Source organism: Martes martes (assembly GCF_963455335.1).
Source record: "Martes martes genome assembly, chromosome: 15".
In the NCBI taxonomy this organism is placed as follows: Eukaryota; Metazoa; Chordata; class Mammalia; order Carnivora; family Mustelidae; genus Martes; species Martes martes.
The window spans coordinates 54,145,330-54,289,508 of record NC_137903.1 but is presented as its reverse complement, the minus strand read 5'-3'; the positions used below and the strand labels follow the sequence as shown (position 1 = coordinate 54,289,508).

Here is a 144,179-nt window from a genome sequence, read left to right as displayed (position 1 = left end):
GGTTCTAGTTGCATCTACCGTCTAAGACTGCTCCCTTTCCCTTCCCTCATTCACTTAGCGAAAGCCTTACCAGAATCTTAATTACGGTGGGAGCTGTGTCAGGAATTACAGATGCAAAGATAGATAAAATACTGTGCTCACCTTAGATACTCCTTGTGCTGTGAGAATTTGCTTGGCACGATTTATGGCTAACTTCGTGAGAAATAAAAATTAGGAGTCTGTAATCAGAATCCCATGTGGATGGAGCTTCTTCAAAATTCAGATGACCGGAATGTATCCCTTCAATTGCTAATCCATCTATAGCACGGCTCCCGCATTCTCTGTTATTTAAAAAAAAACAAAACAAAAATGAAACTTGTGGGTCAAGGGGTCAGCCAACATCTTTTTGTAAAGAGTCCCATAGTAGATATGTTCAGTTTTGTTGCAACTATCCACCCCTGCGGTTGTAGCGTGAAAGTAGGCACAGACAGCAGGAGAATCAGAGGGCGTGGCTGTGTTCCCACAGAACTTCTCTGCTGCAAAAACATGCTGTGTTTAGCATGTGTGCTGTAGTTTTCCACAACCTGTTCGAGATGATTCTTACAAGCAACTAAGCTTCAGACCTACTTGCCTAGAAAATATGCGACTTCAAAGGGTGTGGGACCGACCCCACCACAGATAGGAAAAGAAGGAATACTGCTTTTCCCACCCACATCAGAGTGCAGAAAACTTCCATCAATGCAATCTCTCATTGTGTTGCAAACCATACAATGCTTACGTTAAATCTGATCAAATATTTTGCAGAGATCCATATCCAAGCGCCCCTCTTGTTGGAAGTAGGGAGTTTTACTAGATACACAGTCTACACCAAGAAATCTAAGTTTTGGGGCACCTGGGTGGCTCAGTGGGTTAAAGCCTCTGCCTTTGGCTCAGGTCATGGTTGGGGGCCCTGGGATCAAGCCCCAGATGGGGCTCTCTGCTCAGCGGGGAGCCTGCTTCCTCCTCTCTCTCTGCCTGCCTCTCTGTCTACTTGTGATCCCTGTCTGTCAAATAATTAAATAAAAAATCTTAAAAAAAAAGAAATCTAAGTTTTTCTGAGATCGGGGGAAAAAAAGGGAGATTTCTATGATTATTAGATGTATCACTCCTTCTTAGGATCTGGTGTAGAAAAGAAACATAGAGCTCCCGAAAGACAGTTTTTAAATTCTAAGGTAAGGCTAAGCTCCTAATTTATAATTATTATATCTGGTAGACTTAAGGAAAACAAATCAACTTTTAACTATAAACTATTTGATATTCTTTTAGTTCTAAGATTTTGAAATACACTTCGTGCTTACTGACGGGCAAATTCACTTGAACAAACACTTAAGAAATAACACCTTTGGAGCTAGTATTCCAACTCTTGCATAATACCCAGTTTTGTGGGAGAAACAGTAACAAAAAGTACTCATAGCCTAAGTGATAAATGCTATAGTCAGGGAAACGCAGTAACTAATTCTCTTTGGGGGTAGGGGGTGGGGGGTTGGGGTGGGGGGATGGGGGGGATAGGGTGAAGGAGGCAGGGGCAGAGGACAGCTTCAGGGGAGTCCGGGAAGAGCCACAGGGAGGAGGCAGCATTTGAGCAGGGAATTGAAGGGTAAGCAGGAGCTCTCCAGGCAAAGTGCCAAGAGGGAGTATTATTTGAGCAAGCACACTGAGTCAGGAAAAGCACTCAGGTTTAAGGAGTGTGGTCTAGGCTACTCTGACCTGAGGGCAAGATGTTGGGGGACGGGAAGTTTAAGAAAAGCTAACAGCCTGAGGGGAGGTCTGGGGTCAGATAGGGGAGCGGTAATGCTAAAGCGTTGAGCTTTCTTTTAATAAGCTAAGAGAAGTCGTTTGCATTTTAAAGCAAGGAACTGACCTAATCTTGTCTGAATTTTAGAAAAATTATCCTGAGCCGAGAGCAGAGCTGCCCTTGAGCCTGTTAAAATGTTCAAAATCTGACCACAAAATGAGGAGTAGTAAAATCTCCCCCCCATTGTTCTGCCCCCCCCCACCCCACCCCAAAGCTAAACAAATTCCCCAAATGCCAGGATCCTGGGAAAGTGTCTTCAGGGAGGAGGCCCTCATTGCCCCATTCCCTCTAGAAGGGGGCAGGGTACCCCCTGGGGCTTTGTCACCTCCCCCCCTGACAGGCACAGGTGGAGAAAAAAATGCTACAGAGCAAGCAAAACAAACAAACCAACAAACAAAAATCCTTTCAACAGGCTGAGAAAGAGACTTGACACACAGGCCCTTTCCTATTGGAAAGACAGAGCTGGGGCTCTCCTGCTCTCCATTCAAATCAGCTCGAGATCACCTGCACCAAGGTGCTTGGTCTGTGGGTAAAATGCATTGGCTGCCAAGGCTTCCATCGGGCTCCATCAGGCTTCCCCGTTTTTTGAGCTTCCGTTTGTAACATCCTCAGTAATGGAATATGCCCCTTAGGTGTATCTATGATGAAGACACTCGCTGTGCAGTCCTGTCTTAAGCACATGCTTTTGTTCTCCAGACTCTCCATCCCTACCTCGCTCGCCTTTCCCCACCGTACCTAGTGCTCCTTCCAGGGGCAGTGACTCTGGCCTTCCCAGCAGCCTCGCCGCCTTCTTTGCATGACCTCCACTCCCCATCTCAGAGCAGTTAGGGGACTTCAAGGAGACCAAAGGAGGAAAAGCAGTGCCCGCTCGGTTGGAAAGGTGGCCAGGTGAGCAAAACTCTCCGGAGCGGAAGCTGGTGCACCTGCGGCAGGCCGGCAGGCACTTAATTAGGGCTTCTAAAGAGATTCTTTCAATAAGCATTTATTAACCATTTGCTGTGCCTGCTATAAAAACCCAATAGGGCCCAGCAGTGATAAGAATTTGCTGCGCGGTGTCTAACGCTTCATCATAGAAGCTTCAAGATGTTTCTAAAATCCTGCAAGGGGAAGAATAAAATCCTTCCAGGTCACCTTTAGCACCAGAAAGGGGACCCTTCTCTCTGCCTCTGGTCAGCGGTGTCAGACAGGGTCTCTGCAGAGCAAAAGCAGCTGGCCTTGGGCCAGAGAGCAAGCCGCTGGTCTAAGGAGACGGAGAAAACCTGCAGAAACACGTGCTCACTTGACTTGATTTATGGTCATCAAGCAACCGATTACCCGATGAGGATAAAACAGCAGTTGTTGCTTTTTTGGGGTTCCCCCCCAATTCTGCTTTCACAGTCATCTTTCTTCTCTGTTTCTAAAATTGATTTCATTCCCATTTAGCTAGAAGCCAAAAAGAGCCCTTAGCCCGCGGTGTCCCAGTTCACTCTCCATCATGTCATTTTATTTTAAATTTAGAATCCAAATCCTTGTTTACATGTAAATAACTCAGTGTTATTTATGCTTATTTAAAAACAAATAAAAAGAGACCACTAATTATCAATATTGTTTGGTGTATACCATTTCCAGCAAAAGATCCTATTACGAGGGCTCGTTTTTCATTATTTAAAGAGAGTTTTTAGCTCTTTTTCTCTTGAGGGCTGGGTTTGGATAATTGAGCTTTAAAGAAAGATTGAAAACTCTTTGGATATAAAGAGAGGGGAAAAAACTGCAATGTTCAGTACAAAGTTGTCGTCCACTATTGCCCTTCTCTTCAATAATGGAAATCCAGTTTAGTGCACCATGCAAAAGAGCGTCCTTATATTTTGAAATTGCAAGTGTCCAATTATGCACAAGGGTCAAGGCAGAATTGATGTGAAGGAGCTCAATTTTAAAATCCCTTTAAAAATCAGGACAAAGGATGCCATATTATTAAACTAAATGTTTAAAAACGAAAAGTATTATGTGTGCCACATGGGGGGAGATCAGATTTTTATTAATGCAAGTTTTAAATGCTGATTAATCCTCCCGAGAGTCAGTTTCCCAAAGCATTGGACTGTATTCAAGTCTTTTTCAAAACAGCACATCGCTTCCATTATTCTGAATATTAATTGAACAACATTATAACTAAGGATACAAAGCAAGATTTAAAAATGATTACGGCTGTCAGTGCTTACATCTAAATAAGTCTTTGGAAATTCAGGCTTAGAAGGGAACATAATGTTGGAAATCGGTAGTAGAACAGCAAAGATCTCTCTAAACCTTTTTTTAAAAAAATGAATATGATGCTTAGGAACTCAAGAAAGCTTCAGTGATGACTTGGTCTTAATGTATTTATCTGGGCAATTCTCAATCAGAAATCAGGGTTACTTCTGACTTGTGATTTGGGAAGATGTCAAGGGCATTTTCTTGAGGGGAGAAGTAGGACAGCCAAAGAATATTAGTAGTTGGTAGAATTTTTCCATTTCCTTGCTTTGTATTTCTAGTTCAGCCTCCTGTCCAAACTCAAAAAATCAAAGAATTAGCCAAATTTAATCAAATCAAATATTACTACGGTTTCAAAACAACTCATTAAGCTCCAAGTTAAGCACTACAAGTGAGTAATGACTTATTTTCACAATAATCAATTGTCAAAATTCAACTTCTTCTATCTCCCGAATCCAGTTTGGGGATACATAAGATCCCGATTTCCCCACCAGAAGTGATGGAAAATACCGGCTTCTCTTATGACCTGGGGGAATTTTAGTTTTGTTTTGTTTCCTTAAATGGTTGCTATGTATTTGAGCCATAGCTCTTTGTTCAAAAGGATGCAAAAGCCGCTCTTACATCTAATTCTAGTAAGATAAATGGCATGATGAAGGGAATATTAAAAATTTACAGCTCTCTTTACTAAGTTTATTCGTCAGCCAAACATGCTGAATATTGCATAACACACACACACACACACACACACACAAAAGCATGCCATCCCGACGATGAAAAAGATATGAAGAAATAATGATGCCATGATAGCAGTTCTGATGGAGTTTGCAGATCTCTGTCGCTGTTTGGCACGTCATTTAATTGCAATGCGCCAAACCAGCAGAATCATGCAATATGTTAGCGTAAAGGGTCCACAGTTTAAGGGGAAAATCTAGAAGTGTTAACTATACACTGTCTAATTATACAACCTTACTGTCCCAGAATGTGATTTCAGAAACCATTTCTGACATATGGGAAAAGGGTAGAACAGCTGGTCATTAAGGTTTTCTCAAGACTATTTAGCAACACACTTGAATGTAATTAAAGTGAAACACTAAATACTGCACTTGTGGTACAATGTATTTTTAATTTTTATGGCATGTGGTAAAAGTAAATAGATGCAGAGCATTCAAGTTTCTCCATTCGGCATCCAACTTGTCAAAGATATAGTGTCTGGCGGAGCGTGCACGGCGTCCTGGTGTAAGTCACAGACAACCACATGGGGTATTTAAGGCTGTCTTAAAGGGAATGAATTTGGCGATACTCCGAGGAATGTCTACTGGGAATTCCCAGACAAAGCATGAGACGAATTTGTTCATTTATTCATTCATTCATCAAACTTGACCTGAAATTATTTTTTGAGGAGAAAGACATTAGCTTAGCCCTCGAGTTGCTCACATCTCATTGTGCTTAAAACACAGTGATTGAAGGTGGTTAAAGGGTGGTGGGAGCACCAGGAAGGTGTGTCTGGCCCCCACTGGGTGTGTCAAGCAAAGCCCCTGGAAGAGGAATCATCCTAACAACAACAAAAAAAAGCTTATGCAAAGGTTAAGAGAGGAAAAAGAATGTTGTGCTACGAATAGAATCTTTACAATTATTGAATGTTCATAATGTTCTGGTCTGGGGCTAAGCTCCTGACATTTATTATTTCACTTAGAGATGAGGAAAATCACAGGACAGTTCATGGTACAGCAGCTAGTGGGCGACTGACCCAGGATTCAAACTCCAGTGTGGCTGACTGCAAAGTCAAACTTCTTCATATTTCATGCTCAAATTGACATGTATGTAGCATGTTCATTTCACCTTCAAAAAGCTACACGTATAAACTCAGTCCTTATAAAAACCCTATGATTAAGAGAATGAAAAAACAAGGCGTAGACTGGGAGAAAGTATCTATAAATCACATATGTGATACATAACTTGTATCCAGAATATATAAAGAACTCGCAGAACTCAACAGTAACATAGTAAATCACTCAAAAAAGTAAGCAAAAGATTTAAACAGACACTTCACCAAAGAAGAATTATGGCAAATAAGCACACGAAAAAAAAGTGCTCAACATCATTACCCGTTAGGGAAAGGCAAATTAAAAGCACAATGAAATCTCAAGGCATCTTTATGCAAATGGCTAAAATAATAAAAATAACGACTAACCCAAGTGCTACCAAAAATGTGGAGTAACTAGAACTCTCACAGATTGCTGGTGGGGGTACAAGATTGTACAGACATTCTGGAAAAATTTGGCAATTTCTTATAAAGTGAAACATACGCTTCCCATGTGACTCAATAAATCGACTCCTAGGTATCCATCCTAGAGAAATGAAAACCCGCGTGAATATTTAAAGCAGCATTAGTCATAACCTTAGAAAACTGGAAACAGCCCAAATGTCCTCCAACCAATGAAGTGATAAGCTATCTTACATCTGTAAAATGGAATACTACTCAGCCACAAAAAGGAATAACTTTAGAAGACACATGCATCATGGGTGAATCCCAAAGGCGTTATGTTGAGGAAAGAAGCCAGTTGTAAAAGGTGGCACACAGCATGACATTCTGAAAAGGAAAACCTATACGGGATGGTTGCCATGGGTTGGGGTGGGGGATGGTCTCTCCTCAAAGGGGCAGTAGGAGGGAATTTTTCGGATGAGGACACTGTTCTGTATCCTAATGGTGGTGGTACGTACACAAACACACACATTGTTAGAACTCAAAGAACTGCACACCAAAAAATAAAGTGTCCTGCGTATAAATTTAAGAATAAAAATAAAAACCCCATGAGGTACGTGTTCTAGTTTGGGTTCTCCAAAAAAAGAAAACCCTGAGAGAAGCACCTGCGGGCTAGGAATTTATTTGCAAAGTCAATCCAGGAATCACAAGTGAAGAAATGGGGACAGTGAGACAGAGAAAGGAGAAAAGTAAAAACCAAAAAAGTGCATTAATGAGAGGGTTTGCACTGTGGACAACTTCAGGTCAGTCCTGCTGAGCATCTTCTGAGAAACCATATGGAATATGTCTCAGAATCACTCCAACGGCAGATACCTTTCATTTGGTTGCGATTAAGGTTGCCCCTAGGAGCATAAACTCTTGGGCTTCTAGGTTTTGTAAGTGCCTTTGAAAGCCCTCAGGCAAAGCAGAGGAAAGACCTAGATCCCTGAGGTGAGAAGGTGTCGACTGTCTATCATAGCTGGTGGTGAATGCAGGTGGGCTGAGAGATATGGAAAGGCAATCAGCAGCATTTGCTAAGGAGGGATTCTTAATGGATGCTCTACACATTTGGTTTTGCAATAAAGCGGGGGAAATTTGCCAAACAATTAAAGTATATATATGCAATGTTGATAATAAGAACTCTTGTCCTTAAGGAAAACACTTCCAGTCAGCCACGTACCACAATGGATGAGCCAGACTTCTTCATATTCTATCATATAATTCTTCCAACAGCCCAACAGGACATAAACGTGAATATCCCCATTTTACAAGCAAGAAAACTGAGGCTCAAAGCAATTAACTAGCTTTCCCAAAGATGCAGGTGCACAAACGCACACACGCGCACACACACACAGCTAAGGAGTCATAAGGTCAACTTAGAGGCCCATAGTTTTTCCGTCATTCTTGGTTAGCGCCTACTCTGATTAACGTTGCTACAAAGCATTACAGAAGATACAGGAATTCTGAGAAAACTGTGCATAGCAGGAGGGAATCATGAATTGTGATTACAAAGCCAGGTCTGAGTTACTCCGGGACTGAGCCCTACTTGTGGGAATATTCAGGCCTTCTCTTTCCAGCTATCGAGGAGCATGTGATCATTCATTTGAATCTCCATTTGACAGTGACTAAGGAAAAAAAAGAAAAAAAGAAGACATGAAACTCACACCAATCTGCGTTAACTCCATACACAAATTCTAGAGATTTTTGAAACTCTGGCTAATAAATGGAAAATTGGCTGTAAATCATAATATGTCTGCTGCTGTTCTGATTTCATTGACATAAATGACCAAGCTGATGCTCTCGCTGTAGGTCTGGATCCTGTAGCTTCAGAGACCCTAACATCACTGGGGAACTATTCCTTTCATTTTCCTTACTGCTTCTTAAAGGGCAGTCCTCCAACCCTGAAGGTGACTTGGCTGCAAAAGGACATGAACTTGGAGTTGTCCTTTAGTGCAGGAAGTCTAAGATTAAAGAGTGATCTACCTTCCCTTGCTCTCTCCCCATCACTATCGCCTTCATAGTTGCTGGACACAGAGGCTTGGGCAAACCTCAGAGATACTGAGGAGTGGTTCCACACCATGTCAGTAATGTGAATAACACAGGAAAGCAAGTCAAATGCCTTTTCTGGTTTCCCAGCGTGTTTAAAGTTATGTTTACACTATCCTGTAGTCTAGTAAGTGTACAATAGTAGCGTATCTTAAAAAAAGTGTCCCTTGATTAAAAAAAACTGTATTGTTAAAAAAAAAAAAAAAAGGTCACCATCATCCAAGCTTTCAGCAAGTCATAATCTTTTTGCAGGTGGATGGTCTTGCCTTGAGGTAGACGGCGGCTGACGGATCATGGTGGTGGCTGCTGAAGGCTGGGATGGCTGCGGCCGTTTCTTAAAGTAAGACAGCAGTGAAGTTTGCTGCATCCGTTGACGACTCCTCTCACGAATGATTTCTCTGCAGCATGAAATGCTGTTTGATAACGTTTTACTCGCAGTCGAACTTCTTTCAAAATTGGACTTAGTCCTCTCCAACCGTTCCACTGCTAATGATTCCATTATCAACCAACTTTTTATGGTAGTCTAAATCCTCTGTTGTCGTTTCAACAATCGTCACAGAATCTTTACCAGGAGTGGGTTCCAACTCCCAAAACTGCTTTCTTTGCTCATCCGTAAGAAGCGGCTCCTCATCCGTTCAAGTTTGACCATGAGATGGTACCAGTTCAGTCCCATCTTCCAGCTCCACTTCTGGTCCTTGTTCTCTTGCTATTTCTACCACATCTGCAGTCACTTCCTCCTCTGAAGTCTGGAAGCTTCCATTTGTAAAACAAAGACAAAAGCAAAAAACCCCAAAGAACCCCGACGTTATCTGTGAGGTGTGATGAAGTGAATCTCAATAAAACGAGGTAAGCCCGTGCCGTCTTTTGGCCAAAGAACAAAGGAAAGCTAACTGACCCACGCGGGCACTGAACCCTTGACCTCATTAGCATTGTTTTCTTACCAGCTCCGCTAACAGACAGCCCAATTATGAACACGGAATCAAAGACAGAGGTCACCTCTTCACCTGGAGCCAAGAAAAGCCCACAACTGCTGGTCGTTAAGAAGAGACTGCTTCTCCAGTCAAATAAACACAGTCTGAACATCCCCAAGCAATTTCTAAGAATCTTCCTTCCTTGCATGGCTGTGTCTAGCAAGAGTTGCTCTCAGGGTCGTTTCCAGGCTGGAAGGTGATGAAGGCATTGGGAGCGTCGTCCTGGGACGGATCTGGTAGAGAGAGCTGGAGTGTGCTTCTCACAGAGAATCTCATGTCAGATCCAACTCGAATCTTCTGCACTTGTGATCCCCCATCCCTGAACTCCTCTTTGAAACCCTTCCACACTGTTAGTCCTGACACTTGAAGCTTTGCCTACAAACAGAACACTTCTTTTGAGTGTCTGCTGAGGGGCCTATGGCAGAGATATTTCCACAATGGATTTGACAATTGAAATGACTCTTGTGACTCTCCGGTAGTATAGAGGTTCTTCAAAGTGGTTCTTAAACTGTGAAGTACAACTTCCCTGTTCTGAAGGGTAGCAAATTTGTGTAAGAATGAGTCTCTCTGTGCACGAGTCTGTGTATGTATATACTTCTTAAAGATTTTTTAAAATTAGTTGAATTGTATCTAATTAATTGTATTCCTTTTTTTTTTTTTTCCCAAAAGCTGAAGTGATTTTAGTAAGTTCTCAGGATACAATGAGTGTGTCGGTCAGTCAACGCATGGTGCTAATAAAACCAAAGAAGATGGCTCAGTTCCCAGGCCAGTCATGGGGCTCATCTCTAGCCATGGACCACCACCCTAGGCAGGGCCACCTAACTCACGTATGATATGATTTACACAATGAGAACAAGGAGAGATAGAGCATGAACAGTTCATTGTAGAAACATCTTCTCCTCTGGAGAATAATAGTCAATGTTGATGGCTGGGTTTAGTTTATATTGTCCTTATACACTAAGAGGAATGAATGAGAAGATACATGCCCAGAAGCAGAGCTGGCCTGACCAAAGGTGAACCATGGTTCCAGACTGTAAACTGTGCGTGTATTTCAGAATATATTTTACTTTATAGAGGATTTTTAACCCTGTGGATTTTGTGCAGCTAACCTGTCTTTCCCCTCTATTCTACTCTTCCCAGTATGAGGCAACAAGAAAGTGTCCCCCAGCCTTTCACCAAGCACATATATACAATTCACAGCCTTAGCAAGGTCCAGTTTATGAGTTGATTCGGATTCAATTTGATAGGCATTGCTAGTGTTCCAACATTCCATTCTCCTCTACTTTCAGGTATAGGAAGATTACAGAATCCTGCCCTTTGAAGTATGCCCATGTGAGTCATTCGGGCCAATGAAATGCGATCAGAAGAATCCAGAATATTTGATTGCTTATATTGAATTCTCTAGACTTTACAGTGACAAACTCAAATGAGAGGTCAGCTCCAGGAATGATGGTGCCTCATCAGCCTGGGATCTTGAGCCACGTCAACGTAGAGCAGAGCTGCTCCTGACCCTAGGCCACCACCTCTTGAGGACAGGGCAAGCAGGAAACCAACCTTTGTTATTTTAACCATGGAGTTTGGGGCTGTTTCTTTCCATGGTCTATCCTAACTGCCTTACCAGAAAAGGAAGTATTTCAGCATCTCAGCATCTCAGCTTCTCAGACAGTGGGGATCAGGTATCTGAAGTCCTGGCAACAGTCCTGGGCACCCGAGTGTTCACTAAGGCACTCTCTATGCCACACTAAGGACTATGTCACTGGGTTCATGCCTCTGTTTCCTCTCAGGGTTGGGACTGGACCCTAGAACTCTCCAGATCTCCATAACATCAGCATTAATGTAGTTTCAGGAGTCTTCTGCATCTACCTTATCGTATTGGAGTGTTAGAAGATACTCCAGTGTATCCTCAGCCCTCAAGGTATATGTCGGGTGGTGCTACTAGCCTGGATGGTTTTGGCTAAGGGATAAGGAGAGAATAGCTCTACCAGCTAGCATTCACCAAGAGTCCTAGCTGTGTGCCTACCAAAAATGTAAGAAAATTTGGATCCCTTCCTAAAGAGCTCTTAATTTTCGGGTAAAAACAGTTAATGACATGAAGCATGGGGCAAGCATTATGCAGTAATAGGTGTGTTAGGGTCAACTTGCATTGATGTGCCTTGAGATACCCTAGCATTGTAGACAGGAGAGACATGACTTGCCAGAAAGAGTCAAGAAGTCTTCATAGTGAAGGTAGGGTTTCAGGGAGAATGGTAAGAAACTGGATAAAGCTAAAGAAAGGGTAAGTCTGACAAGAGAAACACAATGAGCAAGGGCCTTGAAGTAAGTGGAGACAGTCATGTTAGATGGCACGAGGCCAGTCGATGAGAGACTAGGGGTGTTGATCAGTTAATAATTTGAGGCAAGTAGGTTATCTAAAATGAGGCAAAACTTGCCAAACAGAGCGGTTGAAACTTGTTGATGTAGAAATTAGAAAGAAGACACAGCATAATTCACTCAGCCTTGAGTGGGCACAGAGAAGGAAAGGACTGTGCAGCAGGTTCGGACTGAGGGACAAGCAGCCTGCCACTTGTTCTATACAACCTGTTGGATCTTATGGTATCAAAAGATGTTGTGCAGACTATATGACAAACCCTAGAAGAAGACTCAAAACGTAGAGCCCTAAGTTTCTGAAGCAAGGGTATGCCATCTATACCAAAAAACTAAACACCATTCAAAAAAGAGTTCTTTGCATGCTGTTGGACCTTGGGAGAGATGGAGCACTGACCAGAAGACATAATGTGGCCATGCAGCCAGAGCTACTCATCATGAAGGTTTTAACAGACTCACCAAGTCAAAGAAGTTCCATCAGCCACAAAAGCCACCAATTGTAAGATGGAAGTAGAACACCCAGAATCAGATCTGAGCAGAGTCAGATGGTACAAACCGCTAAAGCAGGTGGCCTAGAAACCCATGTGATCCACTACTGTGGCATTTGTATTCAACTCACATCGATGACCACATGGCAGGCACCTTAGGACCACCTGATGGAGGTGAGAAAAAGCCAAACTTGGTTTGTGGATGGCTCCATATGTACATGCAAGCTGAAAACGTGCCCTTAATGAACTACACAGCTCCATTAACCAGTGGCCTTCAGCAATTAAGAGAAATCCTTCCAAAAAGCAAAAGCTTTAGGGGGTATATAACATCATAAATTACATATGAAAAGAAAAATCATCTAAAGTTAGAACACACCCAGACCCATGAGTAGTGGTGAATGGCTTGGCTAGATAAGGACCTAGAATGAAGAAGTTGAGAAGCTTAGAGACAAGAAAACAGAGAAACACGCATCTATAGTAGTGGGAATGAAATATGAAAATCTTTTTACAGTATGTTAATACCCATCAGAGAGTAACCACCATGGAATAAATAGCCAATTAAATAATCAACTAAACAAAACAACTAGGCCGGTCAATGTCATCCATCCACCATCATTTGTCACCCTAATCCTGGTGTGATAGGTTCACAGATGGGACAGCCACTGTGACAGGAATAGAAGGTATGCATAGGCCTTGAAGTATGGGCTCCCACTCACCAACGCCAACTTATCTATCTCCACCAAACATCCAACTCAACATTCACAAAAACCAGTGTTGAACCCCTTACATGGCTTTATCCTTCATGAACACGAACCATCCATTTGATGGTAAAATGGATCCCTTATACCTTGGATGGGGTGGCAATTCTCCTTACTGAAATCAACATATATATATATTGCTTGCAAGGATTTGGCCAGCTTGACTACAGATGTTTAATCTACTGACATCCACTTAACGTGTTACTTACTATGTCACTTACCACCTACTTAATATTTCACTCTTTCACCTCTGACTAAAGGACCCATTTTACAGAAAAGGAGGTGTGGCAGGAGGTATACAACCAAAGGATCCAGTGGTCCCATGAACTATCACAACACACAGAATCTATAGACCTGAAAAGCAAGACATGTTTTTTTGAGGCCATAACAGAAGTTCTCCCTTGATGATGATACCTGCGAGAATGGGACACCATCCTTCAGGAGGAGACAGACATCCTAAATCACTGTATATGGTCATGGCCCTGATAGGGAGAGTTCATGGAAATGGGGACCAAGAAATGGAAGTCGGAATAGCCCTGCTCACCATCTCTCCTGGGAGCCCATTTGAGAAATCTGAGTTTTCCATCCCCAGAACTTTAGGCTCTATGGGTCTAGAGGTCCTGGTTCCCAGAGTGGGGATGTTTTTATTAAGGACACAATAAAAATATCCTTAAGGTTTAAGGCTACAGCTGCCACTCGGTCATTTCAGGATCCCTGTGCCTAGAGACAAGCAGGCAAGAAAAGGAGTCACTATACTGGTAGTGATAATTGACCTTGATCATGAGGGGGAGGTAGGACTCTTATAATAGGGGCAGAAAAAAAATATGCCTGGAGAAATTTTCTGGTACTCTGCTGCCTAATTTTGACGGCAAGTAGATAAGGCCAGCAAGTCATGGTCTGATGAGGACATGGTGACTAAAGACTCACACCCCTCAGGAATGAGAATCTAGGTCATTCTGTCAGTAAGCCACCCAGACTTAGGTGCCATTGAGGGCAGAGATGTAGATATTAAGGGAAAACAGGAAATCAGTAGTAGAGGACAAAGATGATGAGTGTCAGTTATGGCCTGAAGACCAGCTATAATAGTGAAAACTAGTTTGTCCCATTCCTCTTAATTTTGTAAATTTTCTCAAAGAGTTGGGACGCCTCAGTGGCTCAGTCAGTTAAGCATCTGCCTTCGGCTCGGTTCATGATCCTGAAGTACTGGGATTGAGTCCAGCTCTGGGCTCTTTGCTCAGCAGGGAGCCGCTTCTCCCTCTGCCTGCTACTCCCCCTGCTCTTGCATTCTCTATCTCTAACAAATAAATAAATAAGATCTTTAAATACGTACATACATACATACATACATACATTTTTTCAATGAGGCTATCCAAAATCCTGGAGAAGCTATTCCCAGACTGGGCAAATTTACTAGACAAATGAAGGGTATCTGAGTGGCTCCGGGGTGGCTCTGGTGTTTGCCATGGTGTTCCACGCAGCCGCGCACACACACGCACACACACACATACACAGTGCCACTAGCCCCCCCACTCACACACATACACACGTGGTCCTTCTCTCTCTCTCTTAAAGAACCAAGACATTTACTCCGCCGGGAATTGTGAGGTGGTTCCTGAGAGTTCGCAACTGAGTTCCTCTCTGGGAATTTCCCTCAGCTGAAGGGAGCTACCCCACCGAAAAGGCAACCCTTCCCCAGCAACCCCCATCTACTGCCAAGAACTGCCATGCTGACCGGCTTCTGCTGAACTCCCTTAGCTCACTCAGGATCAGGAAGTACAAAATTTCCGGTACACCTGCCTCAATGTGGGACAACTCTGAAAAGCCATCCCAGCCCTAGAGCTCACTGTGAAGTTGGCCAAGCCCCTGTTGGAACTGTATCATCGGTCCACTTGTCCCTCTACCCGATCTTGCTTCCTTTGGTCCCTTACAGGATGTTGTTTCTGAGACTTCTTCCCAGTAAGACACAAACACACAACTCTGACTGAGAGTCTATGCCCTAGAGAAGCCCATCTGAGAGAATCAGGGAGCATGCATCAGAGATCCAAGCAAACACAAAACATGTGGACCACGAGAGGATGGGATGTAGGCCTGGTTGTGGGCAGCTTCATATTGGGCCATCCTTCCTCAGAGGCACATTAGCCCCCAACACCCCCTGCTTGGGGCCAGAGATGGCCTTGAGCTGTGGGTGGGCCTCACCTAGTCATATGATAATCACATAGATTATCTAGTGATTCCCAGTCATGTCCAATGATATCCAGTAATATCCAACAGTGACCACATAGAATGACTCAGGCAAGTCCCAAAAAATCCATATGTAACTCAATTTCCCTAAAGTAGAAGTTTCCAGTGGTTAGTTTCTTGGGAACTTGGGAGGCAGCCAAAAAGTTGGAGCATCGGGACAAGCTTGCAGTTGGACTTTCGGAGGTATGAGTACAGCAGGGCCACTCTCCTTTCACAGAGCGTCCCAACAGAGAAGAACAGCACTTCCTCAAAGTTGTGTCACATCACAGCCAGGTGCCATGGATGGGTTACAGGTATGCTAGGAGATACTGCTCTTAGCCGGCAGGGTGGCTGGGCAGGACCTGGGGAAACCAAAGTTCCCTCCCCCAACCCCCGCCTCCGTTCTGATGAAGGCTACCTCTTCCAGACCTCTGCAGAATGGCTCCCTAAAGCAGCAAGAAGCCAAATCTGATAATTCATGAAATTATCAGATTTCTTGAAATCTGGTAATTTGAAAAAAATCAGAAATCTGATCATTTGAAAAACTCAGGAAGCATCTGGGTAGAAAAATGGCGTGCAAAGCCGGGTGAGCCCTACAAAGATCTTGTTTTATGTTTGTCAGTTTCCTCTTCCCTTCTAGTGGCCATCTTAGAAGGGATCTAAATTTTATTTAGATTTTCCTATAGAATTCTTCATAGGGCTATACGGCTTCTCTATCCCGTGGCCCGAATGACCAATTAAATTGGCCATCAAATCTTCTTATAAAGAAAAATTCACCTGGAAGTTGTCCCCTGGGTAAGCAATTACCCTTGAATAAGAAGTGCCAGCCCATTTAGAGCTGGTCCTCACTCAGGCAGGCGTTCTCCCTTCCTGGGGTGAAGGGCTGTGTAGACATTGCCCACGAAGCGAGAAAACATTTTTCTTCTCTCTTACATGGCTTGTCCTTACAGGTATAACCAACAGACTTTTGAATCTTCCCAGGCCTCCTTCTCCCCGCCTCCCCACCTTGATAGCACCATATGCTTTCATCTCAGAAAGAAATGCTGGTTTCTTCTTTTCCTTTATTCACTGCAGGGCAGTGTCAGATGGTGTGTCTATCCGGGTAGCGAGAGTCAAGGAGACTGTAGGGGAGAGGCATTGTCTGGCAGGACGCCATGCTCGCCAGGCCTGCTGTCTCCATGGGCCCTCCATCATGGCCTTGGGCAGGGCACTTGACCTGGGTCTCAGAGGAGGTCAGCTCATTAGTGTAAAGCTGCTGGTGGTTTAGGGTGAGCTACTCTGACACCCAGAGAGAAAAGAAGAGCTGCTGTTACCAAGAGGGGTGACCGGCTCACCTTAAGACAGTGAGCTTCTCCACGCTGTGTGAGAGAGGTTTCCTCTGATGTGTGAGTCAGAAGCAAACTCGGGCCCCACAGCAAAGTCACACTGGCTCCTCCAGGCTCACCCGCGTCGGCTGAGAGCGGAGCAGTACCGTTCAAGATTTCCACCTCGGAAACAGTGCCAGCTGCTTGTCTCCCCACTGCTGCGAGCGGGGAGCAAGATGCTGGAATTCTTGTTGTTTATTATGTCCTGGGTTGTTTTGTTTTGTTTTGTTTTTAAGGATAACTTTGCAGAGTTCTTCCCAGCTACTGAACTCGTACAGATCTGGGGAAGTTCTCTTTGCTTCCACCCTTCCCCGTGGATAACAGCAAACAGATGCTCCCGAAGCTGGAAACGTTGGGTTTCTCAGGCCACTAACTCCAAAGACACTACATTTCCTCCTTATCATCACTACTTAGTCTGTAATTATTCCAGTCTACTAACTCGTACAGGGGTGGGGGATCTTGTGGCTCAACTGCAGAAATCACCGATTGGGGGTCCTTCATTATCATTAGTAAACTCAGGACACGGGTGTCCGTAGAGATCCAGCTCCTCAAAGTTGATGAACATTAATGTCTACAATCCACGGACAGACAGGGAAGCTATTGGCTAGGACCTTGCCATGAAGATCAGCAGCTTTATGCAAATCTACTGCGATCACTGCTTCTGTTTATTCTCTTGTTGTAAATGGCTAATGATAAGCTAATCGGGCTGTGGTAGGAGAATGGCATCTAAAACAACAAAGGAATGAAAATTAAATTAGGCAAAAACCACCTATTCCTAAAGCTTCAGATCACCCCATCCCAAGCTCCTCTGATGGTTGACACCGCAGGGAATTCAAGGGAACCCACCCGCAAGACAGTTGCGAAAGCGTCCCATCCTCAAACACCTTCACTGAAGCCCACATACCAGAGCCGGTGAACATCAGCACCCGTGCGGGCAGCATGGGGTCAAGGGGGGACCCTGAGAGCAGACCCTCTACCTCAACTAGAAATCACTAGCGTGCACGTCTACCTTAATTTACAGAATAGACTGAGCTATGTCTGGGTGCATGTGCCCAAGAAGAAGCATTGAAATGAACAGCTCTGCTGTTCAACAGCCCTCTTCATCATCCTCTAGTTCAAGATGCTCGAATTGTTTCAAAGCCTTGGATGAACAGAGAGCTTAAAAAATCAAGAGCTGCACACCACCACCGATGCCATAGAATTATTTATCCCGTGGAAGGCTGTATGCATTCTTCTTCTGCTTCTTAAGCAAACTCGTTGATTAGAAATCCAAGTTGTGGATATTAGGAAACTGTGGCAGAGAGGCCGAGGTCCGGGCTGTTTCTTGGCTTTGAGTTGGTAATCCGTAGTAGGAAGAAGAGGGCCTACCGTGCCCCTGCAGGGCTCCGTGGAAGTCATTTACATACGCTCTTCAGAAGTGCCCCTCTCTCACTGGCCCTTGGGGATGTCACAGATGGCAAACAGGGAAGGCTTGCTGAACCCCAACATCTGGCCAAATGGTTCCACGTAAGGAAGGAAAGTGAAATCTCTTTTATTAGAGTAGGTTACACACCACTCCTGGTCCCCCATCCCCCGTGCTTCAGAAACAATTATCTTAAAGCTTTAAATGGATTTTGAAAATATTCAAAACCCAAGAATAGCGGTCTCAGTACGAAGAACTTATTAACGCAGAGATTTACGTATTTGAAGCCCGTCAGTAAGAGACTTTGGGGGAGGACAAAAGGAAATTCAATGAAGAGAAAAGGGAGTGAGGGACTCACTAGTTCAAGTCTGAGGTTTAGTTTCTTTTCCATCCTGTGGATTTTGATGCACTGGGTCTGTAAGATAAGAACTGGTTAAAAATTAAGAGAGAAGAGAGCCTTAAATAAATGGTAAAGCTAATAGAGACCCAGGGACAGAGCCTTCTCTCAAATGCACAGCTTGCCGCTCCACATATAGTATCTTGAAAAATCTTTACTGCCTTCAAAGATACAGCCCTTGGCACTGAGCACCATGCCTCCAAGTTTAGAATGTGGACCTCCATATTTATGTTCCCCAGATGGTGGAATTTATAAATGCACCATGGGGTGCTATTGAAATTAATAATTTAATTCATTTCCGTGATTGTGCCGTGATTGCTAGTCATTATGGCAATAGCCGTTCGCAGAGTCTCTCGGTTCTGGGATGGAGCCGAAGGGTAATCTCAGTGAGAGTAATTCCTCTGTCATCCCATTTCAAATGCAGTCAATCCCTTCTGAACGGGGAATAGCCAAAAGTTTCTGGAATGAAAATGAAGGCAGCATCAACCTAGTTAGGCGAAGATGGCTTCAATTTATGGGATTTCCAAAGTCTGAAATCAGTCCTCTAAGGACCACTAACATGATCTGTGATTGTTTAGCTTGGAGAAGGAACAGAGAAGAAGATACCCGATCGCTATCTCCAAAGACACCAATTTCGCTCTCCATGCCTGTGGACAATCTATATCCAAATAATTGAGAATTAACGGCACTTTTACTTTATATTCCCACTTGTCTGCTTATCGGGGGAATACACTGGCAGCTGGACTAAATGACTTCTGAAGTCCCTTCCAGAGATTCTCAGAGATTCCCTGAATCAGTGGCGGGGCCTGGAGAATAGTGGAGCAGTGACTCCGGGTTTCCTCAAGGGAAGCACTTTTGCTTCTCTCAGCCTAATGATCTGGAAGCCTAAGTGTGCAAGAGGGGAAAACACTGGGCACTGACTCACGTAAGTGCGGCCAAGGCGACTGAGCCCATTGGAATTTTTCACCCAAGAGACCGTAACTGCCTTGGATTTATAAAGTGCTTTTTTTTTTTTTTTTTTTGGAGAAGGCTGAACCCTTTTCTGTATTTCCCTCATCATCCTCAAAGTTTTTGTTGATCGCAGAAGTCAGTCCTGACCTGCAGATTTTCATTCAATCACAAAGACGCGAATACACCAATAATAAAATAATCCAAAATGGCGGCGATAGACTCTGGTCCATTGGCTCCTGCTGGCCTTCGCTCCAAGCCGTAGGCTTTGCCTTTGGACCGCTCCATTTCTGCTCAGCCCGCAGAGTCTGAATGAACAAAGACCAAAGCTGAAGGGTTTCCTGCAGGATTCTCACCTGCAGTGACCCTGCACAGGGCCGGAGCTCAGACTCTGCCCGTCACTGCATTAGGGGGAAAGGGACAGTCGGGAAAGAGAGGTGGAACACGAACGTAGACACTCCGAGCCCCCAGGAGGGAGGGCGGGAACTCAGCATCACCCTGCGCACCAGGCCACCTTCTCTGGCTTCACGATTCACTCTCCTGCGGGGTGCGGGTCAAGGAGCTCTCAGGGGGAAGCCAGGGTATGGAAACATAGCTACCTTTGTGCTCCCACCCGGTTTCAAGGACAGTTTCCAGAGGGCTGTAGGTTTGGGGAAGTGGCAACAAAAATGTGCCCCACGGTGGTTGGTTGCGTTTTACGGGCTACACAGTCAAGGGCCCTGATGAATGGAAGACACGGTGAATGCAAGCAGGACGCCCTCAGCAATCGTTCCCAGTGATGACCGTGAACTTTGTGTGCACTATGTGCCCAAGAGTCCCTCTTCATCCCCCCAAGTGCCTTGCCTCCCGCTTTCCTGGCAGTTTGTACCTTTCCAGTCGTGGTTTCACAGTCAGCCTCTCCGTTCAGACTGCAGGCTCTGAGAAAACGTGCCCCACTTCCCTCCACGGCGGCCCCCAGGGCCCTGGCACAGGGATTCGCCATCCGGAGAGCCCCAGGGACAGTGATGGAATCCTGTGCATCTGATTAGCGGAAACAGTGGGTGGCCCTAGAGAGGGACCGGCAGGGGAGGGGGTAGAATTTGCTCTTTCTTTTTGGTCCTGACCAGAAGAGGCAAGAAGAGCCAAACCTCCCTCTTTCTATCGCTGCTGTCCCAGCCCCTCACCTGTGTGACAAAAGAGAACAAAATTGGGGTGGCATTTTTCTCAGTCTACTTTGAGACTCTGAGGCTGTGGAGGGGCGGGTGGGAGATTTTTCCGCCTCCTTATTCCTCTCTTTGGGTTGTTATCGTTGCCACTGTCAGCGACATTTCACAGGTCATTACTTATTCTTGAAAATGTCCTCCAGTGACCTGGCAAAAATATGTAGAAGAGAAGCCCTTGGACTAAAAGTCAAGTGAATTAGCACTTTCCCAAACTCCCTGTGTGAACTTGGGCCATCTTCCACTGCCCTTGGTCTCAGCCTCGTCTTTCCGGATGGCGTTGTGGAAGGAGAGTGGATCTGGGGGCTAAACAAACATGCTCCAACACCAGCCCTCCTTGTGTGAGTTCTGTGACCTTGGAGAACTTCACTCACTTAGCCTCAAGTTCTTAGTTTCTAACATGAGCAGAGCATGTCCTAATATGGAGACCAGGTAAGAGCTTTAAGCGAGCTCATATATGTGAGACTCTTAGCTCAATCCCTGGCAGGAGCTAGGCATCCAAATATGGTACGTGCCACACTTTTTCTATATAAAATGGGTGCCGTAGCTGAATGTTTGTGTCCTCCCAAATTTCATAGGTCGAAACCTCATGCCCACTGTAATGGTGTTAGGAGGTGGGGGCTCTGGGAGGGGATTAGGTCAGGAGAGTAGAACTCTCATAAGTGGAATTAGTGCTCCTATAAAGGAAACTCCAGAAAAGTTCCCTACCTAGTCCACTGTGTGAAGACAAAGCAGGAAGTCATCCATCTCCAATCCAGAAGAGGGCTCTCACCAGAACCTTCACCATGCCGGCACCATACCCCAACCTTGGACTTCTAGCTTCCAGAACTGTGAGCAATACATTTCTGCTGTTTTGAAGCTATCCATTCTTTGGTGTTTTCTTATAGCAGCCCAAACAGATTAAGATATGTGATTTCATGATCTCCTCCCTATAAAGTTGTTTAAAGGATCAAATGAAATTCTAGATGATAAAAATCCCCCAAAACTACAAAATACTGTGCATTTGTAGTCATGTGGGATTAAAAAAACAGAACATAAATAAGATACTGTTGTATTATGCTCTAATATCCAAAGAAAGTTAACTAGTGTTTTCAAAGTATTTTTAAAAAATATTTTTTTTATTTATTTATTTGAGAGAGCGTGAGCACCTGAGCAAGAAAGAAAGCAGGAGCGGTGGGAGAGCCACAGGAAGAGGGAGAAACAGACTTTTCACTGAATAGGAAGTCCCACGAGGGGCTCGATCCCAGGACCCTGGGATCGTGACCTGAGCCGAAGGCAGATGCTTAACCGACTGAGCCACCCAGGCACCCTGCAAAGTATTTTTAAAACAATTTTTAAGGAAATCAGCATGGGTTGTTTCATTATGAGAAGACCTTTGAGGGGTGGGAGAAGGAAATGGCAAGTGTGATAAGATCTGAAATGATGAGGGGCACCTGGGTGGCTCAGTAGGTTAAGCAGCTGACTCTTGGTTTCAGCTCAGGTCATGAATTCAGGGTCTGGGGATTGAGCCCCACATCAGACCCTGCAGTCAGCGGGGAGTCTGCTTGAAGATTCTCTCTCTCTCTCTCTCCCCCTCTGCCCCTCCCCATGCTCTCTCTCTCTCTCAAATAACAAAGTAAATCTTTTATTAAAAAGAAATGGAATGATGATATTAGCAGCTCTGAATTATAACTGTATCCTGGCACATCGGCCAAGTGAGTTCAAATCCAAACTAAAAGTGTCAGAACAAAAAGATTGGTCCAATTACCATTTTATTCTATCTTTGGTGATTCATGCCCACTGGAGGCTTTGTGAAGGTGGATAATGGCTAAACGTCATCCCTGTAGCCTCCCACAGAGTGTGCCTGGCATACGAGAACATCTTGGACATCCACTGTCTCAGTAGGACAACCCTTCCTGTTGCGTGGAACACTTTGCCACATCATGTTTCTAGTGCTCTGGAGTCATATACGTTTAGGAAAATCTTTACTCCACTCTCAGACATTCACAGAGTGTATCTGTTTGTAAAGTGTCTTTGTTTGTAAGGTAAAGCTTCTGCGAAGTCCTGCAGACTTAAGTACATCTGTTCAACCCAGAATTTTCCAAACTAATTAGACCGTAAAAGTCTTCCCCTTTGTTCAATCTACAGAGTCACAATTAATATCTCTTAGAATAATATTCTACGTGAACACAGATCTAAGAAGAGATTTGTCCAACCACCAAGGGCCCTACTTGGCTGTTTGGGGACACAGTCAATATGCCACAGGGCAAGGCTGTTGGGAAACAAGGGCTTCAGGGCCTTTGCGAAATAATTGTATAGATCTTCCCATCAGTGTGATGGAACCAGGATGCCGCTCTGAGGAGCAGGTACTGTAAGTGTCCTCTCAATACAGTCAACATTCACCACCATGTGGTCATGTCAAGGAGTCTTGGGCAAGGGGGAGGGGTGCAAATAACCCCACACAGTGCCAGAGCACATTCCAGTCCTAGGTGTAGACATGAGGCTTGCCCATAGTAGAGGAAGAAAACAGAGACATTACCCTCTCTGGAATAATATAACAAATGCACCAAAACATCAACCCAAACTATGTTTCCTCTTTCCCCTGCCCCAAACCATTTCAGATAAAAACAGTAGCTAAACTTGCCATTGAGAGAAATCTGACATCTTCAGTGTGGTTATACAGCTTTCTAAATTCTCTCTCTGAACACGGTTCTAGTTTAAAGAACAAAAGCTTAAATTGAGCAATAAAAATCGTACAGGCTAACAGGGCACACATTTCACATCCTTTTCCCAGCACCCTGCACACACACGCACACACACGCGCGCACACACACACACACACACACATACTTATTCTTCTATTTATTTTCCTCCACTATTCAGATTCATTGGCATCATCCTTCCCTCCCAGTGATGATCTACTCCATTGTCTTCTTGCCACACAATTCAATTCAAGACAATTGTTTCTTATCCACTGTGTGCCAGGCACGGAGCTTAGAGTCACCCGTTCTCAGAGTCATCTTGGAGCAGAGTCATCTTGGATTCTGCCTCTCAGGCACAGTATCGAATTGATCACAAAATCCCATCCGTTCTACCTCTGAAATACCACCCAAATACGACCAGATGCCCTTCCTCACCGCCTCCCACAGTTCCGGTCTGCATCATTTCTCACCTTGCTACCGCAAGCAGTCTGGTGTGTCTTCCTGCTCGAGCACCAGTCCACTCCACACTAGGGCAGTCAAAGATCCGGTCATGAATTAACAAGGCCAAGTCTTTCAATGACTCTGGATTATCTGCAGAAAACAGCCTCAACTTTAGAGGGCAGCCCTTTACAATTCCAAGTTTCAGGACTCCTGCCTTCTCCCTTGCCCCCCCCACCTCCCCCCAACAGTAATTGGATTTTATTCATTATTGCACTCTTAGCATACAATACTACATCTGGCACAAAGCAGGTGCTCAGTAAATCCATATGAAACGATATGTGGCATAGATGTTTGATGGATAGATGAGAGAGTAAATATATTGGTTTTCTCTTGCTGCTCCAACAAATTACCATCAACTTAGTGGTTGAAAACAACACAAAGTCATTCTATTATATTCTGGAAGTCAGAAGTCCAAAAATGGGTCAGCAGGGCTGTGTTCCTTCTGGAAGCTCTAGGGAAGAATCTGTTCCCTTGACTCTCAGGCGCTTCCAAAGGTTACCTTCATGTGTTGGCTTATGACCCTTCCTGTCTTCAAAGTACATCACTCCAAACTCTGCTCCCAACACCCCATATCCTTTTCTCTATATCTCGGACTTTGACGTTCCTGTATCCTTCTTATAAGGACCTTTGTGATGATACCATTGGCCCAGCTGGATAATCCATGATCATCTCCCCCGTCTCAAGGTCCTTAACTCCATCACACTTGCAAAGTCCCTTTTGCCATATCAGGTCATATATTCCCAAGTTTGGGAGATTAGGACATGGTTGTCTTCTGGGTGGGGGTTGGGGGTGGGTAGCATTATTTGGACTTTCGTGGTGGCTCAATAGTTTTTTCTTTCAGATGATGACTGTCATAGCAATATAAGCTTCTAGTGGAAGTTACAAAAAGCTGAGTCTAAACTCTGTCCAGAAAGGCAAGAAAAAGCTTCGCAGAGAGAATGACTCTTGAGCTGAGCTTGAAGAATATACAGGAGTTCTAAAGAGACAGAGAAAGGCAGCCCTTCTAAGGAGCAGGGACAGCATAACCAAAAGCACCGAGGCATGGGGATGGGAGCAGTGGGTTGACGCAAGGGAAGCAAAGGCTCGATGGGGTGGGGACAATGAGAGCGAGAGTTGACTGAAGGCAGGAGCTTACCTGCCAAGGGAAGGAGTTTGGGGTTTCCTCTGAAGCACGTGGGGAATCATGATGGAAGCAAGCAGGGATAAAACATGATCACATCACATTCTAGAACAGCACTATCGAAGTAAACTTTCTGCAGTGATGGAACAGCTCTCTCTCTGTACTGTGCAGGAGGTAACTTTTAGCCACTCGGGCTCATCATTCAGTACTTAAAATGGGGCTAGCATGGCTGAGGAGCTGAATTTTATTCCATTTTTTAAAAGATTTGTTTTTAGATTGAAAGGGAGAGTGTGGGGTGGGGGAGGAACAGAGGGAGAGGGAGAGAGAGTCTTTTTAAAAAGAGAGGGAGAGAGAGTCTTTTTTTTTTTTTAAGATTTTATTTATTTATTTGACAGACAGAGATCACAAGCAGGCAGAGAGGCAGGCAGAGAGGTGGGGGGGAGGCAGGCTCCCCACTGAGAAGAGAGACCGATGCAGGGCTCGATCCCAGGACCTGAGATCATGACCGGAGCCCAAGGCAGAGGCTTTAACCTACTGAGCCACCCAGGTGCCCTGGGAGAGAGAGTCTTAAGCAGACACACCACTGAGCATGGAGCCCAACGTGGGGCTCGATCTCAGGACCCTGAGATCGAAACCTGAGCCGAAACCAAGAGTTGGATGCTTAACTGCACGCCTCAGGGGCCCCAGGAGCTGAATTTTAAATTTTACTTAATTTTAATTAAATAGCCATATGTGCCTCGAAGCTACTATGTGGACAATACCGTTTTACAAGGATCGTCTGGAGAAAAGATGGCAGGTGACTTGAAAGTGGGAGCGGCTGAGGGCAGGGAGGCCAGATGGCTTTGGCCCAGATGAAAATCGGACCCAGCCTGAACTAAAACCCAGGTGCTAGTGATAGCAGCTGGTGGGACAGCAGAGAAAATCATCCAAGGTAATCCAAGGAGGGTCTGACTGATGGAACTTAGGTGTAGCCAAGTCGAGGATGAGTCTCAGCTCCTCACTGGGATGGCTGGACGGTAGTCTTCACCAAGGAGAAGGAGCAGCGTTTACAAGTTAAGATTTGTTCACAGAACGAAGTTTGAGCCAACTCTTAAGTGGAGACACTCTAAAATAAATGCTTCTGGAGCCCAAGAAAGGCGGACCTGGGGTGCAGGTGAAGGTCTAGAAAGTGTCGGCGTGGAGGTGAGCATGGAATCCCTGGGTGTGGAGGGTTTGTCCAGGGTGAGTGAGCAGCACAGAAAAACAGGGGGCAGAAGACAGAACTGCAGGGAACCCTAACATTTAAAGGACTGACCGAGGCTGGGGAGAGTGAATGAAGGTGCTACAATGAGAAAAACAGGAGAGGGCAGAGCTGTGGACTCTGAAGGAGGGAAGAGACTGGGGAAGGAAATAATCAGGTTTTTTTTGAGAGAGACCAAATGTCGTAACGACTGCGGCGCTGCCCGGGCACTGGAGATGGGCGCCCGAGCAAGAGCGGTTTCAGCAGGGTGGGGGTTCGGGGTAAGGGAAGCTCCGGGATTCGTGGGTGGTTGTGAGAAAGACAGCAGGGGCACCCCTGTAGACCCCAAGTATTAAGTCTTGGCTCAAAGAGTTTGACTGAGAAGGAAAATGAAGTAGACCAGGGATTCACAAGAAGCACGAGGGCAAAAGACAGGTGAGGTGAGATGTGTACCCATTTACATGCAAAAAAAAAAAAAAATAGAGACTAAAGCTTGGGAGAGGGGAGGAGCTAAAAATCAGGAGAGAGAGGAAAGGGGGTGGATAAAGCTGCCTGGTGGCAAAGCAAGCAATCTAGTCCTTCAGTTTTCCGTACGATAAAGACAAACAAAAGCACAGACATAGAGATTCCCTTTTTTTAAAACCCATTTAAAACATAATTGTGTGTGCATGAGCAGTACAGTCTAATGCGAAAACGTAAGCGAGAACCTAGATTCTTATCAACATGCTTTCCCTGTCAGGCCATTTCTGGTCCACAAATTCGATTAAAGTGCGTCTGGTATTTCTGTCAAGACCTCTGACACACCAGGGAATGACGGGTAGAGCGAGGTCTCTGCATCTCAGAGATGAGCCCCTTGCTGTTGGCTGAGCAGCGGCCAGAGTGACCTTCTTTCCAGAGGGGTCATAGGAGACTTTGTGGGAGTAAAGTTTCAAGAATCCTAAGGCCAGACCACCCTGCTCCCTCAGGTCTCCGATGCTCTCCTACCACCACCTCCCTTCCACACACGTGCAAACCCTACTTCACATCAGGACGGGTGTCTCAGTCTGTGCTGGTGACACGATACCACGGACGGGGTGGCTTGTAAGCAACAGAAATTTGTCTCTCACAGTTCTGCAGGTTGGAGTCCAAGACCAAGGCCGTGGAAGATTTGGTGTCTGGTGAGGGCCCACTTACTGGTTCAGAGATGTCTGTCTTCTCACTGTACCTCCCCATGGCAGAAGGGAGGAGGGAGCTCTCTGGGATCTGGGAGAAGGGCACTAGTCCCACTCAGGAGGGCTCTGCCCTCCCGACTAATCCCTTCCCAAATGCTCCCCCTCTGAATACCATCACACTGGGCATTAGGATTCAACATAGGCATTTTGGAGGGACAAAAACATTTCGTCCTATAGCAACGAGAGAGCACGGTTCTGGGCTCACCTCCCACCCTCAGCCTGAGAGCCACGGGGAAGCTCAGATCGGTCTCCCAGAAGTGGCCTCGGACAGTCAGGGGGATCTGAAACGAAGAAGAGAAGGACACGGGAAGGAGCAAGAGAAGGTCAGGGAGAAAGAAGATGGCAACACACAGATCCCTGCAAGCCGGAGAGGGAACCTAACACTGGCAATACTTGGGGGCACCTGCACACTTTGTTACCCATTGTGGATTTGGGCCTTGGAAGTAACAGGGCCGGGTTAGTGTCATACGGGGAGAGTGACTGTGGGCCAGTACTTTGCCAGCTCTCTGAGGAAGAGGAGGACGGAGAGAGGAAGGAGGGGAAGCAACAGAAGAGAGGGGAGGAATGAAAGAGAAGGTGGAGGGGAGGCTGCGGAAAAAGCCAGCGCAGCTATGTTTTGCGATATTCTCTAAATTCTTCACATATGCCCTTATCATCAGCCCACATTCCCAGTCAAATGCGGAGGTTGAAAATCTGTTCAATGTTAATGTGACTCTGGTGGAAGGGTTTCTTCTCTTTATTGGCATTCCTAATGCTGGCAGCCTGGTCCTGTTTATTCATTAATGCCTGGAAGTCAATACTGAAGGAAAAGACAGAAGAAGAGCACATGGCAAAGCCGACATTTATTCCTGAGTCTCCAAGGAAGGGAGAACTTTCGAGACAGCCCAGCTCTCTTTCTATCACAAGCTAAACAATAAAAAACAAACAAACAAAGAAGCTTCCAATTGGACAAGGAATTACAGATTACCCCCCATGTTCAGGCAATGCGAATGTGGCTCGGAGAGACTAAATGAATTACCCAAAGAAATAAACGAGAGCCCAGGTCCCCTGACTCCTCTTCTAGTTTCCTTTCCACCTCCTCTGTGGTTTTCAAGTTCTGTTCCCCGGAGGGGTCCTGTAGGAAAGGGTTGAGTGGGAGGAAGTCTGGCGGAATGGAGTACCCTACCCCGTCAACCACATCCAATCACAGAAATTCCTGTTTTCCGACACACGTGCATGTGTGCACACAGGGCTTCTGTATAGCATTCCCTTTGAGGAAACTTCCTCTTGCTAAAACTAACTTAAAAAAACAAAAACAGGGGCATCTGGGTGGCTCAGTGGTTTAAAGCTCTGCCTTTGGCTGGGGTCATGATCCCAGAGTCTTGGGCTCGATCCCTGCATCGGGCTCTCTGCTTGGCAGGGAGCCTCCTTCCTCCTCTCTCTCTCTCTCTCTCTCTCTCTCTCTCTGCCTGCTTCTCTGCTTACTTGTGATCTCTATCTGTCAAATAAATAAATAAAATTAAAAAACAAAAAAAACTACTGCCTTACACCCCATTTATATTTACGGTTTAGGTACAAGAAGCCAGGCCCTGTTCTAAAGACTCATTGTCAAACATAGAACTCTTTTTTCGGTGCGAACATGTTATGAAACTAACAAGGCACCTAACTGAATGGGGGGAGATGGGTGGGGAGAAAAGTCAGGAGGATTCTTGCACTGGAAAGTGTCGGACAGGGGTTTTCAAACTTTTTCGTACGTTGCAATCGCCTGGGGAGCCTGTGAGTGCACAGATTGTTGGGCTCCATGCCTGAAATTCTGATTCAGAAAGTGTGGGATGGAGCCCAAGAGTTTTCATCCTCTAAGTTCCTACATGTTGCTGATGCTGCCGGTTCAGGGACCACACTTTGAGAATCACTGGTGGAGAGTATGGACGGTCGAATAGGAGTAGCTTCTCCATGAGGTCATCATGAGGCTTCCAACTCATCTTTTGGAGAAAGCAAGAACTTCTTTCTGAGGCGCTATTATTTGATCAGGGAAAATAATATCTGGAACTTTCTAAGACAAAGGAAATATTTCTGTTGCATGTTGAATTTAAAAAGAATATGACTTCAATGAGAAAAATAGGAAAAAAGAGCCCTGAAATCAGCTAATTATTTTCCCTGCTGCATAAAACAGACATTATTTGATCTCCAGACATCATGTAGATACGGTGGTTGGTGGTTGATGTGAGAACAAATGCTTATATCTATACGTATCAGAGCTACTCATCCATTTAAAAACCATTCATAAACATTGGGGTTTAGGGTGGAAATAAATCCCTATTTATATGCATATGAGTGTCATGTGCACTCATTCCTTCCACAAATATTTATAAATGCCTACCAGATGCCAGGCACCATGCCAGGCACTAGGGAAAAGACACGTTCGTTGCCTTCAGTCCAGTGAAAGAAACAGGAAGTGAGATAAGAGCTGATGGAAGCATATGGAAAATTCTATGGGGGAGAACCATTTGGTTTGACGGATATTCAGCTCCATTTTGGACAAATTAGGTTTGGGCTTGTGGAATATCCAGGGAGAGATATCAAGTAGAAAGCTAGAAATACGTGTCTTTAACTCATGAGGAAAACCTGGGTTGGAGGTGTAGATTGAGAATCTCTAATTCTGGGTATAAAAGATTTCTCCATGAAAACAAGTGAAGTATGAGAAAAGGAATATCAACTAGAGGAGGAAGAGGCAGTAAAGGAGACTAGGAGGGTGACCTCGGGCTACGAGAAATGTAGATGAGATAATGCATAAAATTAAGGACGTGTTAATATTTCTGTTTTAAACAATAACGACTTATTTGCTTGAAATAAGGTTTCTTTAGTAATATCATCAATGTGTCCCTGCAGGAAAGAGGTGATATGCTGAGTTACTCATAACATGTCTTCTACTTCCTGGTTAGAATCCAAACTTGCTCAGTATTTTCATATAAATGTTGGTGTCTGATTTAAGTAAACAAAGATGATCCTCACAAATATAACTCAAAACCCTAGTAAATGTTTCTAATAGTTTTCTCCTTAAGGCCATTAGCTTTTAATCACTGACTCATATACATACACAGTATTGGTTATGTGCAAAAAACAAGTCAATTTTTGTCATTAGTGAGCTAGCAAACGTACTATGTCATCTTGCCTACATGCACACACACACACACACACACACACACACGCACAATCTTTCTCCCCCTTAAACCTCACGTCTCTTTCCTAGCTGTCTTTTTTTTTTTTTTTTTTAATTTATTTGAGTGAGAGAGGGAATACAAGTACGGGGAGTGGGAGAGGAAGAAGCAGGCCTCCTGCTGAGCGGGGAGTCGGATGCGGGGCTTGATCCCAGGAACCTGGAATCACGACCTGAGCCAAAGGCAGATGCTTAACAACTGAGCCACCTGGGTGCTCCCTTCCTTGCTGTCTTTAAGGTACAACAACAACACTAGGAATGTCACATTTCTAGTCACAGTTTCATGAGCTTTTAAAAGTTTAAGTAAAAATCATTACTCAATCCATGGCTTAATAATCAGTTCAATATATATTTAATAGGTATTTTTGTTCACGCTGACACAATAGTGGGTTAGGCTCTTCTCCCTGAAGCCACCGAACTTATTGCACAATAAAGAAGCCTTTTTTGATCAGAGAACATTGGCTCTCTAGTTATTTACATATGTGTACTTTATATATATATATATATATATATATACACACACACACACATATGACTTTGTTTAAAATGTGCAGATGATGTTGTTTTGGGTTATTTTAGCACACATAAATTATATAAAAATACAATTTCCGGTGGTCATTCTGGTCATTGTACAAGCTATACATATGTAAAGTCGTATATAAGAATTTAAGTTTTTTAGGGTTGAGGGGGTGAAAGGTTTGACTACAAAGAAACAGCACAGGGGTGCTGTTTGAGGGTGATGCAGCTGTGCAGTATTTTGACTGTGACAATGCTTCCACAATTCTGCACTTGTTAAAACTATAGAACCCGATATCCCGAAGGATTTTACTATACGTGAATGTAAGAACAAACACAATTTTTAAAATGTTGGTCTCTAATAGTTACTACTTCAAATGGTGTTATTTAAAATAAATTCGACTGGTCACTTTTTGGTTAAACCATTTACACACACACACACACACACACACACACACACACACACTTCTCTGGGTAGAACTTCCAGACAAAGTTATTTATTTGCTTGTAATCTTACTCCAGGAGAGTTCGGTTGACCTTCCCGAGGTACAATGGAAGGTGGCTGCTCAACCCTTTTTGCCCGCAGTGCCTCACATTTCTCCTTGTCCGTTAGGAGAACCCTCCAGAGACAGATGTATTACAGCACTTTGAGAACAATATTCACACCCACGGCTGGAGAGTGAAAAGAGATAGCTGAAGATCTCGCTCCGTGAAACAATTTAGTGGCTCGATGTGTTACTTAGGAACGAACTCCGAGCAGGTAGTTGGAAAGAAGCGATTGAACATGGTGACAAACCCCTCCCAGAGTACATGGGTATGAAGACTTGTGCTCAGGTCTCCGTCCGACTTCTGTGCGCAAGTGGACTCCGATCCGCGTCTCTCACGCGCTCTGCTACCCCACGGCCGTCCCTCGCGGGTGATGGATGCTAGCGTTCACAGAACAGCGTGCGGATGCATTTTTTCCTGCCATTGTATGTAACATGTTTTCTAATTCTTTTGCTCTATTCAGCATTTGACCCCAACGAGAGGGGATTATGGTATTAACTCTCTACCCAGCACACATTCTTTACAGACTCTCACTAAATACTGTAAGCCTGCTGCAGAGAGGAATAAAAGTGAAAGCATACCGTCTGGTCTTAAGCTGAGCACACAGAGGGTCGTGATCCAATTGGAAGGGAAGCAGAATTTTTAAAAAGAAAGAGGTTTGACCAAATTTTAATCCTTGTCATTTTCATTTCTCTTACCCTGTGGATTTGGGTGATTTTATTTACACTGTCAGCTTGAGCCTAGGGATTGGAAATCAGGCTTTTATGGAGATTATTAAAAGTACATAGAGTACACTAAAGGTTGGGCTCACTGATATGTGCTGCTAAAAATATGAATGCGAATGCCCTGGTATTAGATGCCATTGGCGTACATTTCATCCTCCTTAGAAGGTTATTCTTGGGAGCTGGACCTGGTGCAATGGTAATGAGAGGCAGGCTGTCAGGATATTTCTAATAGGTAGCAAATGACCAGGGATGGAGGTGAATTAGCATTAGTCCGATGAGAAGGTAGCTCTTTATACCGTTAATGCCAATGCAAAGTAAAAGAGAGGGCACTGCGAAGTGGGGAGAGGACGAGGGCAGGGTTAAAGCTTCAAGGATTTATCAGAGGCTTGGATGGGCCACGAGGTCACCCAACATCCCTAGGCTGGGTTTTGTTTGGCATGAACTTCTCAGAGGCATCGTTAGTGACTTTGAGTTAGGTAACGCCGTATAGGCCTAGGTTACGAAGATAAGGCTCTAGACCTCAGCCACGATCTTTAGGAACTCAATGGATAAACATGCAATGGTTTATCCAATCTCAAAAGACTAGAAGCGTCCAATGCTGCGGTCTTGGGTCAAAACGGCGAGCAGGCCTGCTGTGGCGGCATCAAGCCGGTAGCTGGAGGGTATCTGGAAATGTTACTGCAGCGCGGTGGGGGTCCATGAACTGGGGTTAATGTGAGATGATACAGTGTGAAACGGGCCACACGAAGGCTTCCTGAGAACCTTTATAACGCCAGGATGTTTCACGTTGAGAGAGCACCTGACCTGACCATGAGGGGACAAAATATGAGGAGGATAAATGTGACCTTGAACCATATCTGGAAGAAGTTATTCAGGAAAGAAAAAAGATAGAAAAATGGGCAAAGAAAGAATCACGGAATGGAAATCTGCGGTTGCAGGTGCCTTCAAATATGTCTAAGAAGTTGGGTAAACCTGGAATGTACAATTTAGAACTATTTGAGCTGCCCATGTGTTACTTTAAAAGATTTTTTTTCCGATTTTATTTATTTATTTGAGAGAGAGAAAGAGAGAGCATGAGCAAGGAGGACAGGCAGAGAGAGAAGCAGCCTCTCCACTGAGCAGGGAGCCCAACGTGGGGCTCGATCCCAGGACCCTGGGATCATGACCTGAGCTGAAGGCAGAGGCTTAACCCACTGAGCCACCTGGGGACCCCTGTATTACTTTAAATAAATGTCTATTGTAATTATGTTAAGAAATACTAGAGGCATTCATTCATTCGTCAATGAGGCAGGTTTAGGATCTCAAAGGACATGGAAGTACTACTTTCTGAAGTAGCTGCATATGCGGGACGCATGTCCTTGCAAGGTTATAGATTATAATAATCTCTACAGGCTTAAGAGGGGTTTTAGAGAACTGCATGCTTCACAACTGGGTGATGGACCACCAGGAGAAAATGGGCTATCTGAGGCACTTCTTGTCAATCAAGGGGGCCGATGGCATCCCCATGCCTGCCCTGTAGCCTCCTTAAGTGCCACCGATAGATGGAGAGTCCCTGACATGCTGAAGCAGTCGAGTGTGTTCCACAAGCAGAAATGGGGCGGAAGGCCGATGGCAGGAAGTAACTGACGAAGCGTTTATTTCACTTGGAGCTCTCAGGGTAAGGACAGAGGTTAGGCGCTCTTTGCCACATCCTACCTGTCTGCGTATAAATGAAAATGCGCTATCCCACCACAGAGAAGGGATTACCGTGATAGATGGTCCTTCAATGCCTTCACTGTTGGAACCCTTAGCTCTGAACCATTGGTCCCCACTCGAGAACACACTACATCCTGACTGGGCCCAGGTCTGCTAATTTATTTCCCTTTTGAGAGCCTTCCCCACTCACCCCCTAAACCAGCCACCCTCTGACTAAAATGTTTATTTCCTTCTTAAACTTTGATCCCTATTCCTGCTTTCACTGCGCTGCCTTCATGCACGCTGAGTAAACATCTCCGCCTGGTCCGGACGGCCACACAGCCCTCTCTACATCATGTGTCCCCATCGAGGGAGAGTGGCTCTCCCTCCAGGGGGACCACTGACAGGTAGGATCTGTCTGAGGATACCAGTCACCTGCCACCAGAAAGAAGTAAAATGGGCCCTTTAATGGGATGACTCCAGAAACTGCGACAGACCATGGCCCATGCCACCGCAACCCTCCTTTATTAACTGTCTTTGTAAAATATAAACATATATATGGTCTTTGTGTATTTTTTTCAGATTAGGTTTCACATATTTCATTGACCAGATTTGCATAACAAATTCTCAAGTCAGAAAGGATAAATGTGAGTTCTCTCTTGGGTACAGCAGTACGAGTAAGAAAAAGACAAGTCAGGTGAACTTGGCCCATATTACACAGCAAGGAAATAATAGAGCATTCTATGGGCAACTCTTCTGGTCAGTGTGTAATCTGCTACCTACACTCCCTTGAGCTGAGATCCTCTGGAGAACAGGATCAAATCCATGTGGTCACTCTGTATGGAAATTAATAAATAATTTTGATGGTAGGATGATACATTTGAGGGAGAGGATGAGAATAATAAATATGTTTTCCATCTCCAAGTATAGAAATCAGTTTCATTTTCCTAACTTGCAGATCAGCATGTCTTCACACTAATTGTCACTTCTACTTAGAATGCCTGCCACCTGCCCTATTTGCCCAGGAAATCCCTCTTCATCCCTTAGAACCTGATACACATGTGACTCTCTCTGTGAGATCTGTACCTCTCGCTGCCCCCGCCCCCAGAATGGACTACGTCATGTGTTAATGGTGTGACGCTCAGGGTATAATTCTTGATGTCATTATCTGTTTATCTATCTGTTTCTCCACCAGATTATAGACAAGACCAGGAACAGTGTTTCGTTCCTTTTTGCCTTCCAGTCTCCGTCATGGAGCTTGACAAGTTGTAGATACTCAAAAAGTATTTTTTGAACAATGATGATAATGGTGATGATCGTGCTGGGGAAGGAGGATGATGTCATCCCTTTCAAGAGCAATAAAGAGCTCTTCCAGCTCTAGTGTATAAGTTAAGGTAATCAATGCAGGCTGCTATAAAATACAATTTCCCAATAGGAGTACTAGAACCCTGTACAAGTACATCGTAAGGATGTACTTAACGAACATCTGATGTAGGTCGGGCTCCTTCCGTTGTGTGGCTTTCCAATCTCGGAGTCCTTTGCTTTCAACTATTCAGATGACAGGAAAAGAAGGCACACCAGGTTTTAATACAGGTGGCCTCAAAGTAACAGTCATGTCCCCAGATTCCACGGGCACAGCTCATGGCCCATCTAACTTCAAGACAGCCTGGGAGATGCAGCCTTCCTTGTGTCCAAGAAAAACCCCAAATGGTGAACACTGAAAGATTTTTGCCATAGTCTGCCCTCCTGGACGTCCAATATCCATTATACTCTTCCTATTACACACACAGCACTCTCACTGCACAAGTCAAGGTCCTGTCCAGTCACGACCTTCAGATCAATGTCCAGAACACTTGGGTGATGGCCCGTCTTCACCATCAGTCTGATATAGTACCTCTAGGTATGGTAGCCCACATATTAAAAGGACAAATTATCTGCTTCTCAACTTCCCCACCATCACAGCTCCTTTTTAATGGCAGGAAAGAACAACAAATAATCCATCTGAAAAGGGAAATAATGCAGAACAATCAGCATTATGGTCCACAACCATGCTAAAACCCTTCTGGGTCAGCACCGTCCAGTCCATACCCCAGACATGGTGGATGTGTACGGAGTTTGCTCCAGAAAGGACTCCCTCCTTTGTTCTTCTCCTTGGCCACATGTGAAGTGAGTTTGGGGGAACACGCTTCATTCAGAACAGTGTCATTCTAAAAGCTTGACTTCTGCTCAGTCTGGAATGGGCTCAGGACTCAAGGATTATTTTAAGCTTTGATCAAGGAAGGACTTTTTAGGTCTAGGCCCCTGGATTCTTTGGTAATGCAATCCTCGAAAACTTAAAAGGCACAGGACATATCTGCTTCCGGTCACGTCCATGTGCCAGCAACCACACCCAGTTATTTTCTAGACGTTGTTATCAAATCTAGGTTTTTTCCTTTGCATCTTCTCCTTCATGCCTTTTCTTTTCTCAATACAATTATCTAAAGGCATTAAGGCTCTCAGATATAATAGATGGGGAGACCACACACTTGATTTAACTTTTGTCTCAAATAATTCCATTCAATTGAGAACTTTTACTAGGTATTTGTCACTTAAAGCCCTTCTTGGTACCATGTCTGACTGTGTGAGTCTAAAATAAATGTATTTCTTCCAATCGTACAGCCCAAATTTCTGGATTCTGGATTCTATTTCTGCTTGCAAACTCATGATGATTTCCTGAGTCATCTCTTTCTTGTAATACACATCTTCCTTGTGATACTATAAACACTGCTGAAATTCTGTTTTTCACCATTTCCACTAAAGGTATAAACTGTGCATGTGGCTATCTTCTAATTAATAGGAGGCACTAGTTATACTCAATGATTTGTCACTGCACAACCTGAATTTCTATCTTCCATTTTCTGATTAAGCTGCTTTTCAGCCTGATGCTAAACTTCTAAACCAATGATACAAATTTAAAATAGTGTAACAGTCAAGGAATATGATTTGGTTATGTCAACACCCCACTTCTGGTACCACTTTCTGTACTAGAGCCATAAATACCTGTTACTATAACAACAATCTATAACAACACTCTCGGTGGTCTCACACGTAAGTTCATTCCTCCTTCATGCCACTGTCTGTGCAACCCTGGTAGCTCTCCTTGGAAGCTCTCTTCTAAGTGGCGACTCAGGAACATACACTCTTTCCACTCTGTGATGCTGCAATCTTAAACCGGTGGCAATTAAACACTGTGGAAGGGGAAGCGAAGCTGTAATACTGTTTAAGATGTTTTTAAGGGGCAGGACTAGAAGTGGCTTATATTCTTCTGTCTTAATTTTTTGGGCCAGAACCCTGTCACATGACCCCAGCCTAGCAAGCAGAAGTTAGAAGGTTCCCGTGCGCTCAGGAATAGGAAATAGGACTGATGTGCTTATAGCTCTCCTTTCTGAGTTATAATGTGTCATTATCTACAGTGTTTCATTGACTCCTTATCGATGACTGACCAAACTGAGGAGAGATTTTCTTTTCTCTTCACCAACAAGATGTCTATTATTAGACAATAAAGACATCTTATTTTTATATTAAAAACGCAGGTTCAAAACACTTAAAATTGCTTACGAAGAATTTAAGGCAAGTATCATTTTCTTCCCACTTAACAAACAATATAAAGTTAAAACAGTGCAGAGGTGTCATGGGACCCGCTGTGAATCATCCAGCAAGCCACCAGAACTTTGGCTTTGAAAAATGACCTTCTCCGGCCAAATCTGTGTAACACAAGCAATTATTGTGTAAACTGGCCGTAATGACAATTAGTCATGACCATGCAGGTCCCCACAGTGGAGATGGCTTAGTGTTAAGTGAGCTGGTTATCCACACACGCTTCACACTCACCAGTCACCCACTCCCCCTCCACTGAAAAGCACACCTCAACCCAGGGGGACAGAGCACCTGATCTGCCAACAAGCAGTCATCAGTGCCGCAGCAGAGTGGAAAGAGCAAGGGTTTGAGGGAAAGAGATCTAGGGTCTTTCATTGGTTGTATGTCCTGAGCAAGTAATTTGAATATCTCTGAAACTCAGTTCCCTCATTTCTCATCTGTGAAATGGAGGATAATAAATCTAACCTGTATAACAGTGTGAACATCTGAGACACACACACACACACACACACACACACACACACAGAGTGTGGCTGATACTCAGATCACACGAATTGGTAGCGGTATCCTCAATGGTCAGTGTTCATTCTATACCAGGTACTGACAATTTTAATACCAGCCCTGAGTATCCTAAATGAGTCTACACTTGCCTCTTTATTTATTTTTACCTACAACAGGCCTGTAGTTTTTCTAGGCATTATGGAAGATACAAAGAAATTTAATTTAAGACAGAACCTGACCTCAATCTAGTTTTGAGGTCAACCACGTAAGGGTAACTACAGGTGTGATAGCAACTCAGAGAGGGAATTCACGTGAACATTGGCTGGGTGAGTCAAGCCAGGCTCCGTGAGGAAGGTGACTCCGTGAGTTTGGAGGACACCAGAGGAAAAGGAGATGTTTCTGCGTAAAGCTTGGTAAAGTAGAGAACACCGTGGAGACCCGTCAAGAGCAACTAAAGAGAAGGGAACTTTATCACCAGAAAGCACATTCATTCTTCCTAAAATGATACTTAATCTTTAAATGAAAAAGGGCAAAATCCCAGTCCCAAAGGGATCATTGTCTTTCCAGAAGGCAGTGATATGGACACAGTTGTAACAGCGTTTATAACAGAGTTATAACAGAGTATTGAAAATTTAAAAATGTATATCTTTTGTGTGATTTTGATAAGGTACGGTGTATTTGGTGTTTTTCCAACGCAATAATCCTTGTCTATTTCCTTCCTCAAATGTTCTTCTTCCACTCCATACATGATACCACAACAGACACGTGACAAGTACTTAGGACCGTGGGTCAGCACATAGCAGGTGCCCAGTGCCTATTGGTTTAATGTTAATTTGTTTGATAAAGTTCTGAAAAAGTTTTGCTCAGCAGAATTGCAGCTTTTTGCAGTCTTCAAATCAGGCAAGGTGAGTGGAAGTTCTCCTCCTTAAAAAGAGATTAAGAAGACTGCAGATCAATTCTCACAATGAAATTGATATGAATCCTTATGGAAGGAAATTAGTAGATGCTTCGAATGATGATATCTAGTGATCAGAAAGGGAGACAGCCTAGGAGAAGCCCATCTTTGGAAGTTTTAACAGTCGTTGTCTAAGTGCCCACTTATCCAGGCTCAGCATATACTGGTGATTAGCTTACTGCTTTGATGGGTCCTTCAGCGAAGCACCTTCCTTCCCTAATGCTTCCCCCAAGTTCCCCTAAGTAGCTGAATGGCTTAAAACAACCAGGGTGGGTAATCTCCAACTCATATCTAACAGGTAATCATTTTTTTAAGTTGAAGTAATATAATTTCCCTTTCCTCTAAATCATGATTCCTTATGGTTTTCCTCCATCAAATCTATGGTTCTCAGTTTTTAAGTGATAGACAAAATGTCAGGAAGAAAAAGGAAGTTATTGTCCAAAATTTAACCTTCAATTATTATTTCCTTTTGTGTGTGTAAGTCCTTAATAAAATGATCATCTTAAAAGCTAAGCTTTGAGAAAAAGGGACTTCTAAATTTCAAAAGTTCCCTCCATGCATGGAAGCAACGTCATACTTTGAGTAACATTGTAGAATTTTACAGGAGTAAAGAATTTAGAATATGACATTAGGGACATTCTTACCTGCTTGGGGAGAAAATTCAAAGTTGTTCTGGACCAGGGAGGAGGAAGATTTGGAAAATGCACAACAAAAGCAAAAACAAAAAACAAAACAACCAAGGAAACTAGCCAGGTATGTATATGACTTTTCGTGCCATCTGCACTAGGAACTCCCCAGAGGAATGGGGCTTGTTCTTTGCCCTGCTGTGAACACACCAGGAAAATTTCAATCCTGCTATCCCCTCCCCCTAATGCCTGCACGTGTACTGAAACCTCAGCAATATGGTAGGTTAATCTGGCTGAGGGAGTTCTTGAGGTGACCCGAAGTACACCTTCTGGCTTCCCAAGGCTTGTACTCAGTATACATGGAATTCAGAAGTTCCCTATGGCCCTGTGAAATGATACAGTGGTACTGAGAGGCCAGAGGACAAGCAGGGATCTGGAGTTGAAACAAGGTGGCCACAGAGCGTAAGGATGCCACCACTAGATGCAAATGACCAGGACCACAGGCAGGATTAAACGCAAACCCCAAAAGACCAGATGAAAGAACTACTCCTTCATGGCCACCAGCCCAGGGTATCCGCGGAACAGACCAGACTTACCCTGCAGCAAAGACCAGCAAGGACTTAGAGGCCAACCCAGGCATCCCTCCCCACCCACCAGGACAGCTTCCTCCCAAGCACAAATGCTGTCCATAGCTGGTAGGTGGGAGGGGAGAAGAAAAGCCCTGAAAGACTGACATTGACCCCAAAGAGGCTATTGTCAACGTGAGAAAGGGTTGCCTTTAGCTGTCAAGTTGAAGTCCCATCTTCCGCACCTCCACTTCTCCGTAAGAAAGGGATCAGAGCAAAATGAAAATGTACATCAGGAAGTTACATGCTCTATGCTTTTAACTCAACTGAGTGTAGTGCATGTGATTTTTAACTCTGAATCTATTAATGATGCAAAGTTGCTGGTCAAAATGCCCAGAAGCCCTACCCATGCTTTAAGCGACACAATGCAGGTGACTAGAAATACACATAATGTCATCTAAACTGTATAGTTTTGTAAGACTTCTCATTTATTATTAAATTATAAAATTTGGGGAGTTTACATCATAAGTCCAATTGGAGGGGAAAAACTCAGTCATTACATTTCCACCTAAAAGTGTTATTTCTTTGCCATTGGTAGAGAGAACAGAGGCATTCCGGTGTGCACTTTATTGCACTTTGCAAATATTTCATCCTTTACAGGTTCAGAGTTTGTGGCAATTCTATAAAGAGCAAGTCCATCGGTGCCATTCTTCCAACGGCATTCGCTCACTTCATGTCACATTTCGGTTATCTTCATGATATCTCAAACTTTTTCATAATTTTCGTAATTATTATCTTTGTTATGGCAATCTGTGATCAGTGATCTTTGACGTCACTATTGTAATTGTTTTGGGTGCCATGATCCACTCCCATTTAAGACAGTAAATCGAACAGACAAACCTTACGTGTGTTCCACCAGCCAGCCCTTCCCCATTTCTCGCCTCCTCGGGCCTCCTTGTCACCAGCGCCACCACAGTATTGACATTAGGCCCATTAATAACCCTGTGATAGTCTCTAAGTATCCAAGTGAAAGGAAGATTCACAGGTCTCTCGCTTTAAATCCAAGGGTAGAAATGACGAAGCTTAGTGAGGAAGGCGTGTTGAAAGCTGAGATGGGCTGAACGCGAGGCCTCTTGCCCTGAACGGTTAGCCAGCTTGTGAGCGCAAAGGAGAAGTTCTCGAAGGAAATTAAAAGTGCTGCTCCAGTGAACATACAAATGATAAGAAAGTAAAACGGCCTTATTGCTGATATGGAGAAAGTGTTAGTGGTCTGGATACGAGATCAAACCAGCCACAACATTCCCCGAAGCCAAAGCCCTGATCCAGAGCAAGACCGTAGCTCTCTTCAGTTCTGTGCAGGCTGAGAGAGGGGAGGAAGCCGCAGGAGAAAAGTCTGAAGCCAGCAGAGGTTGGTTCGTGAGGTTGAAGGAGAGAAGCCGTCTCCAGAGCATACAAGTACCCGGTGAGGCAGCAGGTGCCGAGGGAGAAGCTGCAGCAAGTCACCCAGAAGGTCTCGCTCAGAGGATTCCTGATGGGCGCGACGCTAAACAACAGATTTCCAAGGTAGACAGAACAGCCTTCTCTTGGAAGAAGATGCTATCTAGAACGTTCATAGCTAGAAAGAAAAATCAATGCCTGGCTTCAAAGCTTCAAAGCATAGGCTGACTCTGGTTAGAAACTAAGGCAGCTGGTGACTTCCTCTTAAAGCCGATGCTTTTTCACTGTTCTGAAAATCCGAGGCCCTTACGAATGATGCTAAATCTACTCTGTTTGTGCTCTAGAAATGGAACAACAAAGCCTGGATGACAGCACATCTGTTTACAAATCGTTTACTGAATATTTTAAGCCCACTGTTGAGACCTAGTGCCCTGCAGAAAGATTCCTTTCAAAAGATTACTGCTCGCAATGGCCACAGTTGCCAAACTGTGGAAAGAGCCAAGATGCCCTCCAATAGACGAATGGATAAAGAAGATGTGGTCCATATACACAATGGAATATTACGCCTCCATCTGAAAGGATGAATACCCAACTTTTCTATCAACACGGTTGGGACAGGAGGAGATCATGCTGAGTGAAATGAGTCAAGCAGAGAGGGTCAATTATCATATGGTTTCACTTTTGGAGCATAAGGAATGACATGGGGGACATTGGGAGAAGGAGAGGAAAAGTTGGGGGAAATTGGAGGGGGAGACAAACCATGAGAGACTGTGTACTCTGAGAAACAAACTGAGGGTTTGGGAGGGGAGGGGAGTGGGGGGTTGGGTGAGCCTGGTGGTGAGTACTAAGGAGGGCACGTACTGTATGGAGCACTGAAAAAATGACAATTCAACAATGAATTGTTGAATTCCAACAATGAATCTTGGAACACTGAAAAAAATAAAATTAAATTAAAAAAAAAAAAAGATCACTGCTCATTGCCAGTGCACCTGGTCCCCCAAGAGCTCTGCTGGAGATGGACAATGAGATGAATGTTGTTGTCATGCCTGTTCACACAACATCCATTCTGCAGAGGTCAGAGGACACGCAGGGAGCTAAAGTTGGAACAAGATGGCCACCGATCAAGGAGTAATTTTGACTTTCAGGTCTTATCATTTAAGAAATACATTTCATAAGGTTATAGCTGCCATAGATCATGACTCCTCTGAAGTATCTGGGCAAAGCAAATTGAAAACCTTCTGGACAGGATTTGCCATTCTGGATGCCATTAAGAACATTCATGATCCATGGGAAGAGACCCAAACATCAACACGAATAGGAGTTTGGAAGAAGTTGATTCCCCACCCTCGTGGACAACTCCGAGGAGTTCAAGACCTCAGGGGAGGAAGTGACCGTGGACATGGTGGAAATAGCAAGAAACCAGAATCAGAAGTAGAGCCTGAAGATAGGACTGAATGGCTACAATCTCATGATAAAACTTTATGGGAGGAAGCATACTTCTTAAGGATGAGCAATGAGCGTGGTTTCTTGAGATGGAATCCACTCCTGGTGAAGATGCTGTGAATATTGTTGAAATGACAACTAAGGGTTGAGAATATTACAAACTTAGTTGATAAAGAAGCAGCAGGGTTGGAGAAGGCTGATTCCAACCTTGAGAAAAGTCCTCCTGTAGGTGGAATGCTGTCAACCAGCATCACATGCTACAGAGACATCATTCCTGAGAAGAAGAGTCCATTGGTCCAGCTAACTTCAAGGCTATCTTATTTTACAAAATGGCAACAGCCACTCCAGGCACCAGCAACCATCACCCTGATGAGTCAGCAGCCATCGACATTGAGGCGAGACCCTCTCCAGCAATTATTATGAGGCACTGAAAGCTCAGGTTTGTGTCTTTTAGACAATAAAGTAATTTTAAATCGAGGTATTTATATTGGTTTTTTAGACATAATGCTATTGCACACTTAATAGACTATAGTATAGCACAAATACAACTTTTATAAGTACTAGGAAACCAAAAAATTTATTTGACTCACTTTATTGCAATACTTGCTTTATTGCAATGGCCCAGAACAGAGCCCACGGTATCTCCTAGACAGACCCGTGATAAAAAACACAAAGTCATACATGTAGTTATGCTATGAATTTGTTATGACAAATCTATATTTGTCATTTAGAAAAATCACACATCAGAAATATATGGGCAAGGGGCACCTGGGTGGCTCTGTTGGTTAAGCATCTGACTCTTGGTTTTGGCTCAGGTCATGATCTCCGGGTCACAAGATCGAGCCCTGCTTCACTTCTCTCCCTCTCTCTCTGCCCTCCCACCCACCTTCTCACTTACTCTCTCTCTCAAATAAATAAATAAATAAATCTTTTAAAAAAATTCCTGGGAAATACATTATCTGCCACACGTTGTCACAGACTTTGCATACACTATCTTCCGTATTCCTCGAACTACCAGGTAAACCAGGCATTATTCTCATGTACTAGATGAGGAAACTGAAACTCTGATTAATAAATCAAGATTTCCATTTCCAATGTCACCAAAGCTAGAAGGTACCAGAACTTGTCTTGGAATGCGCCAACACGATCTTGGTAGGACTCTTTCTGTTCCCCTGCATGGCCCAGGGTCTCACACCCCTGCCCAACTTTTCATACAGAGACCTGCCTAATGACTACAGCCCTGACGAATGCCCCAGGCGGATGCCTCCTGCTATCTAGATATGGACACTGAAATATCCCATCAAAACTGCCAACCTCCAACTTCATTTGACCTTACTAAGATCCAGCAGCCCACGCCATCTCCCCTCCTACATCAGGAGACTTGTTCTTTCTCCTTCAGTCTCCTTATTTTGGCGGGAGATGGAAAGAATTCTTTTTTCTCTCTGGCTGCCACGTTTGCATTCACTCTGATCAGTGCATTCAATTCTTTGAAGAAAAGGCCAAGTTGCTTTTCTGGTTCCTCAGCTTCTCAGACTGCTGGTCTTCGGGACCATGGTCTTGACACATCAACAGCAGGGGTGGGGACCTCATTGGCTGGGCTGCTCAGGCTCAGTCAGGTTCCTTCTGACACCCGCCTGTCCTGAACATTCCACAAGAAGCATGCATGAGGCAGAAAGGAAGGTGCCGCGATCGCTTGGAGAACCAGCCTCCAGAACAATCTGAGGTTAGCATGCAGGTCTCCGGAAGACACTTAGACGACTGCTTCGGAATATGCAGGCATCACATCCTCTGGCGTCTGAAGCGTGTGGTAGGACAATTACGGTGGGCTTTCTGAAGTTGTGGAAAGGACTAAAAATGGCCAATTCCTCAGCACATAAGGAAAAATAGGCATGGAGCCAGGGGACACTGAGAAGTAAGCCAGAAAGAAATGAAAGCTTTTCTGCTTTTCTTTACTATTCCTTTCGACATTAAAAGCCCATTTTACTAGCACTCTGCCAGCCAGAGTCCTTTGTAAACAAATACTTCCAGGGGCACCTGGGTGGCTCAGTGGGTTAAAGTCTCTGCCTTCGGCTCAGGTCATGGTCTCTGGGTCCTGGGATCGAGCCCCACATCAGGCTCTCTGCTCGGCAGGGAGCCTGCTTCCTCCTCTCTCTCTGCCTGACTCTCTGCCTACTTGTGATCTCCGTCTGTCAAATAAATACATAAAATCTTAAAAAAAAAAAAAAACTTCCAAATTCCCAGACCAGTGAAAATGAAGATTCATAGAGCCGTTTGGAGAGACTGTAACCTTAAATGCCATTGTGAACCAATACAAATTAAATTGTGGCTGCCCTTTTTTAACGACTGAGTAATGATACTTACTTCATGAAAACTGCTAATTCATAATTAGAAAGTTTAGAACATCAAGTTAACCAGAATATTTGACTTAAGGGAGAATTTTGCCCCTCAACGGACTCAGAATCGGCTAGCTGGTATCATGGAAAATCCATGTGCTTCGGAATTAGAAGGACGAGGTTGCCTCCCAAATGTGATCATTTATTAACTGTGTGACCTTCAAGTCCTTTGAACTCTCTCTGCCTTATTTTTCTCATTTATAAGTGAAGGGAATGCTATCGTCCCTCCCCACCCCTGATGCTTACACGAGATAGGCACATGCACCTGCTCAGAGCAGCCTTGCACGGAGGAGACACTTAGCAAATACAACTGTAATTCTTAAGATGGTAATAGCCGCCATTTTTAATAGTGCTACAACTTGTTCTTCCATATCTAATTCTTCCCTTCTCTTTCTACCAACCTCTACGTACCCTTGCATTTTGTCTTTCCATACCTCCCCTGGAACACTGAGAATCTTCCCAGATTCTATGGTCTAGGCCCCTCCCTTTCTCACGCAAACTAGGAAGAGTTGTTTGGGAATAAGGGAGACTCTCCCAGGCTAGCTCTCCCCTCCACCGAGACACTGCCCTCTGCCCTCGTCTTGATTTTCCCCATCATTTCCTCTTTCTCTGGGCCAGACCTGGATAAACTTGCGGCTTCCTTCCTTCGTGCTCTCTGGAGAGCTGAGTGCTGCACACTTGAAAGCCTAAAAACTTGTCATTTCCACCTTGAACTAGTGGCTGACCTCGCCAGACAGCCTGGGAAATGAATTAGTGTCCTTAAGCAGAGACAGAATGTGAGCAGTGACCCAGCTCCCCTAAGCGACTATGGAAACTGTCAAACGGTAGTTAAAGTTCCCTTTTTCCCAACCCCTTTAATTATGTTGAAAACTATGTCATATTGTTTTTGAAAAAGTTAATGAAATAGTAGGTAAAGGTGAACCAAGGAACATAATTTACTTGGATTTCCTTGCAAGCTTTTGATAAGGTCCCTCATAAAAGGCTATTAAGGAAAACAGATGACCAGAGGGCTATGGGCAAAAGTCTTTTTGGTGTATTAAAAACTGGTTAAGCTATTTTAGAAGGAAGAATCACTGACACTGGCTACTTCTTGGAGTGGAGAGAGGTTAATCACAAGCTGTCCCCAGTGTTAGTGTTCGGACTTAAAGTGTTTGAACAATTTATGAAGGAAAAGGAAGCCAAGTTAATCAAAGACACGAAATGATTATCACGGTACGAGCTTCCCCAAGTGTTTGGCATGAATGGAGTCTCCTTGTCCATCACCATTCCCCAGGAATGCAGTCCTTGGAGGGAGAATAGGGCATGGCCCAGAAGAGGAACCTTCCAAAGATGGGAACGAAGTTTCTGAGAACCGTTCAGAGAAAGACCAAAAACAAAACAAAGCAAAAAAAAAAAAAAAAAAAAAAAATGCTTTCTATGTGATGGGCCCAAGTGCAGCCCATGGAGGGAAAGGGCGTGACAACCTTGCAAGTGTCCTTCCCACCCTCCCAGCAGATGGTGTTTTAAGGCCATGAAAAATCAGAAATGAGTGGCATGGGTGGAAAGCATTTCAACAATATGAAGACACCATTTTGCATGCTCTCCATTCCAAAGCTGTAAAAGAATGATACTATTGGGAAGGAGAACCAAAGGAATGTAATGGGAATAAGGCTCTCGGGTGGAATTCTTGTATTCGACCTCGTGCCGCAGACAATAAACAAGGGACCCTGAAGATCTGTTTGCTGCCTACCTTAGGGGGCAACAGGCAGACCCTCCCTTTTACAGAAAAAGACAGACCTTCCTTTAAAGTGCTTGTAATCTAACAATATGCTTATTTTCACAGCTTCCCTGCCGCTCCCCACCACCCAAATATTTTCACCGTAAAACAGGACAGAAGGAATTACACAAATATGTGGATACTGAGGAGGCAAATCCCAGCTCTTCCCCCAGCCATGGCCCTCATTCATCTTTATGACACTCCTTACTGAGTCTCACCTGTGTTTTTTCAAGATCAAAATGTCCCAAATGCAAAAGTCACACGGCCATCAGAGGCAGAGTTAATTGGAATCTTGGTTGGCCTGACTTCTTCTCTTCTGACTACTCAAGCCATGACTCTAATTCAGATAGGGTGTCATCCGCGTGGCAGGAACGCCGTTATTTTGAGAGAGACAGAGAGAGTGCATGACGTAATATACCGGACGTAAAAAGGCCCCTCCAAGGGGCACCTGGGCGGCTCCGTTATTTAAGGGCCAACTCTTGGTGTCCACTCAGGTCATGATCTCGGGGTCCTGAGACAGAGCCCCGAGTCAGGTTCCACACTCAAGTGTGGAGTCTGCTTGTCCCTCTTGCCTCTGTTCCCCACCCCCCAGCCCCGCTCTCTCGCTCTCTTTCTCTCTCATAAAGAAATAAAATCTTCAAAAAAACAACACTCCTCTTGAAGAATCCAGCAACACACCCACACAAATATGGTCAAATAACTTTTGACAAAAAGAGAGAAGCAATGGTCTTTCATACAAGTGGTACTGGAACAACTGGTATTAAAAATACTTTTTTTTTTTAATATTAAAAAAAGAAGGGGCACCTGGGGTGGTGCAGTTGGTTAAATGTCTGACTCTTGGTTTCTGCTCAGGTCACCATCTCAGGGTCGTGAGATCGAGTCCCGTATCAGGCTCTGTGCTCAGTGAGGAGCCTGCTTAAGGGTCTCTCCCTCTCCCTCTGCCCCTTCCCCGCCACATGCTTGCTGTCTCTCTCTCTCTGAAATAAACAAATAAATTTTTAAGAATAAATAAATAAAGGTTAACACAAATAGATCCTAAATGCGAATGTAATTATAGAATTATATGGAGAAAATCTTTACAACATTTGGGTTAAACAAAAACAGCCGCAAAAGTGTTATCCATAGAAGAAAAAAAATAAATAAAATTGGACTTGATAAAAATTCAAAACCTCAGGACCTGAGTCATAAGCAGGAATTGAAACAAAAAGCAAACCTTTCATTTTTCCAACGAGACTAAGCGACATAAAACCTTTTCTCCAGAACATAAGAAGCCGAGTGAGCAACTAAATTGAAAAATGGCAGCACCTCAGCTAACTTTTCCCCAAAATGGGTCAGGTAGAAATTAATGGCTCTTTCCTCTGCCTTCCTAGTAATTTGTGTGCTTTTATAGTACTTAACACACTCTATTGTCGCTAATTGCCGGAGACTCATCCCATCTCATGCACAAATGTCCCGAGTTGTGAGCTCCTCAGGGGCAGGGCCAACTATTATTGTATTATTATTATATCTGTGCACCCTTGGAACTGAGCAGAGGAGTGACACAGAATGTGTCGTCAATACAGGGTCGAAGAATGAAAGAAAGGAGGAGGAAAGCAAGAGGGGACGAGAAAGACATTGTGAGAAGAGATAGAGGGAAGGAAGGAAGGAAGGAAGGAAGGAAAGAAAGAAAGCAGGAAGGAAGGAAGGGGGGAGGAAGGGAGGGGGGAGGCAGGGAGGGAGGGGAAAAGGGAGGGAGGAGCAAAGGGGTGCCTGGGGTGGAGGAACCGAGGACCCATAGGGTCTGCTCGGAGACGGGGCAGTGTCTGCTGTGGGAAGGGGCAGCCATGGGCCAGCTGGGTTATCTGCGCTCCCGTGACCCCAATCAGCCTGTGGCCGTGAGGCCAGGCCGCTCTCTCGGAAATCACCACCAGCCTCGGCCCCTCACGCTGCAGCCCCGTAGGTGTCAGGAGCCGCGGTGTGGTTCGGCACAGGTCCGACCGGCAGCTGAGGCAGGAAGAGGAGGCCGAGGCGGCGGGCTAGTGCCTCTGGGTCCACTCCCCCTGCTCCCCGGCCACAGGTCTGGGTATCAGAGCCAGACTCGCTGGGTCAGGGTGGCCAGGAGCGGCTGGCATGGCCAGGCTCTCACGTTCTCGCCTTTCCAATGGCCCGGCCCGGGACTGCTGGGGAGACGGGAGGGGCCGGGCAGCCAGCAGCCCAGAGTGAGAATTTCCCCTTTGCCAGAGCCAGCTGCTGGCTACCATCTGGGCAGGGGCAGTGCCAGTTTCCCAAATCTGCCTTCCCTCTGGAGAAGGGGAAGAAAACTCTGTGCTGAGAAGATAGCTTCTCCCTCCATCCTGAGGCTCTCGGTTAAAAACCCAACAAAACCAGCCTTTGCAAAAACGGAAGGGATGGGAAATGCTACTCATTGGGCTGTTTCCAAAGGAATTTGCTTCTCTTGGGACCTTGACATCCACAAAAAATCTCTATGCGCCCTCCGTGTCTCCTGGCTCTTGCATTTCGCTTCGTGATAACCTTTGCTTTTTTTAAATTAAATCTCATGGTTTGCACAAATAAAAATTCATGAGTCCTTTACTTCTACCATGTCAGGGGGGGATCATCTGCCCAAAGCTGAAATTCCCCAAGAGGTGTGATTTCGTCTTCTTCCTTCACTCTCTACCTGGACTAACCCGGCACCTCACGTAACCTGGCACTCCCTGGATGCTTTCTGATGGGTCCATTCCCGCAGTGAGTGCCTACTGTATACCTTCTGAACACAAGGGCACAGAACCATTGAAGAATCAAAGAAGGTCCAGCTCCGGTTCTCAGAGATGAGATGAGCCAGCTGAACGGAAACTTTCCTTCAGGTCCTCCTGGAAGTTGGCTGCAGCGTGTCGGCCCCGAGACCACAGGGTACTTACAGCGCTGCACTATGTTTCCCGGAAGCGACGGGAAAAGAGTTAGCCCCGGACAGAGCACAGAATCCACGAGAGCTTCTGCAAAACCAAGCAGAGGCAAGCTTCATCCGGGGGTGAGAGTTGATACATTTAACAAGCCACCCGCCATGGGCACTGACCAGTCAGAACAGATCCGGGATTTCATTTTTTACGGTGGTTTCATCTCTCAAATCCTTCCTCTCTATCTCGGTACCTTTCTTCTTAGCGAAGCGCGGAACTGACCCAGCATCCCACCACCGCAAGTGGACGGACGTGGGGAAAGAAGTGCCCAGGGCCGCGTGAGAACCTCATCTTCACAGAACCCCTCGTGGTCTTCAGGTCGGCCTCCCAACTGTGCTGGCCTCCTTGTTCTGAAGCAACTCTCAACGCGCTTACCATTCCTGCAACAGTTGCAAGAGGCAGGCTGAAAGACGCGGAGGGTCTCGAGAGCGAGGGTGGCCCTCTCCGATAGACGGCTGGCCCCCCAGCTCTGGAGCCTTAATGCTTAGCCTGCTCTAGGGCAATCAAGCCCTTAAGAAAAAGTGGCTCGTGTTTTTGTAATTCACAGGAACGATGCTATCTTGCTCTTTGAAGTGTTTCCTGAGTTAACTTACAATAATGAGAAACAGGGGTCTTTACCATGTTTTTCACTTAACATGGGTATTTAGCATGGGTAATACATGCGTATTACCTTGTTTCATGAGTTTGAATGTGAAGGATCTCCTTTGCAGCTCATCATAGTTGCTAAGACAGGTAGGGCGGGCATTATCAGTTCCCATGCTCGCAGCCCAGCAGAGCTAACTAGCCGGTCCCAGCAGGCACAGTAGGGGGCTGAGTTAGACCAAAAACTGGGTCTCCTGACTTCTAATTTAGCGCCCTTTCCATAAGCCAGATTACTAACCGATAAGATGAACTCCAGCATCTTAGGGATAATCCCACCCACTTGAGATAGGAAGTTAAATCAGCGCTTACACTGATGGGTACCCAGGTGAAAACGTAGATAATCTCCTGGCTGAGAGCACCAGCTCTGACTCGGGGTGCGATCCCTCGCCAACGATGCGCTGTTGGGCAAGTTAACCAGTCTCCCCAAGTCTCTGCTTTTTTATCTACAAGAGGAAATGGCCTCTTTCTCACCAGGTTGCTGTAAGACTGAATGACCCCGATCGCTCCAGCTGGAGTAGGTGCTCAGTATATGATTGAATTCTTTGTTACTTTTATTATTTATTTCTGAGATAAAGCCCTCCCTGGGGCTGTCTTTGATTGCTCTGAGCTACCAGGAGCTCCCGCTGTCTGCTAACTGTCTCCTGCACAAGGTTGGGGGGTGGGCATTCATTCACATGTTGGTATGTTTCAGTGTGACATCTATCCACATCTTTCCCAGGAATGACGCTTGTCTCTTTATTGGGCACTGACTCTTTCCAGGCATCTTCTCATACTTTAGAAATAGCAATTCAGTTCATCTTCACAACTCTGTTAGGGTAGGTGCTCTTCGAATCCCTATTTGACAGACAGGAAAACTGAGCACAGAGAGGTCAAGTCACACTTCCAGGAAATGGCAGAGCCCGTGATTCTAGCCAGGCGGTCCAGCCCCAGAGCCTGTGTGATGACCCAGTACACCAGGTGGGCCCTCCTTCTATCAAAGGATATGCCTTAAATCAAAGAGCTATGAACAGAGTACCTTCCTGACCCTCTTACATCTCACTCAGAAGTCTTTCTCCTACTCTCCCACCAAAGCTTGGACAGAACTGGAGTCTCTTCCTCGAAGTATCTTGAGCCCTGAGGTCTGGAGAGCCAGTTATTGAAACTGACTAACTTGCCTTGAAGTCAAGCTATAAATTCTTCACCAAAATCCATTTCGAAGTGCTTACCAAGGCATGGCATCATGGCAGACTGAGATACAAAATTGCCCACCTCTTCTTTGTTCATATTCTAGCCCCTTCCTGACAATTTGCTGGCCTCCTAGACCCTGGAGCCCTATCCCCCACTAGGCTGAGATACCACTAGGGAAGGGCTGCCTGGCCTCCAGGGACGTGCAATGAAGGAAGACAAGACAGGCCCAGATGGACATACGGAAAGGCCAGTGGACAGAAGGCATTCGGATAGACTCTCAAAGGATCATGGGGATGGAGGGACCTTTCTGCGAGCCCAGCCTGAAAGAATGAGACCCGCTGATGCCCACAGAAGCAGCCCCCAACAGACTCTGAGGAGAACTCACACCATCATGAAAAGTGCCAACAGAGTGAAAACAGGTTTGTTGGCAAATCCCAAAGCTCTAAAACCAGGAGACATCTCCTGGTTTGAAGGACGAAGTCTCAAGACAAATAAAAGGTAATCCTCCTTCAAGACATGAGTGGTCTTCAGAGGTGCTTCCAGAAGGGACGGGACCAAGCACAGCCACTGAGAGGACAAAATGTCCCACTTACCAGCCCTTAGGTTTCCCCGTTAAATCCGGGCTCGCCTGCATAACAGGCTCACGCGAAGATCTCACAGGGGACTCTGCTGTTGATTTTTTTTTTAAATAAATAAATAAAACAACTACGAGTTTTATCTCTTTATCGCCTCAGTTCAGAGGGGGAAAAAGGGGACACAATCTGTTCTCCCAGTGGGACATCCACCTGATTAGATGTCATAAAACAGAGTAGTCCTTTAGTTAATAATGGCTGGAATGCCTCCGACCCACAGTTACTGGAAAGAAAAAAAAAAAAAAAAACAACAACACCTAACTACAGATAAACTCCCTAGGGCTTCAGATCCGTTTTGCAATAAGCCGTGTTATGAAGGAAACCTGGCCCCAAAAGATAGTTTGAATGCAAAATAAAGATAGTTCACATGCTTTGAAGCAAAAACAGGGCTCCCGTGGAAGCACCAGAATCATATTTTCAGAGGATCATTATATTTCCTGCCCCGGACTTTATTTGGGTCCCACCGTTCTTTTATACGAGTCCTATTTTTAGTCTTCAGAGGCACCGTATCCTGCCAGGGGCCTCAGCGGGGCAGGTCTGGGCAGCTGGGGTGTAGGTTGGGTGCCTGGAGAGGCAGGAGAGCTGGGCCGGGAGGAGGCAGGCAAACTTCCAGCAGCAGGTGCAGTTCTGAGAGCCAGGCAGGCTGGAAGTAGGGCCGGGGTTGGGGGGTAGGGGGTGGGGGGGCCACAGGGAAAAGATTAGGGAAGTACCATGGGTTGGGGGAATAGGGCTCCAGAGTCTAGGAGGCCAGCAAATTATCAGGAAGGGGCTAGAATATGAACAAAGAAGAGGTAGGCAAGGACTCTGAGTTCTGTCCTAAATCCTGCCACAAAAGAACGGGCAGGGGCCTCCTGGCATGGGTTTGAGAAACTTGAAGACATTGGCTAAGTGAACAGAAGGACAAATGATGATCCATCTTTTATGATGGTTTCTCACATATGAGATCTCTAAGATGGGCCAATTCATAGAATCAAAGAGTGGCACAGTGGTCACCAGGTGAGGGGGAAGTAGAGGGTTACAACAAGCCTGCATCAAGTATCAGTTAAGATAACAAGCCCTAGAGTTCTGCTGTTCAACATCGAACCTGTAGTTAACAATACTGTGTTGAATCCTTAAAAATTTGCTAAGAGAGTAGATCTCATGTCAAGGGTTCTTGCCTCAATCAAATACGTTTTTTAAAAAGCATGGGTTTAGGGTGAAGAGGTACAGGATGTGTTTAATTCAGGCAAGAGCAAATGTGCCAGGCTTGCAATGCCTATAGCCAGAGGCCCTCGAAGAAGACGACGAAAACATCTGCAGTCATTAAAAACTGTTGTAAAAGAAAAACTTAATCTTCAGTTAGCATTCATGCATGACCGCTAATCCTAGGAGACATCACCACTGGTGAAGAGGTAGAAGAAAAGCAAAGCACGGGGTCGCCTGAGTGAGAACTGTCCAAGAGATACTCTTTATCTGCAGGGGTTTTAGATTGAGTCTTTATCTGGGGGCTGGGCCCCACCTTCTAGGTGGATGTCTAGACTCCCTTAGGTGTTGGAGAAAAAGAATCCTGAAATTCTTTTCTGACTCCCAGTTGCTTCCCACCATGTCACCCTTGCTTGGCATTTTCCATTCTGTGGGTCTCCAAAAAATAACAAGAAAGTTACGAGGAAATGCCATGGCACGGAATCCAAGAGATAGATTTGACCCAGTCATCCGGGTGTCTTTATTTCCAGGTAGCACAGGCCTACCTTTCTTCCCCGTGGAATCCTCTTTTCCTTCCCACATCCCTGTCCGGACCTTTCTGCCCTTTATGTAATCAGCATATCTCTACTTTTGTCTCCCGATGCCTTCGTCCTCTGGAGGAAAGAGGCCTATGGAGAAATGCGGAGGAGTGGGACCTCAGAAGCAGACCCCAGGTAATTCCTGCCCCATGTAGGAGAGGCTGGGGGGACCCCATTACCGATGGTGGAGGTAGGAGGTGAGCTGCCATGATGGTCACAGTCCGGGAAACAGATCTCTGAAATCCCCTCCTGCATTGGCCCAGCCCTTTGTAAAGGAAGACACGAAAGGAATTAGAGAAGACGACGATGCCAGCCCACCACAGGAAAAAGAGGAGAAATAGAAGGAAGAGAATGACTGAGCCTTGCAGAGCAGACACCAAAGGCCCGGATGGCAGTGGGTACCCCAGCAGTGCTGGGAGCCCTCGAGTCACAGCAACCGCCCCACTGCGCCATTATGCACACAGATCCAGCCTGCGTCGTTCACTCGTCCGTGGATTCGTGTCCCTTCTAAGTTCCACGTGCTGTACCAGGTAATGGAAATCGACAAGATGTTCCCCACTGGTGGGCGCCATCTATGAAGAACGCAGGCCTTGGAGGAAGCACTGGAACGAAGGCTGAGACAGGACGCCTACCGGCTGGAAGGCGTCTTCCTGGTCATCGAACTGGTGGAAGGGACCAAAAAAATTGTTGTGATATGTATTGGGTGAAACAACGTAGAGAAAACCTTATTTTATTTATTTATTTATTTTTTAAGCAGCACATTGTCCCACAGAAAGAGATCCACTTTTGTTGAGAAGATGCTGGCTTTCCTGGGGATTAGGATCCGTTGATGTCGTTGACTAAGAAATTCAGAAGAAAGCTAAATGTCTCTGAGAAGAAAAGGAGGACATATGCAGTGGTCACTTCAGGGAGAGTTTCAGAGAATGGGGAAGGAGACCCAGAGGCCCATGACCAAAGAGGAACACTACCAAGAGAAGGTGAAAATCTCAGTCTTTATCTAGTGCTGGGTGTTGTATCATGTAGCATTCTCCTTCATCTCCCCATAAGTCACAGCCGGTTTTCTATTACTCACTGATGCTCTGCGGATTGGGTCTGTCTTGAGGGGATGTGGTAACGCCCGGAGTCTCGCTTCAAAACAGTCACAAGCATAGGCAGAGGGTTCTCGTGGGAGAACTAATCCATATGAATTACTTCGAGAGCACATTTTAGCAATGCATTAGCAAGTTTCCATGTGAAAGGAAACTTGAAAAGAAAATTTTGAACTAAACATCCCTTAGGAGATAGATACAGGTGGTGAGCCCACAAAGGTACCTGGGCAAGTTCACAGACACCCCCAAAATGCATACACTGTTTTCCGGCCTCAGTTCAAGACCCAGACATGTGCAGACAGACACACACGTGTACTCAGCTATCCCAACCCCTGTCACAGAGGAAAACTCAGGGACGCACCAGGCCATGTATCCATACACACAACCAGATATCACTTAGCACTTCACAGTCTGCCAAAGTGGCTATTGCTCTCTCTGAGATGTACAAAAAAGTGTTCATTAGTATTAAAACCGTGTTCCTGGCAAAGTGCAGAAAATTTATAACCTGTTAGACATTTTTAGTGGAAAATGCCAAGACATAGCAGAGGAGGTTGAGCACGTGGCCCTCGAAACCATTACCTCACAGAGCTACCGTGGGTCCGGGTCTTCCACGGAGAAAAGCGATCCAATTTTAGCAACATCCACAATCATCTCATCAAAGTCAGAGTACGGAGGCTTTAGACGACACAAAAAGGCAACTCAGGAAAGAAGAAAACGAATAGCCCATAGAGTGTATATACATAACGTCAGCTTCACGGGAAGTTAAAGAAATGCACAAAGAAAGGACACGATGCCAGTTTTGCCCTACTGGGCAAAGTTTCGAGAGGATTTAAAAGCTCAGTCTTGGTCCAGATGGGAGTGTGGAGGCAAGGCTCTCTCCCACAGCACGAGGGGTAACCCTCACAGGAGGCAGGTCTACCAGTCCACTGTGAAAGTCTGTGAGTCCACTTCTAAGTCTGTCTTAATGGAATACTCAGGTAAGTGCGTAGAGACGTGTATGTAGGGATTTTCATCAAACTGGTCTTTAAAATACAAAAAAAAAAAAAAAAGCATAGAAACTACCTAATATCTAGCACAGGGAGATTATTAAATAAAGTGCGGTATCCATTCAATGAAATACTGTATTGCTATTATAGGAATAATGTAAGGTTTCATGACATAGAAAAATGTTATAATACACAGCAGGATGTTGTAAATGAGAAAAGCAGATCCCATAGGCCATATAATATGATACTCTTTGTAATAACAAAACCAGTTAATGTCTTTGGTGGTTTGACCAGAACGCAAGCTGTTGCACATTGTCTAAAAAAGTGACTGGCTTCAGAGTCAGGCAGCCCGAATGCAGAGTCTTTATTCAAACACTTGTCTGCACATACACATAGACCGAAGTCTGGGAAAGTGTGCACCAACACACTAACAGTCACACATCGGGCAGCTCTGGGTGGTGGGATCGCTCAAGGTTTTGTTTTTCCTTCTCACTTGTCAGTTTCCCAACATTAATTTATTTTAAATGTATATAAGTAACCCTTGTAAATAACATTCAATTTTCTCTAATGAATGCTTTCTCTGTCCAGAAGCAGAAGAAAAGTAAAGCCGAGGAGAGGCGTTCTCCAGGGAGAGGGGAAAGACGAGAACCAAGTAGAATGATCCCAGCTCTGCATTCCCGGGACCGAGGACCTTATAGGAAGAGAAGATTTTCATTTTCCAAAACAAGGTAGAAAATTTCCAGAACCTACAAGCCCTCTAACTTCCCATGTCTTCTTTCCCAGGTCCTTCAACCCAAAAGGAGTCCAGGATACTTCCTTGGGGCCGCTGCCGACCCTGACAGGCACGCAGTGGCCTTGAAACAAAGGGTTTCCTACAGAACCATCTGTGTGTGGGCACAAGTATGCAGGTGCCACTGTCCAGCAGGCATCTCTTGAGTTTTGTGCTGGGCATTGGGTGACCGTGAGGGGCGTAATTTATTTTATTTTTTATTTATTTATTTATTTATTTATTTATTTAAGATTTTATTTATTTATTTGACAGAGAGGGATCACAAGCAGACAGAGAGGCAGGCAGGGAGAGAGGAGGAAGCAGGCTCCCCGCTGAGCAGAGAGCCCGATGCGGGGCTCGATCCCAGGACCCTGAGATCATGACCCGAGCCGAAAGCAGAGGCTTTAACCCACTGAGCCACCCAGGCACCCCGTGGGGCGTAATTTAGAGAAGAACAGCCTCTGCCTTCAAGAAACTCAGAGACTGTTGGGGAGACAAATTGAAAGTGCACGATTACAGTACAGTTGACCCTTGGAGAACATTGGTCTGCACTTCCCAGGGACGCTTGCAATGTGGGTTTTCTTGGATAAATGCAGTGCAGTCCTATAAATGTATTTTCTTTCCCTTATGATCTTCTTAATAACAATTTCTTTTCTCTAGTCTATTTTATTGCAAGAATGCAGGATGTAAAACATACACAAAAGCTCTGTTAACCACCGGTTTTTGTTATCAGTAAAGCTTCCAGGCAAGAGCAGGATCTTAGTGGTTAAGTTTGAGGAGAGTCAAAAGTCATATGCAGATTTGTGTCTGTTAGGTTGGCACCCCTAACCGGGTGCCATGTTGTTCAATGGTCAACTGTGTTGTAGGGCTAATAAAGGCGGTTAAGAAACAGTACAGGGGCACAAAGGCAGGGCATCTAATGCCTGTAACATCCTATACTCACCTCTATCACCAAGCTCATTTCATTCCATAGTTTAATTGTGTGCTTTCTCATTCATCTGTGCAATAGTTGATTAACTCCTAGGGGACTGGTGCCGTCTCTCCTATTCATACTTGGGTCCCAGCATCTGGTAGCAAGAAGTATGCTTCATCATCAGCTTTGCCTGAATGAGTGTTTCCAAATGGAGATGGCTCCGATGGCAATCGTCTCCAGTCTGACCCACCAAGGATCAGGCCAAGGGAGAGGCTACACCTAGAAGAGAGTACCCTAGAAATCTCTCTGGCTCAGACAGAGGGGACCCGAGGAACAGATAAGAAGAAGAAGGAAGGAATTCCTAGGCCTGGAGAACCCAAGTGCCAAGACCAAGTTTAAAAAACAGCTGATTTGTTCTGGTCAAAATAGATGCAGCTACGGCAGAGATGAGTCACGAAGGGCCTTTTGGATACACTAAGTTCATATTTTATCTTGCCAGCTATGAGGATTTAAGGAGAGAGAGAGAGAGAGATGCAATCAGATTTCGTTATAGGGACATCACCCTTGTAGCACCGTGGAAAGGAAAGCCAGGAAGGAAGAAAAGGGGCAAGTCAGAGGCAAAGGAGCCAGTTAGCCCAGGAGACTCCTGCAGGAAAGCAACCGGGAAATAATGAAGGCCTTGATGAAGCAGGTGTTCCGCGGGTGGGGAGTAAAAAGACACCCCAACGTTGTTTTCCTCCCGGCCAGCTTGAAACCATTCTCAGGCATGCAGAACAGTTAAAAATTGACGCTGGGTGCAAAAAAGGCAAAGACAGTCGTCAGAACCCAGCCATCCTGCCTGCTCCGCAGAGCCAGTCCCCCAAGCTTGGACACCCCACCAGCACCTCGAAGCACACCGTGCCCACACGCAGGAGCGGAGACATCCAGGCACCCAGAGAAACACTCAGAAACAGGCAGCAGAGGAGGGAAGAGTGCACTGCAGAGCCCAGCATCTGTGTCTACCAGCTGCCAAGCAGTCTCCATGTGTTCCTGCAGCTGTCGGCGTGAGAGCCACGGAAGACGGAACAGAAGGAAGAAAAGAAAGTTCAGCAACAGGCCCAGAGCGCCAGGCAGGTGGGTGGGCTCTGAGGCAACCGAGGCCGATCCACTGGGCGATCCTGGGAGCGGCTGCCTTCGCTGAAGAATTGGAGCCAGAGCCCCGAGGGAGCAGGACCGGCCCTGCAGCGGGGCGGGGTGCTGATCTCCTCACCTGAACCAGGTGACCCGGGGAAGCCGAAACTAGACTAGACTCATAGGCACCCCTCGTTTGATTTCAAGACCCCCATCTCCACCGCTCTGAAGGCACGGCACGGTCCGTTATCACTCTGCGTTCGAATCAGTGAATCAAAGTGAAGTCCAGGGGGAGAACTGTTTGAAAAGCTCATGACCTCCTCCCTACCAAGTCATCAAAGAGATGATCTCGGGTATCATCATTCAACCAAAATAGGGAATTACTGGTTTTGATACTCACCTGTGGGAGGTCAGGGGAGCTGGTCCACAGTGATTAAACCAATCATTCAGCCATTAATTCAGAGCCATATCAAGGACCTACCAAATACAGAGAACACACCAGGCTTTGTGGCAGCTAACAAGACATGGCAGACAAAATAATAATGCCTGGGATGTTTGTCATGCTGTACAATGTACAGAGAAGTTCATCTGTCACTCTTTTACCAAGCAGAGCTCAAGTTCAGTTGTTTGCATGGTACACGGACCCCAGATACTTATAGCCATTGGCTGTTCTGATTAGTCAGCCCCCTTGTGAAGAAGCAGTTGTCAAAAGCAGCATCTTGAAGACACCCCGGCCCACAGCAACACTTTGAGGTCATACTGACATTCTCCAAGTATCTAGCCTGTGACCGTCTCCTAGTGAGTGGCAAAGTCAGGATGAGAATCCTCGAGTGGCTTACGATAGAGGTAGAAGAGGGAGACAGACAGCTGCAGAGTCATTCTAGAATGACGTGAAAAGAAATGCCTGATGCTGTGGGCCAGGGAGTAGACACGGTATTGGGTTAAACTCAAAAAAAACACAGAAGGACCATCAGGGACCCAAGGCAAGGTTGATGAAGGATGTCATTTTGTGGTGGGGAGCGGACGGCTGGGACAGGCCTTGAAGGGAATTTCCGATTTGGACTCAGATTGGGTTTTAGGCATGGCTGTCTAGGAAATAGGCCATAGAGACAGACCGCCCAGGTTTAGAACTCAGCTTTCCATGTGTAAAGTGAGGATGGCTCTAATGGTAAGTCCTCACGGCTTGGTTGGGGAGTTAGGAGATAACCTAGGTAAAGTGCTCAGTAATGCTTGGCATTATTATTTCATTGCACATGACAAGTGGTAAAATCCTTGCTCCCAAGACGCTTCACCTCCCACGTACAAGTAGCCGCTGGAGGACACCACCTCTGGCTGGAGAGCTTCTGCGAATCGCCACCCAGGGAAGGAATCTATTGAAAGTATTTCCCTGACTCACCAGAAGGCCTGAAGAATCAGGTAGGAAAACGTGTAAGGACCAGAGCAGCCCAGACAGCCTGGACCATGGGCAAAATCACGCTTGAAGACCCACGCAGGGAGAACGCCCATGCCATGTCACAGTGGGCACTGCTCTCCACACCTCCAATGCCACGGGCTTGAGTATCCCACTGTCTTTTCACCTTCCAGAATCTGAGCCTGGGAGAGGGGGCATGTGACTGGCGGGGCTAAGGTGTCTGCGCCCACCCTAGCTCCCACGGGGCGGCGGGTTGCTGGCTTCAGGAAGTTCAACTTTTCTAATGTAGGAAGAGCCGGGCCTCCCACCAAGTCTCATGCCTAAATGTAGTGTCTGTGCACTGGGAAGGGGCTCAGATGCTGCGCAGCTTAAAAACAACCACTGTCCAACATAACCTGCTAGACCCCTACCCTGTGATCAAGTTCCTGCCTGCCCCGCCAGTCCCAAAGCCCAGGGCCTCCTGACTTAGGACGTCACAATCTAGCAATACTGAGCCACTCGTACTCGTCTAACGCACTGTGCTCCTTCGGCCACCGGCAGATTTATTTCATCCTCTTGATCCTTCCTCCTCCACTCCTTCCTTTGCTCGCAAACCCCACTTCCCTCTACTCTGACAAGTTTCCTCTGACCTCCCCAGGTGGGATTAGCTGCCCTTCTCTGGGTTCCCATGGCACTCGGTATATACCAGCCCTATACCATGTACTACACTGAACTGAGGTCCAGACTCATGAATGATCTGGCTTAGTTGCCCTCAAACCTTAGACTCAGAATCATCAGAATCGCCTGGAGAGCTTGTTAAAGCACAGATTCCTTAACCCCATTCCTAGAGTTTCTGACTCAGTCCTTCCGGGAGTAGGGTCGGAAAATTTGCATTGCTGACAAGTTTCAGGTGATGCCGGCATTTCCCTGATGGCTCCTGGCCTAGGAACCACACACTGAGATCCAGTGATCTGATTCACTCTTTAAACCAAGAGGTCTTAACTAGGGGTGATTTCTATCCCCAGAAGACATCAGTCAATGCCTTGGGACATTTTGTGTTGCTGCAGCCAGAACGAGGGGGGGGGGGTGCTACTGATGGCTAATGGGTAGAGACACCACCACCCCCAAAAAACCTGAATTATCCAGCCCCCAACATCAATAGTTTCACGGCTGAGAAAGCCCTACTGGAGATTGTAAGATACTTAAGGGCAGACATTACTGCTTCCTGAGCAGCGTATTTCCACACCTCACATGTCATAGCCCACAGTGTTTGCTCGCTCGGTGGTCATTCAATTGAATCATCTGAATATACAGTGAAGATATTTTTTTAACCCAAAATTGAAAACAAATCTGGTAAGTACAGGGGAAAATGGGGGTGACTACATTAGATCAGAAGCGGGCATGAAAACACATGAAACCAAGCTAGTAGAAGTGAAGTCACGGGAGAATGATCACCCAGACTTCTCATCACCCCCCAACCCAACACCAACACCCCTTTTCACGTTCCAAAGGGAGCAGCTTTTACTGTCCAACAGTTTCAACCCAACCTGCTCATCACGGCTCTTGGTCGTCCTCCGATAACCACTTCCGTTCCTTCTCACAGAAGCAGAACCCCGGCACACGGTCACATAAATAAAGAGGGTATTTTCCGACCTCCCTGGCAGGTAGGTGTGCCCGTGTGAGAAGGGCCTGGCCAGTGGGACGTGAATGAAAGTCATGAGTGCAATTTTGAGGCATGTCTTTCAAGGGAGGCACGTCTCCCTTTCCCCTCCTCTTCCTTACTCGAGTTGTTTTTGTTGTGAGTGTGGTGGTGAGTGACCTAGATCAAGACGAGATGGGCCATATCCGGGGGAGACAGAGCAAAAAGTTAGCATGAGCCCTGGCCCCTGGAAAATCTCAAGGAGCAAAGCTGCCTGCCGTATGAGCACTAGGGCACCTTCTTCCAGATTCTTCCATGGGAAAGATGCGCACCCAGTGGAAGGCATTATCATTTTGAGTTTCTGTTACATGCAACCAAATTCCTACCCCAACAAATATTACTAATCCAACTTGAAATCCAGTCACTTTTCTCATCAGGAACATACATCTCTGGTCTCTGAAAAGCTAGGAAATTATCTAAGTGACGTGGGACATCAGCGGCTTCTAAGTAGACCTGTCTCCCCTGCCTCGAACCTTTCTCCACCCAGAGTCCTGGAGATTCCTGAACGCTTACTCTCAAAAAAAGCCAAGGTTTCAACCCCTGTTGAAATATAAATGCCCCTAGAATGAAAATGTGGCTCTACTGGAAACCCATAGGCCAGAGGACAGATGCAGACCAAATACTGCCAAAAGCAACCCTAACCACGAATACCTGTTAAATCTTAATACTCTCTTTACACTTGGGGCTGGCCTTGAGCCAGAACCCCTACCAGAACCCAGGCAGAGGCTCTGGGGAAGAATCACTTGCATCATCAGGTGAATTCCACAAAGTTCCCGTGTCTCTCCATGGGAAAATGGCAAGACAGGACGAGCTTCCTTTGGGAGAAGGAAAGCACTGTTATTCCTCTGGTTGATAGACAGTAATGGCACCCTCCCCCTTTGTCCTTGACCAAGTAGACACTAATTATCTAGCAGTCACTTTCCTTTTCATTTTGGGATCTGGTAAATTTTACCTACGGTCTATAGTTGACTCAGCATGCCCTGAAGGGAAGGAATCTGTTTTTTTTCTATCAATCTCCATAGCTGTGTTTTAAATGACATGTGGTGACTGAAAGCAGATCTAATTGCCCTGTGACAAAGAAGCCAATGATCGAGTCCCCTCTCGATCATTTCTATAGCACTGTTGAGTCACAACACTGTCCCTGTAGTTTTTATTCATGCAAATGAAGTGTAAATCAAATAAAAGCAAACCGTCTGTCAACAGGTTGGTTTAAATACCAGATTTCTTTTTTCTTCCCTTTTAAATAAAGAGCAAACAAGGACAGAAAAGAAACAAGATGGTGCCTTTTGTGTTTGGTTTAATAGTTGGGTTTTGGTTTTGTTTTGTTTTGTTTTTCCTGTCCTTCTCCTGCCTGAAAGGTCACAAGATAAGTGTTTTTCATTCATATCCCTAAGCTGTAGGTATTTGGAGATGATAAAAAATGCACTTTTTTGTTCTCCCTTTTCTTTTGGAGGCCTCCTGTCAAGATGCCCAGAATAATGCTTCTGGAGCAGATGGAGAAGGCGCATGAAGCCACACTGGGAAACCACGGTTCCAGAAATGGTGTTTGTGTCAGCCCTGTTCTTCAACAACAAGAGCTGCCCAAGGGAGCCTTCTACGCCGTCCTCCGTACCCCACACATGAGTCCAATAGGACCTTGACCACTTGGCCATTCCTGGTATTTATTAATTTGGCACCTGCTTCGAGAGACCCCATATTTTTCACCCTGAGGCCAATGAGACTTTTTCACCTCAAGGATTTGGCTTGACATTGGTGTTGGAAAGGACCTTGAGAGAGAAACCACATCTGCAGCTAAGACAGATGGGGTCACCCCGAGGAGCAAGACACTGTAGGCAGCCCCAGAAAGACAGCTGTTCAAGAAGAGCACTTGTCAGATGTCCGCAGGCACCTCAAAACAGGATGTAAGGGTTTGGTGGGAAAGTGCCCAAGACTCCATCGCTCCCCGTGCAGTGTCTTAGGATGCGTACTGTGACTGGTGTTATTCAGTACACCTCCAGACTAAAGGGATCTGGGGAAAACAGCCAAGATAACCAACAGTGTCTCTCCGCCCCAGGCTCTGGCCGCCATACCACTGCTGTGCCATTATCTTGTTTGGACATCACACTCAATAGGACACGGGTATGATTAAAAATTAACCAACCCTGGGACACCTGGGTGGCTCCATTGGTTAAGCATCTAACTCTTGACTTCAGCTCAGGTCATGATTTCAGGGTCGTGGGATTGAGCCCTGTCTCGGGCTCCTTGCTGAGCATGGAGCCTACTTAAGCTTCTCTCTCCCTCTCTCTCTGCCCCTCCCCTGCTTGTTCTCTCTCTCACTCTTCATATATATGTTTTTAAAAAATTTTTAAAACATATATATGTTAAAAAATAAAATAAATTTATTTTTTATATTTTTATATATGTTATATTTTTATATTTATATATTAACATATATATGTTCAAAAAAATAAATATTAGTCAACCATGCGGGGGTCTCTAGAGGGGGCCAGTAAATAACACCCCTCTCTACCTGAGATCTGAACAAATTGGTAACTAAAACAAGAGTGTCAGATGGAGGCCAAAATAAAATCTTCACCTCCAGTAAAGGCCGAGGGGAAGGACCCTGCTCAGCAGGAACACTGCAGAACTAGGCAGAATCGCCCTCCCGGGCACAGGGCATGTTGACCCGGGCAAGATGGCCTTTACAGTGTAGAGAGTGAAGAAAACTCCTGTTTCTTACAGACGGGCAGGCAGAGAGCTCCCAAGAAGGAGAAGGGGAAAGGTGAGTTAAACATGTATGGTTGCTCTTTCTTAAATGTATCAATCAGGTAAGTGACAGCCTTGGAGGGAATGAAGTCAAGCAATGACAGGGTCCAGCATGCCACGCCTCCTACATGGGAAGAAGCATTAGGAGCAGGGAAACCCTCCCCTCCCCAGTGTCATTGCAGAGATGAGGAAGCTGACCGCAAGAGAGGTTCAGAGATTTCACTATGTCACCCAACTAGTAAAAGGTGATGTCAAGCCTTTGGACTGCCAAGCCCCAAGATGCTATGTCACCTCTGCAACTTGACTTTCAGATCCGGAAGGACTTCATTTTCACTGCAGTCGTCAGCCCCTTCCTACCCAGCCCCACTTGGGCTGACGTCTCCATTTTCACTAACGTCTCCTAATATGCTTTCTCTGAGGCGATGTCTAAAGCTGACTGGTCACTGCCTGATACCCTCACAGAAAACCCCAATTCTTTACAGCTCGACTTACCTGAGAAGCACGTTGTGGAGGACTTGGCAGATAGACTGAAGCCCAGACCATCCGCATTGGTCCTAGCCCTCCTCAGACATAGCATTACCTCCTCCAAGTTGGCATTTCAGAAGAAAATTCTCTATTACACTTAATAAAGGGAGAGTGTTGAGAATATGGCCAATTTTGTTATTCAGTCTCCTGAAATCAATACACACACACACACACACACACACACACACACACCTCTTTTTTAGCCCTAATATTTGTAGCTTTTTTCCCAATTAAGATATTCTTTGGGGGTGCCTGGATGGCTCAGTCAGATAAGCATCTGCCTTTGGCTCAGATGGTGATCCTGGGGTCCTGGGATCAAGTCCCACATCGGACTCCCTGCTCTGTGGAGAGCCTGTGTCTCCCTCTTCCTCTGACTCTCTTTCTCTCTGTCTCTCATGAATAAATAAAATCTTCTAAAAAAGAATACTCTTTGCTCAAGGTCAATATAGTTAATATCATTTGTGTTATAGAGCATGTCACTAAGTGGTGTTTCCCTTTTTGCCTTGGTCATCGGGAAACTCAAAACCAGTTTTTTGTGGCTCCATGGCAGTAGGACAGTATAAGATGCGAAGGTCTATGCATCCACAAATTCTCCCTCTTTTGAAACTCTCCCTCTTACCACACCCTTACTCTGTATCCTATTTATATTCTCAAGGCAATATTTGTTCTCCGTTTTATAGTAGACTGGTTACTCTTGCAAGAAATCATAAATCTCATGGGAAAACAGAGATAAGTAGAATGCATCCATTTCTTCATTAAATTTGCAATAAGTGAATTTTAAAATTTTACAAAAATATTCAATAAACATGTATTACCTGGGCTTTTAAATCTCAGAATCAGAACATGAAGTTTAATTTCATATAAAAATTTCCAAATATTTAACAACCTTCCATCTGCCATCTAAAATCAAATGTATACAATTAGAATAGATTTTCTTTCTAAGTTAAGGTTTGCTGACTCATAAATTATCAATTACATTCTATTTTTCAACATAGTGATTTTTTTAAACTTATTTTCTTTTATCACTAAGCTAATTCACAGCATTAAGAGAAGCATTCAAAGGATGAAACATTTGACCCGGTTAATTCTGTTTTATTTCTATAAATACATTCTAGATTTAAAATCATTAAGTGCTTTATTTGGCCACTTTATACGCCATGTAAAAAATATTGGCGCTTAGTAAATTTTGATAAAAGATCCTCACTAAGCATATCTCTCAAAGGCTCTCTCTGTTGGCATCTGCAGGTCAATTCAACCTCCTCTTTATCCTGTTGCCTCTTGAAATTGGGAGGGACTTTTTGATTCTTGTTTTGGTGGTGTTTTCACTCAGAAATATCAACTGTTGCTGTCATTCTTACCAAAGTAGGTTATCTCATTGCCGTGATATAAGCCAAGCTTATTTCTTGCAAAATATTTTTTAATAATCCAAAGTCCAGCCACGAGACCAGTTGTCATCGGTTTGGCCTTTAGTACCAGAAGGGGACAGAAAATGAGACCATTTCATTTTCTGTATCTTCTTCATTAGTTCTACTTCAATTCACAGAGAATAGAAAGAAACCGGTGAGGGTTTTGTTTTTGTTTTTGGTGTTGGATCTATGGTGGCATTTTTTGTATTTCTTTTTCATTTATTTATCTTTTACAGAGTGTGTGTGTGTGTGTATGTGGTCATGTGCATGTGCACACGTGAGCGGGGGTGAGGAGATGGAGAGTGAGAATCTTTTTTTTTTTTTTTAAAGATTTTATTTATTTATTTGACAGACAGAGATCACAAGTAGGCAGAGAGGCAGGCAGAGAGAGGAGGAAGAAGGCTCCCTGCCAAGCAGAGATCATGACCTGAGCTGAAGGCAGAGGCTTAACCCACTGAGCCACCCAGTCACCCCGGAGGGTGAGAATCTTAAGGAGACTCCCCACTGAGCGCAGAGCCCAACACAGAGCTCGATCCCACGACCCCGAGATCATGACTTGAGCAGAAATCAAGAGTTGGACATTTAACCAACTGAACCACCCAGGCGCCCCTATAGTGACATTAACTTAAACAGAGAAATTAAACACTGACTTCTTACACGCCTAAAGATTATGACACACTTGGTATTCACCATTCATTTCTTCATCCTTTCATTCCCAAAATATTTACTCAGCGCCCACTCTGTGCAGACATCATTCTGTGAGCAATCAAGAAAAGAGCAAAAAGCCCTACCATGGAGGAAGCCAGGGAAATAGAAGCCAAAACACCTATCCCTTGGGCAGCCAACAGGCGACTCTAGGAAACACAGCACAACCAGGGCCTGGCATTCAGTAAGTGGCACATAAATGTAGGCCGTACTGAACTTTACCCACAAAAACAATTTCACATCTCTAATTCAGCAATGTGATATTCATCTAATACCAATATATCCACATAAATACAGATCAACCTGAGAAACTGTGGGCTGAGACTATGTGTGTCATGACTCAGAAAGCAAGACCATTCGACCGTGCTAATTTAAATTCACCCATTTCATTTCAATTAATTTCCCCCATGTAGTTTCTTCTTGTTCTCCCCCTAAAATTGGGAAGTACTTCTGGAATGCAGGCTCTGAAGCTAGACTTATCTGGATTTTTTTAAATGGAGGTATGAGTTATACGCAATAAAATGCAAGATCTTAAGATTTTGAACATGCGGGCCCACATGGGCAGCTCAGTCAGTTAATAGTCTGACTCTTGATTTTGGCTCAGGTTGTGATCTCAGGGTCATGAGATCGAGCCCCACGTCCAGTTCTGTGCTCAGCATGGAGCCTCTTTGAGATTCTCTCCCTCTCTCTCTTCCTCTGCCCCTCCCCCCACTCCCACTCATTCTCTCTTTCTTGCTCTCTCAAATAAATAAATAAATGTTTTAAAAAATTTTGGGGGGCGCCTGGGTGGCTCAGTGAGTTAAGCCTCTGCCTTCGGCTCAGGTCATGATCTCAGGGTCCTGGGATCCAGCCCCGCATCGGGCTCTCTGCTCAGCAGGAAGCCTGCTTCTCCCTCTCTCTCTCTCTGCCTGCCTCTCTGCCTACTTGTGATCTCTGTCTGTCAAATAAATAAATAAAATCTTTAAAAAAAATTTTCTTGAACATTTGGTTCAATGAGTTTTGCAATTGTATACACTCAAAACTACCACTTAAATTTTAAATTTTTAACTATCACTTAATTAAGATATAGACCATTTCCATCACCCCAGGATGTTTCCTTATGCCCCTTACCAGGCAATCACTTTCTGATTTCTGTGACTATAATTTTTTCTGTTCTATAACAATATAAATGGAATCCTAGACCATGTACTTTTTTTTAATGTCTGGCTTCTTTCACCCAAGCAGTGTTTTTGAGACGTTGCATTAATCAGTGGTTTGTTCCTTTGTTTTGCTGAATAGTATTCCATTGTCTGGAGAAACTGCTATTTGTTTATCCATTTTCTTGTCGATGGAAATTTGGGCTATTTCCAGCTTTCGGCCATTATGACTAAGATTGCTACCATTTTTGTACAAGTCATTTTGTGCACACATGTTTTCACTTTTCTTGAGTAAATACTTCGAAGGTAGTATTTCTGAATCCTACAATAGATATATGATCAATTTTTTAAGCAGCTACCAGATACTTCTCCAAAGTGGTTATGTCATTTTTCATTCCTACCAACAAATGTATCAAAGGAAGTTCTGATTCCTCCACGTACACACATTTGGTATTGACAGTCTTTTTGGTTTTAGCCATTTTCATGTGTGTCAAATACTAGCTCACTATGATTTTAATCATCCCTGATGATTAACAGCTTTTCATCTCCTTCCTGCTATTTGTACACGATCTTTGAAATGTCTATTCAAGATTTTTGCCCATTCTTTTTGTCTTCTTATTGTTGATTTTTAGAAGTTCTTTATATATTATGACTCTAAAATCCTTGTCACATTTATATTGCAATGTCTTTTCTCAGCCTATGGCTTGAATATTCATCTTAACGGAACCTTCTCCCAGTTAACTTCCCTGGAGAAGGATTTAGAAGTACAGTCCTTTTGATATCACTAATCATCAACCCTGTCTTTTCTTCATACAAAGAAGAGCATTTCTCTATTTTTTTTCTATCTGCTTTCTGTTCCTTTGCTTATGGCCTTTGCAGAACTTGACATGTCCCTAACGACATCTATATATCCTTCATTGAATTAACTGCTTCATTCTCTAAATACATACAACACTTCACTTTTTTCTCTCTTTCTAAATTAATAGTTTACATGTTGTCAACCTAAAGTTTTTCTTGAGCTCCAGACCAACATATCTATCCACACATACTTAGCATGTCTACTTGGACATTCTCTTCAAATTATGTGGCCCCCAGATGGAATTCTTCATGCCACCTCTTGCAAATATATTCCCTCTTTGTGATTCCTGTCATGGTGAGTAGCACCGCCACATGCCAAATTCTTAAACCAGAAACCCATGTGGTTTTTTTGACTCCCATATCCACTCCTTCAGTCTAGGCCAATAATCCTATCAGCCCCCACCCTTCACCCCAAAGATCTTGAATATATCCACATCCATCCTACTGTCACATCCCAGTCTGACCACTGTCATTTTCCATCCAGATTTCCATTTTAGTTTTGTCATCTTTCTCCCCGCTACATAGTCTTTTGGGTAGTTTCTAGAATGTGCCAAGATGTCTCTTCTCATATCTTCACAGTTGAAATTACTTTGCCTATAATGCTCTTCTCTAGAGCTTCCTTGATCTGAAACAGCACCATGTTCCCTACCTTGATACCCTCCATCACCGTACCCTCCTTATTCCCTTCTAAAGACTCATGACAACCGTGGCCACCGTTTTCCTGTTGCTTTCTCCTGCTAAGATGTAATAAATTCCAAGAGATAGGTTCCTTGTCTTTCTTGTCCACCAGTACATCTCCAGGATCCAGCAAAGTGCCTGGTATGTGCTAAGGATTGCTGAATGAAGAAATGCTTCCCTCACCAATTCAAATCAAGGGAAATTTTCATGTCCTATTCACCCCAAAATATTTTGTTTCACCAATACTAGGCCTTATAAATGCCTTCTTGGGTAGATTGCATTGACTTCCTTCCATATCTTTTGCAAACTGCATCAACTTTCCCAGATCAGCTTTGCTCACCTCACCTCATATGTCCTCCAGTCTTTTTCTCCCCTAGCCCATCCACGTCCACAGCCCGGCCCCAAATTTGTTATTTCTCTTAACATCCATGCACGGCCTAGACAGAGCTGCATCTACGAGACATTAAATAATAAGCAAAAGGAATTTTAGGCAGATTAGGTCAATTTGGTGAAGAGACTCCAGCCGCAGAACAGCTGACGAATCGGCTCCATCAGACAACAGACCAGGTAGAAATCGTGTTCAGACACAAAACCTCACTGTTTCCTATACCCTTCTCTGCTGGTATCACTCTCCCCTCTCGTGAGGGTGTTTGAGTCTGATCCTCTCAGCCAAGTGGCAGATGGAGAAGTTGTTTGCGATTGAGATGAGAATATTTTATCAGACTTCCTACAAATGGGGTCCACTGAATTTTAATCTGCCAGCAAAGCACTGACAAAAAAAGGGAGGAACGGTCTCCACAGGACATCCTGTAAGGTCTCCTCAGGAATTAGTGTGTTTTTGGTCAACATTCAGTTGAGAGATGATAAACTTCCAAGGGCAACCGAGAGAGCCCTGAAACAGATACTTCTCTGGTCCCTCCAGCCTCCCAGTGAAGGCTGCATGGCAGAAGGGAACCTGGGTCAGGAGCCAGGAAGTCTGTATTCCAGACCTGGTTCTGGCCCTGACTCGTTAGGTCACCGCCTGTTGGTGATGTCACTTTTCAATCTCTCGGTTACTCCATCTGTACAATGGAAAGAACACATCCGATTCCTCCCAAATGGGTGGCGAGGACGCTTGGGAGATTTGTGTGCCGTCCAGATAGAAGAACCAAAAGTTGCTTGTGAAATTCTATTTTGTTCTCTCCCCTCTGGTACAACTCCACGGTAGGCAACAGCAACAGCCTAGATGTTTACTGAGCAGTTATTATGTGTCAGATATGTGCAAAGCAAATATCTATGCACACAAAAGCTACTTCTTTGCATGTTGCCTGAATAATCTCCTTGAACTCTTACTAAACCCTGGGAGAGAATGTTAGAAAGGACACATAAAATATGAGAAACAGTGTATCTCATTAACAGATAGATTTCAGCATTGCTTAGAGAGGGAACAGTAAATGGGTTTGGAAACCAAGGGTTACGGCAATATGCCGTGCCTCAGAAAATACCTTCACAGCCACCCTGAAACAGATCCAGGCAGCCATCCCCAAAACTGCATTTGCTACCACCTCTGAGGGCCTCCCCTGCCACTCCCTTCATGCACAGATACCAATATGCGCACAAACGTGTGCAAATAATAATGAGTCCGAATTTATTGTGCACCAACTATGTACCAGACTGTGCCAAGCATTTTCAGTACATTTTTTAAAGATCATTTATTTATTTATTTGACAGAAAGAGAGAGAGAGAGAGCACACATGAGCAGAGGGAGCAGCAGGCAGAGGGAGAAGCGGACTTCCTGCTGAGCAAGGAGCTTGACACGGGACTTGATCCCAGGACCCTGGGATCATGACCTGAGCTAAAAGCAGATGCTTAACCGACTGGGCCCCCCAGGCACCAAGCATTTTATGTATATTATCTCAACTACACATCACACCAACCATTGGAAGTAGGTACTATTTTTAGCCCCAAGATGATAAAACTGAGATGAGGAGATTAACCAGCCCGAGATCAGAGGTAAGTGACCGACCTAGAACGGGAGGCTAGTATTTCTGAAATCCAGAACTCACTGTTCTATTCACCACTCCATACTACCTCTCGATGCATTGTTTTTCATTTTAATATTTCTTTTATTAGTATTATTATTATGTTCAGTTAGCCAACATATAGTACATCATTAGTTTTTGATGCAGTGTTCAATATTTCTAAATTAAGCTTTACAACTGGTGCGTACATTTAATGGGGTAGCAGAGGGTTTTGTTGTTGTTTTTTTAATCCTCAAAAAAGAAGCAGTTGTTATTTAAACAGTGGTACCTAAGAACAGAGGACATAGTGTGGGGATGCGGGCACGATGGAGGGGAAGGGGCACATGACCAAGAGGCAGGAAACCTGCTCCCGTCTCGGCTCTGCCAGTACTTGCCATATGACCAAAGGCAAGCTGCTTGGCCTCCCTGAACCTTCATCTCCTGGCTTAGAAAACGAGAGAATGAGCTAAATGATGCTGAAATGTCATGCGCATTCTCCATCTCTACATGGAATCTACTCCAAGTGAATGTATATGGGATCATTCTCCAATAGTCCAGCTTGAAAGCCCCACGAGCTCAGGGAGACGAAAGGAGACACACGCAGGACCTCAGCCCCAAGCACGCTGCGCCTCCCTCTCCATCCCAGACCCTCTCTGCGGCTCTCCAACAACACAGACTGGATCCAAGGTGCCTGTTCCAACATCACTTCTGTTTACTCCACCATCAGGATGGTGTCATTTAGCCAGAGCCATCATTCACAGTCACACCAAATGGCCCACGAAAGAAAAGTTGGTTACACTCGAAGAACAGATGACAAGTGACAGGCTCCGCTCCTGATTTTCCATAATAACAGAAGAGACCAGCAACTGCCATGGTGGTCCAACACCCGAACCGACCCCTCCCTTCTAAGCAGAGGCGATCTGCCGATCTCTCCTCCTCTCTGGGATTAAAGAGTCTCCCTTGTCCCTGGTGAAGCCGGGCATCCTGTCTCTCCAGGGACAGTATCAGCAAAGCCACGCACACAAGCAACCCCACTTATCTGAGCTCTGTTGCTGGATAGGAGGGAGAAGGAGCTGAAGACCAAAAACATGAGTGAGAAGAAAGGACTATAGACTTTCTCGATCAAAAGCAGCCATTAGAACTGAACTAATTTTGCCCATGCCCCAGCAGATCCACTTTCAGACCCCTTTATTTTGGCCGAGGAAAGGCAAAATGAGACTTCCCCGGTAAATGACTAGACAGTTGCCTGTTGCCTATAGGATAATCAGAAGTTTCAGTCACTGAAACTGGGCATCAGGGGAATTCTCCCAGCCTGCTCTGAGGAGGCCATTCGTTCTGATGAAAAGTTCTCCTAGGAAGGCTAGGTCCGGTGTGAGGATTTTTATTTTATTTTTTTAGGATTTTTTAGGATTTTTAGGATTTTGCTTATTTATTTTGTTTATTTATTTAGAGAAAAACAGAATAGGAGCTAGAGGGAGCAGGGGAAGGCGCAGGGAGGGAGAGGGACAAGCAGACCCCACTCTGAGCACACAGCCTGACGCGAGCCTCCATCTCACAACCCTGAGACCATGACCTGAGCCAAAACCAAAAGTCGGACACGCCTAACTGACTGAGCCACCCAGGTGCCCCCAGGTTGAGGATTTTTAATGTCAAGATATGTCAAATTGTCATTTGCCCATTTTTGACCCATGCAAGTAGAAATAGTGTAAGGTTCAGCTTAATAGTTTATGGAAACCACTGCTCTAGGGGGTGTTGAAAATGTGTAAGGAGAGGAGACACAGTCTATCTCCAAGGGGCTGCCGGGAGAGAATCCCATAGAGAATGTGGATCGGGTATGTTGGTGTCACGTGAGGGAAATACAGAGGAAAGGGGGCTGGGGGCTAGAAATGCAGTGTCTTGAAGTAGGAGTTCGCTCCTTTCATCAGTAGGAGTCCAGATCCAATGGAATGAGCCCTAAGCCCCCTTTCTTGCTATCTCAGCATCTGAGGATCAGGCAGTAAACCCAGAGTCTCCAAGCAAGTCTGAGAACAGGGTGAGCTCTGAACCTGCCAACCTTGACTGAGTCTCTTTAGCATTTGTTATTTTTATGGGTCCCTGAATGCTTCCCTTGAATATTAATTTTCTTCAATTCTTTAAGTATATATTAGTTATTACATATTTTTGATTAATATTTGATGGCCGCTTAGGCTGCCAAGAGCTCCCATAAATTTCCCCAGTGGGTATCTGGCACTAGGTAAGTGTGGGAGACCCCTTGTGTGGAGCAAAGACATCAATCATTTTAAGTCTCTGACTCCACACCTTAATACCCAAAGATATATTGCTAAGAAGCCCATAACAAGTCATTAAAAATGAATGTCTTGTGGCAGTTTTCATGCCTGCAGAATTCAGCGGGGGAGGGAGGGGAAGCTGGGATGGGGCAAAGCCCAGAGAGCTCACTAACACCTCGTTGGGCATTATTTAAAGATTCCTATCCCTTACTCCAGGACCAGCTACATAATTGGCAAGGTCCAGTGCAAAATGAAAATGCAGGGCCCCTTCTTCAAAATTATTAAGCGTTTTGAGACAGCAATGACGACGCATTAAACCAAGCGTGGGTCCGTGTGTATGAGGACGCAGGTCACGGAGCCGTGAAGCCCTGCCTCTCTCCGCCTTCCCGGGCACCCGCACCTCCGTCTCTCTGGAACTTAGTCTCCATCTGTAAGGGCTTCCCAAAACAATGACATTAACAATAGCACTTACTGAAATACTGTAAAGGCATTCACTAACTTTTATTTTTGTGAACTCATAAGATCAAGAGAAGGTTCTCATTAACCCCATAAATGCTATTATTACCCCCGTTCTACAAAGAAGGAAGGAGATAGAAGCTTATGATGGTTAATCTTACACGTCCACTTGACTGGATCACAGGGTCCCCAGATATTTGGTTAAACATTATTCCGGGGGTGTATGTGAGGGTGTTTCTGGAGGAGATTAATGTTTGATTGGTAGACTGAACAGACGACCCTCAGTAATGGGGTGGGTCTCATCAAATCAGTTGAAGTGCTTACAGAACAAAAATGCTGACTCTCCCTGGAGGAAGGTGGCATTCCTCTAGCCTCGCTGCCTTCGAGCTGGAATATCAGGTTTTTTCCCGCCTTCAGATGCAAATGAAAACATCAGTTCTTCCTGGGTCTCTAGCTTGGCAACTGCAGATTTTGGGACTTGTGAACCAATTCCAATTCTTACATATGTGTACATACACATATGTATGTATTTCACAGAGAGCTAGACGAATAGATGGTAGATGGTTGGGTAGACAGTTTCCTATTGGTCTGTTTCCCTGGACAACCTTGACTAAGGCAAAGCTCATATAGTTAAGGAACTTGCCCAGTGCCTCAGACCTGGTGAGCGGTAAGGTTGTGATGTGAACACAGTAGATGTACGCCTGCAAATGACTGCAGTGGTGTTGAAAAAAATGTGTCAACCTGGCCCGGTTAGGAAGAAAGGAATAAATCCATAAAGCAGGGCCCATTAACAACTGTCATTTGGTCCAGGGCAGAAGAAGCCAAGCAGCTCAATGCAGAGAGGCTGGTACTGGGAGACTCGGGCTGAGCGCTCAGATCCAAAGAGACCCCGGCTCCGGTCCCAAGACTTTCTAACAAGACAGTCATGCTAGTCAGGTGAGCCCTCACGCCCCAGGCTCTGCGGAACCCATCTGGGAAGAGAATGAGCTAGACTTCATGTCCTCCATGAAGTCCCTTCCCGTCTAAATACTGAGGTTTTCACAGTTCAATCCAATGAGCTTCTGGGAAGAAACTGAGATGATAGATACATTCTCTCTTTGGGCTCCTTGAGATGACTTTTGTTTTTTATTCACTATGAATAAACCTACCAGACTAGAGAAACAGTCCCACATCATGCCTGCCCACAGCATAGACACGTGGAAGGGAAGAGGAAGGATGCTCCCAGGTACCAGAGATGCCCAGGGGACATACTAGACAGGTTTATACTCACTCACTCACTCGCTCGCTCAAACCTTCCGTCCGACCTGAGGCTTGCGCTTGTTTTCTTAGCTGTCAGTGTCCCGGAAGTGGGTGGAATGGGATGCAAGGGAGCTTCAAGGAAACCTTTACCAGAAACCAGAAGTCCTTGTCCTTTCCCACTATCTTAACTTAGGAGAAGAATGACAACAAGACTCAGAGGGAGAAGGGCAAGACAGAAGGCAACTAGGGATGCCTGGGTGGCTCAGGCGGCTAAGTGTCTGCCTTCGGCTCAGGTCATGGTCCCAGGGTCCTGGGATCGAGCCCCGAATCAGGCTCCTTGCTCAGTGGGGAGCCTGCTTCTCCCTCCGTCTGCTGCCCCCCCCTCCCGCTTGTGCTCTCTCTGTCAAATAAATCAAATATATTTTTAATTTTTTTAAAAGAAAAAAAGAAGGAAGGCAACTAATGCCTTTTTTTTTTTAACCCCCTGATCTGTGCCAATTCCTGAGACAGCCTCAGACTGATATCCTCTCATGACAACCTTGCTAGGCAGGAAATACTATCCCCATCTTACAGACACCAATCTGAGGGTCAAGGAGATGAGGTGACTTGCTGGTGTCAAACTTGTCTCAAGCTTCTGAGCCATGAGCAGAGCTCGAAGGCAAACCCAGACCTTCCACGGCACCAAGACGAGCCGTGCTGAAATACTTCAGTGTCATAAACTGAAACAGGGTCTGGAATTAAGCTGGGCACTTTGAATGTGTCCTGAAGCCATCGGTTTACTTTATCCAATACATTAGCATTTGTTCAGTCTTTACCAATGCTCAGATCAAGTCAGGACATGTAAGATGAATTAACCCCCTGTAAAGGGGATATATAACGGCTATGATCCCAGTGGCCCTCATTTCCTAGGGTCCCAGGTCCCGTTACTCATCAGGGATTCTCATGGCCGCACAGGGAACATCCTGTCCCCCCACATGTGAGCTCACCTTCTAGTGAGCTCTAAGGAGCATCACCATCTTCATTTATTGAAATCTCCAGCACAGAACACTCCGCCTATAGCAATAATGGGATCCAAAGGTCCACCCCGCTCAGGCTCGGATAAACTACAGTAGACTTCGGTCTTTCCTGCTGGGATCTCAGGCTCTATCCCGCAGGGTTGTGGTCCAGTCGTGCACAGGATCCTGGAACTGTGGAAATACGGCACACAACACACAGCCTAGCAGACAACAGGGGTGACTGAGACGTTCTTCTCTGCCATCACACGTGCCACATTTCCCACATGACCTCACCTCCTCCCCGAAGCTCTGCATCCTTGCAGCCCCTTTAACTTTCTCATTTGCTTCCCTGTATTTAGTCTGGTGGTAATTAGTTAGACCCATGGTTTTAAAACAGGGGCAATTTTACCCCCTGGGGGACACTTGGCAATATCTCGAGACAGTTTCAGTTGTCACAACTGTGAGTGTGCTACTGGCATCTGGTTCATAGAAGACAGGGATGCTGCTCAGCTTCCCACGGCTCCCGGGATGGCCCCCACAACAAAGAATTATCTAGTCCAAATGTCAGTAGTGCCGCAGTTGATAAACCCTGATGTAGACCCAAGATGGCAAGCTTCTGCCACGAGTGCTTCTCTTTCCACTCCCTTTATGTCCTTTGCTGTCACATCTCGTTGATCAGGACAGTCATTCCCTCTGAGCCCAGTTCTGATCTCAGAATCCTCTCGGCACACGGCCCCAGGGAGCTGCTAATAAGTGATAGGCGCCAAAATGCCAAATGAGCTCGACGGGCCATCCTTACGCGAGACGCTTTCTGTGCTGGCCCACGTTCACCAACTTTGACTGTCACCCTTTCAGAGCAAGGACCGTGTTTCTAAACTCTATCATCCCCAGTAGCTCCAAGATGAAGAAAGGAGAAGACAGAGAGAGGAAGAGGAAGAAAGGGAGGCCGGGAAAGGAAGGAGGGAGGGAGAGAAGGAGGGAGGGCAGGAAGCAAAGAAAATCAAAGAGAAAAGAAGGGAAGAGAAACAATGGTGTAAAACAAACAAGGAGAAGAAATGAAGTTCCAAACAAGGCTTCACTGCGATGGACCCTTCGAATAACTAGAGCGGGCCCTCTGCATTTTGTGTATTTGTTAAGGTGTCAAGGTCAAAACCAAAGGAGCCAACCTTCGGACCTTCCCTACCATCAAGAGGTCGTCGGCTCCCCGGCAGGAGAACCTCATTGCTGTCTTCTTTTGGTTACTGCGGTTGGCCAGGCTCACTGTAGGAACTCCCACTTCCCCCAGTCCCTCCGCCAACCCCAAGGACAACCCTATCTTGCCAAGGGGTGAGGCAGAACTGTCCTTTGGTGTCCCCTTTCCCACAGCCACACAGAGGGCCCCCAAAGAATGAGGATTCAAGTTCTTCCCCAAAGTCGGTCCACCCTCATCTTGGTACAGATCGCAGATGAAGGCAAGGGCGCCCATCCTAGGCAACGCCATCGTCTGCGGTCAACAGTGGTGGTAGTGAGCGAAACCAAAATCCTAAACAGTGCTTGACTGTTGGCGGAGTTTTTGATGGATTCACTCGGAGTGTTTTTAAAAGTGGAGATCTTCAGGAGACATTTGGCGAGCCCTTACCATTTCAGCGTTTTGCCATTAGGATGGCCCAACCGTATGTCCATCTTGAACTTTTCCCTGATAAATGTGGAATGGAGGCAAAATTCTCAGGTCTACAGAGGGCACCTCTTAGAAAATAATACACTTTCCTATTGAGTAAACAAGTGATCAATTTGTTGGAAAAAATTACACTTTGAAGGCACGTATAATTTTTGGCACCGTGCATCTTGGGATGTTTTTTCCCCCACAGCATTGCCAACTAGAAGCCCAGCACAGGCTGTGTTTCAGATGCTTCCATGCATCTCTACCAGCAGCACTTGCCCTGTCTAAGGTACAAATCAGCGCGGCTTCCCATGCTCAGCTCCCACCGTGGCCAGACTCGCAACCCCCTTCCACTGATTTAAAAAAAAAAAAATTTTTTTTTTCTTGAATGTATTCCTATTCTCAGAGTCCATCTGTTAACTCTTTTTATCAGTGGCATATTTGCGACCCCATGCCATGCAAAATTCCACAAAGGAACCTTCTTTGTCCATTGTAAAATGAAGTGATCTTCCCTCCCCCCTGCAAAAGAGAGCCATTTGGACGAGATCCCAGTCCCTGGAGAGAGAAGACGGAGGCGGCAGGAGTGACTGCCTCCCCCACCCCTGCCCCGCCCCTATCCTAGCTTAGCTCCTCCTGCCCTTTGGACAAGGTAGACCAGAAGAACGCAAATCGTTTAGCCTCCACGAGCAACTGAGCAATGGTGTGCAGACACCTCGGGCAAGTTGCAAAGGGTTTAGCTGAAGTGGAAACTTGACGCAAATTCAGCATTTGGAGAGCCCTCGCGTTTGCTGAGCGAATCCCAGGGAAGAAGTCACCGGCCCCCCCGCGCTCTTTACCCCTTTCCGAGTGACTTCTGAGCCGCTCGCCTCGCACTCCTTTAATTTCTAGGCAACCAGGCCCAGGAGGACCCGTGCAGGCCCCAGCTCCGCTTTCACGACTACTGCGAAAGCAAAGGCATCCTTCGTCACCTTTGCCTCCTGTACAGAAGGGACCGGTTCTCATGTTTTCCCCAGCTCAATAGCTCGGGGCTTTGCTAATCTTGCTGAACACTTCAGTTTTTAGATGGTATATCAATGAGGCATTCAAACAGAGCAGTTTATACACAAAAATTCTGTCTGCTTTGTAAAAGATTATCCTTTTATAAACACTCGGCAGAAAACATAAAAGCAAATAGGGGACAGCACATAGAACAGGAAAGATGTTAGCAGGGAGATTAATACTGAAAGGGTCGAAATGAATGGCGCTCACTAAAACGAGCTCTAGATACTTTGGCTGCAGTGAAACATAAATAATGGGAATGACACATCGTTTATTCGGGATAATGAGTTGATCCAAAGTAGAGGCCTAGGACAAGAGATTAAAGATTAAATATCCATCTCCTGATGAATATCAGTAGCCAACTTTAACCTTTTCCTTCCAAAAGTACAATTTTACTTGAACAGTTGTGCGTGTTTGTGCTCCAGTACAGGAACTGGATTCTTAAAAAAGCAGCCAATACCCCGTGCCTCTTTTTCTTACCCGAGTGGAAAACACGGTTGCACATTTCAAGACAGGAAGTGTCTTGAACTTCAATTCTAGGCTCTGAGCCTCTGGACACCGATATAAAGAAAGATTCCCTCCCTCCAGCGTTCTGCGCTGGAGACATCGAGCTTAGGGACTCTGCTCACATCTCTTCATTCACTCATTTAACAATAAAGTTTTTCAAAAGAAAAAGGGAAGTGAGATTGGCACAACCCCATATGGGTTTCACTTCGACCGTGAGCCCCCCAGAATGATGGGATGGGACGAGTCTCAGAAATCTGTGTGTCCAAACGGCTCACCCCCGACTCGGGAGAGGACACCGAGGCTGGCGGCCAGGGTGTGTCCCGGCCGGGGTCCCACAGCCTATTAGAAGTGGAGCTGGGACTAGTACTGAGCCTTCTGGCCTCCAGCCCCCACTCTCCCCAGTGCACCCTGCTGCCTCTTTATTCCCTCAAGTTGGAAATAATGACCAAAGCAGCTTGCTGGAAGAGCCAGCACCCCACATGCTAAATTAAAGCCCTGAATTCATGAAAAACTTAGAATATTGGAAGCTCTGAATAAATAAGGGTTGGAAACAAAAAAAGGGGATGGGAAGAGTTGGAGCAGTGGGAGAAAATGCAGAGGAGGAGGAGGCAAAAGGAGCAGACAGCGATCACAGACACCCGCGACGCCCTGCCACCCAGGCACGATTCTGGAACAGTCTATGAGTGGCCCTTCTCTCCCAAAGGGCAAGAAGACACCAGGCAAGGAGAAATCATGTGGTTTGCCCATTTCTTGGAGCCAAGAAGCAGCCCACTGTTCACAAGCCAAGACCAGGAAAGCGGTTTTGTGGCTGGTAGATACCGGGGAGTGAGAAGAGCAGTAAGATTCAAATGTTGCCATTGAAAAAAAAAAAAAAAAAAAAAAAAACCCCAAACCCAAACCAAAAACCCAGGACACCAACCAGGCGAGAGCAGGAGACCATCACAGGTTAATTCCGCAGCCGCTCACCTACAGAGAGCGAGGTCAGGATTTGGCTGGGGTCCCATGTGATATCAGTTTGGTGGTTTCAGTCTATGCTCCAGGGAACATTTGTCTCAGTGCCAAACCAACATGCATGCACGGTTGGCAAGCTGTCCTCGGGAGGCCAGGGATGAGGAGCTGTGGAAGTGTATCCATTTTCACTTTGCAAGTGTTTGCATGCCAATGCCTCGGACATGGCTGCTCTTCGGAGAAAGAGGGGAATTCATGCTTGAGAGCAAGGCTGTTTTCAGCCGCCTTACCCCACAAAGGGGGTGGGGGAGAGGTGGGAGCTAGCAATTCCAATCCCTCTGTCCTCTCTTCCTGAGTGAGTTCAGCGTTTTGTCATAGGTGAAAATAATTGAACTACTTCCTAGATAAGAAAGGTATTACTGGGATCACCTGCCAGATCTTAGCAGGCAAGAATTTTTTGTGATGACCATGTGATGACTCATAGGTTTCCACTTAGATGAGATCATCGAGGCAAAAGGTGAGATAGTCACGAGACATGCAACTGCCATTTTGGAAAATGGAGGACGTATGAAATAGAAAGTTTTTTAAAAGGGCTCTGAAAGGGAGTCCAACATAAATTCAGATTTTTTTTTTTTTTTTTAAGCACTGAGCATGCTTAGCACCAAGGACCCAGGAGAAACGACAGCACCGTTCAGCTTCTCTTGATTGAGGGAGTACCCCTAGGTGAAACCACTAGGAAACAGACACATGTTAATGTCTTCACCAAGGGTTGTGAAATAATCTGGTCCACGTAGTTACGGAAACAAGGGGAGGGTAGTTAGGAGGGGGAAGGTGGTAGAAGGACTTTCCAAAAGAAGCACCATGTTTTCACTGAATCTCTCCGTGATATCCAGCCCTGGGTAAGGTTATGTCAGCAACAAGTAGTAGCAAACTGAATGCGACACTGTGCTAGAGATGGCGTGACACCATGCGTCAGGACAGGAGGAGGATGGACATAGACCATGGACCCATCCACGAAAAATTTCCAGTTAAACATTCCTGGTACTTAAAAATGCAACTCATGCAAGCAACACTGTCTTGCTGTTGATGCCTATCAGCAGATCTGACCATGAAAAGACTGCAGCCTCCAAAGGGAGATCACTGCTTCATCGCTTCCCGGGAGACAATTTAGTGGTTGTCGAAACAAAGATGGCTGCCCTCAGATTAATCCCCAGTGGGCCAGTAATGAGCTGGGCTTGGGAATTTCTCTCAAACTGCCATTTGAAAATGTTGATCTAATAGCAAAGAGCTAGGGAGGCTTTATAGGAACTCCCTAAATTGGATCTTTTTCTCAGATGATCATACTCTCAGCAGATGACATGGTCTTTCCCAGAGCTCCCAAGTGACAGGCCTACACGCTTGTGAGACTACGTTTGTCCTTAGGGCCAAGGCTCCAGATAGCAATGGGGAGGTGGGGAGGAGAGTCTTCATAGGCCAAATTCTGATTTCCCCCCAAATATATTCACTGAAAAAGAATCAATATTTTTTTACAGGTAAGTAGGTACAGTGAGAAAGAAAAAAACTTATCTTTCATGGCTAAAACAAGTAGTGAGTTTTGGAGGGCTCAGGCTCCCAGCATGTTCCCCAATTCTGGGCCTGCCTCTAACACTGGTTTGTAGTGCGGACTGACGTTCGTTGTTTTTACAAATTGACGCATGTACGTCCATACGCGCTTTCCAGACTTGGGCTTCCAACTCCAGGGCACTCAACTCTACATTTGTGAGAAGACAGCTAGGTTTGCTCTCCATCGGTTTGTTGGCTCTGTATCTTCTTCACCATTTGGACTGACTCGGGGGTCACACACCCGGGTGTCAGCTTGATGGAAAGAAGTAGTAAGGATTGAAGGAGGTAGGACCAAGAATCCCAGGGCAGTAGATCACAAACCCTTTCAAAAAGGCCCATGAAGTGAGGGCCTCATTCAGACAGGGTCGTTAGCTGAGCGGGCTTACCAAGGTCAGAGGGCAGCAGAGGTCCGTAAAGGATGATGACTTCCTGCCTGCCCCTGCACACACTCTTCCCTCGCTCTACACTCATCAATAGCTCTCAGTCCTAGTGACACAGTAGAGTCACCTGGGGAGCATTTCAAAAATACCCATGCCCAAGACTCACCCAGAGATTCTGACCTAATTATCTGAAGTGGAGCCCAAGCAATTGCATAGTTAGGAGTTCCCGATGACATCCAAGTGACTGACTGTCAGCCCCCAAAGAGATCAGGTCCTGATCCCTGGAACCCATAGATGGTATCTAGATGGCAGAAGAGGATTTGCAGATGTGATTAAGGATCTCGAGATGAAGAGACAATGCTATGTTATTCAGGTGGGCTCTGCATGCTCTCGAGAGTGTCCCTATAAAACGGAGGCCGAGGGAATGAGACACACACGAGAAGAGGTTAATGTGAAGATGAGGCAGAGGGAGAGAGCTGAAGATCTGCCGTCTTGCAGCATTGAGGACTGCAGTGATGTGGTCACAAGCCCGAGAACGCTGGCTGCCCCCAGAAACCGACAGAGGCAAGGAATGGATTCCCTCTTGAAGCATCTAGAAGGAGTACTGCCCCGGTGACACCCGGATTTCAGTGCTGTATTGCTGATTTTGGACGTCTGGCCTCCAGATCTATGAGAAAATAGGTTCTATTGTTTGAAACCACTAACTCGGCAGGGATTAGTTATGGCAGCCACAGGAAACTCAAAGAGCCGGGCTTGGCAACCACGGCTCTGATGTCACTGGTCACAAGGAAAGCCATCAGAAAAGCCAGGCTCAGCACCACCTCTGAGCCATTCACCTGCTTCCTTCTCAATCGGGAGCACTTTCCCCCATAATCTTCACTTGCCTGATTCCAAAAGCTTTTCCCGGGTCCCTGACCCAATCTGCATTAGATCTGCTTGGTATTTCCGTTGAGAATTTTGTTCTCATCCTTCATAGTGCTTATCCCAATTTATCATCAGATATTTATTTGTCTGGTTATTTATTTAGTGTCTTTCTTCCCCAGCAGAATATGAACTCCCCGAGAACAAGGTTTAGACCATTTTGTTGACCACTGCATTTTCAGCACCTGGCGTGGCAGCAGACACACATTGAGTGATCAATAAAAACATTAAAGGAAATAATGAACTTGAATATAGACATAGTAGGTGGGAATGAACCCCAGATAACAGCCAGGAGCATCGGATCAGGATCTATCTCTTGGGAAAGAGAATGACAAGAGCTAGGTAGCAATCTAGGGGCCCCACATAAGAGGGCCGCAGTGCTGACAGTCCCCCAGAATCTGTGAGAGAACAGGGCTAACGAGGGAGGTTACATACAAGGACTACATACATGCACACTTGACTCTTGCCCTGAGCAGCCAATCACAATTCTAGATCGCACTCGCTATGTCATGAGGATCTCGATCCAGTACCAGGTTTGCCTACTACTGGCTCAGGAACCAACCAGACAGGGAAAAGAAAGCACGTAAACCACCTTAAGACCTACAGCAAGGCATAACTGGAAAAGTGTAGGCACCGAGAAATGTTCAAGTGAGATAAGACACATCTATTCTGTCATCTGCATGAAAAGATAGGACACTGGTTGACATCCATCCCTCTCCAGGTGTTTTAAGTACACTCCCACTATCCACCTGTTAGGGACTACCTGTTTTGTAAGATTTGTGTAGTCTCTACTTAAAACAAAATCACGTGAGCAAACCCAGAATAGTAAATACAATCCATTGCACTATTCCTTCCTGACCATCTGCTCCACCGATAGGAAATAGACCCCAACGGCAAAAGCGATTGACTACCGGACACTACCGGGATCAAGATGGTTCTCCGACCAGAGCACTCCAGGCCGCTCACTCACCTGATGAAACAGTAACAGCCAAAGCAATGCCACTTTGAAAATCTAGGCATTCCAAGATTCAGGAGAGCAATTAAGCAAAAAAGCAGAACTAAAGGCCCTACATTCAGCCCCAAAACTAAAATGATCAGGTGAGGGAACAAGAGCGTTGGTAAAGGAGAAATACTCAGATGAGGACTCCAGGTAGGTTCTATCATGGCGAGGAACAAACTCACCCACACATACCAGGAAAAAGATGATGCTCGAGCCCTGCCTTTGATTTTCCTTTGGTTTTCCTCCTCCAATTTGGACCTCAGGAACACGCTGCTTTTATACCTGTAAATGTAGACATTTTAATCAGAGGAATACCAACACCAGTGAATTTTCATAAAGAAGCTATTTCCTAGAGCAGACTCCATTGGTTCTGTGTATCTCTGGTTTTACCAGCTTCACCCTGGCGTCTCCAAAGGCCAGGGCTGGGGGCAGTTTGTGTTTATCCTGCTTGGAGTTTGCCAAGCCTCTTGAATCTAGAGGTTTGTGTGTTTCATCAATTTTTGGAAAATACTTGACAATTATCTCTTCAAATATTTCTCCTTCCTCATTGCCACTCTCTTATCCTCCCGGGACTCCAATTTATAAATGTGCTAAAACATTTCACTATGTCCCATTTATCTCTTCTGCTCAGTATTTTTTTTCCCCTTGTGATACAGTTTGGCTATTTTCTTTGGGTCCGACTCTGAGTTCACTAATTCTGTCTTCTGCTGCACCTGGTGAGCTGCTAGACTTAGCCAGGGAAGTCTTTAATATCAGACATAATATTTTTAGGTTTCAGAACATCTGATTGATACCTTTATATAGACTCAAACTCTCAGTTGGTTCTCTCCCATCTTTTCTCCTCTTTTGTACATCTTTTCTTCCATTTTCTTTAGCATATTTATACTAGCTCTTTTAAAGCCTTTGAACAAATTCCAATATCTGGATCATCTGTGGATTTACATCTATTCCTTGCTTTTCTCTTAATTGTTAGTCTTGTTTTTCTGCTTCATCACCTGCCTCATAATATTTTACTGTATAGGCAACACCACGTGTAAGAAGTCTTACAGAGACGGGTCTTTGTTATTTCCCCCAGACGGTCTGTACATTCCTCTGGAAGGCAGATGGGGAAAGGAATTGATCACCTCAGTCCAGTGTGGAACTGGGCTGACTTGGAGCCAGATTGAAACGTCCATTAGAAAAAGTCCACCCCTGTTTTCAAATCTTTCAAGGACAACTGTGTGTTCGCTGTAGGTCCTTCCATCATCGGGATGGTTGTCAGAGCACTTGACAGCAGAAAGACACTGTCCTCTGTTTTCCCAGCCCAGCCTCCCAGACTCTTGGGCCACCCCAGTACTCGGCACATGTCCCCTAAGAAAACTGGCTAAGACATCTAGAGCCCTTCTAGATCCTAGCTTGCCAGCTTTCTCAGCAGTTTGTCTTTCCCCTGCAGAGTCCCTCCGTCTAGGCCATGCCTGACCGACCCTCAGCCTGTGACCATACGTATAGTTGTCCCCAGGAAACAAAACAGCCAGTAACCTCAGCTAACCCAGGAAGCAAACTTCCCTCTGGAATTTTAATGTATCTAATACTTTTTGTTTCTTAGTTCTCGAATGTCTTTAAAAATACAGTTTTTCAATATATTCCACTTTTGTTTTTAGTTGTTGGAGCCAGAGCCAAGAGCCTGCCATGACATACTATTGAAGAAGTTCCCATTAGCCCAAATTAATTCCACAAATAATTCCTATATAGAATAGGCAAGCTTTACCAGTATTTTCTACTTCATTCTTATTTACTGACATGTCTAGCTCAATTTTTTTTACATAAATTTACAACCGAGATTTGATTTATTCATCAGTATTTTTTACCATATAAAATGACATCACTCATAGTTTCGGTTGAGTTTCCACTGAAAACATAACTTCTACTGTGTAATTTTACTGATTTAAGGTTTGGAGACCTAAACTTAGTCAAGAACATTCCATTTTTTTCAGGCAAGCTGTAGACTCTAATATATTTTACCAAGTACAGGTGTAGATACTATAATTTTTACTCTGTATTGATTGCTTTTACCAGGAATATCCATCAAAAACTCAATAAAAAACCAATGATCCGACTTAAGTCCTATTTAATCTCTGAGAAAACCCCCGTGCAGTTCTCCTTAGATAAGTCCAGAATTTTTTCAGCAACCTGAATTGGTTGCTGAATTTATGGCATTCCTAACAAATGTCCTCTACAAGTCTCTAATCTATATAGTCCTAGTGCCCCGTGTTGGCAGCTCAAAGAGCAAAATGATGAAACTGAAGTGGTAGGCTTGTCATGGCAAGATCAACATCCCTTGCATCGTGATGGGAACATGAAGACCCTGGGAACTGAAACAGCCCCAAAGGCTGGGAGTCAACTCTGTGTCAACTTTTGTCCTTACTTGTCTCTCTGCCTTTGCTCTTACCTCCTCTCTACAGAAAGCTCCCTGTGGGGGTGCTGGGCTGGCTCAGTCTGCAGAGGGTATGACTTTTGATCTCATGGTCATGAGTTCAAGCCCCATGATGGACATGGAGTTTTGAGTAACAGTTGGTTAAGTATCTGCCTTTGACTTAAGTCATGATCTCAGACTCCTGGGATTGAGTCCCACGGTGGGTGCCCAGCTCAGCAGGGAGTCTACTTCTCCCTCAGCCCCTCCCTCCTCGTTCTCTCTCTAATAAATTCAAAAAAAAATCTAAAAACAACAACAACAACTTCCTGTGGATTCATCATGATTGTCCACTCCCTCCTAAACTCGGATTTCCCAGAATCCCTCCCTTGCAGCCACGCTGGCCTCTCTCTCTATATCATCTCCTTTCAGCTTTAACCCCTGCACTTTTTCCGATGTGATGTCTGGGTTCAAAATCTTGAGGAAAGGAAGATGACTAGCCCAACACAGTCATGAGGACTCCTGTTCATGGAATCTTTCTCAGGAATAGCTCTAACTCAGTATTTTTCAGTGTGATCTGCAGATTACCTTCAGGTCCGAAAATCACCCTCCCACATCCCATGGCCCTATGTCTTTCCCCTGAGTTACAGTTCCCCCGGCCATAAGGGAACCCAGGCAAGAGGCTGCAGCTAATTAAGCATCCTGGTAGCGAAAAACTGCACGTCAGATTAGTCTGGGTTCGAATCCCAATTTCATTGCCTGTAAACTGATCCCAAGTGAGTTCTCCAATTCTGAGTTGTACTTTTCTTCTCGGTAAAAAGACAGAGTTATATCGGCTTTACAGAAGGAAATGAAAGGATACATCTAAAGAGCCATAGAAAAAGTACTCACAAATATTAGTTCCTTTCCTTCTGAGGACAGGTACTATGGGGCCACCTTCATCCCAGAGAGGATAGCATCATCATAGTGTCTGGCCAGAACCAAGCAAAACACAAGAGACAAACCCAAGAAATGAATGAATGGATTTGCCAGCAAGAGACAATGTTATTTTTTTTCCCTTTGCCAAGCCTGAATTTCCCAGAGATACTGCATTTCTTTGGAAAACTCAGCAAGCACGCAGTCCAGATAGAGTCTCTCAGGCAGGCAACATGTTTACAGTCAAAAAGCTCACTTCCACTTCAAGTTTCCAATCCCCTGCTGCTACTTTCTGCAAACTTAATTAATTAGTTGCCGCTAACATTTGTTCAACCTCATGCAGCAATGGGAGACTGAAGGAAACGGGCTCTCGTAAATTAAAAACATTTCAAAATATTGTCTTCTCCCAAGAAAACAGTTTTTTAAAATTAACACTCCATTTGGATAACTTTAAGGTTTCAAAAGAAAACAAACAAGGGCGTTCCAATTCATATCGATTGCCTTTAACTATTTCCCTACCATCAATTTCCGCTCCTACTCTCACTACCCTAAGCATCGTCGTCCCTGTAACAGATCCGCGAGGGCTCCTATACCTATCTCCTTTGTGATGCTCAGGTAATTATATCACATATGGTCCTGGTGTGAAAATGCCTGCCACACACTCCATCAGTCAGCAGATTAAGAGATGCCTAAACCCTAAGTGATAATGTTGTCTTAGAAAATTAAAATCTCAAGTGCCATATTGAAGGCAATGATGTGGAACAAGAAGATACAGTAAATTTTTATTTTTCTTATTGATTTGGTTGTTTCACCACCAAGACATAATTACACTGGATAAGACTAAATAGTAGGGAAAGTGGCTAGCAAACATCAACTTAGCCCAACTGATTAATCCAAGGGATTCAGAATGGGGTATTCTGATCTGTTAACCTGGTTAATGGTTACCAGTTGAGTATTTGTAATCAGGGAGGGAAAGCTCCTCCAATGACCAATGAGTCTGAGATACATCCCAATTACTGGTCATCTACTACCTGTTGTGATTTTTGTACAGTGCATCGTTACGTAAAAAAGATCAATGATATTCAGTCTGTCTAGCATGCATGATCGGTGAGACACTCTACAGTTCCACAAAAACATCAGTTGTTGTTGTCTTAATGCTGTTATGAATAATGTAGTAGAAAGAGCTTTGAACCTGGAATTATGACCTGAGTCTTAATCAGAGCTCTGCTCACAAAATGACCCAGTCACCGTCAGTGTGGTGAACAGTGACACGGGATGAGCAGTGACAACTGGTAGACACACTATTTGGGGATGCTTCCATAGGTTCTGTGACATAGTCAGAATGCCCACAACTGTGTGAAATTATCACCCATGCCTTCCTGGTTCATTTCAGTGTAATCTTCATTCTTTTCCTATGTGCTGATGATACTTATAAGACTCAAAAATATGTCACACAGTTTGAAAATTACTGGTTCGACCATAGAAGTGGACAAGAACAAAAGGGGAAAATTAAGAACGCAGAAACTAAAGCCTGGATCACTAAATCAGTACATTTATCTTCAAAGAAATGGGAGGCTGTAATTGTTGAGACATTCCCATCAACAGTGATGTTGACTCCAGGCACCAGAAAACAAATCAAAGCTGCCACACGATAGAAAAAAAATTTGATTTAATTCTGGACAAATAACACCAGTAGTTATGTAGGTAAAAATATCTCCACTTGAGTGTAACTACAACAGGCATGGTAATTAGCATCATATTTAACTTATCAGATTATTTTTATTGTTACTTTTATTTGATTTTGCTCAGTTTTGACAATGTGTATGTATGAGTGCTCAAATAGAGATAGATATAGCAAATCTCTCTCTCTCTCTATCTATCTATCTATGTAACAGAGATACCTCAGAGATATTGCAGATTTGGCTCCAGACCACGGCAATAAAGCAAATATCACAATAAAGCAAGTCAAATTTATTTTTTTGTTGCTCCGGTGCATATAAAAGTTAGGTTTGCACTACATTCTAGTCTATTCAGTGTGTAATAGTGTTATGTGTAAAAAAAAAAAAAACACAATGTACATACCTTTAAAAATACTTTATTGCTAAACAATATGAACTGTTATCTGACCTTCGGCAGCTGTAAACTTGCTGCTGGTGGACGGTCGCACCTCAGTGTGGATGGCTGCTGACTGACGGCTGCTGCAGGTCAGGCTGGCTGTGGCAATTTCTTCAAACAAAACAACAGTGGAACTTACTGCACTGATCGGCCCTTCCCTTCATGAATGATCTCTCTGGCACACGTGATGCAGCTTGAGAGCATTTTGAGGAGAACTTCTTTCAAAATAGGAGTCAGTCCTCTCCAACCCTGCTGCTTTATCACCTCAGTTGACGCACTCTTCTAAATCCTCGGTCGTCATTTCAACAGTCTTCACAGCATCTTCCCCAGGAGGAGATTCCATCAAGAAACCATTTTGTTTGCTCCCCCATGAAAAGCAACTCCTCATCCACTAACGGTTGATCACGAGAGGGCAGCAATTCAGTCCTGTCTTCAGGCTCCATTTCTGAGTCTAGTTCTCTGCCGATTTCCACCACATCTGCAGTAACTTCCTCCACTGAAGTCGTGAACCCCCCAACATCAACCATGAGGGGTGGAATCAACTTCTTCCAAACTCCTGTTCATGTTGATATTTTTCCCTCTTCCTCTGAATCACCAATGCCCTTGATAGCATCTAGAATGGTGAATCTTTCCAGAACATTTTCATCATATATATTTTTTTGCTGATATTTAACATTTTTTTTTTAATTTACTTATTTGTTAGAGAGAGCGAGCGAGCACAGGCAAAGAGTGGTAGGCAGAGGCAGACAGAGAAGCAGGCTCCCCGCCGAGCAAGGAGCCCGATGCGGGACTCGATCCCAGGACGCTGGGATCATGACCTGAGCCGAAGGCAGCCGCTTAACCAACTGAGCCACCCAGGCGTCCCGCTGATATTTAATATTTTTTAAATTTTTTATCTGAGTATAGTTGACATGCAGTGTTACATTGGTTTCAGATATACGACATAGTAATTCAACCTCTCTAGATGTTATGCTGTGCTCCCCACAAGAGTAGTTGCCCTATTACAGTATCATTGACTATATTCCCTATACTCTGGTTTTGTTCCCATGACTTATTTATTCTACAACTGGAGGCCCATTTCTCCTACTCCCCTTCAACCCTTACCTCCACCTGTCAGAATAGCTAAAATTGAAAAGACAAAAAGTAACAAGTGTTGGCAAGGATGTGGGGGAGAAAAGGACCCTCATGTAATATCGGTGGGAATGTAAATTGGTGCAGCCACTGACTGTGGAAAACAGTATGGAAGATTCCTCTAAAACTCAAAAATAGAAATACCATATGGTCCAATAATTACAGAAGGTGTTCAATTTATTTTGCCCAGATCCATCAGAGGGATCAATATTTATGGAAGCTCAAACCTTACAAAATATTTTTCTTTAGTAATAAGACCTGAAATAATTCCTTGGCCCATGGGCTGCAGCAAGGATGTTGTGTGAGCAGGCAGGAAAACAACGTTGATCTCATCGTCCATCTCCATCAGAGCTCTTGGGTGAGGAAGTACATTGCCAGTGGGCAGTAACATTTTAAAAGGAATCTTTTTTTTTTTTTTTTTTTTTTTTTCCTGAGCCATGGGTCTCAACAGTGGGCTTAAATATTCAGTAGAACATGTTGTAAACAGATACGCTGTGGTCCAGAAGTTGTTGTTTTATTTCCAGAGCATGGGGAGAGTTGGTTTAGCATCATTCTTTAAGGGCCCTGGGATTTTTAAAATGGTAAATAAGCATTGGCTTTAAGAGAAAGCACCAGCTGCTTTAGCTCCTAATAAGAGGGTCAGCCTGTCCTTTGAAGCTTTGAAGCCTGGCACTGACTTTTCCTCTTTAGCTATGAAAGCCCTAGATGGCATCTTCTTCCAAGAGAAGGCTGTTCTGTCTACCTTGGAAATCTGTTGTTTGGCGTCGCCCCCATCAGGAATCCTCTGAGCGAGACCTTCTGGGTGACTTGCTGCAGCTTCTCCCTCGGCACCTGCTGCCTCACCTGTCACTTGTATGCTCTGGAGACGGCTTCTCGCCTTCAACCTCATGAACCAACCTCTGCTGGCTTCAGACTTTTCTCCTGCGGCTTCCTCCCCTCTCTCAGCCTGCATAGAACTGAAGAGAGCTGAGGCCTGGATGGGTCTTTGCCTTAAGGGAACGTTGTGGCTGGTTTGATCTTTATTTCAGACCACTAGAATTGTCTCCATATCGGCAATAAGGGTATTCCCCTTTCTTCTCATTCAGATGTTCACTGGTGCAGCACTTTTCATTTCCTTCAAGAACTTCTCCTTCACATTCACAACTGGGCTAAGTGGCACAAGAGGCCTAGCTTTCAGTCTGTCTTAGCTTTGGACATGGCTGCCTCTGAGCTTAAGCATTTCCAGCTTTTGATTTAAGGTGAGAGACATGGGAATCTTCCTTTCACTTAAACACTTAGAGGCCATTGTAGGGTTATTAATTGGCCTAATTTCAACACTGTTGTTTCCCAGGGGATAGGGAGGCCTGAGGGGAGAGAGAGATGAGGAACAGCCAATTGTTAGAGCAGTCGGAAGACGCACACATTAATCGATGAAGTTCACTATCTTACATGGACGTGTTTCCGGGTCTCCCAAAACACAATAGTAACATCAAAGATCGTTGATCACAAATCACCATATCAAATATAATAATAATGAACAATTTTGAAATACTGCAGGGATTGCCTAAATGTGACACAGAGACAGGAAGTGAACAAGTGTTGTTGGAAAAATGAGGCTGATAGACCTGCTTGGCACAGGGTCACTACAAACCTGCAATTGGTAAAAAATGCAGTATTTGGGCAGCAAAATGAAAAACCAAATGAAATATGCCTCTGTGTGTGTATACACATATACATATGCACATATGTAATATATATGCACATATTTATTTGTATCATTCAAATACAGAGAAAGATAGAGACATACAGCATAAGCTCTCTGTCTCTCTCCATTTACGTGTGTGTATGTGTGCATCCAAACAAGAATTTATACAAAGGGATAGAGACAGAATGAAAGAGACAGACAAAGACAGAGCACGGAATATTAGTTGCCTGCAAGTTGTCAATAGCCCTTCTGTCCATTAAAATAACCCAGATTTTGTTGGAGAAAGCAGTAGGTCCAGCTAAAAAACAACACCACCACGATATTTGCAGCATTCCTTGCAAACGGAATGGCTACATATCTAACTGTGGCATGGAGCCTCCAGGGAAGCCCATTAAAACTAGGGCTGATCAGGTTGGAAAGCCCGTTTGCTCCTCGCCTTTCCCCTTCTGCTTGGCTGCAGCACTGATGCTTTACTTGAAAAGGATCAGCCAGCTTGCGATTCCGAAGAGACAAATCCATGCTAAGGATGGCTAAGTGGGAAGGTAGGAGGAGGCCGGGTCTCTGCTCTCATCAAGATTTGCCAAATCAGCTTAGGATTACCTGCCTTCTTACTCCTCATCTAGGAGCAAAATCAAACACCTAATTTTTTTTTTTTTTTTTTTAAAGCCACTGCTTGGGAGCTTCTGTTCTCAGCAGTACTATAAAATTCCTAACTGATGCAAGAGGAACATCGATCCTCACCCTCAAGGCATTTATAGCTTTACTGACAAAACAAGATAGGTACTCATGTTTGACCCGATTAAACAAGGACATAGACATGTGTGTGATCACGTGCTTTGCAAAGAGCGTGTGTTGTAAATGCTACGGGGGGTTGACAAAGAGAAAAGAGGGTGTGCGTTGGATTCTCGAAAAACATCTTCACGTGGAAAGGACCTGAGCCAGCCCTGACTCACACAGAGATGCTGACAATTAGACATTTGGGGGGTGGGGCCCAGGCACGGAGAAAAGGAAGGACAAAAAGGCAAAGGCCAAAAAACCAGTGCAATTTGCTAACTAAATGGACCAGGTGGGGAGCTGCAGACTGCGGGGTAGTTGGAGATGAATTTGAGTAAGTGGGATGGGGCTGGATGGCAGCAGCCTTGAAAATAGGCTGTGGAATCGGGGTTCATGGGCAGCAGACAGCTCTTCATCATTAATTTTTCATGTCTTCTCCTGGGCCCTTGGCTACTTACGACTCCCATGTTTATGATGGCCTATAAGGTGGTTCTACTGGACATCCCAATCGATCCCAGAGATAACCTGTCTAAAAATAGAAGTCACCATTTTCCTGCATCAAGAGATCAGTGGTGTTATCAATTATCCAGCCTCCCAAGGGTAGAAGATGTGGGGTTACCTTTAATTATACAGATAGTCAGTATCCAGTGCCACCTTGTCCCATCCTTCCCTCCTTCAAAATGCCTCTTGAGTTGATTTCTCTCTATCCATTTCCACCATCACCATCTGGAGTTGTCTTGTAACCCTCTCTTGCACGAGTTCCCTAACAAATGTCCCTCCTGACCGCCTGTCCCCTGCTATGGTGATCCTATAAATAACTGCCAGAAAAATCTTCCCAAGTTACTATTCAAATCACATTACCCCACCCCCATCTCATACTTCCAAACCTAAATTCCTCTGCTGAGCTTCCAAAAACTCTCATTTTATTGCTACCGAACCGATCTACCTTATTTCTCACCACACAGGAACCAAGACGCAGTGCTAGAGTCTTCTGTACCTGCTCAGAGGACCTACTCATTCATTCCTGGCTCCCACTCACTCAAAATGTCCAGTTTTCCTATTTGGTTATCTAAACACTATCCATCCTTAAGATTCAGCAAACTAACCTCCTCCTCAAAGGTTATTCAACCAACACGGATCTCTTTTCTGGATTCCCACCCACTTTACGTTTTATGTCACAAAACATATTATTTCTGATTGTTCATGTATTTCGGGTTTGCCAGCCAGATAGAGGGTAAAGAGGGTAAGATCTGTGGAAAGTTGACGTCAACTCTTAGGGTTGAGGGACCTCCGTAATATATCCTTAGTGTTTCTCCTATAGAAGTCTTCAATCTCCGCCAGAGCAAATTCAATTCCACACTCTTCAAAAGAATAGACCTTCAATAAATATCTATTCAATTAATGATTTATAAAACTTTTTTGATACTGTGTTAGGCCAATAAACACTTGTTAATCATTTGACGACAATTACTGACCAAGGTTTGCAATGATGACACCATGAACGTATGCTTTACGGAGATTAATCATTCTTATTGTCCATATCTATGAGGGTTGACTCTGCCAGGAGAGTTTTAGATCTACTAAGCCAATATAGTTTACATTAATCAAAAAAACTAAAGTAAGTTCCATTGTTATGTAGAATTTATTCTGGTTTAATGACCACTGATTATAGTTTGGTTAATCCCCATTCATAGACAAATTTACCTTGTATTGCTGGACAATTAAATATACCATTGTTCAAAAGGCAGTAATTATTTCTAGCTGAAAATTGAAAGGTATAGAACCGAACCAGCTGTACCCATCCAAAATTCCTGATGAATTCTGAAAACCCATATCATCCTTTTTCATTTACTTGATAGTATTAGAGTTTTCCCTTCTGATTCAAAGGAAACAATACCATCAGTAGACACAAAGGGAGTACCTATTTCGAGACGAATTAGAGCAAAGAGAATTATACCCTTAAAGAAGCAATTCATTATCTTCTTATAAGTAACGGACACCTTTGCTAATTTCTCAAAAACAGGAAAACTGAACACTCAATCAATAAATATATATCCTTAAAAATGTTACTAAATCAACTCCATTACTTTGTTTTAACAGGTCATATGATACATCAGAAAAAAATTCTAGATAATGTGTTTTTAAAATTTTCCTTTTATCTTGACATCACTAAATGGGAGTATTCACCATTAAGTTCTTTAATGACAATATCCTTTCCCTTACAAATGGCTTTGAAGTCTCCTACCGCCTATTGCAAGTATGTGGATACTTCCCCAGCAAGGGCGGGCAGGAAGCCAATACAAGCCACCAGGTGCCAATATTACACCTGACAAATTAAGCCACACGACTGGAAAAGGGTGGGCCCATCCTCCTGCTGGAGGTTCATTTCCTCTCATTTTCCCATGAACAGGAAGTCATTGGAATGGGGAAAAAAGCTTTCCTTAAAGACCCAAATGGTCAAAGGTCTGAGCTTGTTAACTCCTTGCTAACAAACAACTTGGAAGCAAGTTCAAACTGATTATAAGACTATTTACCCTGACTTGTTCAGCGCTGCCGAGGGCCTGGGTTCCAGGGTGCTGTGATTTAGTTAACACTCTGCGTGTTCCTGGGGCAGATGGAGAGTGTCCTTGGATGTCATATAGAATAATCACAGCTGGTGGAGGAAGCCGTTCTACCTCAGCCTTAGCACAAAACCCAAGGACCTAAAGATTGAAGGGGTCCTGACAAGATCCTTACTGCAGCCAGGGTTAGGGCCAGAGCCCTCTGTCCATGACCCAATTCAACAGGATTGATTTGAAGAGCCTAATCAGAGCTGACTGAAATTCCATAAAATACCGCACTATATTAATATAATACTCAATCCAATTACACCCCTGAACTAATGACTTGTAACTGTCTCCTAAAGATCACTTATTCAGCTTGATGAGTGTTAAATAAAGCATAATAAAAGGGACGTTTTCCAGCCGAAAAGTAACCCAAAGGCTACAGATGTATACTTATACTCATTTTAATGCTGTTCCAAGACATAGCTACTATACAAGATAATGTGTATTTGTAATGCATAAGTAATTAATTATTAACATAAATTCTACTTACACGTGTTTTTTAAAAAGTAACATGAAAGTGACATGATATAATGTACAGTGTTCTACAACTTGCTTCTTTCACCTAGCAACGTAATCTTGACATCTGTCCTTGATGGTCTATATGGTATATTCATTAATTTTAACTGATGTATCAAATCAGTTCCCTTAGTTTTTTGGCCGATCCGTTAGGTTAAAAAAGAAAAAAATGGCAGCTCACGTCCTTTTATTGTACATTCGTTTTTACAACTAATGAGGTTGAATATATTTTTCAGCCATTTGCAGTTTCTCCTGAGAATTGCTTATTTTATTTCTTTTGCGATTTTCAAGTACATTATTTATTTTTCTCATTAACTTGGGAGCACTCTTTAGATAATGGACAGTAACACCCTTTATTCTGTGATGTATGATTCAAGTATTTTGTCCCAATCTGTCATTTCTCTTTTAACTTTGTTTATGATTTTTTTTTTTATAAAGTCAACTCTGTCAGGTTTTCCTTAATGGCCTCTGGATTTCCCATCTTGTTTACAAAGAATTTCTAACCCAAGATGACTGAAAAAAAAAAAAAGTTCATTCATATTTTCTTCCAATACTTGTGTAGATTTGATTTTTATGTTCAGAGCTTTATTCCATCTGGAATTTACTTTTGTGTATGGTAGGACTCCAGATGGACTGCCGGTTGTCCCAACGCCATTTCCTGAGCAGTCTGCCTTCAGTCACTGATTCAAAATGCCTCCATATTATCTGCTGAATTCTCCTATACTCTTAGGTCTGTTTCTGGACTGTGATCTTACTGATTATTTGATTTCTCGATCACCACACTTGTGCACTCACTGTGTCACAACTGCATACTGCTTACGATGAATAGTTCCTTTTGACCTCCACGAGGGCAAGTCCTCACTCATCTTCAATTTTTGTTTGTTTGTTTTTTGTGGTTGTTGTCACCTGCTGCTCTTCCAGATGAACTTTAGAGGAGACTGCTCAAGTTCCATTCCTGGGGTCGCAGTGCAATTTACATTTTTAAAAAACTGAATGAAATTTTACATCTTAAATGCATCTGATTTAAAACACAAAGTTTGGGGGTGCCTGGGTGGCCCAGTGGGTTAAGCCTCTTGCCTTCAGCTTGGGTCATGATCTCAGGGTCCTGGGATAGAGCCCCAAATTAGGGAGTTCAGCGGGGAGCCTGCTTCCCTCTCTCTCTCTGCCTGCTGCTCTGCCTACTTATGATCTCTCTCTCTGTCAAATAAATAAATAAAATCTTTAAAAAAAAATGAAGCACAAAGTTTCATAAGATAAAATACTTTACAATACTTTTAAAAGTTAAACGAGCATAATGAGTAGGATATTTTGTTATTATTCTTGTTATATTAAGACTTTCAGGGGATAAATGGAAATATATCCTGTTGACTGGCTGCTTGGGTAACCAAATGGTAGCAATTCTGTGCTAGGATATGACAGTACATGTTATGAGCACATAGGAATAATATGTGGCATAGTCCCTGTCCTTGGAAATGTACAACCTAGTTAACCAGGCAGGACATTTATCCATATACATATAAGGCATATGGATTCACACAATATACATATTGATATAAGTTAGCATATATTAAGAATCAAATGAATTACTATAGAAAATAAACATTTCAAAGAGAGGAGAGTTACAGTAGGGAAAGCCCAGAGGCTCACTCTCTCTCTCTCTCATCTTATGGAAGGGACCATTAAGGCCCAGTCAGGTTAAGTCATCGAGCTAAGTAGCAACAGAAAACATCAGGTCGGCTGATTCCCTTCCAGTGACCTTCCCACGGCATCAGGCTTTTACACACTTCTTTTGTTGACCATTTTAGAATGATCTAGAAATCCGTATCACTGAAGCAGCAGAGTCTTTTTAGAAAACTCACATTGATAACTGTGTCAATACCCACAAACCAGTTTCCCCAAATCAGTTAAAAAGGAAAAGGTTGCATTCATACAACTCTATTACAGGGATGCCTTTTGATATATGTGACATCAAATAACAGATATTAATGATGTTTCACTTTTCAACCACTGGTTTTGACATTAGAACACACAGACTGTGACTAAGTAATAAAATGCAAGGATTTTTTTTTTTTTGGCCCCTTTAGGCACAATTCATCCCCTTGTCATATTTTAAAGCCTCAGGTAACAAACCCTAAGACCCACAGGAATCTTTACACCTGTGGAGAAGAGATTTCTAAAACTCAACATCAAATCCACTTTTGATTTTCCCTTGAGTTTGTTTCTGTCAATGTTAGGCAGGTAACACATTTCAGCTTTTAAGCCATGAAGTGATCCTTTTTTTTAGAAAAAAATTGCATTCACAGCTTTAATCTTATATTTCCATGCGTATTGAGTTAAATGTTGTAAAACTATCAATTCTGTCAAAACCTAGCAAAGAGAAAACAGGACACCATGCAATCTTAATGTCCAAACTGACTAGTGATTATCAGAAATTAAATGTGCAGGAATTCCAAATCTTTTTTGATCTGAGATGTCTAGATAACTTTTGTTTTTCCATAATTGTATGAGGTTTCTACATAGTATTTAAGAATCAATTATATTGCAATTGATGTAATTAACTCTAATAATCCATTAAAAGTCAGTAGGAGGGCTATTCAAGTCAATAGAAAAGAAGGAGTATATTATGAAGGTGTTATTAACCTATACAGAATTTTACTAGACATTTTCTTTTCTTACATAATAAATACACAGTGGTTAGGAAGGCTGTCATTATAATTTAATGTGAACAATAGCCCATCACTTCTTTTCCTATGCAACCCTTAACTAATTCCATGTACCATGCACAAGTAAAATGAAACCTTTTCTAATCAGGGTACAGTCATATCAATCATCTATTACTCCACGATTAAAGAAGAGGTCCTTACCCAGCTAAGTGGGAGAGAATTGGGTGCTTAGCAGAAGTTTCAGACCCACCTTTTCTTTTAGTTGACAAGTCTCCATTTCTGAAGGCTGTCTGCACAGTGTAACTAATCAAAGAGTAAACAGCCATCCAGAAAGTTCTGTATTCTGAACAAGTATTCAGAATGCTCCAGCAACCATCAAATCATCATTGAAGCAAGGCTACACACCATCTAGAACTTTGAAGTGCTCAGCAACTTTTGAATTAAGTGAGATGAGACCTACTCACCCTCATGGCATTCTACATACCCACACCACTTCCTCATCGTCTTGCCTGGCCCTAGCTGTGACCCTTACAGGTATTTAAAATAGCCAACCTTAGTAGAGCTGGCTCATCATCCCTGGGACTCCAGGTCACAGAGCAAGGCCTAGGGGCTCAGCCTGCTTCCCATCCCTTCTCCATCCCTGGCTAAACAAAGTCAGGAGAATACAATTTCATCACTGATCAACAACCAGACTGTCCTCTGGAAGGACCTTCATCTCTCACTCGGTCCCAGTTCTGCTTTTCCAATTCGATACCGACCAAAAATAACATCTGCATGGGAGGACACTTCCTTATCATTCTTAGCCACTGACCTTACTATAGACTTCATTCGGAATATACAGTGTCAGCTTCTCCTGGCTTCACATATGCATCACAGTAGCTACCCCAGCTGTGTGGACAGCAAGCATTATCAGGAATAACACCTTTGACACCAAGAACAGCAATGCTCACAAAAGAGCCACCGGGGTTTTGTGTGAAAGAGCATGGTGCTTAGAATCACAAGACTTGGGATGAACACAGGCTTTGCCAAGAGCTAGAGATGTGATCCAAGGACTATCACTCCTGTCTTCTCATCTGTAAAGTGACTAGGAAGGGGATCCCTATCCTAGGGCTGTTATTAAATTAGCCCCATTGCATGAGGATTGCATGAGACCAGCATGGGAGAAACAGGCTTGTGAATCAGAAAACATCACACGAATCTGAGACTGTGCTCACAGCATGGTTCGGTCACCAAGAACTCTCGAAGCCAAGGAGAAAAGGGATAAAACAATAACCCTCACACTTTGGTGCACATGAGCTTCATCTCGAGACGTATTTCAAAGCTCACATGCCTGTTTTCCTGGTGAATCCGATCTGAACCCTAAGCCGAGAGGCCCCAGAATAGGCAGTTGGCTGAAAATGGCTTCCCATTCATTCATCAGGTATTTCAAGCACTAGGAAGTCTTAGAGGATACAAATAATGACAAGATAGAGCTTATTGTGGAGCGACTGCAGATCTACATGCAGAAAGAAGACAACCATCCAGAAATAGATAAAATAGAAGGCTCTGTGTGGCACAGTAGAAAAGACAGCAAGTAGGTGAGACCTCTTGGAGCTTGTCCCTAGAGCCCTGACATACATAAATCTGTATTCCCTGGAAGGAAATTCTGGTTCGCTCTGGCTCCTCAAGTAAGCACGGCTGGTGCCCTGTGTCCCCTCCCCCACGAACCTTATCTCCAGGCCCCAGAGTCACCATAAGTCGTGGAGTCTCGGCCAGGAATCAAGGAGAGCGTGCGGGTCCCAACCCCTCTCCTGGAAAAGCCAGGCCTCACGGTGAAGTGGCATCTCTGACTCAAAGGGTTCATCTCAGAGATGGAACAAAGAACCCTTTTCGCTCTGGAGAGCTCCTGATTTATGTGGTCCAGGCAAAGATGGAAGAAACCCACCAGAGGCATGGGCAGCCACAGTGACTAGAATGAGACTTCCCCTCTGAAGGTTTCACTTTGAATCTCCTCCCTAAGGCCAGTCCCGGAGAGAGAATCTGGACACAGCAAAGCAGTGGCTTCAAAGTCACAGCAACTTTCCACATGCCTGGGAGGGGATGGAGAATGTCACCTTCCTTTTTTCTGAAACTCCCATCGTCACTTTGTATAGGTCGCAAGAACACAAAGAGGCTTGGTCCCAGAGTCAGGAGACCTGGGTTGTCGTCCTGCCCCTGTCAGTGTCGAGCTAGGCAACAGCCTCCCTTTTCTTTGGCCACATCGTTTTCCAAAGAGAAAAAAAAAAAAAAAAAATCAGGATCCTGACGTCTACGTGAGCTACTTCACAGGGTGAACGTGGGGGCTAGATGAAAAACTTCTTTGAAAAGTAGAAAGTGCCACTGAACTGTAAGACATTAATATTAAAGGCCCCAAGGGAAAGGGGCGACCTCTGAGTTACCCAGTTTGGTTATGAATATCGTCCCCCCCCATTTGCTCAAGTTCTCACAGTTATGAATATTGTTCCCCCCAAATTTGCTCAAGTTCTCGCTGCTGCTCTGCTTTGAACGTGGAGTTACCTCCAGAGCTTGCTTTGCACAAACAGACCCGCAAGACTCGCCCGCAGGTGCTCCGGAATGCCCTCCGGCTCTCTCCAGGCCTCCAGACGCTTGAAATGCTCCCACCCGGCCCACCCCGCTACACAGACCCGGAGGTACCCAAGAACATCTGACCCCTGTCGCATTCATGTGACACCTTTGTTCAGTGCTGCACTCACTTGAGAGGGGAAAAAAATACCTCAACCAGGAAATACATCTTTTACTGCTATTTCATCCTCCCCTCACGTGGCGCTGGAATATCGCTTTAAAGAACATTCTTGTGGCCTTTCCAGTTCTTTTCCTTTAGGTCTGCAAACAGGAGTAACCCGTCCGAGGGGAAACGACTCCCCAGCAGAGCCGTTCTTCAAAGGGGACTTCTTCGGGCAGGAAAAGGGAATGTCTGATACCAGAGCTGAATAAACACCGTCATCCAGCCCAGTGCCAGACTGGAAAACCAGGCCCTCTGAGCAAGCAGCCGGCCAGCCGCGCACCTCAGACACGCTCGGGCTCGGGCCCGCCCGTCCCCGTCCTTCTCGGTCCTTCTCGGTCCTTCTGGCTCTCTCGCTCTCTCTCTTTTTCCCTCTCTTCCATGCTGTCATCTTCTTCACCTGATGCCTTAATGTTCTTGGGTCTCTAAGTATGGTTTGTATTATTCTTCATTGACTGAGCTAATGGGCTCTGCAAGTTTTTGAATCACAAACCATTCCGGCATCTCTACTCCTGCAGCTCACCTTACCCCCCTGTACCTCTAGTCCCCCCGTCACCAACGCGCCTCAGAAAGTGGGTCCTCCTCAAGACAGAACAGACAATTCACACACCGTGCTGTAAGCCCCGGATGCATGGCTGACAAAATCCTAGAGCTGGATGGACCCTCCAGAGGTCATTATTTTCAGGGGGGAAAAAAAATGACAAATTCACAGACTCGGAAAGAGAATTGTCTACGCCGGGTTTTGAAAGAGTCCAGAAACTATAAACCCATTTACAACTCAGTTTAGTGTCTCCGTCTACAGAAGTACTTCTAAATGTCTAAGCTAAATTTATACCATAATTAGTTTTTCCATGAGAATAGCTGGTCATGAGTGAAATTCCAAACCATAGGTCATAACAGGGCTCAGGTTTAGAAATTGGAATTTGTCTTTTCCATACTGGAAAATTATGGGGTTTTTCTTCTTAAACAATTATAGCCATAAACTTATGGTTATTCAGATAATCTGGACACTAACTAGTTTTAACTACCTGTATATCCATACATGCTCACATGGACAGAGACAATTCTGTGTGGATTTCATGAAACACATTATCAAATCAATTAGGTCTTCAGCCACCCAAAAAGTTGTCAGAGGATCTCACACCGATTGGTTTGTTCTTCGTGCTTAAACTCTTCCTTAAATATCTCTTTGAAAAAGCAGTTCTTTGATGATAAATAAACTTGGAAAAGGTTTATAAAAGTCTCCAGTCCCTAATTTTAAAATTAGAAGTCAATTCTTTAATTTACTTAGCTTCTATCCATAACTGGCTTCTGGCTCACTCCTTATTGTAATTCGTGACCGTCCCATATAAAATGCCTCTCTAATTGGCTTTACAAACTTCAGATTTCCAGAGAAGCAACAACAAAAAAGAGTCAAAATAGAGAAATGGTCAGTCAATACCTGGTCAGTAAGGGACTTCTGGGACCCAAAGCATTACTCCTTTTTTCTCTAATAGTAAGCTCTTAACCTCAACCGCTCAGTTATTTCCCATGTCCCATCAACATTTACGCATTGGAAGTTATCTTCTCAAAGACTAGTAGAGCCCTACACTATATGTTTGACCAGTCTGGATGCCTTTGATTACTGCGGGGTGATCATAAGAACAATCCAATGGTCCTTGATGTCATTAATCACCACCAACAGAAAAGTCCGGAGTAGCCATGAATTGGTAAACTTATTTTCCTATTTGCCAAGAGCTGTGCAGTGTCTACTTTAGGAGAAGGAGAAAAAAATTCTAATTCAGCTGCTCTGATGCCATATGACAAGCAACACCTGGATATTTAGAACTAATCTCAACAACAAATAGATTTTTTTATATGTTTTTTGTATAGACACCACATTCAACGGCTTGGCAAACAAAGAGCAGTAAAAGGCAGTGACTATTTTTAACCAGCAGGAGTCTAAATCGCGCGCAGATTGGGTTCTGGGTTACGCAATCGTTGGTGCAAACATCCCCTTAGATGGGCTGAAGGGACAAGGTGGGAGACGTTCATTTCACTTACCTTTGCCCGGGTTTTATTTGTTCTGCAGATAATAAACTTTGGACTTCTTTACCCAACCAGTCATCTTGCACAAACAGTAAACTCTCTCAAAACTTTCTGTTTCCCACGAGACCCTTGAGAAAACAAAATGGGGGGGGGGGCGAGGCATGATTAAAATCTACTTTCTTTGGTCAACATCCTAGAATTGAGCAATTTCTTGATATCTTAAAAGGGACTGTCTGGCGTCAGGTTGAGAGTTAGTAAACTCCCTATTGATCAAATGACTAAAATCCGTACTAACGGCCGTCAGGCTTCTGAAGTGGCAAACTCGTTCTGTAAGTGTTTCCTGATCTTCCACGCAGCATCATGAAAACCTTACCCACATTTATCCTGCGTAAGCAGCACTTGCTAAACTTCTAGATCACACAGTTCTATCAGCAAAAAGATTTGAGACATATACAATTTGTGCGTTTTCCCTTATAAATTCCATGTGTATTACAGTACTCAGCGTATCAAAAATAAACACACCCTGGGGCACTTGGCTGGCTCCATTGGTAGAACACTCAATTCTCAATCTCAGGGTCATTAGCTCAAGCCCCACACTGGGCCTTGACCTTACTTAAAGGCAGATATATACATATCGCTCCAAAAAAAAAAAAAACAAACAAAAAACTTTAAGATGAAATTTTAAAATAAAATAAACAGAAGATTTACTACCTTCCTTCTGGACTTTAAGGGATCATTTGAGATTCTCCACGGGGTACCAGTATTCTACTTCTGAACACAGTGTTTTAAGAACCCAGTGACTGGAGCACCTGGGGGGCTCCATGGGTTAAGCGTCTGCCTTTGGCTCAGGTCATGGTCCCAGGGTCCCAGGATCGAGCCCCGCATTGGGCTCTCTGCTCAGCGGGAAGCCTGCTTCCTCCTCTCTCTCTGCCTGCCTCTCTGCCTACTCGTGATCTCTGTCTGTCAAATAAGTAAATAAAAATCTTTAAAAACACACACACACATTTAAGAACACAGTGACCTACCACTGTCCCAAACTCAATCACCACCTTGCCCTTATCAAAACCTGTTCTCAAAAAAAGATCTGCCGTCAGTCATTAGCACCTTATGGGAATGAGGGCCCATCATTATATTAATACTTCCAGCAGGATCTGCATTTTAAGCATATGCCTAACTAGAAGAAAGCTTTATTTCATGTTAATGTAATATCAGGGATGTCAAAATAATATATGACAGTTGAAGGATAGAAAACATTTCCTGGTGGCCCCCCAATCAGACAAGTTGGGATGTCCCTTACCTAGCAGAAAGGCCATGGCAGCACCAGACTTTGTACATAAAAAGGGTTTAGGGACTGCAAATTGTTTAGAAAAGGGAAGAGTGCAGATGACACAAGTTAGGAGATTTTTCCTAAGGCCAAGCCCAAGTTTCTACTTAAATTGTATGTCATTTAGGGAGTCAGAGCAGGGAGCTAGCTAGACATTATAGAGGAAGAGCTTAAGTCCTCCAAGTCATGCCCGTGGCCCCCTCAGGACCAAGTTGGAAAAACCTTGATAAACTCCCACAAGGCTGACATGGAAAGTCAAAGGCTTTGTAGCCTCACGTTGAAGCAGAAAACTTCTATAATCCAAGAAAAAAACCCACTTTTGCCACAAACAATCAATCCCAGGTACTGACGTAGCTCAAGTACTTAGGTTTACATGAATTCACAAGAAGAGTTTTCCCAGAGAAAAGATAATCAATCATCGAGGTTATTTTCATCTTCATGAATATGTAGTTGAAATGCTTTAAAAATCAGAATAATCCAGGCGCCTGGGTGGCTCAGTGGGTTAAAGCCTCTGCCTTTGGCTCAGGACATGATCCCAGGGTCCTGGGATCGAGCCCCACATCGGGCTCTCTGCTCTGCAGGGAGCCTGCTTCCTCCCTTCTCTCTCTCTCTGCCTGCCTCTCTGCCTACTTGTGATCTCTGTCTGTCAAATAAATAAATAAAATCTTTAAAAAAAAAAAAAAGGTGGGCAGATCAGGTAGGTGCCCATGAAAAGTTATAAAATGGCATATCTAGCATCAGGCACAAAACAACATAACCCCAAACACTTGAAGTAAGTATGCCCTACCCAAATGAAGAGAAGGGTATAATTAAAATTCATGAATTTCCAGAGAAGTAGGCACAGGCATTGCAGACAGATAAATAAACTGGTGTGAGACATGGGAAGAAGTTTAACTTAGCAAATAATACCCAGGGGACACAAGATTCACTAGGATGAGAAAAGCATGCATACAGGGGCAAGTATGAGTTACAATGTTAAAGTTAATGGAGGAGTCTTGTTATATATGACAATTAAGCCAAAATTCAGTTTTGCTCGAAACATCTATGTAATTAAGGCAAAATATGTGTTATGATTGTTGGTTTTTTTTACTTAAAATATCCCCTATAATGTCCTTTCACGTTAGGTGAGATAACATAAATGAACAGACCTAAGAAAGCACGATACGATACCAGCCAGCTTCACGGCAGGGAACATGACAAGCGTGTGCAGGAATTCTGCCTGCTCTGGGACCTTTCCGGGCTTTGACCTTTGTTTCTGAAATGTCAAGGGATCTCTTGTGTCATCGTGAGCCCCCTCCCCCAGCCCCTCAGAGCTGTTACCGTGAAATGGACATGAACTATGCCAAAAACGATAAGACCTGAGGATTGCTGAACACCACCAACTCTTCTGTCAACATTCCTGTCCTGAAATCTCTTTCACTTAACAAACCTAGATCACCTTCCATTAATGACATGAGAGAGAAGAAAACTGAGGCAAATAGTCCATTATCTCTCTCCAAAAGGTAATTTTCAAGAGGGAAATGGAGAGATACCACCTGGCTAGTTTCTCCCGTGTTTTCTGGGTTCCACATTTTGCTTTGTAATTGTCACAAGTTGCTCTGCCTGGTCATGATCAAACCGCCAAAAGGAATGGAAGTTCACCAGGAGCAAAATCTGGCTTCTCAGTGTCTTGTATATTCCCCATCACAAATTTAAAAAATTAGTTTCAGCCTCCACGCAGAGCAGGAACTCAACGTTAGGCAACAGAGGATAGCCTAGTTTTTGCGCAGATGTTTTAAAGAATGCCTGGGTCGATCAGATCATCAAATGGACCGCCAAGCTAGGGATCCGATAATCACAAATTTCAATCACTTCGACTGTTGAGGAAGTCAAAATGACTAAACCACAAATTATCATATTAGCGCTTACCAGTTTAATGGCCACATACATGGAGTATTGAGATCTACCACTCAGCAGCGGATTGGGGAACCTGTCCAATCAAACTGGAGTGGAGATGGATTTTAATCTCCACAAGGGTGGAGACTGTGCCTCTGTTCCCCACTACCTATCACAGCACCTGCCACATGGTAGGTACATTCCGTAGCTTGACCACCACCATTTCTTTCCTTCCTGGAATGCACAAACCATTCCCCTCCTGTGAGATGGACCCTATTTCTCCAACTCCTGGAATCTGGGATGGCTGGTGACTACTTTGATAAACAAAACATACAAGTGACCTGCATGACTTCTAAGGCTAGGTCTTTTTTTTTTTTCTTTTGAAGATTTTTATTTATTTATTTGAGAGAGAGCATGAGCGCATAAGCAGGGGGAGCTGCAGAGGGAGAGGGAGAAGCAGGTTCCCTGCTGAGCAGCGAGCCCAATGTGGGACTCGATCCCAGGACCCTGAGATCACAACAGGCAGATGCTTAACCAACTGAGCCATTCAGGCGCCCCTAAGGTTAGGTCTTAAGAGGCCTTGGCACTCGCAGGTGGACTGTAGAGCACTTGTGCTGGCGGAAGCTGGTCACAAGGTGAGAAGGCTGATTACCAAGAGGCCAACAGGCTCTGAGGAAGCCCAAGGTAACTGTGTGGAGAGAAAGAGATTCCTGACTAGCCCCATGCAGACATATGACCCAGGAACCCTTTAGCTAGCCTCAGCTACCATCGGACTGCAACCGTATGAGGGACTCCAAGTAAGAACCATGCAGCAGAATCCAACAACCTCAAGAACCAAGAGTGATAATAATAAATTGTTGCATTAAGTCACTAGGTTTTGGAGTAGTTTATTACACAGCAACAGATAACTGGAATAGTGTTCAATGCTTATTGAATAATTTATAAAAGCAACCACTTAGAATAAAGGGTTCCCAAATGAACCCAATGAAACCCATTAAATAAATTATTAAGGTGATGTCAACAATGGTAAAGACTATCAGAAAATTGGACAACTCTGTGGATAATTAAGGCCAAGAGGAAATCTGTTACAGGGTAGAGAAAGTAATTTTTTTTGAGGGTGGAATTTTCCAGATTCACTAACCATCTTGACTACATTCATTAGATGATTGCTCAATGCTCTACTTCCCTTTACACAAAACAAACTCATGATTGTGTTCCATCCATGATTCTAGGTGCAAAGTAAGAGAAAATATATTTACCAAGAAGGAACATGGGTAACCAAGGGAAATAGATTTTGCGGAGCCTGGTTTTTCTATGAAGATTCTAACCCTTCTCTATTCTTTTAATTTTATAAAATAGACTTCGGTCCAGGTACACTGTGTAAAACAACTAAATATAGCCAGAGATCAGGGTGGGTGGGAATGGAAAAGAGAGGCTAAATACTGGGCACTAGCAGCTCTTACATCATCACATCCCCCATAATTGTGCTATTATGCACACAACACTTCAGCTAGATATGGTCACCACTTCATAATGATAAAAAGATTAATTAGTGACATGATCCATATCTTTCACTTCTTTGATGGTTGTAAATAAGTCTGAGTCATTCCACTATTATTTTTACCATAGGCACAATAGTCTTACCCCTTTTTGATGAGGAAAATAAATACCAAGAGGATGTCTTTAATCTTCCACAGGGTTTTAACTTTTTGCCTTTCTAGATGAAACCACACCAGGGTCTGGCCCTCCCTTTCCTGAGTATCCTTTCCTTACAGCTGAACAGGTCCTTTCTATTACCCAAGTCTACCCCACCCCCACCTCACTTACACAATACTCCCCACTTTGCCCCAACATGAACTCAAAAACCCCACATTCCCAAAGAGATCCCAGCTCTGCCAAAGCACAAAAGTCATGTTTAGAGCCAAATGAATAAAATATAGAAATACTTTGACTAACTCTACACAACCAACTTGATAATGTGTGTATATAGGTGTGTGTGTGTATGTATATACATATATACGTGTATATATATGTTTGTTTTAAACTACATTGAGATACGCGTTATTGGCCATCTCTACAGATCCAATAACCCAGATCATTATCAAATTCTCCACTTTTTGGCTGTGTGGACAGGACCCAGAGCTCAAGCTTAAGGTCACCTGTGGAGCTAACAGCTCTTCACAGTCACTCTGGGCAGACTAGGAAGGAAGACTGCTTAGCTGGAGAAGAAACTAGGGCAGCCATTAGAGAGAATCATCAGATTCCACAAACAGGACCCTTGAAATCTAACTTAAATACATGGGACAACTTTCTTATTTGCTAGTGATTCTGTTGTCATGCCATCCGAATCAATTCACAACAGTTTTTTGTCTGGTATTATCTAGCATTGGGGAATAGAGAATTGATTAAGATCTGCCCTCAAGAATCTAGAGAAAATGGGTTATGGAGAGACGACCACATGGATTTCCTCCCGCAAGGACAAGGAGCATTTGTGCCTGACATTTTTTTGTTGAAACTCAACAAGCACCATCTTTGTCCTTCTAAGCTCCCCTCTGTCCCATAAGGGCTGAAAGCCTGACAACTACATTCCCAGACTCCTTGGGCAGTAGTGTTTTTGGTCCTACCCGTCACTGAGATAGGATCTTGCAATCCCGGAAAGATGGAAGGAAGGGCCATTTTTCCCTATCAGGAGCTACAAGCAGGTGTGTGGGCACTGGCAGAAAGCAGACACAGGACTCCGTGTCATTCTCCTAGGCTTCAGCCCCATCGGTGCTGCAGGCAGCTGAGATCATCGGTGGCGATCTGACACCTTGCTGATGCTTTCACTTCAGATCTCCTGAAAGTCAGCAACAACATCCTTGACCTTCGTTCCCTGGTTTTCACAGTGATTCTGGTTTTCCAATCCTCTACCTCCTTTCACTGAATTCCTCCCTGATGAAATACTTTGAGTACAGTCCGAACGTGATAGGTATGTTTCAGTAATAAACACCACCCCCCAAACCCTGAATAGTACAACAAAATACAGGTCATTTCTTGTTCAGGTTATAAGCTGAGTGGTTTCTATCTTGTAGCTGTATCATCTGAAACACACCTCCTTCAAGATCCCAGTGGAAGAGAAGGAGAAAGAAACAGGAAACGTACACACACTCTTAACTCCTTGGACCAAAGGTGACCCTGTACTTTTGTTTACACTCCGTTACCAAGAATTGGTCCTTTGGCCTCAATTACTTTGCAAGAGTGAGGACGTTATGATCTTCCCAAGGGCCCAGGGAAGAGAGATCATTTGGTGAAGACATTACATTGCATCTGCCACAACAGGCTTCTATTTTTCTGACTAAACTCGCCTATAATAGTTCGTACCACATATGGCGTCCTGTAACAAAACCCTAAAATGTGTGGCATTGACTCTGTGGTCAGGTTGCTAGAAGTAGATATGTTGGTCTGCATGGCTGGAGAGCCATTACATGCAGTGGAAAAATACTTGGCAAAACTGCTGCTTTTAGTAACTTGAAAGTCAGACCACATGACTCTTAAGCTTGTAGGTGAAAAATAGTGTGTTAGTTGTTATTGGCTGCTTTGGTTACCATAATAGAAGAAGAAGAAGATATCAGGAAATAATGAACTCGGGGCGGGGGGGGGGTGTTTTTTTGTTTTTGTTTTTTTTCTTTAGCAAAGGTGAGAAGAAAAAGCAACTACTAGAGCTCCCTTCTGGTATTGATTTCTAGATTCCTCAAGGTAAATAACACTTGCTGGGAAAACAAACAATCCCCAATAGCTCAGGGACTAAGCAAATGAACATTTATCTCTCACTCATAAAAAATCTCATGTGCATGTTCCTGGTTGGGCAGCTTCTTCTGGGCTGCTCTTCTCCAAGCAGTGATTTGGGAATCCACATTCCTTCCATGCTCTACATCTTCTATGCCCGGATGACATCAAGGCATTATCTAGCCAGAAGATGGACAGAGAGAGAATAGAGAAGCTACCTGTGTCTTAACTGAGCCCCAAAGGGACACATCTCTCTTCATTACAGTTCATATTCCGCTGATGGGAACCAGTCCCCTGGTCCCATATCACCGCAAGGGAGGCCGGGAAATGTAGTCTTCTCTGAGAATTTGCACCCCAGGAGCACCACTGCTGGGCAGAAGGGGAGGACGTATCTTCATTGGCCAGCTAGGCACCTCTGTTGGGGGACTGTGATGTTCCTTTCTCTTTTTCCTGCTGTATCCTTGCCTTCCCCCACATTCATAATATAGCTTTGTGCTCCTTCTAACTCCTCTTCCCTGTCCGTTTTGACAAGTACTTTCTCTATTTTGTCTTTTGTTTGCTTTTCCTTTCCCCTCTTATTTTACTGTTAAAGATAATGAATCCGTAGCATTCTACTCTCTGAGAAATTTCTAAGCATGAGGTCAGGAGAAAAAGATGCGGCTGTCATCTTGTCCGAATTGAGAAAGGAAGTCATCCCTGTGCCTTTTCTCCCGACTCAAGTCCCATCTTATTCTCACTGTGGGAAGTGACAGGCCTGCAGAAAGGGACCGGGGCGGGGGGGGGGGTCAGAAAGATCTAACAGAGCAAACAAAATTATCTGCGAGGTTTGTGATGCTTTTCCTACTTCCTTGTTCCATGTTCTTTGGTGGTTGTTTTTTTTTTTTTTTTTCAGGGTCCGTGCTAGCTTTGGGATGAAAGTTTCAAGTGTTCATTTTTTTTCTCTTTATTCAGTTATTAATAGAGACTACCCTTCATTGCTGGATGAAAATGACAAACGTGATCCAGATGGTTTCAACTATTTGATAACACGATGAGAGAGGAGTTTCCTTCACTCACGGATGCAACTTTTATCCATTTTCAGTTTGAAGGAAAAAAAATAAGCGTTTTTTGAAAATGTGAAATTTAAATATTTATGACGTGCTAATGCCAGATTCCTCCATGAAAGGTGACGAGCCCAGGTCACTAGGGCTCCCTCACAGCCTACCTGACTCTACACTTTATTTGGTGGGGGGGGAGGGGTGAGGGGGGAGGGGTGCGGGGGGGTTGTGCTTAGGACAGAAAACTAAGGCCAAAGTTCCTATTTCAATAGTTCTGTGCTTCGGAATCATCCCCAGTGTAGTGAGGATTGGCCTGCTCAGAAATTCGAGTTTTCTAACTTTAATTGGAATCCATGTCCAGGAAGACCCGATTCTCTCAATTTTGTGTCATTATGCAGCAAAGAGTCCCAGGAAAGTCATGGCCTCTCAGCATCTTTCTATTTCTGTGTGTGCTCTCTTCTCTGGTGAGGTAGCTGACATGAAGAGAGAGCCCTGGAGCCCTGACAAGCTCCTCGAGGCTCTTTTGAGTCTAAGAGCGCTATATTTGGGGCAGCAAAAATAATAACAATACCAACATGCTTTACATCCTTGCCAGATATTGTGCAAGCCCCGTGACATTTAATCCTCTCACAAATGTTACAGAAACAGGTATGAGGATTATCGTCCCTATTTTACAGATGGAGAAACTGAGGCTTGGAGAAATGAAGTCACTCTTGAGGAGCTAGTGTTATTGATTTTTCCTTCAGGAACTTCAGCTTGATTCTATTTGACTGCTGACCCACTCTGTAACTAATCTAATTCCATAAAAAGAACCCAAAGAGTTGGAATAAGGACAATGGGAGGAGGGCAGGTCGAGCCTCAGAAAATAAGGGGTAAAAATGCAAATTTCCATAGAAATGAATCATAACAATAATAACTACCAACATTTCTTGAACACTTGCTACATGCCAAGCACTGCTCTAAATCTTTTTTATGGGTTGGGGCGCCTGAGTGGCTCAGTGGGTTAAGCCTCTGCCTGCGGCTCAGGTCATGATTTCAGGGTCCTGGGGTGGAGCCCTGCATCAGGCTCTCTGCTCAGCGGGGAGCCTGCCTCCCACCCTCCCCCGCCTGCCTCTCTGTCTACTTGTGATCTGTCTCTCTTTGTGTCAAATAAATAAAATCTTAAAAAAAAAATCTTTTACATGGGTTAACTAATCCACGGAATCTTCACAACAACCCTTAGAGACGAGTGTTATTTATTTCTGTCATCCTAATTTTTTTTTTCCCCCAAAACTGTAGTGCAGGGGAATTAAGCTTCAGGATCACACAACCAGCAATTAGCACGATGTAGAGGACTTGAAATAAGAACATCAAGAATCGATTTGTCCTCCATGGAGATAAGAATGGGCAGACTGGAAAAAGAGCTCTGGAAAGTTCTTCAGCATAGCTCACCTTCTGTGACTCACTCACGCAGTCCGAACCATCCCTCCGGCAAAGCGGATCCAAGGCTCTGGTGCAACCTCTTTCCTCCATCTGAACGGAGGAAGTTTGGGATGATGGCTGTGTGTCCTCAGAACATCCCTCATCCCTCCCTCACCAGACCACGAGGGTTCCAGTGCCAAGGAGCTCTTCTGTCCTATTGAAAGCAAAGAATGGTTGCCTGTGAAATAAGTACAAAGAGCAAGCAAATTTAGTCAGTTTATGCAAAACACAAAATGGCATCTGCCATCTGGAAAAATACACCAAAGCCGTAAGCCGTCAAGCCCCTTTCAAGACTTTGGCATATAAAATCAACATTTTTTTTTTTTTTTTTTTACGTCTGAAAGGTCCATGTGAACTCCCAGTTTCATTAAATATAATTCCCTCTTCCCCATTCCTGCCACTGGCCGGCCGCTCCCCCAACACACACACGCCCCCCAGTTGAAATATACACACATACATACATATTCTCCCCCATCTCGGAGGCACGAAGATCACTGGGAGGGAGGCCTTGACAACAGAGAGCTTTCAAAAAGAACATTTTTTAAAAGATCACTCCTAATTACCTTCTTCTTTTACATTTAAAGTGATTGAAACAAATACACTCGCTTTGGTATTGCGTTCATCTACGTATCTGGAAGCTAGTTTCTCACTGACATTCCAGCGGCCCCAGAATTGTGGGTTGATGCTGCTGCTGTCTTCACGACCACAAACTCCTGCTCTTGCCTCCACCTGCGCTCACTTCAAGGCCTTCCAGCCGGCTGAGATCAAGGAGGGCGGCTCTCGGGCTTTGCCTGGGTTTCAGGCAGGGCGAGCGGGGCATCCAGGCAGAAACGCGTCCATCACACAGGCATGGAAAGAAGATGCTGGCGGCGCTTACTTAAGAGTTATGGTTACCGGGGCAGGAGCTGAGACCTGGAAAATCACCAGTGAGGTGTAGGGGGGAAGCAGATCACAGCACACGGACTGAGAAGGGACAGAATCAAGGCTGAGGATGAAGTTAAATATGGGTTTGGATTCAAGGAGCCTGGAGCATGGTCAGAAAGAGCCAGTTAGGGGCACCTGGGTGGTTCAGTGGGTTGAGCCTCTGCCTTGGGCTCAGGTCATGATCTCAGGGTCCTGGGATCGAACCCTGCATCGGGCTCTCTGCTCAGCAGGGAGCCTGCTTCCCCCTCTCTCTCTGCCTGCCTCTCTGCTTACTTGGGATCTCTATCTGTCAAATAAATAAATAAAATCTTTAAAAAAAAAAAAAAAGAAAGAAAGAAAGAGCAGGTAAGACAAGATCACTGACCAGCGCTTATGAGACGGTAACTAGAGGCAGGACGTGATTCCCATGGGGCAGCCGCTTCTCGCCCGTGAGATCACTGGCACAGCAGCTCTCTGAGGCAGGTCCTTTACGTCTGAGAAGACTGGGACCCAGGGAGGTAAGGTCACACCGCTGGTGGCAGGGTCTACATTTAAAGATGGGTGGTCCGGTTTCAGAGCCCGTCCTATCACCACCCTGTTTGGGGGCCTAGCCTGTGTGTATAGTCCAAACAGGAAAGATACATATCCCGGGACGATGATTTTCTCCTGGTTGTCAAATAACAGGCAACGTTTACTTCCCATACTTAGCTCTTTATTTCTCTATTCTCGACGATCAAAATATTTCAGAGATTACTGGGAAAAGAAGCTAAAGCGTGCCTCATGTGAGGGAAAGAAGCTAAAATTTGGTTAATGAGGAAAACTTGTGTTCTCAGGAACAGAGGAGCCTATGAGGCCAGAAGCTGGCGCGAGGGTCTGAGTGGCAGCCAGGACCGGTCCCGGGGCTGTTTGGATCAGATTTCATCGCTGTCTGTGACTGGGATACACCTTTTATCTGCAACCGTTCAGCTCTTCCTAGGCTGATGCCCTTCCAAGGCCAAGGGTGATTCCCAAGGTTGGATCTTTGAGGGGAGGAGAGGGGTGCTGGGGTGCAGGGGAGTGGGGTGGGGTGGGCAGGGGTGATGAGCTGGGAGCAGTTTGCATCTCCAGGGCTGACCTGATCAGAGCATTAGATTCTGCCCCTCTTTCCTTAGTACCATTCGATCACGTGTGTTTGGTCCCCCCGCCCCGCGAGTCAGGGTCATCCCCCACCCTGATTCAGAAGGGCCCGGTGACAGGTTGCTTTTTAGTTGCAACAAAATCAGGGAGACACAGTGAAGTTTCCTAAAAGCTGGTGTGTTACACATAACCTGCTTTAACAGAAAGAGGCATGGCCGGGAGTCTGCCAGAATTCACTTAAAACCCTAGCTCTGCTACTTATCAGCTGTGTGACCGTGGACAATTTATTTAACCACTTTGGTCCTCAGTTTCTTCGTCTGTAAAATGCAAGATGCTAGTTAGAAGGACTAGATTGGCTCAGTATATTACAAAAATAATAATTATTATTTATTTTTATACTACACTATTAATAATATTACCATATATTACCATATATTATTAATAGCATATACTATTAATAATAACAGTTATTATTAATAATTAAATTATTATACTATTCCACTGTATTATTACTATCATCGGCGACAGTGATAACATCAGATTCCCTCACGGTAGAAGACCCGCTCCTGCCACTTCTGGGAAGTTGCCAAGTTGCTACAGAAATGATGTGACAATGGACTTCAATATATTATTGAAATGACATTCTCCAACTCCAGGGGCTGAGGAGCTGGTTGCCACCACAGAACCCCCTTTAGGCCAGTCTTTTGAGTGTCACTTACACCAGTTTGGAAGTAATCTGCTTGCTCGCCCTTCCAGCAAAGGATGTCATGATCAGCTAATGGAAAGTGACAAGAAGGGATATAATGAATGAGAGGGAGTTAAAGTTTGGGATAAAAAAAAAAAAAAGAGCCTTGTTCTTTTGGGGAATGCACAATGCTAAGCATACCATGTTAAATCGTGCGTGTCAAATAATGGACTAATTAAGAATCTTCATCCAGTTTTTTTTTTACATCTCATTTTTGTTGTCCTTTCGTAGATGTATTTTCAAATTAGCTCTTAGCTCTTTAAATAAGTACAAAGGGGAACACAAAAAAAAAAAAAACAAAAAAAAACAAAAACTTGTCCATCAGAGAAGCCAAAGATAAATGTAAAAAGAAATGCACCAGGAATGGAGATGAGGGCTTTGCAGGATATGTTGGGAAGTTTTATAATCATAGCAGCAACTTCTTAAATAATGGAATTTAATAACATATAATAAACTATGATCTAGTAGAACTCTGATTCAATCCCACTAATTGTTTGAGCCAGCGAAATGAAGGCAAAGTTTATCGTGCCAACAGGCTGCTAATGCCACTGAACACCGCGGGGGACAGACAATTGTTCCCAGCTGCCTACCTCCTCTCACCCAGAGGGCACATGGTCGCTGCCCTCCAAACACCAGGCTGAATCCCCAACTTTCAATGGCAATCCTAGTTCTAGGACTTTAAAGTCACAGAATGTAATTTTTGCAATCAACAAACTATTGTATTAAGCTGAGAACAGAGGGATAACTAGATACAAAGCCTCCAATTAGGTTATAAAAAATAATAACCAATATGCTTTCACGCTAATGCCAAAAAGTACAAAAACCTATAATAAATCTAATTGAGCACATGATCATAAGCACTGTTTTTCTACCTACATAGTTCTGCTATATTAAAGTATACTCCAAATAGAGAAACACTTTTTTTTTTCATTGTTATTGAAAAGGGTGCGCTTTTTTTCTTTTTAATTTGGATCATTTTACCAATATCAAATAATGGGAAGGTGTAACGAAGGAAAATGATTTTCTCTGTCAGTACTCATTGATTATGTTTAAGCATAAAAATGAAGAAAGGAATTGCAGCAATTATCTGGATAATTCAGATCTCCCCCAAAAGAGTAGAGGTCTCTAATAAAAACATATTGTTTTTGCCTGAATTACTCAGATAATAGCCTTAGTTTTCACTTTATAAGTCTGGACCAGGGTATTGACGAAAAATCTTTTGTAATCATTTAAAAGGGTTTTTTTTTTTTAGGTTTTTCTGACAATTCAGAGTATGATTTCTTTGTACCTAAACTTGAATGTACCTCAAAAATACAATCTAAAATTCTACAGAACATTTTGCAAAGCAGCTATTTAAATTACTAAAAAAAAAAAAAAAAAAAAAAGAGAGAGAGAGAGAGACAACAAATGTGCAAAATAGGTATTCCCTTCCCTTTCCCAAAGAGGTCCATGAAATCTTGGTGACTTTTGGGGGCAAAAAGGGGAGTGAAATACCTCTGTAAACTGAGAGTCTAAAAACAGGAAAATTAGTCTTGTGCCACGGCTGTGAGCAGCTAATAAAGAAAACATCGTTAGAAGAGATTAAGGTTCAAATCAAGGTCAGAAAAGAGACTGGTTGAGGGAAAATGCCATGTCCCAGTGCGTAGCAATTTAAGTGAGACAGTTTCCCCCTGAATCAGTCTTAGGTTGAAAAATTACACTGTTGGGGTTAATAAAAAGGCTGGGCATTTGTTTGGACTGAGACTTCAATTAAAATGTTATTTGGGGCAGCCAGAGCTAATGTCTTGCTTAGAGGTAAACTGAACCGCCTTTTAAGAGGTTGGAGGAAAAAAAAAAAAGAAGACGACGACGAAGCAGAAGAAGAAAAAAGACCACCTAATCTGTCAAAGACCCTGAATAACTGGCAGGAAGAATTGTGTTTGCTGGACCTGTGCCCAACTCAGCAGTGAGCATTCTTAAGGGTTTTGTGACATCATCTGGGGCAGCTGAGGTTTTCGGAGTTTGTGATTGTTGCGCTAGGTCAGGAATCTGCCGTTCAGCTGAGCCTTCTTTGAGACAAAGAAAAAAATCTGGGTGGTGTAATATGCCAAGGTTTGGGCTTGGTGTTTTTGTTTTTGGTTTTGGTTTTTAATGCCACAAAAGAGGTGGGACCAAGAATTCCGGGTCTTAGTCTCATGATTCTAGCCCAGGAACAAAAATTGTTGAATACAGTTCATTGAATTTCTCCATCCATACCAATTTGCCCACAGTTAAACAAAACCACCAAAGTTTGCTTTCATTTCACTTCTTTAGGGTAAATGAAAATCCCCCCTGAATAAGCTCCGTCTCCTCTATATTCACTCCTGTCCTCCACCGAGATTCATTACACATGTTTGCTCTGGCCAGCATCAGGCATACCTTGGTCAACAAAGCAGACACGTTTTCTAGCCTTTATGAGGCTTATAGCTTGAGGGAAGGGAGCGCAGTCAATACGTAGAAAGATAAGTAAATATATAATTACAAACTGGTAAGCTTAAAGGAAACAGTGCGAAGCTGGGAATAGAGTCCTTTTCTTTCCAATCTTCCTCCCCCGTCAAAGCCCCCTGAGCAGTAACTGCTGGAACCCTCTGGTTAGAGCACGGGGTGGTTGGGGAGCTAGTTAATGGCAGATATAAACTGTGTGATTCTCTGTTGGGGAGTCTGGGATCTGGTTGTGGAGATAAACAGTGTGATACACAGAGAGAAAGGGGTGGGACAGACGAAACAGTGGGGACCGGAGCCAAAATGAACTTAGAGAATGGACTTTGGTTTTTTTTTTTTTCTGTCAAAAGAGTGGTACAGACAAAGCAATGGGCTCTATATATAAAAGTGCAGAACCAGAAAGGGCCCCTGGGGCAGGGAAAGACACTGCTTTATGGGAGAAGTGGGGCCAGGTGACCGCACCATAGCAAAGGTGTGCTAGGGTCCACAGAAGAGAATGGGAACCATCCCGATCGTGCACTTCCTTTCTGCTGTGCAAATTTTTTTTTTAAACCAAGACAAGAGAACGGACCCAATTAGTCTGACTCTCAGGTCCCACTGAGCCCCAAGGTCCAGTTCTCTCCAAAGTAGAGAAAAAAACTGTGAGAGCATGAATCCCCCACCTCCCCCTTCCACCCAAATTAAAACACAATAAAGCTAACGGAATAGGTTTGGTCTTCAGAATAGTCTTTAAGACAGGGTTGGTTGAAAGAAAAGTGGCAGACCGTGCCTCAAGCTTGAGCCCCATGGCAGCATCGTGCAAAATGGGAAGATAACGTTGTGAAAGGAAAATGCCAAAAATGAGGTCATTGCAATGGGGACAAGGGAACCAGCAAGCTGAGAAGTGACACACCATCATGAGTGCCACGTCTGTCCAAGTTGTGGCAAAATCTGCCAAGCCCAGATTGACTTCATTAGTCACTTAGACGCACAGAGATCACAGAAAAAAATTACCCTCCTCCTCACTGAGAAATAGTTGATCATTGGCACAAATAGAAACCGATTAGAACATCGATTCTTCCAAGCATAAACATTTCATTCACCAACCAGTTGCTATTTTGCCCGTGGTAATTAAGAAAGAAAATGTGCAATGTTACCACCCCAAAGGTGTGATTATAGTCAACTTCAATAGGGAGTTAGGTTTGACGTGGATTCCTAACAAAAGTGGGGTGAACACGCAAGACGACATCGTTCCAGATACAGTCAGGGAACTTGGGGAGAAGCAAGCATCGCTCTGTTAGCTTTCTTCAACCCTTCACTCCTTCCGGTCTACTGGAACCAACCTGATTTTCATTCAACAATTCTTTGTCAGGTACTTTCTAGATGCCGGGCATCGTGTTGGGCATTGGGAATTCTGCACTGAACAGGCCAACCAGAAGCTTGCCCTCTTACCCTTCCCAGCTTACCCTCAGCCCACTCTGGCCCCTTACCCAGCTTCACTATTTTCCAGAGTTTTCATCACAGCCTGACACCATATCCCATCTGTAGGCACCTCTCACTCACTGTCTCGCTCATGAGCTCCACGGACAGAGACTCTGTCTTTCTGTGTGGCATTCCCAACATCTAGGCCACATCAAGGGCTCAAGGAATATTTGTTGGATAAATAAAGCTTACGTTGTAATAATTTATTGCAATTATGGTGAGCAGGATAAAAGAAAACTCTAGCTGATATGAGCCTGTATCATTCACGTGCCTAACCTAGGAAATGAGGGAGGCCCTTCCTGAGCAAATCCTTTGAAGTAGGCCCCTAAGGTGGGGAGTCGGTCCCGGAGGAGGGGTTGGGGAGACCTTGTGCGCACGCGCATGGGCAGTTGCCTGTACAAGGGCGCTGGCGGGCCGCCGCGAAGGAGCCGGAGCAAGGCCGGGGCCGCGGAGTCGCGGGGAGGACGGGCAGTTCCAGGAGATGAGGCGGGATCCCAGGACAGGAGCCAGGTTATGCAAAGTCTTGTCAGGCACATTCAGGATTTTGGACTTTATCCTAAGAGCAGTGCGGAGAGTTTTAGGCAGTGACATGATCACAATTCCCAATTCATGAATCTCTTTAAGAAGCACAAAAGCAAGCATTTAAATCTGAGGCCTCTGAAACTGGGCGTAAGAAACAACTAGAATTTCCAGCATGCTTGGAAGAGGGAAGTATGAAGACATAGTCATGTCTCCTGGGTGTATACCAGAGGTGCCACATTATAACAGGCCACAGCTAACAGATGGGGGTCTTGATTTGGTTTGTTTTGGTTTTTAAGAGACCGTAATCTAGCTACAGAAAGCCAGTGGGCACCCAAGAAAACTAAAGGAAACTGAGGAATCACACAAGAATAAGTCTGCCTGTCCTTTGCCTGTGTTGAGGCCACCACAGCCACATCTGGCCCTTCCTGGTCTGGCAGGACAAACGTTGGCTCCTCTTCCTCCACCAGGCCTCCCCCGGGGGCTCTGAACCCCACAGCAAGAGCCCACGTCCAGGTCGCCAAGCACAGAAGCAGTGCGTCTCCTCAGTGACACGCACGCGCTGCCTGTCATCCCATCCCTCACTCCACCATCATGGGGTCTCACCTGGGACCCAGCACCAGGACATGACACGCCCGATCGGTGCCCAATAAATATTTGTTGGATTAATATTAGAGTGCGTTGTGACATCATTCCCTTATAGCTCTGCCGCAAACATTTGTGGAGTGCCTACTTTGTGCACAGTGTCGAAGCTTTTCACGCATTCTCATTTAACCTCCACAACAATCTCGTGAGGCAAGTATCATTACGCCCAGTTGGCAGACAAGGAAACTAAGGCTCAGAGAGGTATGGCAACTTGCTTAGGATTTCTCTCACGGTGCAACAGGGAACGCACTTCTGTTCCTCTCCTCAGCCCATGGTCTGATTAATTAACTGGGCTTATGCTCACCTTCTCCCTGAAGGTTTTCTTGATACTCCCCGCTTCCCTGAAGCTAAGCCTCGGGGCTCCTAAAGTGTTTCGTGTCAACATGTATTCATAACTCTCTGACCTAATGTCTTCCCAGCCACCCTGTGACTGCCTCAGATGGGTCTTACTTATCATTATCATCAATGCTGAGCACGGTGTTTGGCACAGGATGTGGCGGTAAATTAATATTTGTTCAAGAATAAACGGATGGATGAATAAACCCAAAGGCGATCTAATATAAATTCTAAATTCGCCCTTTAAGAAGCTCATTAAGAAAATACATTATACGCACATCCTAACAGATAAATTGAAGAATGAGCGTTCATGTTGACAAAAATTCAACACCACCTATCTTTTCCCCTGCTTCCACCCACCACAATGTTCCTTTACGTACTGGTTTCTCTGGTAAATTGAAAATCTGGCTTATTTTCAAAATTAGAGATGCCAATATTGTGCCATGACATAAAGAGAGAAAAGGGAATCATGAAGACATGTGTATGACTACGCATGAGTCATGGGTCCACGCACAAGCTGAGAGGACGCGTGGTTGAGGAGCAAACAGCAAAGGGAATTATTCACTGCCCCCTGATTTTTCCCTCAGAAGTATAGAAAGAGCTGTATTTCATTTAAAAAGGAAGAGGAGAGATATTGTTTTTTAAACTTGGAATATACCCTGTAGAAATACTTCACATACAAAAGCTGAACTATTCCCAACCAATCACAACTCAGAAGTTGGAATCTCCACGACGAGATTGCTACACTAGAAACAACATGTTTATTAGCTCATAAAAGACATGTCACTGAACAATTCATAATAGGGGGTCTGAGGGAAATAACTCACCCATTGTGAAGTCAATGTTCAAATCAATATCCCTTGGGGAGAAAAATATTGCTCATTGATGGAGATTGATTTTTCTTTTTCTTAAGAAATTCTCGAGGGGTAAACAACATTTTTTTTTTCACAGTGAATGTAACTCAACATGCTGATGTCAAGGTCTATGTCTCCCTATCTTCATTAATATGATACTCAAAAATTATTAGTGTAATTATAAATGCCTTCCCACCTGTTGAAAAATAGACTCCAGTTTCATTCTTTAAAATCTCATTTTAATATCCAAGCAACATGACCACACAGCAACTTAATTTACGTCCTCTGCTTTACTTAACAGCATTCTTACAGGCAAGATAATACTTTTCCATATTATAAAACCATCAAAAGTTAACATAAACCCCAAGAAAACTGGGTCCTAGATTTGTTTACCTACAAATTTAGTGACCAGTTTTGAAAAAAAAAAAAGTTCTGTTTTTCTTCTTACCTTTCCCATTCCACTTGTACCCCCAAATGATCACAGCAACATTGAATCTAGCCATTTACTAACTGCCTTCATGAGAGCAAGAAATTTTAATGGGCAAACAGAAAAGAAGGCTGGGTCTAATTGGTTTTATATTTAACATGTTGCTTCAAGATGATGAATCTTGAGGGTGCCTGGGTGGCTCAGTGGGTTAAGCCTCTGCCTTCAGCTCAGGTCATGATCTCAGGGTCCTGGGATCAAGCCCCACATCTGGCTCTCTGCTCAGCGGGGAGCCTGCTTCCCTTTCTCTCTCTGCCTGTCTCTCTGCCTACTTGTGATCTCTGTCTGTCAAATAAATAAATAAAATCTTAAAAAAAAAAAAGATGAATCTCATAGGCTTATTTATTAGGCTGTAGTTTGCTTACATTTTTTTTAAATTCATAGTTGCCCTCTTGGGCCAAATGTGTGACCAAAAGAAAGCTTGCTTTCTACCCTTTTGAAACTCAGAAGTTGCATAAGAAAGGACAGATGGATGGTTTGGGGAAAAAAGAAATGTCATTCAATTAATGTTTGTTGAAAAGGGTGTCACAGATCATTGGCAGAATTTCCACTCATTGGCAACTCCCCCAAGCAGCCAACGATTAATTGAGCACCCAGACTACTGAGTTCTATTAGGAGAGGAGAATGATGTGTTGGTGATGACAGAGGCTGAGCGGGGAACCAGCAGAAGTGTAAATGGATGAACCATCTTTGACAATGTAGGAATAACATCACTGATACCTTAGTAGCCAAACATTCAGTTTTTGTTATTTTGGGGATGGAGATGGATTCATTATCAAGCCACATTCTTATACTCCATTTCCCCCCACCATGTCTAAAAGAACAGATTTCTTAAATGGCTTGAATAGACAAAATTAGGAGAAAAGTTCAAGGACTGGCACCTAGTCATTACCTACAGCTTAAGTTTAGGAAAAATTCAAACCACACTTAATACGCTGATTTTTTTCTCATCTATTAGTGTAACTAAAAGTGCCTCAAAACACACTAGATGCTGTATAGAACAAAGCAAAGCAAAAACAAAAAAAATGAAATTAAAAACCATTTTCGGGGGGCGCCTGGGTGGTTCAGTGGGTTAAGGCCTCTGCTTTCAGCTCAGGTCATGATCCCAGGGTCCTATGATCCAGCCCCGCATCAGGCTCTCTGCTCAGCGGGGAGCCTGCGTCCGTCCACCGCCCCCCCCCCCACCGCCTCTTTGCCTACTTGTGATCTCTGTCAAATAAATAAATAAAATCTTAAAAAAAAAAAAAAAACATTTACGACTTAAGCCTCTCCTAAAAATTTGCTTCTGTCGGAAGTGAAAAGAACATGATCTACCAGAAAGACAAAAATCAATATTTATTAGTCTTTTCATCTTCTACTTATTTAAAACTCGAAAATTATTTTCATGCTTTGGTAGGGCTATCTGGTTGCTGATCACTTCAGAGGCATTTTTGCTTTTATCACAAATTGAAGAAATGTGGACATTGAGAAACTAAGAATAGAAAATACCTACAGACACTGGGAATAAACTACAAAAATGAGCAAATTACTATGATGAGCAAAGCAGGGAAGAAAAGATATGGTCCTCTAGGAAAACTGGGGTAGCCACGAGCAGATCACATCTGGGATTTGCTTCAAACTGACCTGGAACCAGAATGGATCTCCAAACTGTTTTATGCACAACACAGAAGGAGCACTGTGGCCTGTGCTTGAGATCCTGGTGGAGAGAGGGGGGCAGTGAAAAGTGAAATCTGCAGAAATTAACCAAAAGATTTCTCCGGCAGGTCCAGGCCTACCTTTACCCCTCTTCGGGCGATCCATGAGTGGGGTCTGTCAAAAGGTTCCACCTAACCCTCCCACTGAAGCAGGGTTCTGAAGGTGTCAACAGGATTTGGTTGACTGGACCATTAATGGAGCTTCGGTTAATTATTGACTGATTAAGGATTGCCCTTATCTTTCCATCGGGACCCGGCTCAAGACTTAACGGTAAGCAATTTAGAGCCAGTGCGCCCTTACCCACTTACCCACGTGTTTTTGTATGTTTGTTGTTGTTTCTTTCTTAATTCTCCTTTGGGTCACTTTAGCTTGTTTTTCCCCATAAATCACATTCAGATCAGAATGGCCAGTCCTTACAGTGCTTGGGAGTCTTGCAAAGGACTGGAAATGAGAGGGCCTGGGTCTAAGTCCAGGGACAAAAGCCCTGAGAACTGCTGCCTTTTATTTTATTATTATTATTTTATTTTATTTATTTATTTATTTATTTTTTTTTTGCAAGACTTTGCTTATTGGGGCAGGTTTCCCCGTGAAGCCTCTGGGAGAAAAGCAAGGCCTTTTTGTCTCTAAAATGCTGGGATGCTCGGGTCCTGGATGAGGATCAGTCCCCCAGCCTGCAAGGCAGCCTGTCCTCTCTGCTGAAGGCCTCTTGGCAAAGCCCGGGGATCAGCCCAGGCAGCTCGGGCCCAGCTGCCCCAGATAAGAGGTGGCCCGTGTTAATGCACAGACTTCCTCTGCACCTCAGCAGGGCCTTCCTTTTCCAAACAGTCTCCCTTTAATGTTGGCGAATGTTGTTTTTCCATTGACTCAACATCTCGCCTCTGGTGGTAAGCCAGTGGGGAAAGTTGGAGCGGGGGAGGGAGGAGGAAGGTGGGAGAGAGCCGTGCCAAAGCAAGAGAGAGAGGGCCGGTCAGCCACATTTCCAAACATGCTAAACACCTGCTTTGGAAAGGCAGTGACCGAGCCTAAAAGTCTGGCTTCCTTTCGATTGCGATCAGCCTTTTGTTCCCCCCACGGGGCCCATCTGGGATGCGCCCTGGACACCCTCCTCCCCATGACACGGCCCCCTCGAGCAGCAGTGACTTCACTGTGGAAACCACGGTGAAGGATTCACAACTTTCCTCTTGGAATCCTACAGTCTTATCTGTTCGATTCGATCTCTCGAATAAGAGAGTTATTGGGGTGTGTTGAAAAGGGAAAAGAAATTCTAAGAAAGGGATAAAAGAGCAGGTGGAGAAAAGCGAGCAGGTGAGGAAAGAGAGTTAGAAAAGAGCGGAGAAAGGGAAAGGGAGGGAAAGAAAAAATCAGAAGCCTGGAAACGAAAGGCAAATGGGAGAGGATAAAAGGGTAAAACAAGAAAGAACTAAAGGAGAAAGTGGAAACGGGGAGGACGGTTGAAAAATAAAATCTTCGAAATGAGAGTGTTTCCCCGGAAGCCTGTGTTTTCCACCCACAGGACTGACCTACCCTGGGCTGGGGATGGAGGGCAGTCCCCTCAGGGGCTTCTCTGGGCCCCTGGAGGTCAAAGGGCATCTTCAAAACCAAATCTTGATTAGAGCAAGCTAAATGTTTTGACTTGAAGGAGACACGAAGGATTAAAAAGCAAAATAGAGCAGCGTGGGTAAGAAAGAAACAGGAAAAGAAAGAAAATTAAAAAAAAAAAACCTCACGGGAGACACAAAGGGAATGATAGAAAACACTTCTGAATCAGCTAGTCATCTACTAACAAGCTGCAAAGATTTCCAATGACAAGTTGTCACATTAGTTTAGTGAAACTGAAGCAGTACTTATCCCCTTTCCTGTGCTTAATCTCTCCCTGCGTGCCACAAAAACATGCTACCACGTTTAATAGGATTAGTTTCGTTCACTTTCTCCCCCCACCCCTTTTATTTTTTACAATTCTATTTTCAGCAATACAGGGATCCTTGAATTCATCGACTTCCTGCAGTGCACGGCAAAACCTGGCATGCATGGTTTTTACCCTTTTAAAGACTCTATTTGAATCTGAAGAATGTCATTTGACTATTTTGTACCTTTTCTCCCCAATGAATTACTTGCTCCTCATGGAAATCTCCATAGCTTAGAGGGTGGGGGAGGGGGCCTTGATGGTAAAAGGGTCGAGATGTGGAACTGGGGCTAGAAAAAGCTGACAAAGCCCAGTCTTGCCGAGGTCACGTGCCCTGGGAGAAACTGTTGCAGCTCTGACCGACCGCAGGCAAACCTGGGTGCTAATTCCGACTGCGAATTGCCGGCTTTGTGGCCTTGAGCAAGTGGTGAAACCTTCCCCAGCCTCAGTCTATTCATCCGTACAGTGGGGATAATTTTGCAGGGCCGTTGAGAGAACTACACTTAATATACTTTGTTTCTTCCCTTCGAAGTCTCACTTTTTCTTACTGTATTATGTTCCTGAAATCAGTGTGTCTTACAATCCCTGGTACATTTCAGGGTCATCATGTTTTGTTTTTTCTCGCAAAGGCCATCTTTAAATTGAGAGTGTGGCTCACCATCGACGGGATTTTAGAATTTAAAAATGGCAGCGTGGTGTAGAGCCTCTGGCCCAGTTATAACACTGGAAGTGCTCCAGAAATGCTGAATTGTCCATCATTGCTTATTACTACGTCTATTTGCCTCTTCCTGAATTTTCATTCAAACACCATGGGGTACAGAGAGGAGAAGGTGTGGACACTTTTGCCCCTCATCCAGAATCTTCCAGACTCATGCTCCTAAGTTTCAGAAACTGAACTAATTCAAACATAGAGCTATCCACCCATGTTGACTAACACCCCAAACCCCAAACTCTGCTCCCTCAACGGGGTCACCAACTGCCGTTCTTAGCACGGCGTTGTGAACATCAGCTGTCTGTTGAATTGTGTTATTCCATTTTCTTGGAGTCCACTTTGGGTTATGCACCCCCTCCTGCCCTCTGTGTGCTCCTCCCAGGCACTACCACCAGATTAGCATGGAGGAGATGCGGGGGTGAGAGTGCTTTATCTGTGCGGGAAAGGAGAAGGCCCAGGGGAACCTGGGGCAGGGGGAGCAACACTAGGCCTACAGTAGGAATGGGGGCCCAGGAAGGGAGGCCCTGCTGGGGGCAAAGGGCTGTGCCTACAGAGGGAAAAGGGAGCAGGGAGCAGGGTGCCCCCACTGTGCACCTGCCAGCTCCCACACCCCCAGGGGGAGGCCCCAGGGTGCCGCACCTGGCCTGAGTCAGCCTTGAAGCAGGGTCCCGGGGCTTCCCTGTCCAGCCAGCCAGGGGGTTCCTAAGTCTCAGTGGACTAGCAAGGGCCTGAGGAAGCCTCGCTGTGCCTTTCATCCTCCCTTGAGCAAAGGTCACACTTGGCCTCCAGACCTTTTCTGCTGCCTCCCCTTTGGCCCTCCAGACACACTTCCATGCACCATTCAGGTCTCAGTGAGCCGCCTTGCAGGGGAACTGGTGCTCCTTGCCTCTTTCCAGTCACATGCACCCCCCCAACCCACTGCTCTCTCCCCTTAACGGCACTCCCCTGAACCCCAGGACCTCTCCAACTTGGGCTCTGCAGTGCATACACCTACATTCTCTCCTTATCCCCAACCACCCCCCTCCCACCCTCACCTTCCCCCCACTCACCCCTCTAAACTCTGCCCATCACCCCACACTATACCCCCTCAGCCTCTGCCCCTTGCCCCCTCCTCCCCCCACCTCTCCACCAGGATCTCAAGTACAGGCCAAAGGGCTCCTAGTACCCAGGGAGTAAGAAGTCAGTGTCACCTGCCTCCCTACAGCTTGGCCCCAGATGTGTGTTTCTCTGTGGTTGTCTTGAGGTTCTTTGTTTTGTCCCCTAGAGTCACAGCCATTTCCCTGAGGTCCAGAGAGCACGAATCTTCCACATTTGCCCAGAGATATCCACAAACCCTAGGAAGACAGGCATCTAGGGGTGATGCTTGAACTCCCTGTCACTCAGAGAGTGCCTCCTCCCAACCCCTGGGGTCATTCACTAGGGACTGGGCCCACAGATGCCCCAAGCTGGCCATCTGTCCCTTATCCCGGCCCAGGAAACACCCTGATTACTTATCTCAAGCTTTTGGAGGGTACCAGCAAATACCTTTTTGGGGATGTATAATCAGCTACTCACAGCCATCTCCAGTTCTAAAACTGTCACCCTTCTTGATGTTTCTCTGCTCATTCAGCCCATTCCCCTTCTCTGGCTTTCCTCCTCTCACACTACTGCAGAAACACAGCCGGGGATGACATCTTCCCACCTACCTTTCTTTGCCTTCTTGCAGCAATCTTTGGCTGGGCCCCCTCGTAAGGATGTTGGGGTGTGCTTGTGTTCCTTGGTTTGAAAATAATTTAGGAAGGGATGTAGTTTACCTTACACAGATTTGGGGGAATTGCTCATCAGACATGTGAAAACATACCATAGATGATACACATTTGTCTTTTTTTTTACTTAGGAGTGTTGACCTTTTTTCCCTTCTTGTCGTTCCCTTCTTGAACAGAACTTTTTGTCTTGTGGTTTCATCGGTCTGATGGGCAGCTTCCGTAGGAAACGTCTGCCACCTATAAAGCAGGGAAGGTGAGAGGAGCAGACTTCAGATCACTGAATGATTCCTGTCTGCCAGGATGGACAGGTCTAAGTCCAAGAGCAGAGAGCCTAGCTTCCAAACATGCACTAATTCTACTGTTTATGCCCTAAAAGGTGAGAGGTGTACACAGAAATGGCTCAAAGTTGCAGCTAAGCATATGCTAAAATGTGCCTATGTGTACCTATCAAATAACCCTCCAGTGAGCTTCATCAAAATATTGGGGGGGGGGGTTCTGTATAAAAGGAGAAAAGATCAGTGAGATCAGTGCACGTGTGCAGAGCACAGACTTGTAGAGAAAATAGGTTCCCTTAGCACCAGTCATAGGCTGAACAATTTTACTCTCTATAACTCTGTAAGCTGGATATTATCCCCACTTAACAGATGAAAAGAACTGAGGCTCAGATAGATTAAGTAACACACCTAAGGTTGCAGAATCAGTAACTGAGCAGTAATTGGAAACACAGCATGACCCCCCAGATGCCCAGGTCCTCCCACTGATTGCCTAGCTGGGATGGGCTCAGAAATCTTTGTTTTTTGAAAAGCTCCCTTGGCGATTCTTGATTACTTCCCACTCTTGGGAACCACTGCTCCACATCAAACCAACCCACTATCCCTGTCACCCCTCTTGCCTCGAGCAGCCATCTCCACGTTGGATAAAACATTTAAAACATATTTAAATAGCAATTTTGAAAAACTCTGCAGCATATGGATTTTCCTTTTGATCTTAAAATGATGACAAACAGACACTTAGATACTTCATAAAAGAAATATCACCAGAAAAATTAGAGAAATCTGGCTTTCAACTTTGTCTTGCTCTAATTTAAACAAAATGCAACTTTCCAGAGTTTCTCTCTCTCTCCCCCCCAAATAAATCCAAACTGGGAGCTTCTTTCTCTGGGCCTGGCCCACACCTATTTATCTCTACCCGCTCCTGCATAGAGGCCCAGTAAGATGGACAGGAAGGATAACTTAAATCCTATCACCCCAAATCCCCCAAACCCACCAAAAACTCCTCCTGGGAGTTCATACCCTGGAGTCGAAAGACCAAAGCAAAAAGCTGGAGTAACGGCCAAATGTCCTTAGATTAATTGACAAAAGAAAGGGAGTGGACAGGAGGGGAGGTTTCCAGCCCTTCAAAAGCCCCCACCCCTCCTTGAGTCCCCGGAGAGGCCCCCCTGGCCCAGGTGGAGCGCGTACCCGGGTGCGGGCGCGCCGCCGCCAGAACGGCCCCCGCAGCAACAGGCGGGCGGCGGGCGGGGCGGGGGTTGGGCCGCGGGGCCGCTCAGGCCGGGCTGCGTCCGACGGTCCCTGCCCCGCGCGGCGCGGGGAGCAGGTGGCTGCCCTCTGCGCCCGGCGTGCGCCCAGCACGGGCCAGCCGAGCAGGGCTCCGGCCCCGCGGCGGCCCCGGAGGAGGCGAGGGCCGCGGGGCCCCGGCGGGGCGAGCGGGACCCCCGAGGGCCCGAGCCGGCCGGAGGGGCGTGCCCTCTGCTCCGAGCGCCCGGCCGCCGCCGCAGCATCTCGCGCTCGCGGACTCCGGGCCGAGAGGCCGCGACACCTCGCGCGGGGCCGCGGCGAGGAAGGAAGGGCCGGGAGGGAGGAGGAGACCGGGAGGAAGCCGCCGGCCGGGCAGCCCCGCTCCCGCCGGGGCCCAGGAGAGGCGACTCCCAGGCTTCCCTCCCAACCCGAAACTTTTCCAACCCACGCAGGCGTATTCCTCACGGGTTTCGGCGGCCGGAGGCGCCGTCAGGGAGAGGCTCGGCACACACACGCGTCCCCCGACACGCGGGCGGAGGTACACAAGGCACACCGGGAGGGACCGGGCCGCGGGGGAGGCGGCGGGGGCCGCGAAGGCAGCGGGCGGCCGCACAGCCTGAGGGGACTCCCCGCGCGCGACCGGCAGCGCCTGAAACCCTGCAGAAGCTCGGGAGTGTCGCGGCGCCCGGCGGCTTCGCGTAACTTTGCCCACTGCGCCCCCGCGTGCAGAGGCGTCCCCTCGCACTCACACCCTCACCCCACCCCGCTCCCCCTCGGCTGCGCCCCCGAGCCTGCCTTTGTATTTCAGGGACTGGGAAAGACCCGCTAATCTGAGCCAAAGAAGGAGGGGTGTAAATTGCGAACATTCCACTCCCTGGTCCCCCCAGATCCCGAGGGAGAGCGTCCGGGTCTCCCCGAAAGCGTTCCCTCCGCTTCCCTCTGCCCTTGGGTCTCCAGCTTCTTTACTGCTGTGGACCGAGGAAGGTAAAGCACAACCCGATTGATGCGAATAGTTTTTCTGAAAGCACGACCTCCCCAAACCCTGGCCCCCAAAGAGCCGGGCGGGGTTGGGGAAAGTCACGTTATTTCGGGGGAGGGGGGCAACAGCACCCCTCGGGAGGCGCGCGCGCGGCCTGGAGGACGCCTTGCCCGGCTCCGCGCGGCCGGGCGGAGTGGCTGGATTATGTAAGTAACAGCCCTCCATGTGCTCACCACCATCTGTTAATATCTTGATATTGGAAAGTTCGGTGCCTGAGGCAAAGCCAGGGTTGGCGGCGCAGGGCTCCAAGCCCACTCTCTTCTACTCCCGGGCAGGGAATGTACCTCCCTTCGATTGTTTTCGCCCACTTCCCCAAAATCAAGTTAGTAGTGTGCCCCTTCCCTCACTGAAAACCAGCCCCACAGGTGTGTGTGTGTATGTGTGTGTGTGTGGACGAAGGGTGCTTTTCTTGGAGGTCACTTGATTGTAATGAATCCTTTCGATGAATTTATATTTTTATGACAATTCTAGTTTCCTTTAGGCATTGTGGTGGACCCCTATTTGGAATGGAAGCTTTATTACTTTAAAAAAAAATTACTTTTCCCGCCAGCACTCCGGCCCCCTAATTCTTGCAAGGGTTATATTTCAACTTCTTTGGAGCGCTTGGCCTCTGTTTACTTTGAAAGCTGTTGGTTAAACAAACATCACTGGGGAGGCTTCAAGCAGTGGGGTTCCCAAGAGAGAAACGCCTCAGCTGCTACTTGCTACTGATCTTGTGGCATTTCTTACCCACCCCCCCCCCCGCGCCCCAATTCAGAACAGATCCAGGTTGGGCTTGGCGTCACACAGGGCACAGGAGATAGAGGGGGGTGGGGGATGAGAGAATGGCGGTCAGTCTGCCCTTCGACAGCCGGAAGCAGGCCGGCCTGCACCCTGGACTTGGTTTTTCTTTCTTTTTCTTCTCCTCTTCAGGGTGGTGGGGGTGGTGGTGGAGAGTGGGTGGTTTTGTGTGTGTTTGTGTGTCCAGGTAGGGATCTTCAGCATCTTTCTCCCGAAATCCACGCCCACGTTGGCCTCTGTGCTGGAGCCAGTTGAAATTCCCAGAATTGATTTGTTTAGGATCTGATGACGGTCCTTTGTAAGGTTTTAAATTTCTTATGTGCCATCTTCCCTCCTTCCTTCGTCTAAGGGCTTTAAGAAAGAACGGTGGAGGGGGGCCGAAATACATAGAAGAAACGTCAAAGCAAAGTGTGTTTAACCCAGAACCAGATGCATGAAGTGGTAACTGCAAGAGTTTGACTAAGAACTCACGGCAGATCCCCTTCCCATAAATAAGTAAATGCAGTCTGCATGGATGAGATTTGTTGGAAGACCGGTCAGAACTTGTGTTAACTTTTAAGTTATTGGGGTTGTGCTGCCAATGGGCGGAGGAAGGGGTTGACCCTAGGCTTGGCCCCCGGTTGCAGAGACGGAGCCAATATCTAGGCGACTTCTCGGCTCCGACCTGACCGATCGCTTCTCCCCTATCAGAAAACAAACCGGGAGTCGCCGGAGATAGGGGACTCCGGCCTCACGCCTTGCTCTTGGGCGGCCCAAGACCTGGGAGAGCGCCGCAGCTTGGGCAAGAGAGGCTGCCAGGAGCCCGGCCTGTACGTCGCCCCGACGGTAGGGGACAGGACAGGGCTCCGCGTACGTAGCTCACCGAGCTGGGCTACGGACCGAGCTCGCTCGCCCAGCGTCGCGCGCGCTCCTATTTCAACCAGCCGCTCTTGCGCCCTAATGCGGGCTGCGAACTGCCGCGGCAGAGCGCGGCGAGCCGCGAGCCTCCGCTGCGTTGGCGGGGGGTGGGGGAGCTTCCTTGTCTGCCAAGCGCGTTACCCCGACTTCCATTCAGGCCTGCCTTCCCCCGGGAGTGACAGAAGGGTTCCTGGGGTTCGCAGGGAACTTTTCCCGCCGCCAGTTCCGGGGCGTAGAGTGTGCAAAACGTGCATCCGAGCGCTAGGTGCAATTGACATAACTTGTGGGCTAAAGTTCAAGCCATTTCCTTCCAGATTCTGAATCTTTTCTGTCCCTGGGCTCCGTTTTCCCCCCCTCCCCCGCCTCCTCCTTCCCTGCCCTCCTTCCTTTTAAATGTCAAACTGAGCAGATGGTTTTAAGGTGTGGAGGGCATAGATCTTTGACTCCTACCGGTTTATTTGTGGGCTGGCGCTAACATATGTACAAACTGGGATACTTAAAGAAAATAATAGGACGGAAAAGAAGAAAGGAAGTAGCCTTGATCCATTCACAGAACGCACATTTCCTCGCTCAATACACCCGCTTACCTCGAAAGGACCCAACCAATAGAAGCATTATTCCATCCTGTATCTAATGGGCACGTTGATAGATTATTTCTGTTCCCAGCCTAAATTGTCACATCCCGGTTACAACACTTGATACAATAGCCGATCATTGGAAGTGTGAGTGGTGTGTTTGTGTGCGTCTGTGTGGTTTCCCTAATGGTGTGGAGGGAGTGTCTGGGGGTGGTGGAAGGGGAGGAAAGAAGGCTGGGGATGCTCAAGCAAGTCTCTTTTCTTATCCCTGACACCTACCCTGGCCAGCTTGATTTTTTTCACCTTCTTTTCAATGTTTGAATCCCGTGCCAAAAGTTTCCTACAGGGTATAGTCTCAGGCATGTTATCATCTCTATTCTTATTCAAAGAGAAGACTTCTTCACAGTCTGATGAATTTGAGGCTGAATTTGTAAATGTCCTAGGAAAGAGGTGTGTGTGTGTGTGTGTGTGTGTGTGTGTGTGTGTGTGTGTTGCAGAAGATGGTGGTAGTTGTCCACCAGTGTACTTTTAACATAGCTCATAAACACTCTGTTGTCCCAAAGTCATTCAACCTTTGATCTGCCTGAATTCTAGGAACATACCAAAAGTACTTGCCCCCATCCTACCTAAAAACTGAGTGTGTAATCGACTAGGTATGAATGTTTCTGCTTCGCAGCCCTTGTAAGTCCTGGCTTTTATAGGATCTTTAGGACATAAACACCATTGCTTTATTAAAAGCCGTTTACCGTCCCCGGTGAAAGACACGTTCTGGCTGCGGCTAGAAATGCCCTTTAGCATTTGTAAGTTGCAAACCCCCAAGGAGCTCTTTGAGAGCCACATTATCTAAAGAAATCTTGCCGGTTATTTTTCATCCAAGAAATGTCAAACCAAAGTGAATTTTCTATAGTTTCATGTTGAAACCCGAAATTTAAGCGTTTGAAATTTCTTACCTAATAAACTTCAAAGTTTGTTACCCAGGCGTCAAAACTGTGTACTCCTATATGAAACCTCTCTCTTTGGTCATTCTGGGGTGAGTGAGTTAGTGCGGGGTAATTGCGAGGTAATGTTTGCAAGATTCCCCCCCCCCTCAAAAAAAAAAAAAAGGCTGCTGTTTCTACAACCCAAATAACCAAGGGCAAATACTCCTATTCCTAATAATTTTGACGGGAGATTAACTGGAAGCTAGCCAATACTGGTCGGCTCCCAGATGCAGCGGAGCCCAAGTGAAACGTCTGGCACCCATGATTTTAATCCCAAACCTACCTGTATTTTATTGTCCACCTCGCCTTTAAAAGGAAGCAAGGGTGACATGTATTCTTGATACTATCTATGATTATTTAAAAGGTGGAACGATTTGAGCTACCCCGCTCCCTCCTCCTAGACCACCCCACCCCTAAAGCCCCACTTTTTCTCCATATACTTTTCCGTGCCTTCCTCCACCCAAGTCCGCTCCACGCTCGGCCACTCGGGGAACTGGATCAGCCGTATCTGGGAAAGGAAGGGGGGTGGGGGGGGAAGGACCTGCGTCCTGGACGAGCTAGTGTGAGCCGAGCGCCGCTCGCGCCGTCGCCCGCTTTGCACAGCGCCCGCAGATGGCTCGCTCCGGCCCCGGCGCGGCGATCCCGTCGCCCCGAAGCGGTGGCGGGGCGGGGGCGGGTGTGGGGGCCGGGGATGGAGGCGGGGGGAGGGGGAGCGCGGGGCCCCTCTCCCCTCCTCTCTTCCCAGCCCCTCACCCCCACCCCTTTTATATATTTTTTTTTTTCCTCCCAAGTTCTCTTGCCTCGCTATCCCCCCTTGAATCCGAAGGCGCCTCGCGATTGGGTGCTGGGGCCGGGTACGTCAGTCAGACTGTGACGTGCAGTCTTCCTGTTTCCTTCAGCTGTGTCTTAAAGTAAATCTTGTTGTGGAGCGGAGCCCTCAGCTGAGGGAGCGCTCGGAAATCATACACCATTGGAGCCGGGGAAGCGCCGCGGCGCAAAAGAGCTCTCGCCGGGCCGCCCGCGCCCGCTCCGCTCGCCTCCTCTCCGCCGCTCCTCTCGCCTCCGCTCCTTTCTCTCCGCTCCCCTCTCCGCTCCTCCCTGCTCTCCTCTGCCTCCTCTTCTCCCCTCTCTTCTCCTCTCCTCTCCTGCCCCCTCCCACCCTTCCCTCCGTCCCCTCTCCGTCGCCCGCTCGCCCGCTCGCCCGCTCGCCCGCTCGCGCACACTCACCGGCCCGGGTCCAATTAGCACATTCATCCCCCGCGAGACACCGCCGCGTGTGTGCGCGCGCGTGTGCTCCTCTCCCTGCCGGCGAAACCGCGCTCGGTCCCCCTGCCCTCTGCACCGCGTAAGTATCCGCTCCCCCTCGCCAGTCCCCTCCCCTTTTCCAGAATCACTTGTCCTGGCTTGTTCTTGAATGAGAAGAAAAGAAAAGAGACTCCCATTACTCATACCCGTGTAAACATTTTTTTTCCCCCCCAGGAGAAAATGGTGTTATTTAAATGAATCGTCATAAAATAGGCTCTAAACAGTTTCTAAGCAGGAGCCTCCGTGGAACTCAGCGCTCCGCTCCTCCCAGTTCCTAAGAGTAAGTGATCCGCTTGGCTTTTATTTCTTTCTCTTTCCTGCTGGTGGCTGGGGTGGTGGTGGCGAGGGGGGGGGGCAGCTGATACGGCTGGACTTGTCGCTGATCTTGTCACCTTTTGTGTACTGTTTCTGGGCTGTGAGGAGGCGTCTGCTTCCTTTCCTTCTTTCTCCTGCCCTGCCTCCTCGGGAGAGAGGACCGCGAGGGGGACCGGGTCGCTTTTTGTTCGCCTGGATCCCCGCTTTCCGCCAAGCCTCATCCTCCCCGTCTCCCCCGGCTAAAACTCCGGTGCTGGTCCCCTCGTCCTTTCTCTTTGTCTTGTTTATTATAGCTGCCTTTCTTCCAGGCTCTCCCAATTTGCTTGTCATTTGCATACCTTTCACTTCTCCTTTTTAACCCCAGCAGAGGGCTGGGGAGTAGGGAGGAGGGGAGAGGGAGGAGGAGGGCGCTCTGTTACTTTGCTCGCAAAACGCTGTCGAAGCCGAAATGTTGAAATCGGGGTTGGAGCGGTGGAGAGATGGTCCCGGGAAACCCGCGCGGCGCCCCTCTCCCGAGCTCCGAGGAGCCAGGGCTAGGTCAAGTTGAGTTGGGTAAGGCGGCGCGGGAGCCTCGGGAGGTGGGGTGGTGCAGGGATGGGGGGGCCCGAGCGCCGCGGGGGGCCCGAGCGGTCGCGGTGCGGGTGGGGGTAGGGGGTGTTCTCCCGCCGCGGATGCGCGAGGCGAGGACTGTCTCCGTGCTCGCTGGCAGTCTGCGCTGTCGGGCTGCTGGGATCTGGTCTTGTCTGGGTGGTACCTGCGGTTCTGCCCCAGTTCGGAGGACTGGGGGGGGGGAGGAGAACAGAGGTGAGGGGGATTGTTACTGGGAAGAATGGTGAGGAGGGCGGGAAGAGCCGCTATCTTGGCGGAACAGACTAGGAGGGCGAGGGAGGGCGAGGGGGGGCGTTGGCAGGGAGACATCACCAAAGTCCAGTTTAGCAAGTTGTCGGTTCTTCTGGCGGGCTAGCCACTTACTCCTGCTGAAGCTGAATGTTGGTGAGAAGTGTGGATTGGAGTTCGGGTGGGGGGCGTGGAATGGCTGAAGGGAGTAGCTTTCCAGCGAGACTCACCCTTCTCCCGCCACTTCTCAGCTCTTTTCGGAAGTTGAGAGCCCTCCAGGCTGGCAGAGCTGGAGAAGGAGGGGGGGTTGGGCGACCGTCTTAAATAGCCCAAGGAGGCAGGTTGGAGTGTGAAGCTGTTCTTGGCACTCCAGAACCCTACTCCGCCTGGGGGAAGGCTGGGAACTCACCTGCTTGTTTTTATTTTTCCAAGAAGGTCTGTGTTGTCTCCTTGAGCTTAGAAAAACAGTGCAAGCACAGGGTGGCCTTCTCTCAAAGTCAAGGCTGTAAGTGTCTTGTTCTCTCTCCCTCTTCCCCTCTGCCCCCCCTTCCCTCAACCCCTCCCTCCCACCCTCCTTCCCTCCCACCTATAACCTCCCTTACAAAAAAATAATTTCCTTTCCTAAACTAGGTAGGCAGAGGTCTATTAGTAGAGTGCTGTGCATGGGCAGGGCCTGACAGGTGTGTTGTGTCAAGAAAGACAGGTGCAGATTTCCTCTGTGTCTGTGTGTGTCTGTGCAGTTCCAGACCACAATGTGTGCCCCAGGCTTCCGAGGTTTATGAATTTATGGGCGCCCCGGTTAATAGGATTGTCCGGGCTAATGGGAACCAGGCTGTTGTTAAGGTTTTGAGCCCTGCCGTGGGAGTTCTTTGCTTGGGGGGGCCTGGGGGGGGGGGCGGGTTGGTTTGTGTTTGTTTATTTTTCTTAAGGATGTTGGCAGGCTGCGGCCGCGGCTGAGGCTGTGTCTCAGACTTCTGTCTGCCAGGCGGCCGAAAGCACCCCCACCTCAGGCAGCAGGTGGACGGTGGACGGAGATTGACTTTCCTTTTGCTCCCCTCTCTGGTTTATGCCTATCTCCCAGGTCTGCGGTGCCGAAGGAGGGTGGGGGAGGGCTGTCTTTTGTGTGCGTGTGTGTTTTGGGCAGCCAAGGGTGGTGTGTGTAACTGCCAGGATACCAAAAGTCATTTGAAAGTGTTACTGTTGTTAAAGCTTATCTTTTTAGCGTGCTTTCTCCCTGCCCAGAAAGAATAGGTACGTGCACAAAGTCTTTCAAGTCCGATGTTAAATACTCTCATAAAGTAGAATGAGCCTGTCATTGTACCAGACATGTGCCAGATGTCCTAGTTATTACTTGGATGGCGAAGGAAAATCTCAAGTACGTGAGAGGCAACTGCTTGTTTCTATTGGATGCAAGATGCAGGCAGTGGGCTCTCTGCAGAGTTTCTTGCAAGAACTTCTGAGTATTTTTGGAATGGAATGGGCTGTGTGTGGTGAGCGGGGAAGAGGGGAGCGTTCAGGTTAACCTGTCCATATGCTACAACGTGGACCTGTTTATGTAATGGTAAAATAGGGGAAGGTAAGGCCCGAGGCTTGATGTTGCAGGAAGATACTGAGAATTCAATGTAAGCACTATGGCTAGATGATTCAAACTTGACTTTTAAAGTTTTTCTTGAAGCAGGCTACTTCTTGTGTGCCATAGAAATAGATTACAGGGCGAATGGTTTTCTCAGTTGGTTTTGCTGTTTAGGTGGTGATCATTGTTTCACGAAAATGCGGTAGCCTGTGTATTTGCTCTTTAGTCTTAACACATTAAAGTCCCTCCCCCAATACTTTCCTTGGATTCTTTGGAAGTTCTTTCATGTCATCTATGGATATGTCCATTCGCTTTATTTTTAATGGGGATTCTCTGCACTGGGTACTTACTGATATTTTTTATGTGTCCATTATGCAGAATTCTGTTTCGTTTAATCACCACCTTGTGGGGAAAAAAAAGTCATGCATACGTAACATACATCTTTGTTCTCACTTTATTCATTTCCTAGCATGGTTCCTCTGTAAGGAGCACTTGCAATCTTAAAACATAAGCTAGCTGCCAGGGTTGCCCTTTATTTGTTCAAAGTGCAAATAGGCCTTTTTCATGAATTTCTTGTGTCAGTTAAGGGATTGTCTTGTATTTTCTAATATAAGGAATTTTTAGATTTAGGATTAACAAAGAAATTATAAAATGTTAGTGGTTTTATGATATGAAGATGGATTGTGTGTGACATGTTATTATAATTGGATTCTAATTAAGTACCTGTATAAACTGGGAAGGACATATACGTGAGGAATTTCTCAAACCTTACTGCCTAGTGTACTCTAATGCTTCAAAGGACGTTTAGAGTGTTTCAGTGTTCCACGAAAAGAAAAAAAGCGTAAGTGTTTTGCCTTGAGATCATTTATTTAGTAATTTGGTGAATTACTGCTTTTTAAATAAGTACAAGTGAATGTTTTTGGCATGTCTCAGAAAATACTCTGTGCTCATTGTGCAGGTGGAAAATGTGTGGAATTTTTGGTAGGATGGAGGAATTTTCAGTGAAAATAGTTGTGATTTGAGAACTCTCTTATGATCGGAAAATTTGAAGCCTGATATAAGATTTGACAATACAATCTTAGTTAATTGAAGTATTAACTTGGGCCGAGTGGGTTCTTCAGACTAAACATGAAACGCTTTCTTAACCTTACAATAAGCAGAAACATCTCTGAAGGGCAAGTTGCTAATTAGCAGAAATGAACTCTTGAATACAGTGAGGAGGGCAGCTTAGTGATTTGGTGGGGTTGGAGGAGAGTCTGTCCATCTAACCATCTGATCTTTTTTCCCCCCTTGAATGACTGAATTTTAGGTGGATTTATAATGTTCTTTGTTAGTGATATTCCACTTGAAATTTCATAACCAGGTTGGCCCAAGTAGGTTAGAGGCCCATTCAAAGGCGGTTTTCTGTAGGAAATAAAGTGTAGGCTTGAGAAATTTCTTCAAATAATTTCATCAACAAAGACAGATAATCTAAGTGATCCAAACAGGAAACCATGCCAACCTTACACTCCCCCTGTCTCATAAAAGATTTGTCTGAACTGTTTGGATAATTACCATAATGAACACTTCTTTGTCCAGAATCTGGACTCCAGATAGATACAGTAAAAGTTGTGCTCCCCTCCCCCAAATAACTTCTTTATTAAAGTAGAGCACTTAACCACTTTCTCCTTCACACACTGCGGTGTTCCTTTGAAATTCTTCACTGAAAATTCTTTTCTAACATGAAGCCACCAGGTTCCTTAGGAGTCCCCATGTTAGATCGTCTGACATTCTTCAGATAATTCAGATCTTAATGAATCTTTTGGAGTACAGTCTGACTTGATTATACCCGGATGTGTGTTCTTATCTTTTTCTGGGAGGAATCTGCTCTGTCAAGATATTCATTGTATAAGAGTAAAGCATTTGTGTACCAAATGTATGGCAAAATATTTAAAAATAGAACTATTCTGTCTAGATTTTCATACCAATCACAGAGGAGTTTATAGGAATACAATATGTGTATCCAAACGACGATCCATTTGGGTTCAAATTCGATATCAGTAATTTTTTCTGCAGACTTGCTGATATAGGTGTTCACAAGTGCTGATCAAAAGGTTTCATATTGCCTGGTTAAACTCAAAATTAATGTTAAGATTAAAATATAGTAAGAGTCGATAATAATTGTAGTTGAAACCTTGTGGCTTAATACAGATGTGGAGAAACAAGGGAATTTCTAAACATCTTAATGGACAGGATGGTATCGGTGGTAAAGTCAGTGCATAGCATTCTCTAAATTCTGAATTAGGAAATCCATGGAATCGCCTTTAAGAGTGTTTTTGAGTGATTTAATTTCTATTAGCGTCACGTAACAATGCATTTTCTCAAGTGGTGTATGTGTTCACATAGAGATCTTGTTTATGAATCAAGATGCTAATGAAGTATTACGTCAAGCAGTTATAATGGCTTCATCTCTATTGCCTCCATGGGTTATGGTCCCCGTGTGTACTACTACGATACCTTTAGTTCTAAGTTTTGGGTCTTAGCTCTATGGAGAGATGTATTGACTTGTGCCTGTTAATATAATAATGCCTTGTCTTTGTGGAATATACGATTTTTCCTGTTTGTGTTGTCTAATTGGTTACATCTCAGCTGAACATTTTATAAGACCTTAAAGTGTTTAAATTCTCTTAGCCTGAAACAGGTAACAGATTGTTACCTAATCTAAAAATGATGACCGGTTAAAAGAGGATTGCAAGAATCAGTTTAGTGTGGTGAATTTGAAGGAAGTAACAGGATGTTCTCCTCTTGAAAGACCCAACAAGGATGTTTAATTCACACTTAACCATCCACCAAAGATGAGAGTATCGTGTCTTTCCACCTTAGGAAGAGCATAGCCCTCTTCTTGGCTTGGGCATGAGGCAGGGATGCAGCTGTTGATACCTAGGCTGGCTGAGAGGATGTGCAGTTGACACAGAGGTAAATGGCAGCTGGGAAAGGAAGGATGCCTGGGCATGACCTTGTGCTCATCCCTTACACCAGCCTGTCATTTCTGAGCCTCTGTTGCAGAAATGCTCTTGCCCTAGCAAGGATGGGTAGGAGGAAAATCTAGATTAAGATGAATAGAGGAAGAAAAAGACTGCAGAAAGTTTGTTCAAGGTTTTGATTGGAGACTCATGTGTTTTTCAGGTGATATTAAAGAGAAAAGGATTTGCACACAAAAAGAAAAAAAGGTAAAATTATAAAATAATGGCAATGAACTCTATTTTTGGAGAGCTGATAGACACCCAAAAAAGTCCTCCTTGCAAAGACCTACCCCCAATGTGCAAGTCTCCTGGGCTTTGAAATAATTCATCCCTTTTCTTGTTTGCCTCGGTCTTTTTCTTTTTTTCATCTGATCGTTACACCCGATTTATCAGATCTAATATGTCAGTGAAATATTTGTCATTGCATTTTTTGTATTCCTGAATGCAGTTTTATTACTGATGTGTGAGGCTTCCAAATCATTCTGAAACCGATTTTGAAACCTGTATTGAAGTTCTTAAGATCTGTTTCCATTCCGACTTTAGGAAATTTTATCCTGGGGCATACAAAAAGTATTTCATTTTTAAGCATATGAAAAATATGGAGAAGCATCATATCGCCTGCATGATACTCTAAAACAGTCTTTAAAAAAAAAAAATGCTGTGTCTTCATATAGAGACCAGGAATAAGGAAGGCAGGATGAAATCTTTGTTGCTTAAAAAAAAAAAAAAAAAATTAAAAACCCACACACTGTCATCTAAGCATTGAGCATTTTCTTGATTTTTACAGGTTATTTCATGCTGAAATTATGCCTATTTGCATGGATAGTCATTCTTTAAAACTAGCCACAGATGCAGTCCTAGGGAGCACGTAGATGTTTTTACAGGTGAACCGAGAGAGATGGGAGCTGTTCCAAATACTCTGCACGCTGCCTTTGGCAATAGACCCTGTTATTGTGAAGATGTGCTCTGTTAAGCAAACGTGAAGTTTAATATTAGATAAACCCTGTGTGAAAAAAATATTTTCATTTTCTTCATAAAATGTTAATTGTAAGCAAAGAGGTACAACATCTTATATTTCCACAAAATTTGGGGCTAGCCCCACTAGGTAATAAGTCACAAAATATGTCAAGTGCCCTTTATAAAATGCAAGGAAGGATATTCTCTTTTTATATGGGTCCTCAAGAAACAATGGAAGTTCATATGCAGAAAAGGTACTGCTCTTTCCTCCTGTATTTTGATTGATGCCATTTCCCCCCTTTATTTATCCTTTTTTCTTTAATTTGGCATAAGAAATGTGATTCATAAATGGTGTATGTTAGTTTCCTTAGGCATTTGGAGTATTATTTTGGCAAATTGGAACAGAAGAAAACTGATACCAAAGATGTATTTACCCTTGCCTAACTCAACTTATTGATCCACATATCGATTTCTAAAATGTGACAATTCCTTCTTTTGCAGCGAGTCCA

The 144,179-nt window shown here is 45.0% G+C and overlaps 1 protein-coding gene and 1 long non-coding RNA gene across 8 annotated transcripts in view; one reads left to right on the top strand and one right to left on the bottom strand.

The window, feature by feature from the left end:
* Positions 1-53,621: 53,621 nt before the first annotated feature.
* LOC308355758 lies at positions 53,622-137,003 on the bottom strand. Of its 7 annotated transcripts, none has more exons than XR_013967996.1 (10): positions 136,909-137,003; positions 129,989-130,130; positions 114,286-114,493; positions 104,869-104,981; positions 88,552-88,630; positions 85,464-85,553; positions 77,228-77,428; positions 59,538-59,614; positions 58,058-58,306; positions 53,622-54,933 (listed from the first exon to the last, which is right to left on the bottom strand). It is a non-coding gene; the product is annotated as an uncharacterized lncRNA (long non-coding RNA). The 7 variants fall into 7 exon arrangements; XR_013967997.1 differs by having other exon boundaries at positions 114,286-114,469; XR_013968001.1 differs by lacking the exon at positions 53,622-54,933 and adding an exon at positions 54,980-56,034 and having other exon boundaries at positions 114,286-114,469.
* A 4,163-nt stretch (positions 137,004-141,166) lies between these two features.
* Positions 141,167-144,179, top strand: part of PROX1 (prospero homeobox 1) — a 48,632-nt gene continuing 45,619 nt past the window's right edge. Inside the window, 1 exon segment of the mRNA XM_080824206.1 lies at positions 141,167-142,920. The gene's annotated coding sequence lies outside the window, so the exon portion shown is untranslated.